Source organism: Zeugodacus cucurbitae, chromosome X (genome assembly GCF_028554725.1).
Source record: "Zeugodacus cucurbitae isolate PBARC_wt_2022May chromosome X, idZeuCucr1.2, whole genome shotgun sequence".
In the NCBI taxonomy this organism is placed as follows: domain Eukaryota; kingdom Metazoa; phylum Arthropoda; class Insecta; order Diptera; family Tephritidae; genus Zeugodacus; species Zeugodacus cucurbitae.
This window is the reverse complement of record NC_071672.1, coordinates 28,637,102-28,772,241: the sequence shown is the minus strand read 5'-3', so window position 1 is coordinate 28,772,241 and position 135,140 is coordinate 28,637,102. Positions and strand designations below refer to the sequence as shown.

The window sequence follows — 135,140 nt, the reverse complement described above, 5'->3', positions numbered from 1 at the left end:
GGCAAGAGATTTTTAAGCGTCCAGTTCTCAAACAGCTCAGCTACAGAAAGAAACATTTCAACAGCTGAGATTTAAAAATTTATAAAAACAAAAAGTTAAACATATCTGAATATTACTTATTAAGAGAAGACAAAATAGTTTTTTTGATGCTAAATATTGAGTCAGATGGATCAAATGTGCTGGAATGAGAATTAAAATCCTGACATATTCGGCGGAATGGTTCGTGTGAAACACACGTACTTGCAATCATTATTACACCATAGAAGAGATGTCAGGTCAGTTGCTTGCTGACTTCACAGCGAGCAAGACGTATGGTGGGATTGTACGCATGCATGTATCAACACAAAATACAATGTTTTTATATATTATTTTATTTCTATTTTGATTATTAATTTCTTTTATTATTTTTGCAAGTCAGTTTATAAAAACACAACTATTAATTTTCCAACTTCATTCGCCATTTAAAATGTTAATAATAATTAATAATTGTGTTGTTAATTCGAAGCAGTACTACCGATTTTTTTTTTTCAAAAATTTTCATACACATTTCTAAGCAGTATTAACAATTGATTGTATGTGTAAAACTAACGTACACTATAAAAACGATTGTTAGGAAACCAGTATTGGTCCTAATTTCACTAGTTCTAAGAAAGTTCGGGACCAGTAGAACATAACACTTGGTCAGTTGAGTAGCTCTCAACACGCATACACTCTCACAAAATAAATTGTTTGATTGTATAAGTTTGCCGACCACTAAACTAAACCATTCAGAAGTTTTACTAGGAATATTATACCTAGCATTTTTCTGCGACTAGTGGGTGTGGGAAGATTTATAAGTTTTAAACGACTAGTATACGGGGGAAGATTCAATCTTGAATCCCAATGTAAGTGGCCTAAAGCAAAAAGTAAAAATTGTTTTTGAACGGACTCAAGCTTATCAGAATGGAATTGATAGCTAGGATTCCATACCACAGAACCATACTCCAATATAGGCCTTACCAATATTGTAAAAAGAATTTTAGTAATATACGGATCACTAAATTCTTTAGACCAAAGATTAACAAAGCTAAGAGCATCTTTAGCTTTTAAGACAATTGAATTTACATGAGAATTAAAATTTAGTTTATGGTCCATAGTAACTCCTAAATCAACAAAGCTAAAAATTTGCTCTAAACTGAAGTTATTTATACATAGGGAGAAGGATCAACAGTTCTACGGGAAAATCACATCGTTTTACATTTTTTAAGGTTCAGTGGCATATCATTTTTGTGACACAAAGTAACTAAATTATTTAAATCCGATTGCAACTCAGCCCTTTCGTTATGAGAAGTATATGATTTAAAAAGTTTTACATCATCCGCATATAATAAAATTTCTGAAAACTTAATTACAGAAGGTATATCGTTGATGAACAACAAGAACAGAATCGGGCCGAGATGACTACCCTGTGGAACCCCTGAAGTGACACTAATTGAATCGGATAATGTATTATTAAATAAAACTTGTTGTTTTCTATTAGTAAGATATGAGGATACCCATTCAAGAAGTCTTGGTTGAAAACCAAGAAGATCCACTTTTTGCAAAAGAATTGAGTGGTTTACTCTATCGAATGCTTTATTAAAGTCTGTATATATAACATCAGTATTTTTATTATCCCTAAAACCTATTGACACATACATAGTTTACGAATTCAAGCAAGTTTGTTACTGTAGATATCCCTTTAAAAAAGCCATGCTGAGAAAATGAAATTAAAGGAGAGATTAAGAAAGTGATTTGGTCAGTGACAATAGCTTTAAAAAGTTAAAAAGATATATTTTGCACAATTTTTAGGGAAGCTTGAGGGAATCATATAAGAGCCATATTTAAACGAATTTTTTAACGTAACTAAATAACATCTGTTTCAGAAATAATTGGTGTATTAATTACAGTACTCGGACATAACACTTGATGATATGACACATTCATAGGGGAGTTTGAACAGTAATTGGATTTAAAGCATTCTGCAAACATATTATAAATAATATAATTGTCATACGACATTGTTGATTTATATTTCATCGCGGACGGAAAATTAGATATCATGCGTTTGGAGTTAACGAAACCATAATACAATTTCGGATTACGAATAATATTATTTTTTACTTTGATTATGTAGTTTTTATAACATTTTTTGTTAAGTTTCGCAAACTCTCGACGTAATTTAGAATATTTTAAATAGTCAACAAGAGCTCCAGTTTTTTTATAAAGTTTAAAAGCTCGAGCTTTTTTTATTTTTTAATTTACATATCTCATTCGAATACCACAAATTTGAGCTTTTACTTTTGGTAATAGAACATTTCGGAACAAATCTTTCAAAAATATTAAAAATTGTTTCATTAAAATGTGATACATTTAATTCAATATTACCACTGTAATCAGGCCAAGTCAATTTAGAAAGTTCACAATTAATCTTTTTGAAGTTAGCTTTCGCAAAGTTGAACCGAGAACAAAGGTCCTGTTTATTGTAAACAATAATTCGTCTATAATTTCTTTATTAATTTCCAAGGCAGGGTGATAAGAATCCTCTGGCAAAACCGGTCTGATCGGACCACAGAAAATGTTGAAGTATTATCAACATAGACCAAATCTAAGAATTTACCAAACTTGTTCGGAATTAAGTTAATTTGGTTAAGACCCATCTCAGACATTTCTTCCAAAACTAAATCTTAAACGATTGCAAACAAGGGTAATGCAATCGTCAACAGATTTCCAAGATACACACGGTAAATTGAAATCACCTAGAACAATTATGTAATCAATTATGTATATAGAAGATGTGTCTTCACAGTTGGAAGAGCAGGAGGAGGATTCAATGGATGTGGCCTCAAATAGAGCAGAGGTGTCAACACAACTCGTAGTGCATGGGGAGAATATGTCCACACTGTTGGAAGCGAATCAGACCTGTATGTTAAGACCTTTAGAATCGCATGGAGAGATTTTGTTAACACAATTGGAAGTGAATGGGATATCCTCACAGTTGAAAGAGGAGGAGTCGATGGAGGTGACCTTAAAAAGAGAAGAGATGTCAGCACAGCTGGAAGTTCATGGAGAGGGTATACCATCGCAGTTTTCGGCACAGGTGTCGACACAGTTGAAGGAACAGGAGGTACATATATCGACGCAGGTGATCCCAGAGAAGACAGACGTGTCATGGACAAAAGATTATGATCTGAAGGAAGAAGACTCTCAAACGTCCAAGGAAAGTCCAGAGAAAGAAGAAAAGGCTGCAGAATCTCTAGTCGCAAAGGCACAGTGCCAAAGCTTCAAGTTAGTGGCTGGTTGCTTATATGGGTATGAAAAAGTAAAGAAGGACAAATCTCCCGATCTTTCATGGTTGGTCGGAATGAGAGATTACCTAAAGTTCGCTACGAGATGCACAAAAGTTCAAGTGAAGTGAAGGTTGAGGAATCAGTTTTGTTGGGTTGGTTGTCGTAAATTAATGGGAGATTGCATTGCAAATGAGGTGTCGAGTTCCAAGAGTCATGGTCAGATGAAGCAATACAGTTCGGGAACGCCATTTGAGCAATTTGCCAGGGTTGTAGCTGGTCCATTACCTACCAGCAGATCGGGAAACAGGAGTGGTTTGATGGCTAGGACGGAGAAATACCCAATTCTAAGCCAAGAGACTGAGCCAAGAGATGGTGGACGTAGACATCAAAAGTTGGGAGATGTGCCAGAAGCAATGTGTCCGGAAAATATTTGAAGCAGCTTCACATCCACGATCCGATATCATGGTGGAAAGATTCAGCCGAAACTTGGAAGAGCATTTTAGAAAGCTGGTGGACAGGTATCACCACAGGTACAGAGAATGTCCATATATCCATATTCCTGGCTTATCGGCCTGCTGTCCAGGAATCAACGGCGTAGACGACTACGAGTATAATTTTTGGTTACTGAATGATTTTAGGTTTGGGATTGATCAAAATGGAGGGGGGAACGGACGAAAAGGACGACAGTGTCCTGAAGGATGAAATTAAGGGAAGAAATGCTAAGCGTTTAGTTCTGGAAGTATGTCTAATCGGGACGATCAGACTTAAGTGGAGGGCAGTGTAACGAAAATGGCACTAGAACAAACCAGAAACTTAATTGGGAAGGTGCCTCTGCCCAGTTGGTTGATGTCCTCATACGACTCAAGGCTGACATCACCGCCATCCAAGGAGTGCGATGGACGGGACAAGGACGGAAGAAGGTGGGTCCTTGTGACATCTACTACAGCGGCCATATAAAGGAGCGCAAATTTGGTGTTGGATTTGTGGTGGGAGAGAGACTCCGTCACAGAGCGCCTCTGCATCAAAGCGAGGTTCTTCAACATATCGCTGATTTGCGCCCACGCCCCAACGGAAGAGAAGGACGATGTGACCAAAGATGCTTTCTATGAGCGCCTAGAACGCACCTATGAGCGCTGCCCTCGCCACGATGTAAAAGTCGTGCTTGGCGATTTTAACGCCAGAAGGTGTCTTTGGCACAACAGTCGGAAAATTCAGCCTCCATGAAGAAACATCGCCAAACGGCCTGAGGCTGATCGACTTCGCAGGGGCCCGAAATATGGTCGTCTGTAGTACCAGATTCCAGCATAAGAAAATACATCAAGCTACTTGGCTGTCTCCTGATCGAAGCACGCGGAACCAAATCGATCACGTTGTGATAGACGGAAGACATATCTCCTGTGTTTTAGACGTGCCACGAAATACTCTACTCGACTTGCACTCCTGCTTTCTGAGAACACTCAACAGCATCTCGGTATAAGGGAACTGTGGAACGGCATCTCAAACTCACTGCGTACCGCTGCAGCTGAAACAATTGGTTTTCGGCAACGACAAAAAACAAGCTGGTACAATGAGGAGTGCCGTCTCGCAGCGGAGAGAAAACAGACTGCCTACCTCGCAACGTTGCAAACGACCACAACACGTGCGGGATGGGATAGATACCGAGAGCTGAAGAGGGAAGCGAGACGCATCTGCAGACAAAACAAGAAAGAGGCCGAAATGCGTGAGTACGAAGAGCTTGAGAAGCTGGCAGACAGAGGGAATGCTCGAAAATTTTATGAAAAAATGAAGCGACTTAACGAAGGTTTCAAGACCGGAGCATCCTCATGTAGAGACCAAGGTGGTAATCTGGTAACCGATGTCCAGGGCATACTGGGATTATGGAGGGAACACTTCTCCGACCTGATGAATGGCAGTGAGAGTACAACACCAGGAGATGGCGAACCCGATCCCCCAATCGATGACGATGGAACAGATGTTCCATTACCCGACCATGAAGAAATTCGAATAGCAATTACCCGCTTGAAGAACAACAAAGCAGCGGGGGCCGATAGATTACCGGCAGAACTATTCAAATACGGCGGCGAGGAACTGATAAGGTGTATGCATCAGTTTCTTTTCAGAATATGGTCGGAAGAAAGCATGCCTGACGATTGGAATCTCAGTATGCTCTGTCCAATCCATAAAAAGGGAGATCCCACAATCTGCGCCAATTACCGTGGGAGCAGCCTCCTAAATATCGCATACAAGGTTCTATCGAGCGTACTGTGTGAAAGACTAAAGTCCACCGTCAACAAACTGATTGAACCTTATCAGTATGGCTTTAGACCTGGTAAATCGACAACTGACCATGCGCCAAATTTTGGAGAATACCCGTGAAAAGAGGATCGACACACACCACCTTTTTGTCGATTTTAAAGCTGCTTTCGACAGCACGGAAAGGAGCTGCCTTTACGCCGCGATGTCTGAATTTGGTATCCCCGCAAAACTAATACGGCTGTGTAAATTGATGTTGAGTAACACCAAAAGCTCCGTCAGGATTGGGAAGAACCTCTCCGAGCCGTTCGATACCAAACGAGGTTTCAGACAAGGTGACTCTCTATCGTGCGACTTCTTTAACCTGATGCTGGAAAAAATTATAAGAGCTGCAGAGCTAAACAGAGAAGGCACAATCTTCTACAAGAGTGTACAGCTCCTGGCGTACGCCGATGATATTGATATCATCGGAAGCAACAACCGCGCCGTTTGTTCTGCTTTTTCCCGCATGGATAAGGAGGCGAAGCGAATGGGTCTGGATATGAATGAGGACAAGACGAAATATCTCCTGTCATCAAGCAAACAGTCGGCGCATTCGCATCAACAACACGAACAATGTCAGCCTCGAAATCCAGCATAGAATAACTCTTGCCAACAGGTGCTACTTTGGACTGAGTAGGCAATTGAACAGTAAACTCCTCTCTCGACGAACCAAAATCAAGCTCTACAAGTCGCTTATCATTCCCGTCCTGCTTTACGGTGCAGAAGCTTGGACGATGTCAAGATCAGATGAGACGACACTAGGAGTTTTCGAGAGGAAAATTTTGCGCAAGATTTATGGTCCTCAGAACATTGGCAACGGCGAATACCGCAGACGATGGAACGGTGAGCTGTACGAGTTATACGACGACATTGACATAGTTCAGCGAATAAAAAGACAGCGGCTACGCTGGCTAGGTCATGTTGTCCGAATGGATGAAAACACTCCAGCCCTGAAAGTGTTTGATGCAGTACCCGCCGGAGGAAGCCGAGGAAGGGGAAGGCCTCCACTCCGTTGGAGGGACCAGGTGGAGAGCGACTTGGTCCCACTTGGGATCTCCAACTGGCGCCGAACTGCGAAGGAGAGAGAGAGGTGGCGCACTATCGTCGATTCGGCTATAACTGGCTAAACGGTTGCAACGCCAATCACATACGTACATACAGAATGTTCGAGTGCCGATGTATCGCTTACAATCAACTATATAAGGGCTGTCGGACGGGCAGCAAGACACAGTTCTGATAAGAGAGTTGTCGGTTGAGGACAATTCTAAGGAGAGAGTTGTCGAGCAAAGTGTAAACAAGTTATAAGTTAGAGTTGTAAAGTAGTTGATTGAGTACTAAAGTGTTATGTTATAAGGAATTAGAAATAAAGATTAGTGTATAGCCATTAAAGTCTGACTTTTATTTGACAATCCAGTGATCGAACTCAGGGTAGAGTTTTAGAGTAAACGATTTATTTTGGAAATCCGTTACAATTGGTGTCAGATGTGGGATTGCCAAATAAAACTGCAGAATAGATAATGGCTCAGTTAACTGAAGAAGACATGAACACGATCTTATCGCACATATCGTCACAGCTCCAGGCGGACGCACGTTGGTCAATGCGAATTTAAGAACAGGACACACGCTTAACAACAAAGTTGTCCCAAATAACAACGCAAATATCAGCTCAATTTTCTTCACAGTTAAAAGAGCAAAAGGAAAGTCAGTCCAGTCAGATGAACTCATATATAGCCGATGTGTCTTCACAGTTGGAAGAGCAGGAGGAGGATTCAATGGATGTGGCCTCATATAGAGCAGAGATGTCAACACAACTCGTAGTGCATGGGGAGAATATGTTCACACTGTTGAAAGCGAATCAGACCTGTATGTTAAGACATTTAGAATCGCATGGAGAGATTTTGTTAACACAATTGGAAGTGAATGGGATATCCTCACAGTTGAAAGAGAAGGAGTCGATGGAGGTGACCTTAAAAAGAGAAGAGTTGTCAGCACAGCTGGAAGTGCATGGAGAGGGTATACCATCGCAGGTTTCGGCACAGGTATCGACACAGTTGAAGGAACGGGAGGTACATATATCTACGCAGGTGATCCCAGAGAAGACAGACGTGTCATGGACAAAGGATTATGATCTGAGGGAAGAAGACTCTCAAACGTCCAAGGAAAGTCCAGAGAAAGAAGAAAAGGCTGCAGAATATCTAGTCGCAAAGGCACAGTGCAAAAGCTTCAAGTTAGTGGCTGGTTGCTTATATCGGGTATGGAAAAGTAAAGAAGGACAAATCTCCCGATCTTTCATGGTTGGTCGGAATGAGAGATTACCTAAAGTTCGCTACGAGATGCACAAAGGTCCAAGTGAAGTGCACATAAGAATCACGGAAACCTTGGGAAGGTTGTGGAATCAGTTTTGTTGGGTTGGTTGTCGTAAATCAGAGGTGGGCACAAGTTGATTTTCCTATGCACGCGTGCATAGGGCCTCTGCTGCGACGAACAGCACAAAATATTACGCTATTTATAGCATAACGAACGAACGATCGGTAGCCCTCGGCACAATGAAGACTGAATGCTATCATACCAGTGGCTATGGGAAAGCAAAACAGTCTCATGCAAACACTTGTTCAAGCAACACCACGCTGCGCTATTTCAAATATACAGTGAGAGCTAACAAAAAGTTTATGCGCGAGTGGGAAGAAGATTTTTTCTTTATAGAAAATTTGGATGGAAGAGCACAATGTCTTATTTGTTACGACATTGTTGGTCGCAATTCTAAATTTTGTATAAGCCGACATTATTTCTCTTGCCATACAAATTTTAAATTTTTTACTGGAGGTGAGCGGAAGCTAATGCTTTTGCAATTGCAAGCTGAATTTTTTTTTAAATTCATTGCAAATGATAATAATAATGATACTGAAACTGAAACTCATAATGGTAAAAATAATAATAAAGATATTTAATAAAGGCATCTTTTACTGTTGCGTTGGCTTTGGCAAAGCAGTGTCGCCCATTTGAAGATGGCCTTTTTTTCTTAAATTTGTCTTCAAAAGTTTTGAAATGTTTTGGTGAAAAAGGGCAAGAAGTCTTGAAAATCATAGAAAAAGTATCTTTATCTCGTCGTACGGTCACACGTAGGACTGAAGATATAAGCAAATTCATCCACTCCGAGACTAAAAATAGATTGCTAAATTGCAAATATTTTTCTCTCAGTTTGGATGAGAGTACTGATCTAAATAGTATTTGTCAACTAATAATTTGTGTAAAAACTGTCGATCAAAACTTTCAAACTTTCGAAGAAATTTTTGATGTTATTGCTTTGCATAGCAATGTAACCAGTGAATTTTTATACAATGTTTTGGTTGAGAAAGTCTTCTGATTCGTTGATAAAAATAAATTAGCCGGAATTTGTACGGACGGGGCCAAAGTAATGGTGGGATCGAAAAAGGGCTTAGTAGGGCAATTATTAAAAAATAATTTCAAGGTATAATCCACCAGCAAGCGTTATTCGCAAAAAGGGATTATTTGAAAAGGGCAATGAATATATCAATAAAAATTATAAATAAAATTAAAGGGGCCACAACTCTTTAAACCACGGAAAATTCAAAACGCTTCTTGAGGATCTAAAAGCGGAATACGGTGACGTACTATTATATACTGAGGTTCGTTGGCTAAGCCGTGGGAGAAGCCTTCAGCGCCTGTTCGATTTACGGAATGAAATCTTAACATTTTTTGAACAAAATATGTCGGCAGAAAATGGGGATTTCGTTTTAGAACTAAAAAACAAAAATTTTTTGTATGATCTAGCCTTTTTGTGCGACAATGAATTAAATTTACAGCTTCAAGGAAAACACAAGATAATAACACAATTAGTAACCACAGTACACCATTTCAGCCGGAAAATTCAAATTCTAATAAATGAAATAAAAAATGGAAATCTTTTAAATTTGAAAAAAGTAACAGAAATCTATAGCCAATTTAAAACATTTGATAAGAACATAGAATACTGCAACATACTAGAAAACTTATACACAGATTATCATTTAAGATTTAAAGATTTTGAAATTATAAAGAATATAATAGATCTGCACGAATATACCCTTATCTGCGATATTGAAAAGCAAGACCCTGAACTGCAACCAGAGTTAGTTAACATGAGACAAGATTTCTCAATTCCGTTGCTAACTGGCGAACAATTTTGGAAGGCAATCGACGAAAAGAAGTATCCAAAGACAAAGGATCAGATTTACAGACTGTATTCTATGTTTGGATCGACATACAGCTGTGAATCTGCCTTTTCGTCGATGAAACTTATACTTAACAAACAAAAAAATCGAATGACGGACCAGCAATTAGCAGACCTCCTCCGGATTAAGACCTACGAAGGAGAAATAGACATAGATAGTCTTATTAAATACTAATAATAATAAGCTAATAATATAATAATATAATATAATAATGATAATAATATAATATAATAATGGTAATAATATAATAATGAGATAATGAGAATAAAAAGTAATAACAATAAATAATAATCATGAATACCACATTTGTTTGTTAACTTGCAAGACTCAGTGTACACTGTTGTTGTGCCGAACGACATGCTCAACTTCGTGCTTTCGCTGCTTCACACACAAATAGTAATAGTATGGGTGTACAAATGTAACAATATGTATGAGTGCCCACCTCTGTCGTAAATTAATGGGAGATTGCATTGCAATCTGAATGATTTTAGGTTTGGGATTGATCAAAATGGAGGGGGGAACGGACGAAAAGGACGACAGTGTCCTGAAGGATGAAATTAAGGGAAGAAATGCTAAGCGTTTAGTTCTGGAAGTATGTCTAATCGGGACGATCAGACTTAAGTGGAGGGCAGTGTAACGAAAATGGCACTAGAACAAACCAGAATTGACAATCGAAATCGATAAATTTCCAGATGTATCTAGACATCGATATTCGTAGTTGCCAGAGAGAGAGGGAGGGAGGATGGGATCATGTGTAGAAGTTCACGCAAGTGAGGAAAGTTTTTGATTGTCATTCACTTGGGAGTGGCCAGAAACGATTCTTCTCCACATGGTTCAAGCAGATCACGACTTCCGGTTTTAGACCAAGTATCCTCTGGGTAGCCAACAGACATCCGTTTGAAGGCGAGCTAAAGTGAGAAGGCGAAGCCCGCTTATGCGGTTGTGCGTAGGGCTTGGGACCCACCACATAAAAACGAAGTTCCAATGAAAAATCTACGAAAGCCTCGGATGAGACACCCCCCTTTTGATGACGACCCCTGCAAACGTTTTAAGGATAATGATATAAGGGCATGCACCTGGAATGTCCGGACCCTTAATTGGGAAGGTGCCTCTGCCCAGTTGGTTGATGTCCTCATACGACTCAAGGCTGACATCACCGCCATCCAAGAAGTGCGATGGACGGGACAAGGACGGAAGAAGGTGGGTCCTTGTGACATCTACTAGAGCGGCCATATAAAGGAGCGCAAATTTGGTGTGGGATTTGTGGTGGGTGAGAGACTCCGTCGCAGAGCGCCTCTGCATCAAAATGAGGTTCTTCAACATATCGCTGATTTGCGCTCACGCCCCAACGGAAGAGAAGGACGATGTGACCAAAGATGCTTTCTATGAGCGCCTAGAACGCACCTATGAGCGCTGCCCCCGCCATGATGTCAAAATCATGCTTGGCGATTTTAACGCCAGGGTGGATAAAGAAGGTGTCTTTGGCACAACAGTCGGAAAATTCAGCCTCCATGAAGAAACATCGCCAAACCGCCTGAGGCTGATCGACTTCGCTGGGGCCCGAAATATGGTCGTCTGTAGTACCAGATTCTCGGCATCTCGGTATAAGGGAACTGTGGGACGGCATCTCAAACTCACTGCGTACCGCTTCAACCGAAACCATTGGCTTTCGGAAAAGTCAAAAAAACAGCAGCGGAGAGAAAACAAACTGCCTACCTCGGAACGTTGCAAACAACCACAACAGGTGCGGGATGGAATAGATACCGAGAGCTGAAGAGGGAAGCGAGACGCATCTGCAGACAAAAAAAGAAAGAGGCCGAAATGCGTGAGTACGAAGAGCTTGAGAAGCTGGCAGACAGAGGGAATGCTCGAAAATTTTATGAAAAAATGAAGCGACTTAACGAAGGTTTCAAGACCGGAGCATCCTCATGTAAAGACCAAGGTGATAATCTGGTAACCGATGTCCAGGGCATACTGGGATTATGGAGGGAATACTTCTCCGACCTGCTGAATGGCAGAGAGAGTACAACACCAGGAGATGGCAAACCCGATCCCCCAACCGATGACGATGGAACAGATGTTCCATTACCCGACCATGAAGAAATTCGAATAGCAATTACCCGCTTGAAGAACAACAAAGCAGCGGGGGCCGATAGATTACCGGCAGAACTATTCAAATACGGCGGCGAAGAACTGATAAGGTGCATGCATCAGCTTCTTTGCAGAATATGGTCGGAAGAAAGCATGCCTGACGATTGGAATCTCAGTGTGCTCTGCCCAATTCATAAAAAGGGAGATCCCACAATCTGCGCCAATTACCGTGGGATCAGCCTCCTAAATATCGCATACAAGGTTCTATCGAGCGTACTGTGTGAAAGACTAAAGTCCACCGTCAACAAACTGATTGGACCTTATCAGTATGGCTTTAGACCTGGTAAATCGACAACTGACCAGATATTCACCATGCGCCAAATTTTGGAGAATACCCGTGAAAAGAGGATCGACACACACCACCTTTTTGTCGATTTTAAAGCTGCTTTCGACAGCACGAAAAGGAGCTGCCTTTACGCCGCGATGTCTGAATTTGGTATCCCCGCAAAACTAATACGGCTGTGTAAATTGACGTTGAGCACCACCAAAAGCTCCGTCATGACTGGGAAGGACCTCTCCGAGCCGTTCGATACCAAACGAGGTTTCAGACAAGGTGACTCTCTATCGTGCGAATTCTTTAACCTGATGCTGGAAAAAATTATAAGAGCTGCAGAGCTAAACAGAGAAGGTACAATCTTCTATAAGAGTGTACAGCTCCTGGCGTACGCCGATGATATTGATATCATCGGAAGCTACAACCGTGCCGTTTGTTCTGCTTTTTCCCGCATGGATAAGGAGGCGAAGCGAATGGGTCTGGAGGTGAATGAGGACAAGACGAAATATCTCCTGTCATCAAGCAAACAGTCGGCGCATTCGCGTCTTGGCTCCCACGTCACTGTTGACAGTCATAACTTCGAGGTCGTAGATAATTTCGTATACCTGGGAAACAGCATCAACAACACGAACAATGACAGCCTCGAAATCCAGCACAGAATAACTCTTGCCAACAGGTGCTACTTTGGACTGAGTAGGCAATTGAACAGTAAACTCCTCTCTCGACGAACCAAAATCAAGCTCTACAAGTCGCTTATCATTCCCGTCCTGCTTTATGGTGCAGAAGCTTGGACGATGTCAAGATCAGATGAGACTACACTAGGAGCGTTCGAGAGGAAAATTTTGCGCAAGATTTATGGTCCTCAGAACATTGGCAATGGCGAATACTGCAGACGATGGAACGATGAGATTTGGGATTGATCACAATGGAGGGGGGAACGGACGAAAAGGACGACAGTGTCCTGGAGGATGAAATTAAGGGAAGAAATGCTAAGCGTTTAGTTCTGGAAGTATGTCTAATCGGGACGATCAGATTTAAGTGGAGGGCAGTGTAACGAAAATGGCGCTAGAACAAACCAGAATTGACAATCGAATTCAATAAATTTCCAGATGTATCTAGACATCGAATTCGTAGTTGCCAGAATGTTCGAGTGCCGATGTATCGTTTACAATCGACTATATAAGGGCTGTCGGACTGGCAGCAAGACACAGTTCTGATAAGAGAGTTGTCGGTTGAGGACAATTCTAAGGAGAGAGTTGTCGAGTGGAAGTGTAAACAAGTTATAAGTTAGAGTTGTAAAGTAGAGTATTGGGTACTAAAGTGTTATGTTATAAGGAATTAGAAATAAAGATTAGTATATAGCCATTAAAGTCTGACTTTTATTTGACAATCCAGTGATCGAACTCAGGGTAGAGTTTTAGAGTAAACGATTTATTTTGGAAATCCGTTACAATAGTAAATAGAAAAACAAATATGGTTATAATGAATTAGCCGAGATCACAACCAATATAATAGTGAGCAGTTTGAGAAGCACTGAGCCACTTAATAATAACACGCAAACAGCTGAAAAAAACGATCAAAAGAAAAAGAGCAAATTAAAACAAAAACAATATGCAATCGCATAAACAATTGCAAAGTATGAAAGAAAATAGATAATTGATAACAACAACAAATGATTTAAAAGACTCGGCACCGGAATTTAAGAAAATAGTTAAAATACAATTAAAATTTAAATATAACACAAAAGCAAATTAGCACAAGTACTTAGCTTTAGATTACATTTATTAAAAGTAAACTTTCTTTAATAATATTGATAAATTTAAGCAAAAATTCGGGAACCGAGAAAAAATTAAACTTCACAGTTTGACGTGTTGCCAGATATTATTGTACATTTTCAGACATTTTCGCCAACAACCTACATTATATCCAAGACAATGCCTTCAATTAATTTTGCTTAGATAGTTCGCATTTTAACCGATATATTACGGTATAAATTCCAACGGAAGTCTGAAAATCTTTATATGAGATATATGGTGGCTAGAGGAACAGAGACACACTATTAGAAGAAGCACATCTCGTTTGAATTTCAAGCACTGAAGTCCCATGTCCGATATCTGGGGCCTTGAAAAGTTATAGTCCGATTTCTTACGCATCTTCAAAATTGTGGTATAAGGAAAGTAAGCGTGGTTTTAAACCGATTTCTCCCGTGTTTAACCGACATATATCATTGGGATGTCAAACCAATGTTATGAACCCAATTTCGTTTAAATTGGTCAAGTGGTTCTTTAGGTATGGTTTTACACCCATAAGTGGGTAGCGTCATATCCATTTTGCATTTTACATGCAAATATGAATGAGTGCAGCCCTTCTATACTAACTTCATCTGTCTGTCATGTCTGGTGTTTTTACTTACTGAAATCAAGCGTTTTCAGTAGTTTCCAACATAACCGTTGTATGGGACTTAGGCGCGGATATAAACCGATCTCATATATTTTAATGCTGCCTAATGAAGTGCCTCCAGGAATTTTGATTTATATAGCTTTTGTAGTTTTTAAGATATATACATACAACTTTATAGGGGCGAGACCACTCCGTTGTCTGTTTTCCATTGTTTCTCACTGTGTACCATAGCAGCGTATAACTCGACAGCGTAAAGCAGTTGTCTTGAGAAAGATGGTTGCAAAATTCTTTTCCTTGTATAAAATACGCGCATTAAAGGCTGGTCGGATCAAATAATGCCAGAGACTGGCCAGTGCCCACATAATGGCATTGACAATCTGACGTCCCTCTTATGTCAACACTGTGCCCATGTCTTCTTGCTTATATAAGCAGCATACATAAGCATGGCTTTTTCAGGTGCTAAGGTATTACAGTAATCTCCGCTTAAGTGCCCCTTCTTAACATGCGAGACTTTTGAGGCACTTAAGCGGGAAAGGCACTTAAATGAACCCCACTAAAGTGCCTCGTGGTCGATCTAATATTGTTTTTATTTTTGAATGAAAGTCACATTTATTTCTTATTAATAACATACTTCCCTAACTCGAATCACCATAATGCACAAAAAAACTGCGAGTTAGAGATACTTTGGGTTTGAGAGGCATATGAAATTTGTCTGCTATTGCAAATTCAGGAGTTCGTGTTATAAAAGTTCAACTGAATAGTACAGATATGTTAAATATTTTCATAAAATGTAACACCTCTAAGCATAGCCTAATATGTTTTATAATTATACACATATATGTTTTGAAATTATATTATAACCCCCCAATCAACAGATTATTAACTACTATATGGCTAATAATTTTAGTGTTGATATTTTCACAGTTTTAGTTTATAAGTTGAAGTACAAAGCAAACGGTCAAACCATTATTTATGTAAATATTCTAGCAATCATTACCTTAACTGCTTTGATATCTCAATATTATCTAACATGAAAACGTACTGCTCTGTCAATACCTCAATGCGCAGCAATGATATTGATATGAAATCAACGATACAGGTGTAAATTTCTCACTATTGTGCTAGAATCCGAACACGGCTATGCTCTCTGAGATTATTGCCAACTATACTAAAAGCGTAACGTGGTCTAACTTAAACAATTGTTTTACACTTAGCTTTTTCAGTTTTAAGTTGTTGTTCAGTATGCGCAATCGAATTACGGAGATATTGTTGCATAAAGCGGTAGTACATTTCATACTTGTCAATGTTTTTAGACCAACAATCCATGTGCAGCAAGGGAATAATTTATAGTCAATTGTGATTTTAATGAAGTAAAATAATTAACATCAAAATAAAAAAATAATTAAATTAAAAATAAAACAATTTGAATTAATATTAAATAAATATATGTGTTGTTTGAAAAAAGAGAGACTTTTACTAGTGATGTGATCAGCTAACAACAAATATACACCAAATAGCTAATAAAAACTGGTTTCTAATATACACACATACATACATATGTATGTTAGTATGGTTCCATGAAAACTTGTTTGTACGATCATTCACGGACCTGCTGTATGGCATGCTACAAAAAGCTTTCACATTTCGATTTTTGGTGGAACTACAGAAGTTAGACAAAACCGCAAGGGAAAGCAAAACATATAATTGGAATTTTAAACGTTGTAAGTACTAATCAACAGTAACTGTTTTAAGTTAAGTTTCGTAATATGTGTCTAGTACACATATTAATTAAATATGCTTGTTAGAACATCCAGCAACCAGCACGTAAATTGTTACATAAACTCAAAAATATTTGTCTACTGAATTGCATTGTATGCGTAATATGTATGAAGGGCTTAGCTATAATAGCACATTCGATATGCTATCGTATTGCAGAAATATCAGAAATTTTAGCTTACATATGTACACATAATAAAAAAGTAAGGCTCAAAGAAGTACGGGTGTGTTCGGGCTCTTGGAAGATTCACGGGTTTGGAAATACAATTGAGCTAACCTAACTTGAATCACCATAATCCACAGAATAGCTTCGTTAGAGAGTTATGGTACGTAATTTGTACGAAATTTCACTTCTATTCAAGAATTCTAGTTATGGAGAACTTAAAATTATAGAAGTTCGAGTTATGGGAGTTTAACTATATTTGCAGTTGTTGGTAGTACTTTATGTAGAACAAACCCCGTAACTGCACATGTTTTACACACTTTGCATGGACCCAAGGTGGGGCAATAGGTTCAGGTATTAAAATAACTTTATTGTAATTAGGTATGAAAAATCGAAGCGCGAAAACTATAATAAGTGCCTTAAATCGCTAAAAAAGAACGCCAACAATTACAATTTTATGGAAAAGATTGTACCTAATATTGATATAATACTGGAAAATGGGCGTGGCATTGCTCACGTATAGTTTAATACTATGCGTTAGCAACTACACAGCCAATTTAAACCAAATCTGCGTAATATTTATTAATTTCACATGCGGTTGTTACGAAATGAAAATGCTTAGAATCGGTTAACAACCACGCTTACTTTGTTCGCTTTACAATATATACATCTATCGTTATAAAATTTTGCTCAAATACTGCAAAGGAGTCACGGCACACTCAGCTAAAAATTATCATTCGAGAAAACATGTTTTAGCCTTTATTTTTTAATGATTTTCTCTTTCAAATGTTGGCCGCTGCTACGGCAATTTTTGGAGTATTTTTTCAGTATTGAGCCTGAATTGGGCCGCATTGCTGAACAGAATTTGGCTCGATAACGTCGGATCTTCTTGGAACTTTTCAAGAGCCCATATATAATTATATATATAAACAAGTAAGGAAGAGCTAAGTTCGGGTGTAACCGAACATTTTATACTCTCGCAATTTATTAATGTATTTTTATAAAGATAACACAATTCGACCCATATATTCGGCATAAAGTTCAATAGAATAACGAAAATCATCATAAATAGTGTATGGGGACTGAGGTAATTCCTAAACCGATTTCACTCGTTTTCACCACCAAGATACAATGTATCGAAGACTATACGCTCACTTAATTTAATATTACTTATAATTGGTATATGGGATCTGGGGGAAGTTATGACCCGATTTATACCATTTAAGGACAGAGAGAAACTGTTATAAGAAAAAAATTCAGAGGGAATAAATTACATTAAAATATCTGAGGGATTTACCTATATTTTCGGTGAAAAATTAACCTTAGGCACTGAGTTCTTCATGTTCGATATCAGGGGCCTTAAAAAGTCATGGTCCGATTTTGACAATTTTTCCACAAGTGATGTCACAGCTAAAATACAGTATTTGTGTAAAGTTTTATTCCGCTAGCTTCATTGGTTCCTTATGAATACATTATAAAGTGAACGAATCAGATGGAATTCAAAATTGAGTTATATGGGAAGTAGACGTAGTTGTGAACCGATTTCGCCCGTGTCATCAGGGTGTCAAGAAAGTGTTATATACCGAATTTCATTGAAATCGGTCGAATAGTTCTTGAGATATGGTTTTTGACCCATAAGTGGGAGACGCCACGCCCATTTTCCAGTTTGTAAAGTGCAGCTTCCTTCTGCCATTTTTTATGTAAAATTTGGTATTTCTGACGTTTTTCGTTAGGGAGTTAACCCACTTTTAGTAATTTTCAACCTAACCTTTGTATGGGAGGTGGGCGTGGTTATTATCCGATTTATTTCATTTTTGGACTGTATAAGGAAATGGCTAAAAGAAACGACTGCAGAAAGTTTGGCTTATATAGCTTATTTGGTTTGCGAGTGATATACAAAAAACCTATTTGGGGGCGGGGTCACGCCCTCTTTTCCAAAAAAATTACATCCAAATGTGCCCCTCCCTAATGGGATCCTATGTTCCAAATTTCATTTTCATAACTTTATTTATGGCTTAGATATGACACTGTATAGGTTTTCGGTTTCCTCCATTTTGTGGGCGTGGCAGTGGACCGATTTTGCTCAATTTCAAAAGCAACCTCCTCAGGATGACAAGGAACATGTGTTCCAAGTTTCATTAAGATATCTTAATTTTTACTCAAGTTATCGCTTGCACGGACAGACGGACGGACAGACATCCGGATTTCAAATCTACTCTTCATCCTGATCATTTATCTATATATAACCCCATATCTAACTCTTATATTTCTTGGTGACACAAACAACCGTTAATGGGAACAAAACTATTATACTCTGTGCAACAGGTTGCGAGAGTATAAAAATCGGTATAAAAGTTTGCTCTAATATTGCATAGGAAGCTCGGCATCACTCATCGGACGATTATTCAGAACATATACAGAAAAAACCGAAGATATCTACATATCTATATACCTTATACCGTATATATGGGCTAATATATGAGATATTATGCATGTAACGCGCTGAGTTCAACATATTCGATATCTGGGGCCTTGAAAAGTTATAGTCCGTTTTCGACAATTTTTTCACAAGTAAAGTTTTACTCCGCTATCTTCATTGATTCCTATTGTATATATTGTAAAGCGAAGGAATGAGATGGAATTCAAAATTGAGTTATGAGGAAAGTAATCGTGGTTGTGAACCTGTTTCGCCCATTTTTATCCGTGTTATCAGGGTGTCAAGAAAATAATATATACCGAATTTCATTCAAATCGGTCGAGTAGTTCCTGAGATATGGTTTTTGACCATTAAGTGGGCGATACCACGCCCATTTTCCATTTTGTAAAAAAATCAGAGTGCAGCTCCCTTCTGCTATTTCTTCTGTAAAATTTAGTGAGTTAACCCACTTTTAATAATTTTCAACCTAACCTTTGTATGGGAGGTGGCTGTGGTTATTATCCGATTTCAACTATTTTCATGGTGTGTGGTGGGGTACGTAAGTGAGCTGAGTGCCTAAAGTTTGGTTTTTATAGCTTTATTGGTTTGCGAGTTATATACAAATAACCGATTTGTGGGCGCGGCCACGTCCACTTCCCCAAATAAATTACACCCAAATATGCCCCTTCCAAGTGTGATCCTTTACTTCAAATCTTACTTCTATAACATTATGTATGGCTTAGTTATGACACTTTATAGGTTTTTGGTTTTCGCCATTTTGTGGGTATGGCAATGGTCCGACTTTGCCCATCTTCGAAAGCAACCTTCTCAGGGTGCCAAGGAATACGTGTTCCAAGTTTAGTTAAAATATCTCAATTTTTAATCAAGTCATCCGTTGCTCGGATGGACGGACGGACAGACAGACATCGGATTTCAACTCGTCTTGTCATCCTGATCATTTTGATATATATAACCCTATACCTAACTCGTTTAGTTTTATGACTTACAAACAACCGTTATGTGAACAAAACTATAATACTCTCTTAGCAACTTTTGTTGCGAGAGTATAAAAATCAAACAAATATATCGGAAAAGAACACATACTAACAATAGGAAATATAGTTTAAGCGAGAAATCACAGCACAACATGTTTTGTCGCGACGTCGCTTAGGTGTTCGCACTCACTCTGGCACCTTTACATAAGCAGACACAAGTTGCGATTTATAGCAGAAGTAGTGCTAATTTAACGCATCGCACCATGAGAGGGTTGGTATTGCAGATGGGCGAAATGCGGGCGACACCAAGGCACACTTTTGGATCAAAAACGATTTATCGGGAACTACTCGGTCAATTTCAATAAAAGTTGGTACATAATATTTTCTTACATCCTTATGTTACTGATACTGGGCGAATTTGATTAACAACCACGCCTACTTTCCATATAACACATTTTGAACACAATGAAGATTTCGGAATGAAAATTTGCGCAAATTACATTGAAGGTATGCCATCGCTCTTCTAAATATTGTCGTAATAAAATTGCATCTTTTCAAGGCCACAGATATCGAACCTCGAATACCTCAGTGCCAATTGAGAATTTTTTACCAAATACCAGTAAAACTCTCAGATATTTAAAGAAAATCTAATAATATGACTCTGTGCCAAAAATGGGTGAAGTCGGGTTTAACTTCCGCTGGTTCCCCGTTTTATTCTGATATTTTTACTGATGCTGTTTGACCCATATATTGGATGCCTACCGTTTTCAAACGAACGAAGACAATGATGTTTCCATACAGTATAATGAAATGATAGAGAAGGTGTTGGGTGTTGACTGGCCCTCTCAATAAACCCATTGATTGATGCGATATGTGGTCTTGTTGAAGCCAAATTTCACCGAGATCACGAACTTGAATTTTAGACATCAAATAGTCTGACTTTTCAGAGGAAATGGCCTTTGAAGGGTATACCGCTATACAGATTGAATATCAACTGCGCACCGAAGAGCTTTTGTTCCTAACTTGGTGTGACTGGAAGTGCTGATCAAAGCTTCCCACAATATATGTTTTAATTCATTCCTATTAAGTTTACCAGCTGGACTTACACCATTCAAGCTCAAACTGTTTTACCTATGAACAAAGAAGGAGTGGTTAATAAGAGAATAACAATTGATCAGGAGATTATGGGTGCAATTTTCATTGAGATGAGGATTAGGCCCGAAGTTATAGAATAGGGGAGATATAACATTTATAAAAAGTTTTCGCTGCAATATATATCATTTACCCCTGACCACTTTCATAACAACGGCAGATATAGATTATGCAATCCGCTTCCATTCAGTGTGGTAGATTGTGTAATATCTTTTCAGCCTTCTCTGGCTTTCCTCCTTATTCTTTCTTTCGTAATATCATTATAATACTAACATGAATTTATTAATATTCTACTGTATTTCTATTTTGATTTCAATGAATATATTTTTTTTTGTTACAGAGATTCAACTCGCTTAAGTACTATATGTGACACAAACAAAAAATGCAACGCAGTGAAAATAACGAGAATCGTGATATATCTTCCCCAGCACTACTTTCCACTAAGGTTTGTCATATAGTGAAACGTTCAGATTTTGAAGGATATGGATTTAATTTGCATTCAGAGAGAGTAAAGCCCGGACAATATGTGGGGAAAGTTGATATGAATTCCCCAGCAGAAACAGCGGGATTAAAAGAAGGCTACCGTATCATTGAAGTGAATGGTGTAAATATAAGCCAAGAGTCTCACAAGCAAGTAGTGCAGCGCATTAAAGCCATTTCACATGAAGTGCGATTATTAATAGTGGATGTTAATGCTAATAAAGACATTACAGCCGCAAAGTCAGTGCTTACGAACCTCACAACATCGTTGCAAAAGTCCTCCAATGACAATAACATTTCGAAAGTATTGCAAGATACGCAGCTGGAAAAGCCTCGAAGTAGTATAAATGTAAGTGTGGATATGAGAAAGCCTTCTACCATAGATGACGCGAGCACAATTCTTAAACATAATAACGATGCAACCGTGGACAATTCCAATGCAATGCGGTTGGGAAAGCACGATGACACACGTTCCCAATCAAGTACAAAGGATTCTACTGCAGTTTCGGTTGGTGCGCTAGAGCTTCCAATGACCGCAGCAGAAATGAGAGCAAAACTTTTATCTAAGAAAAAATATGATCCCAAAAATGAAATTGTAGATCTGAAGAAAAAGTTTGAGATAATACAGAAACTTTGATTTTATAATATACAAATAAAATATTGATTTAATTGATGGGCAAGACTCCGTCAGAAGAAAAGCGATTTGCAAGTGGTCTTCCGATTTTTTTGAAACTTTGGGAAATAATAGTCTTATATAAGTAACTTTTAACCCCAAAAAGAATTTTAAAACATTTTCAAAATGGCGGCCGCTACGCCATGTTGAAAAAATGTGCAGTATTTTTTTCAGAAATTAATATCTCCGAAACTTCTTAATCGATTTTAATGAAATTTACAGGCGATATAATTAATAGTACGTAGTTTAATGTTATATTATGACCAAAAAAAAATTTCCAAATTTTGACCAAACAAATGTCAAAAAAAATTTTTGAGTTAACTTTTAGTTAATTTGGCCACTTTTTTTTAACTTTCTAATAAAAAATTTCATTTCATTTCATTTATATTTTCAATTGATAGATAATTTTATTTGTGAACTAACAATTGGTGAAATACTTAATATTCTCAAAATTTTTATTAAATCTTCAATTTCTTTTTCACTTTCGTAAACAAAAATTATTCAATTATTATTATCAATTCAAAATGTTTCAACTATTTCTTTTGAAACAGGGCGGGCATTTGTTTTATCAACTAAAGCATGTCGCTGCTTTTTAAAAGGATTAAAGCATTTATATCGTGGCATTGTGGAAACCCAAATATTGCTTTAGGTGCCGTTCAACTTAAAATCTATTCAACTTAAAATCTATTTAAACTTACCTATTTTTTTATAAATCTCTAACGATGTAGGTGCGAGCCAAACAGCGTTATGTTATACGCGTTCAATGTGCAGGGTAGCTAATTCAGGTTGGTGCACGTTTAACGATACGGCAACGCTGTACATAGAAATCGCGGTGCGCGCTCCCACTAACATCTCAATATCTCGAAAACTATTAAAGTCTCCAAACTTTTATTTTTTTTAAAAGAAAGGTGGAATCATAAGGAATCGAAAACTTTTTATTAGAAAGTTAAAAAAGCGGCCAAATTAACTAAAAGTTAACTCAAAAAATTTTTTTGACATTTGTTTGGTCAAAATTTGGAAATTTTTTTTTGGTCATAATATAACATTAAACTACGTACTATTAATTATATCGCCTGTAAATTTCATTAAAATCGATTAAGAAGTTTCGGAGATATTAATTTCTGAAAAAAACACTGCACTTTTTTTCAACATGGCGTAGCGGCCGCCATTTTGAAAATTTTTCAAAATTCTTTTTGGGGTTAAAAGTTACATATATAAGACTATTATTTCCCAAAGTTTCAAAAAAATTGGAAGACCACTTGCAAATCGCTTTTCTTCTGACGGAGTCTTGCCCTGATACAAATGGATTACGCTTAGCAATATACTAAATGTTAACTTATTTGATGTTAGTACACCATTTGTTGGAATGGTTCAGTTGAGAGTTTCATTTTCTTAAGGATGTATTAGAGTTAGAATTTTTTACACTAATCATACACAACACCATATCAAATGTGGACACCAAGGTATAAGAAGAATCAGAGCAAATAACACCTGTACAACTTGTACAATATGCGGGACGCTGGTCACTTTTGAATCAAACTCTGTATCTCAGGAACTATTAGATCACTTTCAATTAACCGATATACAGAATATTCATATGTTCTTCAGGCAATATGGCCCCGCTTGATACTCGTCCCTTTGCATGTCCAACGAACCCGACTCATCTATCACCCATTTCTATGACCTCGACGACAACTAGACTTATACTTTTCGTCTCAGAAAGGCTGGATAACCGTTAAACCCATCAAACATAAGAGCAGGAGATTTCAATACATGGACCTTAGATATTGTCTCGATATTGTTCTGCTAAAGACAGGCTGTGGAAAAAAAACGGGCGTGGTTTATTATTGATATAAGTTTTGCCAACAAATCTCTGGCTCAAACGACAGAGTGGTAATTCTGTAATACGTACCGTGACCATCTCGGTATTAACATAGATCCAGGAAACAAACGTCCCTCTTGGCACAGCACTAAAGCCGTAGGCCTAGGGATGGCAACAATTTTAATCGATTAAATAATCAAATGATTAATTGCAAGATATAAAAAAATAATTGCAATTAATTTCAATTAATGTAAACAATCGATTAATCGATTAATTCCAATGTTTGCAACTTTGCGTAAAAATAAAACCAATAAAATATAGGAGACTATATTCTTATTTCAGACATTCAAATTGTGTTCGTACATACACAAAAACAAAAACGGAAATAAAATTAAAATATCATATTAAAAATTAATTTGTCTTAGCATAAAGGAAAATATATTCATTGAATATATTCAGAAAATTTAGAAGTCTGTTCAACCAAGTTTGAAGAAAAAGCAATTTCGATTAACTTTTTGTTGTCAAACGATTGCGTTTTTCGGTCGCAGTTGCTGAAAATACTTTTTTGAGAGTACGTACAGTTTGGGTAAACGGTTTTCATTTCTTCCCAAGCATAAATAGTGTTTCGACTTAGTTCTAATACCTGACAATTCAAATAAAAGCTCAATTCATCTTGTGGAGATGTAAAATCGTTGTCTTTCCTCCTTCTTGTGTGCACTAGAGTGCACAAAATGGTGTCAGTGTCATCATCACTTAGGGAAACATTGTCTTTACTCCAAGATTGCAGAGTCTAATTTGTACACATATATTTATATATAACTAGAAGAAATTTAAAATGTAATACCGATTGCTCCGACTTACCACCAATTTGCAGGCTACAGTTGCATGCTTTAATTTTAAATGCTGCAACATATTTGAAGTGTTATTAGAAAATTTTAAATTTTTGCAGCAAAGTTGACGTAGTTATTGCTTATTTTATTAAAAAAATGTCCACACTTCGCTTTTAACTGGCGCCATTGCTCTTCAAACAACTGAACGTACAATGCGTTTGACTTAACTGTAAATGCAGTGTTACCAGACATTCATTTGTTGATATTAACCTACGTTGGCATATTAGAATTTAACTATGTTTACACCGTTTGCAATTTCGACCCTTGTAGCTAACTTAGATGAACATAAAATGTATTAAATTTCAAAATGCTGCTTGCGATTATTTTGCAATTACTCGAGTAATAGTCGAGTAATTAGAAAAGGTGTTTCTATGCAATTAAATCGTAAATTGAATGAAAATAATGGATTAATTTAATCAAATGATTAATCGTTGCCATCCCTAAGTAGGCCGACGCATTGGTCTTTAGATAGAATTGTAATCAGAATGTTCAACGGTCAATACCTATTTATAGTTTCGTTTTCCGCCTTTCAGAGAGAAAAGTATTCAATGAAACTAGTTCGGTGAGTAATGACAGTCTGACAGGCATCGGCTTTTCAACTAGGACAGAAGATTCAGAGTACACTTATAACTATATGGTTGACGTAAATGCATGGTAGCTGCACAATACAGTTGGCTCTAAAATAAGAGACGGAGTTAATGTGGGAATGTACTGTTCGGAGTTTGGCGTAAGGCACCCTTATAAACGGCCAGATCAATTTAGTATATTTCAAGAAGGGGGTCATAATTAAGTCATAAAACTGACAATTGACATAATGGTCCCTCTCCTGGTCAAGGCTCTAGATGGTTGACACGTTGTAGCTTCTGAGCAGATTGCATCCATGTTTCCTATTTTAGGCTATATGCTATAAAGTCCATCGTGTGTGTTGGCTGTACATTATCTGGAAAAAATGTGCTCCGAAAAGAATTATTAACAAGTCTGTTGCCAAAACTTGTCTGAAATACAAAGCCACACAAAAAATAATAAGGCACGGTTTAGTTCGGGTGTAACTGCATTTCTCTCACTTTATTTATGTATTTTTATTAAGATAAGACACGGGACATATGTATATTCGGCATAAAGTCCACTAGAATAACGTAAACCATTATATGTACATATGTAGTATATCGATGCTGCGATTTCACTCATTTCCACCACTAAGCTACATTGTATCCAAAACTATACGCTCACTTAATAACAAACATTAACCGGTATAAAAGGTAAAAAAAGAGTCCGACATATTTGACATTTTGAATTTTGAACAAGTAAGGAAGGGCTAAGTTCGATTGTCACCGAACATTTTATACTCTCGCAATTTATTAAATTAAATTAATTAATATAACAAACAATTCGGCATATATATGGAATACAGTCCATTGAAAGTTTGAAAACCCTAATATTAGGTATATGGGAGGTAGATGAATATGACCCGATTTCACTCATTTTTGGCATATTATTAGAAGAAACATATTCCCTAAAAAATTGCTGCAAAATATCTGAGAGACTTAACTATAATTTCAGTAAAAAATTTGTTAGAAGTACCCATAATCGATATATAGGGTCTTGAAAACTTATGGACCGATTTGACGAATTTTAGAAGGGCGATGCCACTCTTTAAATACAGTATTTTTGCAAAGTTCTGTTCCGATATCTTTACTAGTACTAACTTTATACATTGTAAAGTAAACTATTCAGACCGACTTCAGAGTTCTGGTATATGGAAGTAGGCGTGGTTGTGAACCGATGTAGACTATTTTCACAACATATCATTGGGAAGCTAGGAAGATATTATGAACCAAATTTCATTGAAATTGGTCGAGTAGTTTCGGAGATATGGTTTTTTACCCATAAGTGGGCGGAACCACGCCCATTTGAAATTTTGTATACCATTTTGAGTGCAGCTCTTCTGTACCTTCGTTATAATGAAATCTAAGGTTTCTGTTGGTTTTCGTTACTGAATTAAAACATTTTTAGTAGTTTTCAACATAACCTTTGCATGGGAGGTGGGCGTGGTTATAATCCGATTTCCTAAAAGAAACGACTCTAGAAAATTTCCTTGATACAGCTTAAAAAATTACTCTCTTAGCGTGCATATTGGCTAGGGTGGAGAATCGGACAACATCTATTTTTCATCCTCCTAAATGTTAAGGGTGGTCCACCCCTAAAATTTTTTAACTTTCCGCGAAGAAAATTAAAAATTTTCTAAAATCGGGAAGTTATTGGTTGTTGAACTTCAAACCGTTCTGGCTAATTTTAGTCTTGAAATATTCGTGGAAGGCCAGAAAAAGATTAGAAAGTGAGTAAATATGGAAAAATTGCGAGGAAGATATCAATAAGAGAATTTTATTCGAGTTGACAAGAAAAATATAAAAAGAGAAAACAAAAAAATAATATTTTGAAGGTTGTCATTATTGCTTTGTTAAACTATTTTTGTCATTGTTCCATTGTATAAGGTTGTGTCGATAGCCCAAAACAATTTGTAATAAATAAGGAAAGGTTAAGTTCGGGTCAAACCGAACATTTTATACTCTCGCAATTTATTGATGTAATTTTATTAAGATAACACACAATTTGACTTATATTTTCGGCATAATCTCCATTAGAAAATCATCATATATAATATATGAGGGCTGATGTAATTCCAGAACCAATTTCACTCATTTTCGCCAAGGTTCCAAGGTTTCCAAGGTTAACGGGAATAGGCACCTGTTAGTAAGAAAACAAACGGCACATTCGGCCTTGAAATTACTCCTAAATTGCAAATGAATGAAACACCAGTCGGTAAAATCGCCAAAAATAGCGCTATAACGAAGATTTTCCAAATATTCAAGAAGTCGCTGGAGGTACTGCACAGGACTTTAAAAGATCTTGATTGTCGATAAACGTTTTTGGTGGAGCCAGGATTCTGTTAACAGGTGATCTACGCCAGACTCTTCCAATTATTCCTGGATCAACTGTTACTGAAGGGCTAATCGCATGCCTAAAGTCACTGAATTTGTGGCGACACATGAAGTATCGCCAATTAACAACTAACATATGAGTGTTTTTGCAACAATATCAAATTGCGATTGTAGAAGCAGTTGGCAGTTGATACCTCGATGGATTAATAGCATTTCCAACAGATTTCTGTCACTTCATTGACTTGAAAGAGAAGTTTTCCTGACATGAAACCTCAATATGATAACCATAAATGACTGATTGAATGACCTATATTGGTGGTAAAAAAACAAAGATATCGATGGTATTAATGCGACAATTTAGAATTTCGGTCCAGGAGAGTTGACACAGCTACAAACCAGGATGACGTAGTCAATTATCCAAAAATAATTAAAATTGACTGTACTATCACCACTCACTTTGCAATTAAAAGTAGTGTGAGTTGTCATCATGCTGCGTAACATAAATCGACCTCGAGTAATCAATATCGTCGCCGAAGCCAAGATTGGACCAACTTAATTTAATGTATACCTTAGCCACAACAACGTGTGGCCGGGTCTGCTAGTTGATATATATAACCCTATATCTAACTTGTTTAGTTCTTGAGAATTCTTTGATATGCTCCTCTGTACCAAATTTCAATTTCTATAGCTTCATTTATGACTAAGTTAAAGCCCTTTTAAAGAAAAGCTAAGCTAATTTTGTTTGAATATACAATCCCTTTATATCAAAAATTTGCAGCAACCACCAAACCAACTTTTAACAAGTGTTGGCCTATATTAGAGCTTAGTGCTTCATTGCGTCCAGCTCTAAATACCTTTACGCCACTGGAAATTGACATTTCTTTATATATTTTCTATAAATCTTTGACGACTCTCAATTAGATCTTAGATATATACTTTCTTGAATCATCAATAATCGATCGTTTTAGAAAGACACCTTGAAAGATTTCAATTAGTTCGAGCGTATATTCTGCTTATTTAGTTGAGGTTTACTCTTTTTTACAAGTGATAATTTCATACCGTGTGGTTATTGTCATGCTACCGTACTATATTTATTTATAAACACTCAGCACACTTTGCAAACATTCGAAACTGATTAAAAGCGAATAATAGTCTCCTCCTGCTTAACCACATGTACCATAGGCTTAGCCCCTGTATGCCACATTATTGTTGCGCTCGCTAAGTACAATAGACTATTCTTTTCCTGTGGATCGGAATATATGGGAAAAATTCTAATGCGTGCAACTAAGTTCAGTGTTTTCTGTGCTGGGTGCACATACAACTGAACGTAGTATTCACATAACGACACCTATGCTCATACACCCAACGGAGGCCGATGCATACATCATACATAGAAATGTTTGCATACACAAAAATAATATGAGTGTTTGCCATTCAACAAATAGGAGAGAACCGCAACAGAAATACCCATATGGAGAAACCGGAACGCAAGTGCATGGGCTGCGTTTCCATTTACACACTCCTACATTGGGCAGGCACAAGAAAATTTAATTCAAATTAACCAACAACCAAGTACCATTATTTAAGGCATGCGCACTATTAAGAATCATATAAGTCATAAGCGAGTGAGACAAATAGGCACATTAGCCAGTAGACTGTGCGGCAAATCATTGTTACTTTCTATACAAACTTGCAGTTGACTAAGAACTGGAGTAGTATGTAGATACAACTGAGGACAGGTATAACTTCCGATAGGATTGCACGTTTGAACGAAACGAAAGTATGCACAAACAGGTGCAAGTTATACTGGTATTGTGATAACTATAACACTGTTCCAATATTTATTGTATATTTAATAACAAACCAACCCAGTCAAACACTTTGATAATAATACCAAGTACAGAGCAGTTGATAGCAATCTTAAATGAACAGGAAGTTAGTTAAACGCCACATATTGTTATTTTTATAATCAGAACTAAGCTTAAACAGGAAGGAGAGAAGGCTAAATTAGATATAAGTATTAAAAATATCGAATGAATCAGTATGACGAGATATATGAAATTCGAAGGTCTGCCTGTCCGTCCGTCCACATGTCCGTCGGTAATATATATAGCAAAAGATGTTTAAAATTCGAAGGTTTGCCTGTCAGTCCGTCCGTATGTCCGTATCTCAAGAACTACTTCACCAATTTCAATAAAAATGTATATATAATATTTCCTTGACATACTGATCTTGCGTACGGAACCATTTCTACATATAACACAATTTTAAATTCCAACTAGATCATATATCATAAAAATATCGAAATAAAACTTTGCACCAGTACTAAATTGGTAGTGTGGGCCACTCATCTAACAATTGTTCAAATCGGATTAGTTTTATAGGCACCAGTTACCGAACACGAGCGCTTATATATAATTTTAATACCTCCATAATTATTCCGCCTAGCTTCATTATACCTAATATAATGCTGTCTAAACTTCCGGTAGCTTGAATACCGTATATATAATGTGTGATATCTTCGCAAAATTAATGTAAGTTTTTATATATGTATAATGTGAATGAAATCGGTCCAGGAATATATGTATATGGTTCAAATTGTAAGTTATCTTTTAAATAAATAAATTGCGAGAGAACAAAATAATCTGCTGCAACCTTATTTAACCACTCAGTCTGCCTACAGAGTATAAATACAAAGGTAAAAGAGGAAGGAATCATTATTCTTAGAATCTAGAGTTCAGGGGATGGTACCAAACGATTTTATATTGGTACATATATGTATAAATATTATAAAATTATATATTTTAAGCATCAAATCACAATATGCCTACAAAATATGACTACTTTGAATAACTTTTTATGGAAAGTTGACGCAGTTGATGTCTGATTTTGCGCTTTCCTCCATACTAAATCCCTTCTTTAGTTATGACACTTGTTAGTATTCCGTTTAATGTTATTTTACCATCAGCAAAATCAACCACCTAAGAGTGACAATGAATCATGTTCCAAGTCTCTGTTATGTGGATCAAAGTCACTACCAATCTTTCTATTGAACAGTAATCAGCTCATTTTACCGTTGAATCGCTCTTGAATGGCAGAATAATGCGCCGATTTCGAGTAATTCTGTTCTTTCTTCCAAATGATGTCGTTAGCAAGACTGTTCGAATGTCAAACTTGACTTCCAGTAGGAATGAGACTCCATCTATAAGGTTTAAGCAGTAATTTCAGACGTTATATGCTGCGTAGCATGATGTACGTTGCTCATGACATAAATGCTAATGGTCCATCGATAGCTGGGCTCGAGTAAGAGTAAAGGTCCAGGCCCAATGATGGCAGGCTTTACTTGATTTTGTTGTCTTTGCGTACTTTGAAGGCTTGTATGACCAAATGCTTTCAAAACAATGTCACTATCACATTTGTCACACATAATAATTTGCACATCAAAAAGTCAAACAAAACTTGCTAATTGTAGATAAGTGTCCATTAATTTCCTTTTGTGTGGAAACTCTTGTCTTTAAGGAAATTACTGTTGTAATTTGGCGGATGGCTTTGAACCGAATATACACTATCGGACAAAATAAAGTGCAAAACTTAAGCACTAATATCATGTGTACGTGACAATTTTTACTTCATTTCGAAAGAATTTAAATAAATAATAAAGGTAATAAAAACAAGTAAGGAAGGTCTAAATTCGGGTGTAACCGAACATTTTATATTCTCGCAATTTATTTATTTAACTTTATTTATATTAATAATATACAATTTGACCCATATATTCGTCATATATAGTGCATAAAGTCCATTGAAAGTTGGAAACCATAATATTAGGTTAGAAGCACCGATGCCCTCGTGTTCGATATATGGGGCCTTAAAAACCTATGGTCCGATTTCGGCGATTTTTAGAATGGGGCTGCCACACTATAAACATAGTATTTGTGCAAAGCTCTGCACCGATATCTTCATTAGTGCTTACTTTATATATTGTACAGTAAACGATTCAGATCGTCTTCAAAGCTCTGGTATATAGGAAGTAGGCGTGGTTGTGAAGCGATTTGGCCTATTTTCACAACATATCATTGGGATATAAGGAAACTATTACAAACCAAGTTTCATTGAAATCTGTCGAGTAGTTCCTGAGGTATGGTTTTTGACCCATAAGTGGGCGACGCCACGCCCATTTTCCATTTTGTAAAAAAATCTGAGTGTAGCTTCGATCTGCCATTTCTTATGTGAAATTTAGTGTTTCTGACGTTTTTGGTTAGTGAGTTAACCCACTTTTAGTAATTTTCAACCTAACCTTTGTATGGGGGGTGGGCGTGGTTATTATCCGATTTCTTTCATTTTTGGACTGTTTTAGGAAGTGGCTAAAAAAAACGACTGCAGAAAGTTTAATTTATATAACTCTATTGGTTTGCGAGATAAGTACAAAAAACCTATTTGGGGGCGGGGCCACGCCCACTTCCCCAAAAAAATTACATCCAAATATGCCCCTTCATAGTGCGATCCTTCATACCAAATTTTATTTTAATAGCTTTATTTACGGCTTAGTTATGGTTAGTTAGTATTATATTTGTGGGCGTGACAGTGGTCCGATTTTGCTCATTTTCGAAAGCAACCTTCCTTATGGTGCCAAGAAATAAGTGTGCCAAGTTTCATCAAGATATCTTTATTTTTACTCAAGTTACAGCTTGCACAGACGGACGGACGGACAGACAGACATTCGCATTTGAACTACACTCTTCACCCTGATCACTTTGGTATATATAACCCTATATCTGACTCGTTTAGTTTTGGGTGTTACAAACAACCGTTATGTGAACAAAACTATAATACTCTCTTTAGCAACTTTTGTTGCGAGAGTATAAAAATTCTTAAACTATACACAGGAATAAAATTATTAGCCGAACTTACTTACATTTACATTGGACAAAATAAAGTGCAAATATAGAAATTGTTCTTGATTTCATTAAATATTCAAACAAAAATGTTTCTTACTTGGAATTTTGATTACTTGGAATATCCTCTTTTATTTTTTATGACCTTTTTGGCATACTTGCAGTTAAGTTTTTTAATGTATTCTTTGGATTTTTCGCCTTTAACATAAATTGTTTATGTTAACCTGTCCCTCAAAAGGAATTTTTCAGCCCAAAATAGTCCAAAGATACTTTATTAGATTTGAATTGAGATTTTGAGTGGGTCAGTCCAATTAATCAAACGCTATTTCAATAAAAAATATCAGTGATATCCTGCTCTTGGGGTTGAGATCATTATGCTCTTGGCAGATATAATCACTCAAGCCTATTTCCTCAGTTCTTTTAGAAAAGGATTTCCTTTAACACATCATAATAGAGCTTTTTCAGTCAATTGTAAACAGTTTTTCAACTTAAAGAACTCACGGCACACCCGTTTACGACTGCTTTTTCTTAAACTTCAATTTCGACTCATCTGACAAAATAATGTGTAAGACAATATACATAAGTACAACAGTTTCTGTTAATTGCTTTAAACTTAAAGCACGTTAGCACTTTATTTTGTCCGATAGTGTATGTTATATTAAAGGACCTTATCGCATTTATAACAACACCTACTTTCCATATAGCGCAATTATAATGATATATTTTCTTTAAATTTGCGATATTTATATGAAGCACCAATGTAGATATCGGAATACAACTTAGTAGAAATATTATATTCACAGTAACGCACCTCTCAGCTGAAAATAGTCGAAATTGAATAGCTTTTCAAAGTTTATTTGTAGCCAATGCTGCCTTGCATGCTTTACTAAAAATATCTTTAAATAAGCAAACTATGTTAATAGAATGAAGTGAAATTAACTTTTCCTGGTATAATGTGACCCGATCCATGGATTATCCCAGCCCCCTTATATTAAGTTGAAAACTTTTCTTTATTTTAGTGGATTTCACATCAATGTATTAGTTACATGTCCCAACCATACATTATTTGAATACCAAAGCCAATTACAGTAAATCCAGCATTTCCCCTAGCACCAATATATCCTATACCTATAGTTTTATATCGTATAAAGTCCACTGGAAGTGTGAAAATCCGTATATGAGGTATGAAGGAGCTAGAGGAAGTAATTGCCTAATTGTTCACATCTTTGGCACAAAAGATAAAAAAATATCTCCTCTGAATTTCTTTAGAATGTCTAAAAGATTTACCTATTTTTTCAGTAAAAAATTAGCCACCAGCGATTAGGTCCTCATGTTTGGGCCCTTGTAAATTTATAGTCCGATGTCGGCAATTTTCGTCCAGGCGATGGTACATCATGAATTCAGTATGTGTGCAAAGTTTTGTTCCGATATTTTCACTGGCGCTTTATTTATATATTGTAATGGGAACGAATCAGAATGAAATGGGAAATAGATATGGTTCTCAGTCGAGTTCGTCCATTTTTAAACAGTAACTTTTGGGTTACAAAGAAATGTTTTAAACCGAATTTCTTGGAAATTGGTCCGGTAGTTCTGGAAATATGATTTTGTTCATATTTTCTATGAATCTAAATAAAGCTCTACTCCATAAAATTTTGGATTTCTAGTTTTTTTCGTTGGTAAGTTTACGCACTTTTGCTGTTTTCAAGATAAGATTCCGATTTTTTTCCATTTTCATTTGGTATAATAAGGTGCTTAAAGAACAAGTCTCCACGAAGTTTGGTTGATATAGATGAGGTAGTTTACGAGACATATATGCGTGGCTTTCCCACGAATATTAACATTACATATTTTACATCTACAGTACCCATCTTCTTATGGTGCCACGGAACACGTGTACCAAGTTTCTCAAAATCATTTCGATTTAATCAAATCGGCAACTGTTAAAAAATTATCCTTAAGAATTACATTCTTCATGTTCAATATAAGAGGCCTTAAAAATGTATGGTCCGATTTCGACAATTTAAGTAAGTGAGTACAAAGTGAGCGAATCTGATGGAATTCCAAATTGTATTATATGGCAAGAAGGCGTGGTTGTGAACCTATTTCCATCAGTAATATCAGAATATCAAGAAAATATAATGTGTCAAATTTCAATGAAATCGACCGAGTAGTTCCTGAGATATGGTTTAAAATCCTAAAGTTGTTTCTATTTTTTTTTACCAATCAGCCGTTCATATTTTCTTTTTTAGTGTTTCTGACGATTTTTGTTAATGAGTGAACGCGCTTTTAGTACTTTTCAACATAACCTTTGTATGATAGGTGGGCGGGGTTATTATCCGATTTCACCAGTTTTTATGGTGTATGATGGAGTACTAAAGGGAAATGTGTCTAGTAAGTTTGGTTCAAGTTTGGGAACCTGATCCTATTTCAGAAACTCCTTGACCAATGTCAACGAAATTCGGTCCAGAACATTTCGTTGGCATGCCAATATTAAAGTTTTTAAATGGACGAAATCGATTCACAACCACGCCTGCTTGCAATACACCACAATTTTGAAGACCATTTTAGTCGTTTACTTTACAATCTATAAATTAAGCACCAGCGGAGATATTGAAATAGAACTTTGCACAAATACTGCATTTATAGAGTGTACTCCATCGTCGATATGATCGGCGCGGTTAAGATTAACACATGAAAATAAACTTTTTATCAAAAGTTACTTTTATAGCTTTTATTGTATATGACGGAACACTCAGTTGGTTTTTGTCCTCATGCAACTAAACTCTGACATCACCGTCATTATGGTAGCCGCAAAAATACGCACCCGCCTCTGTGCAGCAAAAAATTATCGATCATCTGTAATCGATGACGATAGAATCGATATTTCAACCTTAAAGAAATTCGAATATCAAATACCCGCTTGAGGAACAAAGCAGCGGAGGCCTACGGATTGCCAGCCGACCTATTTAAATACGGAGAACTGATAATGCATCAGCTTCTTTGCAGAATATGGTTAGGTGAAGGCATGCCCCATGATTGTAACTTTAGTGTTCTCTACCCAATTCATAAAAAGAGAGGCCCCACAATCTGCGCCATTTACCGTGGGATAAGCCTCTTTAATATCGTTTATAAGGTCCTGTAGAGCGTACTGTGTGAAAGAGCAAAGCCCATCCTCATCGAACTTATTGGACTTTATCAGTGTGGTTTTAGACTTGGAAAATCCGTCATGGACCAAATATTTACTATCCAAATCTTGGAAAAGACTCAATTTTAAAGTTGTCTTCGATGGCACGAGCAGAGTTGCCTCTACGTCTGAATTTGGTATTTCTGCAAAACTATAACGTATGTATTACTCACGTTGAGCAACACCAAAGGCTTCGTCAGCTAAATAGAGGTGGTACTGCTAAGAGATAGCAAATACCGTAGAACATGGAACGACGAGTTGTATAAGTAATACGACGACATAGGCATACAGTGAACCAAAAAAACTTGTACACTTACTTGTACTGTAGACATCACGTAACAAGCCCAACTTATCGAAGAGAAATGTTGCGAAACGTTTACTACACCAAAGACTATATCCAACGTAATAACAAACTTTAGATTCAGTAAATTTTACAAATGAGTACAAATTGCATTTAATTTGATCTGATAATCGTCGATTTGTATGGCGAAAGGAGAAGCGCTTTTAAAAACCAAACTCTAAATAATACTGTTAATCATGGAGGAGATTGTATTATGTGTGCAATGTTGGAAGCAGAGGATCAGGAAGACTTCTACTCCGTTACTCAGGTGATTTGGTAGGTTTTAACGTTTAGCTTTTGAGGAGACTGGAGTAACCACGAAATTTCCAACTGAATTTGTTGTTGTGCGGGCATGCTGTAAACGGCGCCATTAAACTGAAGATTTGAAACATGCATTAAGTTCATCAGCGGATGTTGATTATTGTGGAACCAACTGTGGAAGATTTGTCTGAACAACTGTCATCAGAATCAAAGAGTGTTTCGCGTTGCTAATCACTATCGAAAGGGTCCTTATCTGGTCGGTTCGAAGCAGGCATCCCGTTGTAGAATAAATGCACTCATGAAGCCCTTGTATTTGCCCCAAAGCCCTTTGGATTAGTTGGGAAGCAGATTGTCAATAGCATAGCAAGAAAGTGCGTATTTGCTGTGGTCGAGCAGTATTCGATTCGTCAGTAAGTGTGGTGTCCCAATTAGCATCATTCTCAAGAAGATTTAGTTTGTGACAAACTTAGCAATAAGTTGCACACAGCTGACCTTAAATCTTGGAAGCTGTCGGTCCTCGTACATTGATTAACAGCAATCGCAGACAGAAGCATTCGATATTGTTTGGGTGAACCGTGTACAGACGTCCCAATGTGTGACTGAAATACTAATCGGGATGTCTTTCAACTTCTTTGCCTTGTTTGCGTTGTTGAAACTTTTTAGCCGATGCATTCCATGTGTAGTATTTTGGTAGGTCATTATAATGTAGAGTATTTACAAAAAGATCATATCGGCATTATTTTGTTGAAAATTCCCGGCAAACCGTCTAAAAATCGCCCAAGTCGGACGATAACTTTTCAAGACCCCAGATAACGAATATGAGGCCGTCAGTGCTTGCGGCTATTGTTTTTAAGCAAAATATCGGTAAATCTCAGCTAATCCAAAGAAATAAAGTGGAGATTTTTTCTTTGTAATGGTATGCTTATGTGCCAAGCAAGTGCAAAATCAGCTCAATACTTTCTATAGCCTCCATATACCTTATATAGGGATTTTCCAACTTCTGGTAGACTTTATAACGTATACATATATCGTATACATATATGATATTTCTTACCAAAATTAGGTGAATGCAAAATCTTGAATATAAGGTAACTTGATGGCACAATTTATTGAAATGAAAGAGCACTGGGTGCTCATATGTTTCATCTGAAACTTAAACTAATTCAATAGCTTATTATATATGATGCTGTGTCATTATATCCAATATTATCCGTTCACATAATTTTGCAAAGATATCTCCCATTCAATTTGATCCGCTATATACAGTATAAAGTTCACCGAATGCTGGGATATCAATAAAATTATTATGATTTGAAATCAGCCAAGTGGTATCTGAGAAATTGTTCTTGACACAAAAGTGAAAAAAGCTATTTTTTAGTGATTTTCAACAAACCATTCTACGAGAGGTGAGCGGCATTATAATCCGTCTTCAACCACTTTAGCAACATACAATAAGGTGCTAGAAGGAAATGTCTCTAGTAAGTATGGTTGATATTGTCTAAGCATTTAACGATATATATATAAAACTTATTTCTTATTTAGTAGTTTACCAAAGGCCTAGATGCGTCGACAGACAGCCACATAAGGGGGCTATCCCTTGCGATGAGCTCAAAAATTGAGTTTTTTGTACCTTTAATTGGTTTCTGAACATGTCGAGAATACGGTATTAAAGTGATTTCTTTATATTTGAAGTATAAAGATACAGCTGTTAGAAGAAGGAGCTGTTCGAGGCGTTGAGTTGGCAGCTGGAAACTTTGGAAACTTCGTTTTTCTCAAAACTGTATTGTTCAAACCTTCATCTCAAAAACAGCTTGACCGAATGACTTGAAATTTCTAGGGTACACTCAGCACATGTGAAATGGCTTTTATCAATCAAACATTCCCAAAAATTCGATTTTTTGTAACAAAACACTAAAAAAAAAATTCGGTTTATAAAATGGTTTTAAGCTTACAGAATAAAAAGCCGTTAATTTTATTTGTTTCCGATAAGCCAATCAGTCGATATCTTGTAGGAATTTTCGAGGCGGTGGTGTTCAGAACGCTGGAATATATTTTCAGCTTAAAATTTGTAATTATACTGTCGAATTATACATTAATAAATGATAATAAACTTAAAGCTCTTTATGCGTTGTTGACTGGTAGTGGATTCTAAAAAATCGCTAAAAAACGGGCCGTCACATGGGTTGACCTCGTTAGCCTAACATACTTGTTTGGAAGTTTTCCTTTGGTTGGAGCGACAAAAAAGATACTGAAATCAAACTGCGCACGAATTTAATTTACATATTTAAGGGGCTATACCAGTGTTACCCTTTCAAAAAATCGATTATTATTAAACTATTGAATAATAATCTTTTTTTTTAACATCATGTGAAATCGACCAGGTCGTACCTTGAATAGTTTTTGAATGGCAGCGTTCCAAAACAGCAACCGCTTAGGTATAAACCGCTATAGTTTATTCTTAACAATTATTCGTCAACAAACTGATTGGACCTTATCAGTGTGGCTTTAGACCTGGAAAATCAACAACAGACCAGATATTCACCATGCGCCAAATTTTGGAGAAGACCCGTGAAAATAGGATCGACACACATCACCTTTTTGTCGATTTTAAAGCTGCTTTCGACAGCACGAAAAGGAGCTGCCTTTATGCCGCGATGTCTGAATTTAGTATACCCGCAAAACTAATACGGCTGTGTAAGCTGACGTTGAGCAACACCAAAAGCTCCGTCAGGATCGGGAAGGACCTCTCCGAGCCGTTCGATACCAAACGAGGTTTCAGACAAGGTGACTCACTATCGTGCGACTTCTTTAACTTGGATGCTGGAAAAAATTATAAGAGCTGCAGAGCTAAATAGAGAAGGTACAATCTTCTACAAGAGTGTACAGCTACTGGCGTACGACGATGATATCGATATCATCGGAAACAACACGTTAGTTCTGCTTTTTCCAGACTGGATAAGGAGGCGAAGCGTATGGGTCTGGTGGTGAACGAGGACAAGACGAAATATCTCCTGTCATCAAACAAACAGTCAGCGCATTCGCGTCTTGGCTCCCACGTCACTGTTGACAGTCATAACTTTGAAGTTGTAGATAATTTCGTCTACCTGGGAACCAGCATTAATAGCAATAACAATGTCAGCCTGGAAATCCAACGCAGAATCACTCATGCCAACAGGTGCTACTATGGACTAAGTAGGCAATTGAAAAGTAAAGTCCTCTCTCGACGAACAAAAACCAAACTCTACAAGTCTCTCATCATTCCCGTCCTACTTTACGGTGCAGAAGCGTGGACGATGTCAACATCCGATGAGACGGCACTAGGAGTTTTCAAGAGAAAGGTTTTGCGGAAGATTTATGGTCCCTTAAGAATTGGCAACGACTGGCGATCGACTTTAAATTGAAACTGAGTTTTCTTGTTTACATTTACTTTCCAATGATCTATTTTGGTTGAAAACTGTCAACTTTGCATTAAAAAATTGAGAATTTTTTTTATCTAAAAAAATTAAAATTTTTCATAACTATGCCATTTTGTTAATTTTTGACACCCCACTTTAATAAAATTTTTGAATTTTTTGATTCAGCTACTCAACATTGCAGCAATTGGGGAACATTTTTTGCACCACCGAAGACAGCATATAACTCAGTTATTTTTCAATATATTTGTAATAAAAAACCTTAAACTATACCAAACAACTTCGAAACATTCGATCGAGTACTTTCTATAAAAAATCACGAAAATTGTCTCTTAAAAGCTCCTTAAAAATAATTGGAAGGCGCAAATGTTTTTTCATTGATCAAGAGCGATCCTTTAAGTATTGGGTCGAAAGGCAGCCACTAACCTAACCTAAGAGCGATCCTTTTTCTCTGATTTCATTTAATTTAATGCTTCATCGTATTCTGTTTTTAAAACTTTTTATGGTTTTGTATAGCCCAGTTCGTGATCTTTTAGAAATAATCTATAACTCTATATAATGTAATATATTACGTTGTTGCTAAGACGAGATAAGTTAGAAAAATGGTGCCAATTTGCACTGTGCTACCTAAGTTTAAATAGAAAAAATTATAACAATTGCGTTATTTGTAACTGGTATGACTAAAATATTGTTTGTAGCTCTCTAACCAGGCTACATACATACATACATATATTGGTAGTAGTTAGTGCATCGAATTATTCTATATTATTCAATATATGTGCGTACCCATATGCATATAATAGGTGTTTTTTCGATGTTTGTAATGAAGATTGTCTAGCATCGAGTGTTTTATTTGCCACATCATGAATATTATATAAGAGGAACAGAAAATTGCAAGTTGTTAAGCGATTACTTGTGTTTTTAAATAGCAGCAATATTAAAGGAGGCATGCCTATACCAGTATGTCGATGTATTGTTACGGCCAACCAAATTTCAGTTCTATCACAATAAGAGAATATACATTCTCTTTCACTCTACAATATTGGTATGCCTATATATGTAATTGTGTAAGAGAGGCTTGAACGTTAGCAGTCGTAAAATAGCAGCAGCACCTGTTCATTGGATAAGGCAGAGAGACAGAGAGATTGCAAATAAATATTTTGTAACAAGTGCTTCGTGAATGGTACACCACCAGCTGCTTTTCGCTTGTAACAGTTGTCACCATTGAGAATTACAAACTCTTAATGCAATGCTGTACACACGCTCACACATACCTACATACACATATGTAGTGTATTTGCGAAAATCTGTATGTGATAATAATTGGTTACTGAAGTTTTTTTGTAGTTTTGAATTTGATTCGCTGGGCATGATTGTCCTCTGTATAAGAACCTAAATTTAAATTAGTATGCGTTCTATAACAATGCGCTTGTTATTTGACTCATAATAACTAGATACTGACATTATGCGGTACCAGTTGATGTTGGTGTAAACAACATTTTACTTCAAGTTAATGATAGCTGTTTTTATTTCAATTGTGTAATTGCAACAGAGGATTTCGGTTGCACACAAACGACGTTAGCACGCAGCCTCAGTGTGCGACAATTATCGAAGTGAAGTCGACCTCTTACACTTGAGCGCCCTTTCGCGTAAGGCACAGCAAGGCAAGGCATAGCATATTCTAACAATTCATTTGATTGTTGCTTTTGAACCATTGTACGATGATGGCATTCAGTTGTGTTGTTGAAAACAAATAGTCACATTCTACTGATGGGCTTTTCTTACCACTTTGCTCCTCATCTATGACAATCAACTCACTTCATCAGCGTCATATATAATTTCGATGACACTACGGCTATACGGCGTCAAGCTTCGATGCACAATAAAAATATATTACAGTGCTAGTTTCACTTTCGGCGAAAGAGTATCAGCGTTTGCCGAACGCATTTCGCCTAGATTTGTTGTGGTACACGCATCTCATCATCAAAGTGGTTAACCTGCTACACTGGCGTTTTTCTTAAGCAGTAAAACTAGTGCTATGCTGCTATGATGACGCGGCTACTTGCAACGTTGGAGGTGAGCGCTGCCGGTTTTTTAATACAAATGCGTTGTGTACGCTGTTTAAAAAAGTAAACAACAAGCCTAATTAGTTTAAATCATTGATATGGCATAGTTGTGTTTTGAAAAATCAAATATACTGTTATCAACTAGTATGTACACATATAAATCAAATAAAAAACAAATACGAAATGCATAGTGTAAAAACATGCTAAAATATTAGAAAACTGCTGCTAATGAGGTGTGCAAAATAATCAAAAAAATATTAAAGAAAATTATTTAAAAAAATTTTTTAAGGAAATTAATAAATAAAAATATTAAAATAAAATTATTAAAAAAATAATAAACAATAAAATTATTAAACAAAAGTGGCTGTATTTGCAAAAAATTTATGCAAATGAAATAAACCCAATGCTGTGCATTTTATAAAACTTAATCATAAATTGTACGCAGTGCTTGTAGACTGATATAATGCTATTTCGTGTGTGTTTTCAAATATTAAATGCAATTCTCAGAGATTAAACAAAAACAAAAAAGGACGCAATATTGCAATAATTTGCAACATAAAAATTAAAAGTTATTTAGTTAGCCGCAATAACTGTAACGCACATAACTTTAACTTTGAAGAAAAAAATTTAACTGAAAACTGAAACCAAAAAGGTGTTGAAAATGTTTGAACTGTTTCGAAAATATTTTCAAAATCTTGAAAATAGTGGAAAATGTATTACAAAACTGCAAACTACACGACGTTCATATTAAAAAGTGCAGTTAAGTAATTGCAACGAAATGGGCCAAGCAACGTTTATGTCAAACAATATGTAAATATGCTAATATGTATGTATACAAATAATTCTTTTAATGAAAACACATGCTCTATGCAAAATAACCAGTATATATGCCTTTCTAACAATTTAAGTGTGTATATTTGTCTGCCATTCATATAATGTTTAAATGTACTTATGCAGGCACATAGATTTACGTAAATTGTTTGGAGTGTTTACGTTAACGTGGCGCTGTCATTGGCTGTGCTTAGTTGCTGTAATTTACGGGAATGATCTACATACCATTGATTGGTTGAAATATGTTCAATATCGGTTAACAAATGCTCGAAAGAAACACGAGTGTTCCTTGTAAGGTTCCATAAATATGTGTATTTTTAACAACGAATTTAAATAATAGCATAAAGATTTCAAGAAAAAAAAACGCTTTTAAAAAGTCGTTTACATTAATTTGAAATTAAAAATTTTTTAGTAACGCATAGTTTAAAAATATTATAAAACTCTAAATTAATTAACTAAATTTATTTAATAATCGAGTATTTGTTACGTTGCAATAAATATATTTTTACAGCGAATTTAAATAATAGCAATTAAGCATATACATTTCAAGACAAAATGCTTTTAAACAAGTTTGCTACAAAAATAATTTTTTAATAGCGCTTAGTTTAAATTTTTAAGTTTAAATTTTCAGAAAATTCAAAATGAATGGGAAATATTTATTATCATTCGAAAGCACATTCTTTGGCATTTTTTAAGGCTATCTCTTTCAACTGTTGGCCGCGACTACGTCTCTGTTGGCCCATCCGTTGAGTAAAATTTTCGATAACTCGTTCGAGCATCTCGACTGGGGACTGGCGTATGACACGCATGTTGTTTTGCTCCAAGGCCTGAATCGAAGCGCGATTGGCTGCATAGACCTTAGACTTTACATATCCGCACAGGAAAAAGTCTAACGGTGTGATATCACACGATCTTGGTGGCCAATCGACCGACAACTATCTACTCACCGAAGTGTTCTCTCAATAAATCCATTGATTAATGCGTTGGGTGGTTATTGGCGACGGTTTGTTGTAACCAAATATAACCGAGATCACGAGCTTCAATTTCAGGCACTAAATAGTCGGTCATCATGGCGCGATGACAGTCGTCATTGATGGTTACGTACTCACCGGCATCATTTTTGAATAAATATGGAGCGCTGATTCCACCAAACCACAAACCGCACCACACCGTTGTTTTTCCTTTATGAAATGACAGCTCTTGAGGTCTCTTCAGGTTGCTCTTCGTTGCAAATGCGGCAATTTTGCTTGTTTATAACCCATTGAGCTAGAAATGAGCCTCATCGCTGAACAAAATTTGCCTCTAAAACGTCGGACTTTCATGGAACGTTTCCGAGTCCGAGTTCCTGCGAACGGCGCCGCATCGACTTTCCACGGTCTTCGTGTACACTCTCTGCTACGGCTATCACATTCCTTCACGGCATGCTGGACGTGGTCTATTCGATCGAATATTATCCCATAATGAATGCTGTGCCTCAAGATGGGTGTTGGTGTTACGAATAGTACGCTCAGTAGGCCGATTTTGTTAACCATAAGTTGAGCGACACAGTCTTTACATAACGTTAATTTTCGTAAGAAAGTTGTAAACATTATTCAGGCGTAAGTCTTTCCATAACGAAATGCCAAACAATACTGAACAAAAATAGCATGACAGCTTGACAAGGCTTGCGCGTGATCTGTCAATAAAAGCCTATTGAAAAAAGTACCTTTACCTGGATCACACTTTATTATCCGGCCATAAATTAAGTATCTAAATTAACTAATTATAAACACTTATGAAATAATGCATAGATCTCCAAGGCCTTTTATTACAGCAGGAAGGAGATTAATTTACAAGCACAAAAAATTTTGGAGCGCGCCCGGTGTAGACCCGAATGCAGTGGTGCTGTAGTGGGTAAAGCTTTTAGTTTTTTGCACAATATGTTGCGCACGAAATCATCGATAAGGTGCCGGATTAAGCCAGCATCGCCTCGCCTGTAGCAAATGCTGTCAAGAGGCGCTTGATATGCTATAAGCAAAGCTTGATTCTCAAGTTAAGGTTATTAATTAATTTTTTTTTTTGGACTTAATGTGGCTGTATTTACTAATAAAATTTTCAATAACCACTTTTTAAGCATACTATAGATTCAGCAAACTGCGATGATTAGGAGGTTCTTGGCGCATTGTGTTTCTAAGGAATTATTTAATAAAAGTTTATGAAATTGCAGTTCCAGTTTCTTGCTGTCAATAAGAGTAGCCACAAATGTTTTCAGCAGTACGTGGCCTAGGCTGTTCTCCAGATCATGTTCGTAAGCACTGACCATACTTGAGGGCGTTTTCCAAAATCTCTTCTGTTTTAGGGAATTTTAGCTGTCGAAATATGCCAAAAGCACCAGCAATTTTATGAAATGCTTCCAGCAAACAGTACGTTATCATTAATGAGAATAACAAGCTGTATTTCAAAGCGTTGTACAGGTGTTTCCGGGTTCTCAAAAATGTCGTCGAGTGCAGTAGAACCTCTGAAATGGTTGTACTTTGTCTTAATGGCTAAAAATGTGGATCGCAGTGCTTGAACGTAATCATGTAAAGGTTAATAAAGGGCGTATCATGTATTAAGATCTTGATCAGAAGACTTGAGCGAATTCGCTTGGAAACGTGCTAGAATTCTGTTCCTTGTAATGTAATTAGTCCCGTTTCTAACTTATTCGTCTTTGAAACTAGTACGTATCCTTTCTTACGGCGCTCTACTTTTTGAACCACGTTATTAGCATGCCTTCCAAAACTTGCTTAATAGTGATAAAACCATTTTAAAGCCCTTTCGTAGCATCAGAGCGGGTTGGCCACCAATGTCCGTTAACATTTTCAAAATCGAAATTTTTGAAGTAGAATCTTTCCATGCGTTCATAAGAAGGCCCTATTGATAGGTAGAAGCCTAGAAGAAGAAAGAAGAAATGTATAGAGGCTTTTAACGAAATCGAAGAAAAGAAACTTTTTCTGTACATCAGTCTGCAGCGCAGGGAATACATATTTTTTGTGTACTTATTTATTGCCTTGATTCGTGTTGTAGGACGCTGTATTTTCCAATAATGTGGCTGGCATTATCGTAGCTTTGTCCACGTCAATCTTTGATATCAACGCCACGCTCACTTAAGAAATCTTGTAAACTTTCAGCGATTTATTCAGCAGTATAACTTTCCCTGTACAAGAACTCAACGAATGTTTCCACCGGTCCAGTTGATAGAACGTAGCGCACTAACAGAGTCAGTTGGTCTACATGCGGCATATCTGGACGCAAGACCAAGTTCTGCTATAAAACTTTATTACTGCAATGATTCGTTGCAAGAGTAGCGTCATTTTTTTACGATCGACCAGGTGTTGGACCGGTTCCCGTAGCATTTGCTACTCTTACTACGTGTCTAAACCGGCACTGTATCGATAGACATATGGATAATGTGTAAGAGCCCATAAGCCTAACTTCTGATACGCGATTACTTGAATCACAATAGAGGTTTTTTAATAAAACTTCGTGGCAGTTTCCTTCTTACACTGCAGTGGTTGGATTTGCAACTCATAAAAATCTAGTTTTGTTATAAATTCAGCTACTTGTCGATTATTAAATTTAAGTTACCGGTAATTTTTTTGGAATCACAAAGGAGCTCAATAGTCTAAGTGTGTTAACTTTGGGAACAGCCATCGAACCTAACCGAACCGAACATAACGTTTAACACGCCCAACCCTGGGAAGTACTTAAAATGACGAAACCCTCTAACGGAGATCAACGCACCAGAGTTGCACGTCAGTCCGTTTACAAAATTTTGGTTCTATCGTACCTATGTAAAAATCAAAGAAAAGTCACAGCAGTTTATGATTCGATGGCTATTTTAATATTTTTAATATGTAAAACAAAATGAGATCGATCTTGAGTAATATATTTCAATTTGATAGAGATAACGAAACATCGAGAATTCCGGTTGCCTGTCTGTCCGTCCCTCTGTCCAAGTAAGCAATAATTTCAGAAAAAATTGTGGTATCCCAATAAAACTTGGTGAAATTAAATAGTATAATCTAACACAAAACTTAAATCAGTGAATCACAGTTGAGGAGGTGACCTGTAAGTCGCTAGGTAGAAGTGCAGATTTATTTTTGTTTTGGGCTCAATTAGCACTAGCTGTGCCATTTTGAAGCACTAATCGCAGACCTTTATAATACTGATATCACGTTTCATCTTTTCGTTCAAACCATTTTGTGCTTTCGATGAAGCTATTAATATTCTTGTAGGGTTCTCCAAATGGCCAGTGGGTGTATGTCTGAAAATACTTTTCCTGGACCTATTTAGCTACTAGCTGGAGTTTGTCTTCCAGTGAGTTCAATGCCTTTTTGCAATTTTGGACTATGCTGGAATTAAGAAAAAAGCCAGCAGAGCCGCCCTCAGTTATACAACAGAGCTTCACAGGTCCACTCTATGACCAGTACTTCCGCTTCGAAGTTGCTATCCGAGTTCGGTAGACGTATAGGGGGGGATGATATGACCTGTAGTTAAACAAATGTGATGTTGTGGGTGTGAACCGACACATTTAATTTGTTAAGTATACATTTCTTAAAAATTGTAAACTTAGTGAAAACATTTCCTTCAAGTGTGGAAATAGGAGAGCTCTATAGACTTGAATACGATCCTGTGAAAAATTGTACTACAAACTTTTACGTGAAATGTGGCATCTATGAGTTTATGAGTTTATTTTAGAAATCGGAGATAACTTTCTAAGCCCCGGATACCTCATAGCGTGTGCGTGGCTGTGTAATATGCGGTAATGAAGTGGGCTCAGAAGATTTTTTCATTTAGTATATAACTGGCATGTATGAACGCATGTAGCATAAAAATATTGTTTTTTACAATTTTAGTTTGAAGAAAACAAACAATAACAAACACAATAAATACATACATATATAATTATAACTCCATTTCCAGGACAACAATTGTGGTTTTGTTCCGAATACAGGAATTTGCTTCGTCGATTTTATTTTTATTCTGCTGAACCCGTCTCTTGCCGGTTTGTCACAAACTGTTGAACTACCTTCCGTAACAAGTTTTATATCTCTCTCCCCACTGCTTATGTGTGACAGCGATATTTTTGAATGGACATATCTTCGCTCCCATTAAGAAAGTTTTTCCACATTTCTTTGTCGCTGAACTACATTGTGCATTGAGGAAGGAGACTCAGTTATATCTGAAGACTATTATTATTAGCTCATAGTATTCTGTAGCTTCAAATGTATGTTTTGGTTTTACAGACTCTCTTAATTCTGTCTCTTTGTACACTTTTCCTGTTTTAAAAATACTTCACCCCTTAATGATGCTTGCTCTCATCATGCAAAATAGTCAACCGAATGTGTAGAGTATGAATTTCGTGCTGTAGTTTAAAAAACAATAGATTTTATCACGGAACGCATGTAGGTCGTCCCACCTCTTTATCATGTTAATAATGTGTTCTGGTCCGTTTTTACAAATAATGTAAGCTAGATGTACTAATAATATAATGTTAGCACAAGTTAGCCAACATGAAACGATTTGCCAAATTTCGTACAAATAACTTTGATCAGTACTCAGAATTGTCGTGTTCATATAATTCAAAATAGTCTCAATCAAGTTGAAATCAATCAAAGTAAATATTCACAGTATTGTAACATCTTACCATTATGCTCTGAATAGGTGCCAGAAGTAAAGTTAGGCGCGAAGAGATCTTACCGATAGGCACTGAATAAGTGACAGAAGAGAAGCGAAGAAGTGTTACAGTGACAGTTCATTAGCATACACCAAACAAATAAACCGCTGCAGTGGTAGGTAGGTAGGTACGATATGGCCCAATTAGCACTAGATAAGGCGGCGGGCCGATGGATTACCGGCCGAGCTATTCAAATACGGCGGCGAAGAGCTGATAAGGTGCTTGCATCAGCTTCCTTGCAAAATATGGTCGGAAGAAAACATGCCTGACGATTGGAATCTCAGTGTACTCTGCCCAATACACAAAAAGGGAGACCACACAATTTGCGCCAATTACTGCAACCAAATACAAAATGTATTAATCTGCCAGACAATTTATGATCTATTATTCTAAACAAAAATTAATTAATTGAGATGCAAATACAAAATAACTACTTGGGTCATAACTGATTTAGTAATCCCGATACTTTTCAGGAAAAGATTTTAATGTTGACAACATTAACTTCAAGAAACAGCTATAAAATTGTGTCTATATTTTTAAATAATTAGTTACTCCCTAAATTATGTCACTTTATCACATAGTTCACCAGAATAGAATTTATTATAAATATACCTTATCCACAGCAATGCGCGGCCCGGCCACCAGTCTATATATTTAAAAATTACATGTCACGTTGTTTGTCCGGGTTTGGCGCCTAAAGTACTGAACCGATTTTAATGAAATTTTGCACACTCCTGCAGTTTGATCCAACTTAAAAGATAGGATAGTTTATATTTCATTTTAGTCGTAATGTCTATCCGTATATCTATTTTGCCATTCGGTCAAGCGATAATTTGAATTGAAATCATGATATCTTAATAAAGCTTCATGAGCTTCGTTACAATTAGCAATATGAGATTGTATTGTAGATAGGTAAAACCCGACAAATGAAAATGGTATAAAGTCCATTGAAAGTTGGAAACCCTAATATTAGGTTAGAAGCACCGAGGTCCTCATGTTCGATATATGGGGCCTTAAAAACCTATGATCCGATTTCGGCGATTTTAAGAAAGGGGCTGACACACTATAAATGCAGTATTTATGCAAAGTTCTGTTCCAATAAATTCACTAGCGCTTACTTTACATATTGTAAAGTAAACTATTCAGGTCGGCTTAAAAGTTCTGGTATTTGGACGTAAGGAAACTATGTTTTTTGACCCATAAGTGGGCGGAGCCACACCCACTTAAAATTTTGTATACCAATTTGGGTGGAGCCCTTCTGGACCTTCTTTATAATGAAATTTAAGGTTTCTGGTGTTTTCCCTTACTGAATGAAAGTATTTTTAGTCGTTTTCAACATAACCTTTGTATGGGAGGTGGGCGTGGTTATAATCCGATATTCTCCATTTTTGGACTATATAAGGAAATGCCTGAACGACTCCTGAGAATTTCGTTGATATAGTTTTAGTAGTTTACGAGATATGTACAATAAACTTAGTAGGGGGCGTGGCCATGCCCACTTTCCCAAAAAAATTACAGCGAAATATGCCACTTCCTAGAACAATCCTTTGTACCAAATTTTATTACCATAGCTTTATTTACGGCTTAGTCATGGCACTTTATGTGTTTTCGTTTTTCGCCATTTTGTGGGCGTGGCAGTGGTCCGATTTTGCTCATCTTCGAAAGCAACCTTCCTATGGTGCCAAGAAACAAGTGTTCCAAGTTTCTTCAAGATATCTTAATTTTTACTCAAGTTACAGCTTGCACAGACGGACGGACGGACAGACAGACATTCGCATTTGAACTACACTCTTCACCCTGATCACTTTGGTATATATAACCCTATATCTGACTCGTTTAGTTTTGGGTGTTACAAACAACCGTTATGTGAATAAAACTATAATACTATCTTTAGCAACTTTGTTGCGAGAGTATAAAAAAGACTTTTGCAAAAGAGATTCACAGCACGGAAGGACATTAGAATTTACACATTTTTGGTAAGTGGACGTGGTCACAGCTCTACATCCGTCTGCCCGGTAAAACAATTGGTCAAGCGATAATTTGATGTGGATATCCTAATATAACCTAGATCACACTTAAACCTTGATACTACTCGTATGAGAAGGTTAGTATTGGTTAATTGTTTGATAAATTGGCGAGAAAAAACCATAGACTGAGTTTTGGTGTATTTATCGCAAACCACTAAAGCTGACGGAAAACTTGGAAAGTATTAGTCTTCTTAAGTTTGTAGAGAAAGGCTTCACAAAAAATAGACAATGGGCATAACACGGAGCACTACAAATAAATGTAGCCTATGTTACTCAGGCTGAATGTAGATTTCTAATTGTGAAATAATTTATGAAATCGGCACAGTAGCTTTCGAGTTTACTCAATACAAACATGCATACAAATCTTTCCTCTTTATAATAGTAGTATAGATGACCGACTGAACAGAATCGGAGGGAGTGTACTGTTTGCTGTCCATTATTTAATTTCATCTGAAGAAGTAGATGTTCCCAATTCGGACTTAATGCATACTCATCATCATTTGCATTAATTTGGTTATGTTTAATTAATGATATGTATGCAAATATATCTCATTCCATGAGTGTTCTTTCAATTTGCCGTATGTCTCATAGCTGAAAACAACATCCCTTAACCACTTTATAGAAGAACTGAATTGGTTCCAAATTAATTTATCAAACCAAAACAAATTCATTTCATTCCCAGCGATTTCGGAATTTTCTTAAATTTAAATATTAACAAGTAAGGAAGGGCTAAGTTCGGGTGTAACCGAACATTTTATACTCTCGCAATTTATTTATTTAACTTTATTTATATTATATAATACACAATTTGACCCACATATTCATCATATATATTGTATAAAGTCCATTGAAAGTTGGAAACCATAATATTAGGTTAGAAGCACCGAGGTCCTCGTGTTCGATATATGGGGCCGTAAAAACCTATGGTCCGATTTCGGCGATTTCTAGAATGGGCTGCCACACTATAACCATATTATTTGTGTAAAGTTCTGCACCGATATCTTCACTAGCGCTTATTTTATACATTGTAATGTAAACGATTCAGATTGTCTTCAAAGTTCTGGTATATAGGAAGTAGGCGTGGTTGTGAAGCGATTTGGCCTATTTCCACAACATATCATTGGGATGGAAGTAAACTGTTACAAACCAAGTTTCATTGAAATCGGTCGAGTAGTTCCTGAGATATGGTTTTTGACCCATAAGTGGGCGACGACAAGCCCATTTTCCATTTTGTAAAAAAATCTGAGTACAGCTTCTATCTGCTATTTCTTATGTGAAATTTAGTGTTTCTGACGTTTTTCGTTAGTGAGTTAACCCACTTTTAGTAATTTTTAACATAACCTTTGTATGGGAGGTGGGCGTGGTTATTATCCGATTTCTTTCATTTTTGGAATGTATTAAGAATAGAATGTATTTTTGGAATGTATTAAAAAAACGACTGCAGAAAGTTTGGTTTATATAGCTCTATTGGTTTCCGAGATATGTACAAAAAACCTATTTGGGGGCGGGGCCATGCCCACTTCCTCAAAAAAATTACATCCACATAGCCTCCTTCATAGTGCGATCCTTCATACCAAATTTTATTTCCATAGCTTTATTTATGGCTTAGTTATGGCACTTCATGTGTTTTCGGTTTTCGCCATTTTGTGGGCGTGGCCCGATTTTGCTCATTTTCGAAAGCAACCTTCCTATGATGCCAAGAAATAAGTGTGCCAAGTTTCATTAAGATATCTTAATTTTTACTCAAGTTACAGCTTGCACAGACGGACGGACAGACAGGCATTCGGATTTAAACTCCACTCTTCACCCTGATCACTTTGGTATATATAACCCTATATCTAACTCGTTTAGTTTTGGGTGTTACAAACAACCGTTATGTGAACAAAACTATAATACTCTCTACAACTTTGTTGCGAGAGTATAACTAGTCCGATCCTCCAGTTCGGCCAGCAAATAAAAGGAAACTACTCTCGAAATATAGCCATCCTACTTGTTGAAAATCATCCTACTTCTAACTCTTGTACTAGGCGAATGCTATGTTCTTCCGCTGGAAAACTATTTGGTAACGGTTCCACTCTCCATTATGTCACATATTGGTGCCATTTACACATTGTATATGAAACCATGTCCTCTCTTACCTCTTGGTTTAGAAAATACATGGTAGTGTGATGGGATTCTAGTCACGGTGGAATCAGATTTGTTCTCCTAAGGACCTGACCTTTATACTGAAAATCAATATATTCGGTATATGCTGGTTAAGAGAGGTTATGAATAAACGAAATCATCTATTTTTGTGAAATTGTGAATGTAACATATCCACACTTCTTCACCATATATCAAAACCGACGTGAAAACAAATTTAACAAGTAAGAATAGATCGAAACTTTTTCATGTATGGGTGAAACTTTAAATTTAAAAATGTTGTAAAGGTTATTAGTATTAATATTAGTTATTCGAAGAAGTGCAGAATGGATTACAGCACTTTTCGTTTAATTGACCCTATGGTTAATTGGTTTTCCCGTTTAATAGAACGGTGTTATCGGGCAAAAAATATAGCATATGAAAGCACATGTAAATTTTCTCGGATAATTGGACTCGGTTAATTGATTTTCCCGCTTAGTTGGTTCATAATATATGTCATCAAAAATCATTTTCCTTTTAAATTTCCTCGATTAATTGCTCCAAATAATATTGTTGAAAAAACTAATCTTCTAATCAACACTATAATTTTTTAATAATAAATGTGAATAACAAATATATATACATATGTACATAAATATATTAATTTAGTACATAAATCTGTTATTGCATTTTTTCCTATAATGGTAAAAAATATTCAAATATTTGAAAAACTTTAAGTGCACATATGTATGTATGCAGTTTCCTTTAAGGGGTTAGGTGGGTTTAAGAGGTTGAAAACATAAGTATATTTACAATTTCTTTTTGATGTATACAATCATATATTTCATTCAGCATATTAAAGATACATATTTCAGCAGTATTTTGTGAAATTTATATATACAAATTCCGAAAGCTTAACCGTTGGTACCTCATCTTTCATAAAGTGTCCAAAAAACGGTTCTTGCCGTGGACATCATAACTCATTATTGGTTCATCCAAATCAAGAAACCAAAAATATTTATTGTTAATGAACGAGGAAAAAGAAAAGATTAAAATTGAATTTTTTTGTGGTCAAATTTTCGCCATATACTGACTCAATGAAATAGTTGTAATAAAGATGAAATTTTTCAACAAAATCGCTTCATAACTTTTCCAGAAATCGTGTCCACTGACTTCAAAATTTAGCTACGTGTTTGGTGGATTTGGCAGAGATTGTTTTGAGCTAGCCCCTACGGCCAAACTTAATTCGAATTTATGCATATATATTTATATATTTATAGAAACTCGGTAATTCGCCTCAAGAGAAACTTTTAAAACTCGACTGTCCCAGTTTTTTGCAAATAACAACGAGGGTTTCTATAAGAATGACATGAAAAAATCTTCAAAATCGCAACAAGTTGTTGGACAAAACTGGGCATATATCAAATAATTCGGAACAACCTAATAGAAATAAAAAAAATAATGATTTGTTTAGTCAAATATGAATCAAACCTTGTTTTATAAGGTGAACAGACGAATTAATATATTAAGCATTAAAAATCAAGAAAGTAAAAAGACTGATTTAAGTGACATTTGGAATAAATAATTAATTAAGATATGGACGATGCCGACGCTGAAATTTTTGGCGATACCAAAACCGATAACCAGATTTTACCAATTATTTGATCAGAGACACACTATCATAAAAAATGACTAAAGTTCAATAGAACATCTGAGGGATTTACCGATATTTTCAGTAAAAATTAGCCAAAAGCACTGATTATGTCCCTCTCTAACATGATCCTATGTTCTGACTTTCATAGTTATAACTTTAATTCTTGTTTAGTTATAGTAGCCCTCCCCTAAGTGCTAAGGCACATGTGTACCAAGTTTCTAAAGTCATCATTATCGTCCTATTCTTTAATAGCTGAAAGAACTCTACACTAACAACGGGTTTTAGTAAGAGTAGCATACTGATGTTATATACACAGACATGATATGCCACTGAATCTTAAAAAATGTTAAACGATATGATTTTCAGGTAGATCTGTAGACCCTTCTACATATATACATATGTTATAAAAAACTTTAGTTTGGAACATGTTAATTGGTTGTAGAAGCTAAAAATGCTCTTGGCTTTATTAAAACTTGATTTGTTGCTGTCACACACCGATATCTGAATCGCAATCTAACCGTTTATGAGATAAGTACTTACACGCCTTCTTCCATGTCCATTTAAAATTTTGTATACCATTTTGAGTGCAGCTCTTCTGTACCATCTTTACAATGAAATTTAAGGTTTCTTGTGGTTTTCCTTACTGAATTAAAGCATGTTTTCAACATAACCTTTGTATGTGAGGTGGGCGTGGTTATAATCCGATTTCCTAGATTTATTGACAGTATAAGGTAGTACCTAAAAGAAAGGACTCTAAAAAGTTTCCTTGACATAGCTTTAGTAGTTTACGAGATATTTAAAAAAACCTTATTAGGGGGCGGGGCTACGCCCACTTCCCCAAAAAAAAACATACAAATATACCCCTTCATTGTGCGATCCATGATACCATTTCTTTGAATAGCTTAATTTATGGCTTAGTTATAGCTCTTTATACGTTTTCGGTAATTGTCATTTAGTAGGAGTGGCAGTGGTCCGATTACGCCCATCTTCGAACTTAATCTTCCTATAGTGCCAAGAAATACGACTTCCAAGTTTCATCAAGATATCTAATTTTTTGCTCAAGTTACAGCTTGCACGGACGGACGGGCAGACGAGCAGATATATTGATATATATAACCCTATATCTAAAAAACTACAGCGGAACTTCTACTACAAAAACTTCGAGAATTTTCATTAAAGCAAAAATTTTTTCGAAAAGCAGTAAAATATATATTTATACCCAGTTTTATTTATTTAATCCGCAAAAAGTTTCATACGTTAAAACATGTATTTTAAATTTTGTTTGTTGCAGTTTGCAATTGTTTGGCTCTTGACGCTTGTATTCCATACCTTTGTTACATGATTTATGCAATTCATAAGTGTAATATCATATTTTTTGTTCGCAATAAGATCCATAAGATATAGAGGGACTCTTCTAAAATTCCACCTCGATAGAAAATTTTTAAATTTTGTATTATGCCCTGACCAAAAAGTTCGATTTATGGAAGGAAATTTGTATGAAAGTTGCCTTCTATTGCCACTTCAAAAGTTCGAGTTATGGAGAACTTCGAGTTAGGGAAGGATATTTTTATGAAATTTGGCTTCTAAACGCTGTTGCCAATTCAAGTGTTCGAGTTATGGAGATCTTCGCGTAATGGAAGTTCCACTGTATAATACTCTCTTTAGTAACTTTGTAGCGAGAGTATAAAAATCCAACGGATTTCGTTATATAATCTTGTAATGATTCGAAGGAATACTCAAAACTATTTTTTTTACAAAATGGTGGTATTCAAAAAATTGATTTTCTGAGAATTCTATGTAGATTTAACTTTAGTTTAAATTTGGGAGCATTTTTGGTAACATGAATGTGATTATAGTGTTCTAAAGGAAAATGGTGGGATATTGATGTTGCCCAAAACCTTAAATAAGATGCAGAATGCGGAAATGATGAATTTCTAACTACGAGACCGAATAGAACGAAATTTTGTTAGTTAGCAACCCCTTGACCCAGTGTGATATGAGCGTCATCAGATTAAAACTACGTCCAGCTAAAATAGAACGTTATTTAAATACGAACTGCAGTATGCGCAAAATCATTATCAGGTGCATCACAATGCATCAATTATATCGACAAGAGTTTGCAAATGGCTGTTCACACTAGTGCAACGGATCAAATGTCAAGAACGCAACCAGAAACTCCAAAAGTGTTACTTTGTTTTTGAGTGCAGCATAAATGGTTCACAATTTTTACAAACTCGAATGGTCGGCAGCGTTTGTTCTTTGACCGATTAAGTGTTGTAAGTGTGTGCTGCGTTAATACTTTTGGCCAAATTTGACAACAGTTTATATAACGGTTCCTGATGGTTTTGACGAATCGTTGCACTTTCTAAATCCAAAAATACCGTTCAAAAATTTTCTGCAGTGAAGTGTTTATCGCAGAGACTGAAGATTTACCAATATGATGACCATAAGCGGCTCGAGCGCTAATACAACAACAAAAAATTCCTCATTGGTAGCTGTTGACAAATAAACGATTCTAAAATACGCTTTTCTAAAAGAGAAAAATTTTGGGAATAATTATTTCTACTTTACTACATATAGATACTACATCAAGTCTCGAAAAGCTAGGAACAAATTAAATACCCATTACTTAGTGGAAGGGGTAACTTCACCAATGAAGCAGGGCAAAAACCACCCAAAATACACTGTAATGCAATCAGTAAGGTTCAATCAGACTTCTATTGATGATGTCCACTTTTACGATCCAACCCTGGCCCGTTTCAATAAATATTACCATGTTTCAAGCCTGCTAAACTCATTCAGCAGAAATGAAACTCTTCTGTATATCGGTGTTCGAAAGTTCGTATGCATTAAGTTCAGTGTGATCCAGTACCTTCTATGCTTATCTCATGTGCATAACTGTTACTCATAGATCTTTTAAGATTATCACTAACAAAACTAGTCTCGGCATTGCACTAGATTCGAGCTGTACTTTTAGTTGGTGAAGTATTAGTTTGATTAATGCATATTATAAAGCATGTGAAAGCGATGAATGTCACAAATAGAAACCAAGAGTCTCTGGATTGTTTCTCTCACCCAGTACCTTAACAACTAAAGAATGTTTTGGTACTGCTACTGCTATATCCATGATTATACAATCACTACATTTTACTAAGATATCTCACATATTAAATGAAATGTACGGTATGAAGCCTACAGAAAGTTTTTAAATCTATTAGTCAAATGGTAGTTAGAGGAATTAATAACCCCATTTTATCCATTTTAGGCTCAGGAACACATTATCATAAGGAAATTATTACGTCTGAATTTCTATAAAATATAACAGATATTTACAGCGTATTTCGTCTTCATGTTCGATATTTGGGGCCTTGAAAATTTATTGTTCGATTCCGACAATTCTCAGACGAATGATACAATACCAATGGGGTAAAAGAACAAAGATTTATTGCGATATCTTCCGCGGTCTTTAAGTAAATATAGAGAAGATGTGAAGAATCAATGACCAATAAGCAATTTGGCTTCAGAGAAGGTAGTTGAACATGCGAGACGTTGTTCTATATACAAGTTGAAGTCCGAACTGCACAGAAGTCTAAAAAAATGTCGAATATGAGAAAGCTTTCGACATCATTAAACATGATAAGCTATTCAATCTAAGGTACTAGATGACAAAAAGATTCCTGCCAAAGGCTTACAAGTAGCGATATAACTGATGAAAAATCTATTTTACGTAATATAGGGATGCATTCCGTCACCGTTGTTATTTATTTACATTTCTGATTAACTAATGAAGTTATATTAACTACAACCTCGAATATTTTAAATATAACAAATTGTGTCTTCAAGGTGTAGCACATGTCATCCAAATGGGGCTCTAACTTTTCAGGGTCTTTAGTTAACGAATATGAAGACCTTAGAGTGTGTCTTTTCCTGATAATGGCCTTCCCCTGTGCAAAAAATCAATTAACATATTGTTTTTAATTCTTCAGGAAAGATTAGTTAGTCGATGCTGCAAATCACAAATAATTAATTTAACCACTTTTAATTTTCGCGTTTTCATTTATATTAATTGTTTTAAGTTATTATTAGTCATCGTGCACTGTGATTAAAAATGTCTCCGTCGCTTTATTTGTTTGACAATATTTCAATCTGGCCATTCAGGTTTCTCAATTGCGAAACGGCAAAACCTACTGATGTTTGATATTGCACACTCACTTCCAATGAAATGAGAGTTGGACATCTCTTTATCTCTGTCTGTCTTCATACTACTAATATGGTGAATTTTCTCTCTGGTTGACTTTTTTTGAATAATATGAGTTCAGTTAATTTTAATAATTTGGATATATTTAAAACGAATAAATGAATATTTCAATAAAAAATATTTGTATTCCATTTATAAATTCACACATTTCACATTTAACACTTAAATTCATATGCAATATTATGTTTTTTTATGATAGAATTTCCAGAAGCCCACATAACTTTCCATGAACGGAGAAGCTCTCGAATTGTCTTGGAAATATATCAAATAATACCAGGCTTCTCGGTTTTGAAAATCCGTTTAGGAGATATATGAGGGCTCAAGGAAATATTGTTTTCGACAAAGGTACACTATTGTAAGAAAAATATATTCAATGAATTTATTAAGAATATCTGACAGATTTGCCTAAATTTGTCACGCTAGAAATGCAGTAATCTTACAAAGTTTGGTTTCCATATATTCATTGATACTTAATTTATATATTGTAAAGTACTGACTCGTTTATTGATTGGATTTCAAAACTGTGGTGTAAGGAAAATATACGTAGTTGTGAACAGATTTGACATATTCTCAAACTATACAATTGGGATACAAAAAATTTTACGAACCGAAGTTTGTTAAAAATGGCTAATACTTGCTGAGATATGGTGTTTGACACATGAGTGGTTTATACATACCATTTTTACAATGAAATTCTGGGTGTCTAGTCTATTTACTTACTGAATTACACTACTTTTAGTAGTTTTTAACATAACATTTGTATGGGAAGTAGGCGTGATTCTCCATTTTCGTGCTATATACTCCAGAAAGTTTGATTGATATAGCTTTAGCAGTTTATGAGATACTAGCTGACCCCGCAGACGTTGCCCTGTTTTGAAAGAAAACAAAGTGAAATTTACATTGTGTTGAAAATATTTATTTGCGATTGTTCTAAATTTTTTTCAATGTAACGCAGCTTGATAAACAACAATTTTTGTTTTCTGTTCCGGTGCGTAAATGTACAGAGATGATGGTTTTCCAACTCATATAACACATTATTCAATGGCTGCGTCACAATCAGTCAGTTTCGGCTCATGAAGATTGTGAAGCATAGTAATGACAGATCCAACTTTGAGAGGCAAGTGATGCAATGGCATGCCAGGCAAATCCAAAGAATTCAGAAATTCCACTGGTTTATTCACGGCTTTGTCTTTATTTTCAATTCAAATGTCCCGGAATTTGACTTGAATCGTATAGTTTAAGTCATCAACATAGGTAGTTTTGACAGCTAAAATTGCGGGTGCACTCAAAAATAGTTGCGATAATTTTGGCCAATGTCCGGATAAACATTCGTGATGAGTTCATCTTTCGTTGAAGTGAACTGACAAAAAGCAGGTTGAATTGATATCAAAACATTGCAAGTATCAAACGGAAATTGCCCATTTCCAATTCTTAGCAGTTCTTCTTGCTATTACTGTTGCAGGAACACTCGCATATTCATAGACAATCGAATGGTTTTCACGTACCGCCACAAATACGATGACTTGAGAAAACCACCGCTGTTGATTTCGAAATAACAGGAAGTGTTTGATAACAGGAGAATTACGCCACCAAAACGACGATTATTATTCCACAGAACTTTCATTGTTCTGTCAAGGGCTTCTAGAGAATTGAACTTATCTCATACTATCAGTTTACAATTCTTCAACACTTTTGCCATGGCTAATAGAGTTGCAAACAAGTGTTTCATTGAGTTGCATGTTTAACGGAAGCTTCAGTACCTAATGTGCCGTTCTTCCGACTTCTAGTAGCGTTGCAGCAATCCCGGTAAATGCGAGACGTTTTCCCAATTCCGCCGGGCGCGTCAAGAAAAAATAGTCCACTCTTTCCATCATTGACAGCCTTCATCAATTCATCATAGGTACTCTTTTGCTGCTCATTCAATAATGAAACATTTCTTGATACTTGTTGTTCCAAAGTCTGTTGTGTCTTATGCATTCTCACATTCCAATGTACGAATCAGTACTTCTGATTTGACGATTTGGTCCTGGCATATGAATTTCAGTCAATAGTTTGCCACATATAATCAAACACAAATCTTCAATCAACACCAATGTTTCATTATAGATGTCATCCTTCATTTGCAAATCTGAATTCTCTGTTGTCACTTGCCACTTTCCGACTTTTCCGAATTATTTATGTTTTCATACTCTCGATCAATCGGACCACTGACACGCCCACAAAATGCAAAACCGAAAACACATAAAGTGTCATAACTAAGCCATAAATAAAGTTATAAAAGTAAAATTTGGAATAAAGGATCACACTTGGAAGGGTCATATTTGGATGTTATTTTTTTGGAGAAGTGGGCGTGGCCCCGTCCCCAAATAGGTTTTTTGTATATAACTCGCAAACCAATAAAGCTATATAAACCAAACTTTCTGCAGTCGTTTATTTTTCCTTATACAGTCCAAAAATTAAAGAAATCGGATAATAACCACGCCCACCTCCCATACAAGGGTTAGGTTGAAAATTACTAAAAGTAATACTAACACTAAATTTTACATAAGAAATGGCAGAAGGAAGCTGCACTGAGATTTTTTTACAAAATTGAAAATGGGCGTTGCATCGCCCACTTATGGGTCAAAAACTATATCTCAGGAACTACTCGACCGATTCGAATAAAATTCGGTATATAATATTTTCTTGACACCCTGATGACACGTGTGGAAAATGGATTAAACCGGTTCACAACCACGGCAACTTCCCATGTAACTCAATTTTGAACTCTTTCTTATACTTTATAACTAGCAGACCCGGCCACACGTTTTGTGGCTTAAATATACAATCAATATTGGCTTCGATGACGATACAAAGTTCATTACAAAGTCGAGGTTGATTTATGTTATACAGCATGATGACAACTGATACTACTTTTAAATGTAAAATTAAGTGGTGATAATCCAGGCAATTCAAATGATTATAAAAATCCTTTGGGGTAGTTGGCTATGTCATCCTAATTTGTATCTGTGTAAGCTCTCCTGTAACGAAATTCTAAATTGTCGCATTGACATCTACGACATCTTTGTTTTTTGCGACCAATATTGGTCGTTCACTCAGCCAATTATGGGTATTATATTGTTGTTTTATGTCCGGAAAGAGACAGAAGAGACAGAAATCTGTTTGAGGTGACAACTGTGACCTTACCAATTCCAATATCTAGCAACTGATTCTACAATCGCAGTTTGATCTTGTTGCAAAAACACTTGTATGTATAAATAAGCGGTTTTTTATGCGCCGTACTTCCCAAATTATCAACTCGCATATCTGGAGAATCTTCGCTATAGCGATATTTTTGGCGATTTTGCAAACTGGTGTTTCCTTGATTTGCAATTTAGGAGTAATTTCTATTCCGAATGTACAGTTTGTGTGCCTACTAACAGATTGCCAAGTTGCCTCTATTCCCGTTATGCTTTGATGGTGAAAATGAGTGAAATCGGATCAGGAAATATCACGGACCTCATATACTATATATGATGATTTTCGTTATTCTATTCTATTCTTCTTCATGAATATATGGGTCAGTATAGTGTGTTTTCTTAATAAAATTACATCAATAAATTCCGAGAGTATAAAATGTTCGGTTGCACCCAAACTTAGCCTTTCCTTACTTGTTACAAATTGTTTTGGGCTATGGATACAACCTTATACAATTGAACAATGACAAAAATATTTTAACAAAGAAACAATGACTACCTTCAAAAGATTATTATTTTTTGTTTTCTATTTTTTTTTTTTTAATTTTGTTGTCAACTCATATAAAGTTCTGTTATTGCAATCTTCCGCGCAATTATTCTATATTTAATTACTATCTAATCCTTTCTTGGCCATGCTCGAATATTTCAAGACTAAAATTAGCCAGATCTGTGTGGCAGTTCTCGACTTTTTGCGAGATTAACGAACAGTAATTCGTTTTTATATCTATAGAATTCAAATTGTTTGTATGGGAGATTAGAAAAATGTGAATTTTAGACTTTTTCCTGCAGTTTTTTTAAATTTTTCTCTCGGTAAAAATCATCATCAATCCCCCTGGAATACACACAAAAAAGAATTAGTGAAATCCGTCCAGCCGTTTAGGAGGAGTTCAACGACTAACACACGTACAGAAGATTTATGTATATATACAGTACTTTCGTTTAATTGACCCTATGGTTAATTGGTTTCCCTGTATAATTGAACGGTGTTATCGGACAAAAAATATAACATATGAAAGCACACGTAAATTTTCTCGGATAATTGGACTCGGTTAATTGGTTTTCCCGCTTAGTTGGTTCAAAAGATATGTCATCAAAATAGTTTTTCTTTTAAATTTCACCGGTAATTCTTCTAATCAACACTATATAATTTTTTAATACTAAATTTGAAAAACAAATATATATACATATGTATGTACATTAATAGATACATAGATAACATAGTACATAATACATGCTTTTGCATTTTTATACTCTCGCAACAAAAGTTGCTAAAGAGAGTATTATAGTTTTGTTCACATAAGGGTTGTTTGTAACACCCAAAACTAAACGAGTTAGATATAGGGTTATATATACCAAAGTGATCAGGGTGAAGAGCGGAGTTCAAATCCGAATGTCTGTCTGTCCGTCCGTCCGTCCGTCCGTCCGTCCGTCCGTCTGTGCAAGCTGTAACTTGAGTAAAAATTAAGATATCTTGATGAAACTAGGCACACTTATTTCTTGGCACCATTGGAAGGTTGCTTTCGAAAATGAGCAAACTCGGACCACTGCCACGCCCACAAAATGGCGAAAACCGAAAACACATAAAGTGCCATAACTAAGCCGTAAATAAAGCTATGGAAAAAATTTGTTATGAAGCCGTAAATAAAGCTATGGAAAAAATTTGTTATGAAGGATCGCACTATGAAGGGGCATATTTGGATGTAATTGTTTTGGGGAAGTGGGCGTGGCCCCGCCCCCAAATAGGTTTTTTGTACATATCTCGCAAACCAACAGAGTTATATAAATTAAACTTTCTGCAGTCGTTTTTTTAGCCACTTCCTAATACAGTCCAAAAATGAAAGAAATCGGATCATAACCACGCCCACCTCCCATACAAAAGTTAGGTTGAAAATTACTAAAAGTGGGTTAACTCACTAACGAAAAACGTCAGAAACACTAAATTTCACATAAGAAATGGCAGATGAAATCTGCACTCATATTTTTTTACAAAATGGAAAATGGGCGTGGCATCGCCCACTTATGGGTCAAAAACCATATCTCAAGAACTACTCGACAGATTGCAATGAAATTCGGTATATAATATTTTCTTGACACCCTGATGACACTGGTGGAATATGGGCGAAATCGGTTCACAATTACGTCTACTTCCCATATAACTCAATTTTGAATCCTTCTGTGAACAAATCACTTTATAATGTACTTGCTGATCCCGCAGTCGTTGCCCTGCGTGAAATTATTTGTTTTTAAAAGAATAATAAGTTGAATTGATATTGTATTGAAAATCATTTATTTGCGATTTTTCTACATTTTTTTCAATGTAACGCAGCTTGATAAACAACTTTTTTGTTTTTTTTCTACCGGTGCGTAAATGTGAAATGGTTTTTCAACTCGTGAACACTCCACGTATAGCAGGCCGTGTGCAAAACATTACATTTCCAGATTTATACCACACACTTCCAGCGACTGTCTTTGTGACCAGTTGATTGTCATCGCAAATGCAAGTCTCACTGGAAACTGAACACGTTTGAACTGAAATGGCAAATCGTTGGAATTCAAAGGAATTCGTGGAATCAAGCATTCTATCCCTTTCAAAATTCTTGCAACTATTACATTATTCGATAGCTGCGTCACAATCAATCGGATTCAATTACACGGTTTCGGCGCATTATAATGACAGATCCAACGTTGAGACGCAAAGGATGCGGTGACTTGTCAGGCAAATTCAGAGAAAGAAGAAGTAAATGCGAGTAGTATGAGACCAAATACTTATCTCTTGCCTCGATGTTTTGGTCTATATTGAAAATACAACTAAGACGGAAATTCAACATAGAATCAGATTATATTTAAGACAAAGTTTTTGTTCTTCTTATTCAGAGACTTTTTAATCTATACTACTATTATAATGAGGAAATATTTGTGTGTATGTTTGTATTGAATAAACTCGAAAACTACTGTGCTGATTTAAAAAATTCTTTCATTATTGGAAAGCTATATTCACCCTGAATAACATAGGATATACTTATTGCTAGATTCTTAACTTTCAGGAAATAGTTCCCAGGTGAGGGTATCAAAAAGACTCCGTGAGGGAGAATCTTAATCTGAAACTGAAAATGTCATTCTCTTCGAATCGCAATCGCGTGCCAGAAAGTCGAGTAACGAACGTTCGCAGCTACTTGCTGAACAAAATTTCAAAACCTGCCAAGTATGCGCTTGAGAATCGAGTACGGAGAGTATGCAGTGTCTTGAAGAACAAAATATTAGAAATATACAAGCTCGCACCAGGCCGTCGAACTCTGAGCGTTCCCAACGCCTTCATAATCAGAGAGAAAGACAACGGACACAAAAGACTAGAGGTCGTAATCAGGTATTAGCTCATTGAGAATAAAATATAATCTCATGTTCGATTTTTACTAATTTTACTTTTTTTTAAATGAACCCTCACAAAAAACGGGAAACGTATACACATAAGAATGTAAAAAGTTATAACTTTTGAAATGTTTATTTAAACCCGTGCGAAGCCGGAGCGGTCTGCTAGTCTCTAAATAAATTGCGAGAGTATAAAATGTTCGGTTGCCCCGAACTTAGCTTTTCCTTACTTGTTTCCTTTAAGGATAAAAAATATTCAAATGTTTGAAAAACTTTAAGTGCACATACATATGAATTATCCTTTAAGGGGTTAGGTGAGTTTCAGAGGTTGAAAACATGAGTATATTTACAATTTTTTAGGTTTTCAATTACAAGGATATACATCCTAGTATTTTATTCAGCATATTAAAGACACATATTGTGAAATTTATATTTTCAAATTCCGAAAGCTCAGCCGTTGCACAGTGGTTCCGCCTTCCGTTCTAAATTGTCCAAACTTCCTATTTGCAAACCGGGTTTTGCTAAAAATCTAACGGTACTTTCTAAAAATGGAGTTAAACGCATGATTACCTGTATTTTTTTAAAGCACATCAATTTTTTTTTTTTAATATCGCAGCAACAACGAACTTCAATTTGTTCTGGTAATTGATTTGTTCTGGGTAACGAATTAAGATTATTTTTAATGGATTTTGAAGTTCAAGGTATATATTTTAACTTGTGAATTAATTATGTCTTACGTGATTTGTGGTTTTAGTGCAATAAGTGTTTTATATTACCTTTTTTTGTATCTTTTTTCTGCGTCTTCAATGTGTTTACATAAAGATTTAACTGTGTTCCCCCACGATCCCCCGTTAGATTTATTTTATATTGTCTTTACCATAGTCTTAAGGTAATAAAAGTGTTAAAGTTGGGTGCGGAAAGTTGCGGATGTATTTGCAATCGTCAAAATAATAATGGCCTTTGAATTAACTATTTTTAAGTTCAAACTCATAATAATTGGGCTAAAAATGCTTGGAAAGAAGGATAAATCGTCGTTATTTCAATCTGTGTACGGTTTACTAGAGGAGACATTTTAAGTTTTTGTTCTAATTATAATAGCTGTTGAATGGCAGTGAAAAAATGAACTGTATTAAATTGTTTGATAATTTACTTTTTTCCTACATGATTTTTTTATATGATATTATTCTTATAGGTTGAATGTGGGGGTTGGATGGGGGAAACTATAACGACAATTCATGTTCAGCTTGTGTATCGCTTTCTTTAATTTCTTTACAAAGCCTTACTGAAAGTTTTGACGCTCCAACTATGACCATGAGAAGTATTTTTGCGCATCATTGCCATATAATGCCAATTACTGTTCTATGGGAGCTATAGGACCTAGTAGACCGATGGGGCCAATTTTTTTAATATATATTTAAAATATTTTTCTAGATTTTTGGTGAAAATTTCATAGCGATATCTCAACGGGAAGTATTTATGACCGCTCCTTCATACAAGCCGAACCACTGTGCGTTGGTACCTCATCTTCCATGAAGAGGCCAAAAAAAGGTTCTTGCCGTGGGCGATCATAAATCATTATTGGCTCATCCAAATCAACAAACCAAAAATATTTCTTGTTAATGAAAGAAAATGTTAAAAATTGAATTTTTTGATAGATTTTGAACAATAAAACTAACTTTTGTGGTCAAATTTGCGCTATGTACTGACTCAAAAAAATAGTTGTAATAAAGATGTTTGGGAAATTTTCAACAGAATCGCTTCATAACTTTTCAAGAAATTATGTCCACTGACTTCAAAATTTGAGTTTGAGTTAAGCCCGTTTAAAGTTTTACAAACATACTGAAGTGGTCTGATGGTAGGATTTTCCTTATATCTCTTGAAATTTTAATCGTATCTATCTCATAATTTTGGATAATATTTTAATATTGTACTATTTATTAAGAAAAAAAATTTCAAATTTTGAATCCCTAATCCCTGTAATTGAACAAACTGTTCGGGATTCTTTTAATTGGACAAATTGTTCAATTAAGCGAGTATCTGTTAATTGATTCCCTGGTTAATTGAACGAAAATATTGATGTGAAATTAAGTGAAAAGTACTGTATAAAGATATATACATAAGGAACCAATGAAGATAGCGAAATAAAACTTTACAGAAATACTGTATATGATCTGTGGCGTCCCTTGTGAAAATCGGAATTTGTCGAAATCGGACTATAACCTTTGAAGGCCTCGAATGTCGAATATGAAAAAATCAGTGCCTCATAGTAATTTTTCACCGAAATTTTCGGTAAATCTCTCAGATATTTTAATTTAATTAAGAGGAAATATTTTTCTTCTAATAGTGTGTCTCTGTACCAGAAATGGTTAAAATCGGGTCATAACTTATAAAAATGTTCGGTTGCATCCGAACTTAGCCTTTCCTTACTTGTTTATAGATAGATTAGAAAAAAAAATATAAAAAAAACTGTATGGAAAAAAGTCACTTTTTGGAATTTTACAATTCAAATACAATTATCAAAATATTTTAATAAAACTTCAAAAAATGTCTTAACAAGGCAACAATGACAACCTTTATTACTATCTTTCTAGCAAAATTTCCATATTTGCTTTTTTTAAAACCTCCCCTGTACTTCCGCGTTCATTTCAAGACTAAAATTAGCCAAATCGGTTCTGCTATTCTCGACTTTTAGCGAGACTAACAAACAACAAATCATTTACACATATATATAATATTTAGAAAGCGTTTTTATGGAAAAAAAGAGCTGTTCTTAGGGTTTTCCCGGCAATTGTTCTAAATTTTAAATTATCACATTTTAAACATTCCCTAGACCTCCACGAGCATTTCAAGACTAAAAATATCGAAATCGGTTCAGCCGTTCTCGAGTTTTAGCGAGACTAACGAACAGCAATATTAAGAACCGCTTCACCGATTTTATTCAAAACGTTTTTTGCAAACGTTTGAATGGCAGGTATAGGCGAATCAGAAGGAATCAATGGGATCCGGTTTAGAAGTTTCGTGCGCATGGCCCAGTTTGTTATACTCTCGCAACATGTTGCACAGAGTACTCGTATTATAGTTTTGTTCACATAACGGTTGTTTGTGTCACCAAGAAATAAAAGAGTTAGATATGGGGTTATATATGGGCTTATATATATAAATGATCAGGATGGCGAGTGGATTTGAAATCCGGATGTCTGACCGTGCAAGCGATAACTTGAGTAAAAATTAAGATATCTTAATGAATCTTAGAAGACATATTCCTTGGCACCCTGAGGAGGTTGGTTTCGAAAAATTGAAACCGAAAACCTATACAGTGTCAGAATTAAGCCATACATAAAGTTATGAAAATAAAATGTGGAACATAGGATCGCATTAGCGAGGGGCACATTTGGATTTATTTTTTTTGGGGGAAAAGGTTTTTTGTATACATCTTGCAAACTAAAAAAAATGTATTAACCAAACTTTCTGAAGTCTTTTCTTTTAGCCATTTCCTTATACAGTCCAAAATTTAAAGAAATTGGATAATAACCACGCCCACCTCCCATACAAAGGTTTTGTTGAAAATTACTAAAAGTGGGTTAACTCACTAACGACAAATGTCAGAAACACTAAATTTTACAGAAGAAATATCAGAAAGAAGCTGCACTCAGATTTTTTTACAGAACGGAAAATGGGCGTGGCATTATCCACTTATGGGTCAATAACCATATCTCAAGAACTTCTCGACAGATTTCAATGAAATTCGGTATATATATTTTCTTGACACCCTGATGACACGTGTCGTTCACTTCGGTTCACCGCGACGATTTCCCATATAACTCAATTTTGAATTCCATCTTATTTCTTCACTTTATAATATATTAATTAGGAACCAATGAAGATAGCGAAATAAAACTTTACATAAATACTGTATATAATCTGTGGCATCACTTGTAAAAAAATTGTTGAAAACGGATTTTAATTTTTCAAGGCCCCAGATATCGAACATGTTTAACTCAGTGTCCCACGGCAATTTTTCACCGAAAATTTCGGTAAATCTCTCAGGTATTTTAATTTAATTCAGAGGAGATCGTTTTCTTCTAATAGTGTGTCTCTGCACCAGAAATATTTAAAATCGGGTCATAACTTCCCCTAGCTCTCATATACAGTACTTAATTGGTTAATTGTTAATTGGTTTCCCCGTTTAATTGAACGGTGATATCGGGCAAAAAATATAGCATATGAAAGCATATGTAAATTTTCTCGGATAATTGGACTCGGTTAATTGGTTTTCCCTCTTAGTTGGTTCAAGATATATGGTGACGAGACGAGTCAAAATCCGAATGTCTGTCTGTCCGTCCGTGCAACGGATAACTTGAGTAAAAATTGAAATATCTTGATGAAACTTGGAACACATATTCCTTTGCACCACGCCCACAAAATGGCGAAAACCAAAAACACATAAATTGTCATAACAAAGCCATAAATAAAGTTATTATAGTAAAATTTGGTACAAAGGATCGCACTAGGAAGGGGCATATTTGGATGTAATTTTTTGTGGAAGTGGGCGTGGCCACGCCCCCAAATCGGTTATTTGTATATATCTCGCAAACCAATAAAGCTATATAAACCAAACTTTCTGCAGTCGATTCTCTTACGTAGCCCACCACACACCATAAAATTAGTTGAAATCGGATAATAACCACGCCCACCTTCCATACAAAGGTTAGGTTGAAAATTACTAAAAGTAGGTTATCTCACTAACGAAAAACGTCAGAAATACCAAATTTTAAAAAAGAAATTGCAGAAGGAAGTTGCACTCAGATTTTTTTACAAAATGGGAAATGGGCGTGGCATCGCCCACTTATGGGTCAAAAACCATATCTCAGGAACTACTCAACCGATTCGAATGAAATTCGACATATAATATTTTCTTGACACCCTGATGACACGTGTGGAAAATGGAAATGAAATCGGTTCACAACCACGACAACTTCCCATGTATCCCAATTTTGAACTCCATCTTATTCCTTCACTTTATAATATATACATAAGGAACCAATGAAGATAGTGAAATAAAACTTTACACAAATACTATATATGATCTGTGGCATCACTTGTGAAAAAATTGTCGAAATCGGACTATTACTTTTCAAAGCCCCGAATATCAATTTTTTTTTCCTCTAATAGTGTCATAACTCCCCCTTGCCTTCATATACCTAATTATAGGATTTTCAAATTGGGTCAAATTGTGTGTTATCTTAATAAAAATATATCAATAAATTGCGAGAGTATAAAATGTTCGGTTGCACCCGCACTTAGCCTTTCTTTACTTGTTTTTTAATTAATTGATTTAATCAATTTATTATTTGCCATTTTGTCGTCGTATTTGAATAGCTCGGCCACACCATATTGGCCCCAACCGCTTATTGATATTCGAATTTCTTCACAGTAGCCCAATAGCAATCGATTGGGGAATCGGGTGCGGCATCTCTTGTCGTCGTACTTTCACTACCATTCAGCATGTTGGAGAAGTGCTCCCAGTCTGCCGTGGACATGAGTCACAAGATTACCGCCTTGGTTCATATATAAGAATGGTCCGGTCTTAAATCCTTATGTAAGTCGAACCTTCCTGCGTTTGTTGACGGAGCGTATCTTCGCTACTACCAGGTAATGGTTGTTTGCAACACCTAAGACTAAACAAGTTAGATATAGAGCTATATGATGGTGATTAGGGTAAATAGTAGATTTGAAGTGCGGATGTTTGTTTGTCCGCCCGTCTGTCCGTGCAGATATAGTGTTATATTAGTGTTAGAAGGGTGATCAGGGTGAAGAGTAGATTTGAAATCCAGATGTTTTTCTGTCCGTGCAAGCTGTAACTTTGAGTTAAATTGAGATATCTTAATAAAACTTAGCACACCTGTTTTTTGCACCATAGGAAGTTCGGTATTGTGAATGGGCTAATTGGGAACACTAGCACGCCCACAAAATGGCGATAACAGAAAACCTGTAAACTGCTATAACTAAAGCGTAAATAAAGTGGTGAAAGAAAAGTTTGGTAAATGGGGATCTCTCTTTGGAAGACATTTATTTGTAAAAGTTCATTCCAACTCCATCCCCTGTTTTTTTTTTGTTTATATCTCCTACACTATTAAAGCTATATCCACCAAACATTTTGGAGTCACATTATTTAGGCACTTCATTATGCCGCATGAAGATGGATGAAATCGGATTATAACCTAAGTTCCATAAAAAAGGTATAGTTGAAAACTACTAAAAGTGCTTTAATTCAGTAAGGAAACCCACCAGACACCCAAAATTGGATGGTAAAAATGGTATGGAAGAGCAGCGCTCATATTGGTGGTCATTGGACGTACGCCGCCCACTTATGGATCAACAACCATATCTCAGGAACTAATCGGTTAATGTCAACGAAATTCGGTCCATTTGATGCTTTAATCTATTTCTTACCAATACTGTTGTTCCACAATTCACCTTTCCATCTGTTTTCTGATATGTAGTCTGGCAGTGGCATTACATCTATATTTTTTTTTACTCAGATAATATTTATGCTATTTATACCATTGAGCAACCACATAAAATTCTTGGTTTTGTGCTTCGAACAACATCCCGGATATCTATCATCCGTCCAACGCTTCATGCAAGCAGTAAAAATTCCGATATCAAATTGTTAAAAAGCAATAGGGGCTATTCCAAAGTCTAGACAGATTTCAGAGGTTTGTGAAAACTTTGTGTAGAGGTGGGCATGGCTATTTAACGATTTGACCGTTTCCACAATTATATATGCAAATTAATATCAGACGGTAATGTTCTTGATGAGTCTGGGTAATGAGCTAAAGCAGTTTGTGTGATACACACATAAAGCATAAAAAGACAGGATAGCGGCCACTTTTCTAATTACAGTGAAATCTCTCTTGGACACACACTGTCGAGGGTAATTTTTATAAAAATTGATTGAATTGAAATTGAATTGGTACATGAAAAAATGTTCGCTCAAGGGGGGTGGGAAAAGGTTTTTCTATAATTCCGTAGATGCCTCTCCTTTTTTGGAACTCTGTATAGCTTAATTTTGCACTTAAAGGTCTGGTAATGGTCAGATTTCTTCCATCTGCGTGCCAATCTTCACAGAGTGCGAAGTCACTAGGGCGATATTTCACTACCTGTGATTTTTTCACTGTGATTGGAAAATTGCATATAGCAACTACGAACAATTACTGTAAATAGCAGTGAATTACAATCACAATGACAGTTCAATACTTGGAGTTCGATCACAGCAGTTCTGTGATTCTTGTAGGGTCACAGTAGCAATATCAGTTCAGTGATTCTTGTTGGATCACAGTTGCAATACAGTTCAGTTACTCTTGTTCAGTCAATAGCAATTCAGTGAGTCTAGTTAGATCACAATAGCAATAGCAATAGCAGTTCAGTGATTTTTGTTGGATCACAGTAGCGATAGATACGATATTTTCAGTGTTAATAACCGTTATATGAACAATAGTTGCGAGAATAAGCTTCACAAGTGAAGGAAAAATATCAAATTTTGTACAGAGGATAGGGGTAAAGAAGAACGCTTAATATTAGTGTTAACATTTCTTACTATCATATCTTCATGTTGAAATGTTATATTGAATATAATGCGGTCGAATTGCGTTCAAATGGGATTAAAGGCGTGGCAAGTCAACAAATGGTGTAAAACATTACTTTCCTTAACTTTGAAGTTTATACTTTTGCTGTCTTTACTTGTCGATAAGCCTTAAGAATTTGTATTTTAACATGCGGCTCTTTCTTGTTTACTTGCAGATGTGCATTCGAAAATAACTGGTCTGGGAAATGTTATTCCGCATTATTCGGAGCAACTCTATTATATAACGCAAGATATCTATATATGACATAATCTTATTTTTTTCTGGTGCATCAAACATAACATCGGTAAATTATTTATACTCATAATCATTAACGTTGGACTACACAAAAAAACTGCTACTAATCTATGTATCAGGAAAATATAAAGTCAGTACATTTTGCTGCATTAATTCCATTTCTGAGACAATTAAATAATTTCAAGCCATTATCCCGCTTAAAACTGGCTGTACAGTCGCTCATTTATAAACGTATTGTACACAATAAGAAACCACATTTTCCAGCCAGCATCTTAAATTATGCAGCCTATGTGGTCTACAGCTGCCGTTGCTGCTGCGCATATACAAGCTGCTTTGGTAGCCGCTGCTGCAGTCGCCAGCAGTAGTAATAGCAATAGTAGGATTAGTCCAATTAATTATAAATCCACCAAGTGCAAGGCCATCATAAATAGTAATAACGGTAGACGTGACAGCATAAGTAGGAGTGCTAGCAGAGAGGAAACAGAGTCACCGAAATATAACGATAGTAATGCTGGTGATAACTTTCCATTGTCGACACCTGTGCCAATATTATTATATGCATCCGATGGTGGTGTCACTCCACCGGAATCTCCCATGACTCATTTGAATTCGGTTTATCACAATAAATTTCGCGTGTCACAGTTAGATAATGATGAAACAGTCAGCTCGAATGAAAGGCGACAATCAGAATTAATTAAAACCTATGAAAGAGGTGAAGAAGCCAATGATGCAGAAATTGCGGTAACCGATACACCGCTCAATTTGTCTAAAAATCAATTTTCGCCATGTCCTTCTCCACCAACCTTTACAACTAGCTCTCCTGGCTTGCAGAAACAACGCGAGGTATTGGCTTTATTAACGTCATCTTCACCGATATCTTGGTCAGTACCGGCAGAAAACTTGCATGCAGACATCAAAACTGACGATACGTCAAGCGGATTGCATTTACAGAACCCAATGGTAGTAGCACCTGCCACAGCAGTAGGTTTACCGGGACAATTCTTACCATACACAGCCAAACGTCAGCTCCAAAAACATATCACAGTAGCAAGGACAACAGGTACCACAGCCCAACGAAGTTCACCGCCATGCAGTGAGCAAAGACGTACGCGTTCAACTAATGATGTATTTGTCGAAACTGATACAAATCTATTGGCATGCCGTATGTGGAGTGCAGCTGTTAATGGACCAGATACTGTAACAGATCCGTTAAATCATCATCCTACGCCACATTTGTATCAAACAACTTCAAATTTAGGTTCAATTGTGCAAATAGCCTACCGGAGAAGTCCTGAAGGAAGCAATCCAGACGATGATATAACTACAGAGAATATACGCTTTGCAAACACAATAAGAACAAACTGTGATTCTATATTGAAATGCGTTGAGAAATTGGACGAGCAGAAAACAGTCTCAGACCAACATCAATCTCTATCCATTCACCATCAGCAAGAACATAACAAAAACAACCACCATCAACACGCTCACGTTAAAAATGAACATGCATTTTCGCAAAACGCGCACACCCTACGTCAAAAGCAACAAGAACAACAACTGCTGCGACAAGATGTGCTCAGCATTGCTGAATCGATAGATATTATGTACGACAATGGTCATAAAAACAAAAATCATTCAATGGTGGCAAATAACTCGAAGCTACATGTCGTACACGCCGTTCCGCACATAAAGAGACCCATGAACGCTTTTATGGTATGGGCCAAAGATGAACGGCGAAAAATATTAAAAGCCTGTCCAGATATGCATAATTCAAATATTTCGAAAATACTTGGTGCGCGTTGGAAGGCCATGACGAATGCGGACAAGCAACCATATTACGAAGAACAATCGCGCCTGTCAAAATTGCATATGGAACAACATCCTGACTATCGTTATCGGCCACGCCCAAAACGCACATGCATCGTGGATGGTAAAAAAATGCGTATATCGGAATATAAGATTTTAATGCGCAATCGGCGGGCCGAAATGCGCCAGTTGTGGTGCCGTGGTAATATCGTTACAGGTGGGGTAACAAATAATAGCAAATCGAACAGTGCCGCTGCACAATTACTTAGCGATTCGGATATTATCGTTGGTTGTAATGTCCAAAGTTCCACTGCATTAGCTTACCATCTACAAGATATGGATCATTCCATTAATGTCACAACAGCTGCAACAATGGGCGTGACCCCAGACAATTCGAATGTGGTTATGGAAGGAGGGGCGGTCAATTCGAATGGGGTGACATCGCTTAGCGGTAACTATTATTACCCGCCTGATAGTATGTCAACGCACTCCGGTTTTTCTTCAGAGGGGAACACTCCCAGCTTCAGTTCGCGCGATGATGATTGAAAATATTCGTACAAAATAATATATACATCTAATATTATCAAAAAATACCATTACTTAGTCATACAAAGCTAATACTTAGTAATAATAAATATGTACTTAAGCAATTTTATTGAACCATGTGCCATTCTCACTACGTATACAAAGATAATAAAATGCACAAATATAAATGCATATGATACATATACATAAGTCTGTGTATACATTGAATTTTTACACATATTTTTAACCCTCTAGAATCTTGTCCAAAGTTATGTTATATTTAAGCTAACATCTATTTATTTAGTTAATTAAATTTTTGTACACATCTTAATTTTTTAATGCTTTGATACGTTCTTATTTTATGTACAAATTATATAAGCATAAACTTAAAAGCCTGGAAAAAAGAAAATGTTTAAAATTCCAACTCTCATCCAAGGATATCTATTGTGCCATATGCTAAAGGTAGTAGAATAAATGATTCACAAAACATACTCGTGTGTACTCATTGGGTAGGCTACAATTATGTTCTGCAAACATTGATCAAGAATAAAGATTATTACTTGAATACAAATATTTCAGCCGCTTTTTATTATATGATACCAAAGTTTGCCGAAAATCGCCGGATAATAAGACTAATGCTCCGCCAAAAAGTTGTTACTTTTGGCGTAAATCTTGCATTGTTTTATTGAATGCTTCTAATGAATTTTTGTTACCAATTGGGCACTCATCCCATAGAACTATTCCAGCTCCTCGCAAAACTTTTGCCATTGCTGAATTCCTCGATATGTTGCACGTTGGTGTTTCAACGACTTGGATGTTCAACGGTAATTTCAATGTGCTGAATGTGCTGTTCGACCGCCATCAAGTAGAGTAGCAGCGATGCCTGACGAAGCAATTGCCCCAGCGCAATTTTCTGCTGTGACCGGATAGTAGCAAGAATCAAAGAGATCAGAAACGTTTTCCCTGTACCACCGGGAGCATCCATAAAGTAGAATCCACCGGCATTATTGTCAACCGCTCGTATAATCTTATCATAAGCATTTTTCTGCTGAATATTCAATTTGGTAATGTTAGCTTGCTTGAAAGCACGCAATTCATTGCATTCGTATTGTTGTTCACGTTGAAGCTCATGGTCAAGCATATCAATCGCTGAACGATTGGGCGCAGTTATGCCAAGTTGCGCTAATGCCTTATTCGCAATTGTAAGGCACAGATCTTCAACCAATATCAAAGCATCATTATACATTTGTAATGTATATAGCAAGTCTGCGTCCGATGCTCGATTACGCGCCAAAATTATTAAGTCCTTGGTCATGCAGTCTTTGTACTTATTCCACAGTTTTTGCGGATTTGACGGAAGGCTTGTAGATATTATTATGGCGAATAGTAAGCGTATTAGTTTTGGATAAGATGTGAGTGGTGCGTCATGAAGTGCGGTGTCCCAATGCATATCATCTTCTAACAAATGCAATCGCTGACATGCTTCACCATACGTCGCACACAACTGACCGTCAACAGTTTTCAAATCATCAAATGATCTTGGTCCGCGCACGTTGACTAATAGCAGACGCAAATAGAAACATTCGGCGTTGTTCGGATGGATGGTGTAAATGCGTCCCATGGCATCAGTTTTACGGACATTTGGATAACCGTCAACACGCTCCCCTTGCTTTCGTCGTTGAAATGTTTTCGATGATGGATTCCAAGTGAAATATTATGGTATTTCGGAATATAGCAATGTTCTTGCAAATTCATCGTTTTCACACAACTCGAAAAAGGTAGTTACTTTTTCCCCGGTGGTCGTGCTGCACTCTGTTGTACATTGTCTGCAGTGAAATAAACGCGTTGACCATTTTCGAGATGAACTGCCAAATGAAGGCATTTGACAGGACTGCCAATCTTGCGGCAAACATTATTTCATGAGAATTTGTATAAGCGGGATGTATCATTTTTTTTGTTTTTTTGCAAAACGTACAATGATAAACACATTAAATTTGTTTATGTGCACCCTCCAAACAGACCCCAATCACCCCTGAAAATTTCATTGAAATCGGGCAAGCCATCTAGGAGAAGTATACGAACAGGAAGTTTTGCCACTTAATTTTATATATATAGATGTTTTCAAATCGGGAGTCTCCCTACAACACTCTGTGGTCGCGGTTCACGATGCTAGGAACGAGTCGGTGCTCCGGATCACTGGACCTCCCGCGAGCTTGGTAGCGGTGGTTAGTAACTAAAATTTGCTCGGCTGACCCAAAGTGAAGCCCAAGAGGTCGGCGGAACTGCGTGGATTTAAAAAGGTTCAAGGTCCGCAATGGTGGGAGTACTCACCAGACACTGTGGTATAGGCACACATGCAATGAGGCTAGGAATCCGGCGATGGCAAACTGCCCTAGCTATATGGCGGAAGGCGTGATTGAAACACGAAGTCATTTCCCCCTACACTGTCCAGCGTACGCAAGATTGAGGTTGGAACAGCTCGGTAGCCATACTTTTGGCGAACCATGCATACATGCCGGATTAGACGTTAACCGCACCAAAAAATATGTGATAGGCGGAAAGCGCTTCGCCGATATGTAAGGGTCTTCTTTGCGATCAATACCATCACAACGGCCTGCCATTTTTAAACTAACTTAACCCCTACAACTACCGCGGTTAATATAGTTAATTCTTAATTCATATAACAGCTCTCGCAAGAAAAACGATATAAGCCAATATGAAACAAGTGTGTAAGATGGGCTAATTTCGAGTGGAACCGAAAAATGCAATGTATATCTCAATATATACGGATTTATTCGGTAAACATATATTTGGATGTGGATTGAATGAAAATGCTTATATTAGGTATAAGTCGGCAATGGATGTATAGATCATACCATAGTAACTGCTATCCTCATATTCGGTATAGGGGGTTTTGAAAAGTAGTGTGCTCAATTCAACCAATATTAGGTGAGCGGTATTATATCTGAGATTCACTATTTGCAAAAGTAGGCGTTGCTACTCAAACTGCTACTATTACAATTATTTAATTATACAGATCCATATGCGCCTCTCTACAAGTCCTTCATCACTTCCGTCCTGCTATACGGTGCGGAGGTATGGGCAATGATAACATCAGGCGAATTCGCGTTAAGTGTTTTCGAGAAGATGGTTTTGCGGAAGATTTATGGTCCTCTGCACATTGGCGACAACGAATACGGCGATATACGGCGACAATTACATATATATATCTATACTAATATTATAAAGCTGAAGAGTTTGTTTGTTTGTTTGTTTGAACGCGCTAATCTCCGAAACTACTGGTTCGAATTGAATAATTCTTTTTGTGTTGGATAGTCCATTTATCGAGGAAGGCTATAGGCTATATAGCAGCACGACCAATAGGAGCGAAGAAACAGTGGTAAATGTGCAAAAAACGGGATTTTGGCAACAATTCGATCTCAAAATGGCATTACGTTGGCTCTCGCATCTACTGGAATTGCAGCAACGCTACTTGAAGTTGAAAGAACGGCACATACGACACTGTAGCTTCAGTTAAACATGCAAATCTATGAAACATATATGAGATGAGCGCAATTTTCTAGAAGCACTTGACAGAACAATGAAAGATCTGTGGAATAATAATCATCGCTTTGGTGGCGTAATGATACTGTTATTGACAAACACATTCTGTTATTTCGAAATCAACAGCGGCGGAGGAATTGAACGCATGTCTCAAGTCATCGTACTTGTGGCGGCACGCGAAAACCATATGATTGACAATGAATATCCGTGTGTTCCTGCAACAGGATAGCACCGCAGAAGATCTGCAAAGGACTGGGCATATTCCGGTTAATACTTCTAATGGTTTGATATCAATCCGAACATTAGCCAAATTTATCGTAACTACGATTGGTTAAGTGCACCCAGATTTTTAACTCTCAAAAATACCGATGTCGATGACTTAATCTATACGACTTAGAGTCAACTTCCGGGATATTTGTGTTCATACACATCGATCGATCATGTTGAAAATTAAGACGAAGCTGCGAATTATCCAGTGAAATTTCTAAATTCTTTGTCATTATAATGCTTTGTCATTTATTATGCTACGCAATCTTCAAGCAGCTATCGAATAATGGAATAGTTGCAAGAATTTTTTAAAGGGACTTACAAGGGGGCAGAATGCTTGATTCCACGAATTTCTTTGAGTTCCAACGATTTGCCATTTCAGTTCAAACGTATTCAGTTTCCTATGAGACTTGCATTTGGGATGACAATAAACAAGTCTCAAAGACAGTCGTTGGAGGTGTGTGGCATAAATTTCATTCACGAGTTGAAAAATCATCTTCTCTGTACATTTACGCACCGGAACAGAAAACAAAAAATGTTGTTTATTAAGCTGCGTTACATTGAAAAAAAAAAATTTAGAGAAATCGCAAATAAATGTTTTCCAACACTATACAAATTCAATTTTGTTTTCTAACCAAATAATTTCACGAAGTGCAACAACTGCGGAGTCAGCTATTATATATATATATATATATATATATATATATATATATATTTGTCGTAGGAACCCTCTTTATGCGATTATAGCGCCCACTCGTTTCTCCTTTTTGCTTTTTGGCGGCAACTGCAAACATCAAGTGAAGCCAGGTCACTTTCCACTTGATCCTTTCATCGGAGTGGAGGTCGTGTTGTTAACGCTGGTTCCCATGTAGACAAAACTGTCTACTACTTCAAAGTTATGACTGTCAACAGTGACGTGTGAGCCAATACGCGTGTGCGCTGACTGTTTGTTTGATGACAGGAGATATTTCGTCTTGTCCTCATTCATCACCACACCCATACTCTTCGCTTATTTATCCAGTCTGGAAAATGCAGAACAGCTCCGATTCTGACGGAGCTTTTGGTGTTGCTCAACGTCAGTTTACATAGCCGTATTAGTTATGAGGGGATACCAAATTCATACATTGCGGCATAGTGGCAGCTCCTTTTCGTGCTGTCGAAGCTTTAAAATCGATGAAAACGTGGTGAGTGTCGATTCTTCTCTCTCGGGTCTTTTCCAAGATTTGGCGCATGGTGAATATCTGGTCCATGGTAGATTTTCCAGGTCCAAAACCACACCGATAAGACCCAATCAGTTCGTTGACGGTGGGCTTTAGTCTTTCACACAATACGCTTGACAGGACCTTGTATGCAATGTTGAGGAGGCTTATCCCACGGTAATTGGCGCAAATTATAGGGTCTCCCTTTTTATGGATTGGGCAGAGCACACTGCGATTCAAATCGTCAGGTATGCTTTCTTCCGACCATATTTTACAAAGAAGCTGATACATGCTTTTTATCAGTTATTTGCCGCCGTATTTGAATAGCTGGACCAATAATCCATCGGCCCGCGCCGCTTTGTTGTTCTTCAAGCGGGTAATGCTATTCGAATTTCTTCATGGTCGGGTAATGGAACATCTATGCCACCCTTCCTTGTGTTTGTTGGCGGTCGTTCTTTACTGCATAGAGGCGAGAGCTTATCTTTGCTGCTACTAGATAATGGTCCGAGTCAATATTTGGTCCTCGGAGCGTACGCACGTCTAAAACACAGGAGACATGTATTCCGTCTATCGCAACATAATCGATTTGATTACGCTTGTTTCGATCAGGGGAGTGCCACATAGCTGGTACTACAGACGACCATATTTCGGGCTCCAACGAAGTCGATCAGCTTCAGGCCGTTTGGTGATGTTTCGTCGTGGAGGCTGAATTTTCCGACTGTTGTGCCAAAGACACCTTCTTTACCCACCCTGGCGTTAAAATCGCTAATCACGATTTGGACATCGTGACGGGGGCAATGCTCGTAGGTGCGTTCTAGGCGCTCATAGAAAGTATCTTTGGTCACATCATCCTTCTCTTCCGTTGGGGCGTGGGCGCAAATCAGCGATATGTTGAAGAACCTCGCTTTGATGCGGATTGTTGCAAGACGTTCATCCACCGGGGTGAATGTCAGGACTAGGCGACGAAGTCTCTCTCCCACCACAAATCCAACTCCATATTTGCGCTCATTTATATGGCCGCTGTAGTAGAGGTCACAAGGACCCACCTTCTTCCGTCCATGTCCCGTACATCGCACTTCTTGGATGGCGATGATGTCAGCCTTTATTTGTATGAGGACATCAACCAGCTGGGCAGAGGCTCCTTCCCAATTAAGGGTCCGGACATTCCAAATGCATGCCTCTCAAATCGTGATCCTTAAAACGTTTGCAGGGGGCGTCATCAAAAGTGGGGTTTCTCATCCGAGGCTCTGTTCGGTCTTTCATTGGGGAGGCTTTTTTTTTAGTGGTGGGACCCAAACCCAACGCACAACCACGGAAGCGGGCTTCGCCTTCTCACTTTAGCTCGCCTTCAAACGGATGTATGTTGGCTACCCAGAGGATATTTAGTTTAAAACCGGAAGTTGTGAGCTGCTTGAGTTATTATATATGCAAAAGAATCATTCCTGGCCACACCCAAGTGAATGGCAATAAGAAACCTCACTTGCGTGAACTTCTACATATTTCAGTGAATTAAGAAACAGTGGCTACACTGGTTAGGTCATGTTGTCCGGATGGATGAGAACACTCAAGCTCAAAGAGTATACCGCACTTGCCGGGAAAGCAAATGAAGAATAAGACCTTGACGTGATGTACCAGTCAACTAGTTTTCTGAAACGACTTGTCGTTCATTAGTATGATTGTTGTCCAGATATGTGATTGGATTGAGATAGCTCGGTTGCATTTTTCATCCGTCATCATAGATACGACGATATCTATCATCTATAATATGAAATGTTTGTGGATGACACAGAACATTGTGCTTTCTTATAATTTCTTTATAATTATATGTGGAGTGTAAGTGGATTGAAGTAACTCTATAGGCGATACAGACATATGATCTCCTATGGGAGTGTTGGTGGACTCTTCAAGCAAAACTGGCTGCATGACATCTCCAACTTTGCATTGCAAGTGAGAAAAATTTCAGTGGAGAAGATTCCTCTGTGCAACATTTCTCCTATGTACGAACGAATTGGTGTCTTGCTCTAGCGCACGTCTTGCCGTTTCAACAATTTCGCTGGCTAGCTTTGCCATTTTCGGAAAAAAGTACTCAGAGAGTACCTTCTTCACAGTCTTCTGATCTGTGAGCTCTTCGTGTTCTATGGTGAGGATTTATCTTCTTTCACCGACCTCGAATATGTCAACAACACGACTCTTACAGTTACAGCACCACTTCGTCGTATCATTCCGAGTGTATGTAAGTCGCAGTGGAAAGCGTTTACGCCTTTGGTAATAGTAAATTACAGTAATAGGGTAAATTACCCCTCCCAACGTATTTGACCCCCCCTGTCCTTCAATGTACTTGATATCATTGTAATCGGACGTCCTTCTTAGGACAATGCAGTGCTGTAGTGTCGTAATCTGAAGCAACGGTCGTTAGATCGATATCTAAGCATGAACTTTTCAGATACTTAGATATTACGCAGTTTTTGAAAGGCCCGTTGTTGCGCTTCGGAGAACTACATCGGAATATCGGATCTCATGATCAGAGTCTACTTATAGTTCCGTTATCGCCTTGTAATAACTTGCCAGATCCAGAATGAAATTACCTCTAATACAGTTTTCCGCTGTGGAAAAACTCGTATGGCCTTCACCTTCTCTGGGTTTGTTGTTACACTGCTATTAGTACCTATAAGCCCAAGAAAGCCATATTCTTGACATGAGACTTTTTGTCCTCCAAGAATATTATGACTTCGTCCACGTAAACATATCAAAATTTACCGATCTGCTCTCACAAAATATCGTCAATGGTCCTCTGAATTTCTGCACCTGTCACTGAACTCATTACTGGTGATAGAGTCTAGTTGGTGACCTCTATTGTATTGTACTCGACTGTTACTATACGTACCTGCCTATCACTGTCAAGATGAATGTCGGTCTCCCGTCCAATGCGCCAGACAAACGGTGGTACATTTTCACCAAGTATGGGACTACGTCACCGGGTTGGACAATAGGCCATTTCTTCCGATCCTGAGTTATTCCCTTTAATAGAGGATGCCAGAAGTATTACAGCATTTTATGAAGACGTTACCAATAGCGAAGACGATTTACAGGAGCTTGGTTAGAGGTCTTATAGGAAATCAACCGTCGTTAAAGCCTACTTCAGGATCATCGAAGAGAGTATCAGTGGTCTCAAATTTAGACATGCCTCATTGTGAGTGAAGAGGGTAGAGAGCTTGTTGGAACGCAGAGACTTACTGCCCATGTCTTTAAGGAAATGATTTTTAGCCGAATGGACTACTTTACGTGAGCCCCTATGAACCAGAATCTTGGCTCAGGTGTCTTAACCCAGAGGTGGTGTTACGTAGGCGTCCCAATTCAATAAATTTCTCTAAGCCTTTTCAATGCTTTTCATCGATGTCATAACCCACAGTTAATCCGCTCTAAATCCGAGAGAACTGAAGAAAAAGTAGTTGTTGGTGCTAATGGAGTTATGAATCAAGAACTGCAAGAATGGAAACGCATGTGCTACTCAGCATATAGCACCTTCTATTACGGAATAGAAATTCATCATTTCAATCAGTTGAGTATCCTATTAGCATTGAAGTGACTTTGTGAATTCCAGGCCAGTACTTCCTTTTCAATACCAGCGCTATCTATTCCAGATAACCCGGAAAATCGTATTTTGTATTCATAACCATATCTACAAGCTCGTCGAAAATAAGAAGAATAAACTACAGCGAGATGATATATGTATGTAGTTCTGATTCATAACGAGAATTTACCCGCCACTTATTGGCGTATAGTCCTACTGTCACTCGGTAAAAGGTGGCGGTACACGCCTATAAGATGGGGCTGACGGATCGAGATGACTGCAGAAAATGTCAGGCGCAAGGTACAAGAGAAACAATGGAGCATCTCTTGTGCATTTGTCCTGCATTGTCAAGGCCTCACAGTATGAGAATCTGCAAGAAGTATGGATAGTGAAGCCACATAACCTTCTACAATTCGCGTCAAGCGTAGGCATCCTAAAGGATGATTACTCCTCGTGGACTATGTGACGGCACTCCCTCTGATATCGCAAAAGACCAAAACTGGTCTATGTATTGCTTATTAGCATACGAAATTAACGTAACCTAACCTATTGACGTTTAGTACGCATCACACACAGTAACTGTCGAATATTACAGTGGCCAACGTACACCTGAAGAGCTTTTGGTCTTATTTTGATCCAAAATAACGGAAAATCTCTCATGTATTCTAGCGAAGTTCGAATCGGGTCATAGCTTCTCCTAGCCGCCACATACCTGTTATAATGATTTTCAAACTCTTAAAATGATAAAATCGTTTATTTTCGGTGATTCTACAATAAATATAGTTATGATGTCTATTTTCTATATATTTCATTATTATTATTGCTAGTATTTTATTATTATTATTATTAGTATATCTGTGTGAAAACAAAATTTGCATTCAAAGCGTTCTACAATGCATTGAATCATTTAACAGTATTGTTTGATATTGCATACAGATGATGTATGAATACAACTGTATCTACATATACTTTGCAGTAGTATGTTTCTGAAGTCAGCCTTTCTTCTCAAAAACCAATACGATTTGAGCATTGTATTTTTCATTCTTCAATTTTCTTTTCGACATGCGCACTGCAGCGAAGCTTTGTATTTATTGTCATGCCAAGGTATTTCGCAGCATTGTGATATGATATTTGTACAGGGTTTATGTACAGTGGCAGGTGAAATCCACATGTACTGATTTAGTTTCGTTTAATTTCATTCGCCAATTGGCTGTCGATTCAAATATTTTGTTTGGATGCTGTTGCAGTCTGTGTTTTACCGACAGACAAAGCAGTAGTGTCTTCTGCAAATGTTGCTGTAGCGCAATTGTCATCAAGAGTTAGAAATACCTGTACGTTGAGATACACCTGCTTCTACTTCCAGTAATAGAAACGCATTGTAGATTAAGAACACCGTTCATTCAGCAGTAATTCTAGTTATAACATTAGGGAGGGAGCTGTTTTAATTGGTATAATGGAGATTCCAAAATTTCTTGCAGATACAGCGGGTCCCACAGCAAGCGAGAAGAATTTGACAGCTTCTTAGCATTTAAATCATTGGGCACGGATGAATTGATGGTATCAGCGCGGTTTGCTTCGACAATCATTGAAATTATGGAAAGCAACCAACGATAATAACACCTATTGTTACACTCCCGACCGCGTTATTGCAATGAAATAATTTAACTAAGGAATTGCGCTGCGTATTTGAATTGACAAAAGAAAGTACAAATAGAGATGCGTCTTCTTGTTGTTCAGCAATAGACAGATATTTAATGTAATAATGTGTAATTAGGTATAATGATTGAACTTATGCTAATAGTTACGATAAATGTCCATATGCCTGCACATGCGAAAAAGTCGCAGAAAAAGGGGGTTTTTTATAGTAGGGGGAAGCATCGAAAGCCGGAGTGCGGAACTTTAATCCGCTAAACCTAACCCACCGTTAAGCTAGCACCTAAGGTTGTTTGCCCTTATGTTTGAAAAGCGTGGACAATGAAAAAATACGTGTTCCCAGTTTTCTACAGATTCTGCACATATTGGACAATACGGACTAACATCACAACGGAATTTGTACAGGTAGCTTCTGAAGCACCCGTGACCACTTAATATTTGGGTCAGGTGGAAATCCAGATCCCTATGTTCCCTATGTGTCCACGAAGGGATGTCCGGTATTAGTCTATGGGTCCACCATCCTTTGGTTGCGGTTTCCCACCGTTGCTGCCACTTTGTAATGCTCATTTTTCTCTCTTCTCTTTTTTAGTCTCAGAGGGGGGCGCTGATAGTTCATACAGTCGAGCTAGTTCATCACCCTGGATGTCAATAGGCGGCATGCTGGCTAAAACTTCAGCAGCATCACTGGATATGGTTCGGAAAGCACTAATTACTCGGATTGCCGACAGTCTATGTACTGCGTTAATTGGTCTAGCATACGCTTTAATGTCTAATGCCTGGGTCATTATCGGAGCCGCATACAAAATTACGGAAATCATCGCCTTTGCAATTAACAGCCGTCGACTGGAGCGGATGCAGCCTCTATTCGCCATCATTCTAGATAGAGCGTTGTATATTTTATTTGCTTTGCTTGACGTGTGCGCCAAGTGCTCCTTGAATTTAAGTCTAGAGTCTAGTATTACCCCCAAGTACTTTAACTGTGGTTGTGAAATAATCTCACAATCCCCTATAGTGAGAGTTATTCTTTCTTCAATTTTCCGTGTGCTTATGAGCAAAACTTCAGTGTTATGCTCTGCTAGTTCCAAACTCTTGGAGGAAAACCATTACCGTAGACCATTTATGCATTCATTGCATTTGCTCCGTAGGTCATCAAGATGTTTTTCCACTGCTACCACTACGAGGTCGTCGGCATATGCTATTAATTTCACGGTTTTTGGTTGGTGTCTTCGCAGCACCCCGTCATACATAAGGTTTCATAAGAGGGGCCAAAAAGCGATCCTTGCGGTACTCCACTCGAAATAAAGTAGCTCATTGTGCCTTCGTCTGTGTCGAATATCAGCCTTCTGTTTTCAAAATAATTCATTATTATTTTTATTGCAATCTCCAAGCGGTTTCTTCTTATGCTTTCGAACACTTTTCCCAGTGTGTCGAGCATACACAGAGGTCGATACGATGAAGGTTCTTCTGATGGTTTCTTTGATTTTGGGAGTAATACCAAACGCTGAACTTTCCAGGGTCGGGGAATACCCGTTGTACATTTTAACGAACAGGGTGGGTTTTGCAGTTATTGCTTCATTTAGAGCTATGTTTATACAGTCGAGCTAGTTCAACAATCTCAAAGAGGTGAGCTATGTTGGGTATACCATCTATTCCAGACGCTTTTTTGATTTTGATTTTTTTGGATATGTCCAATAATTCTTCTTCTGAGACTAAGAGGAGTGACCCAGTAGCATATTTTCGTTGTTCAGCATAGGTGATCGGTTCATGCACCGGAAATACTACTTCGACGTTTTTCCTAATAAACGATGCGCTTGGCTGCGACTTATTCTTAAATTTTGACATACAAATATTGTACGCTGATCCCCAGGGGTCTACGTTCGCTTCTTCACAGAGGTCTTGAAAACATTTTCTTTTGCTGTTGATAATGGCTGTCTTCCGGAGTTTCTTATGCCTCTTAAACACCTCTTTGAAATTGTTTTCGTTTTCGCCACCCTGGTAAAGCTTTCTGATCGTGGTAATCGTTCCACCAATATACTGGCCTACGTTTGGTGTGATGTGTTGTCCGGCGCATAGTTGCGTCGCATGCTGCAACCAGTTCTTCTCTAACTGCGGATACCAGGTGGGCTGCGTCTTCGCAAGGAACATTTGCTTCGCGCCAGGCAGTCACAAAAAGGTCAGAATCAAACTCTTTTTGCTTCCAGCCTCTTTTGTTACACCTGTTCCTACTGAGGTTTTCCGTCTCTCCGGGTAACGAGACTTCTGCCATAATACCCATGTGGTCGCTATTTGTATATATGTCTTCTACCCTCCAGTTAATGCGCCTGCCGAGTGCGTCATTCGCAAACATAAGAGCAATTAAGGAACCTTTTTGCCCTTTCTGAAAGGTATTTTGCGTGCCGCTATTCGTGATACTCAGGTTTGTTTGGCTTAGAAATTCTAGTACTAGACGCCCACGATGATTTGTGCTTCTGCTTCCCCAAGCAGTCGACCATACATTAAAGTCGCCCGCTATTAGTATAAGCGCTTTGCCCCTGGTTTCTAGAGTCAACTCCAGAAGGAAGTTCTCGAATTCTGTGATAGAAGCACTGGGACGAGCGTAGCAGCTTACGTTGCATATACCATATAAATTCGCCCATGTGAAACCATTTGGGGATACTCTGGCACAGGACATAAAAGGTTGTCCTTTGCAGGACCATATTGCTGCCTTACCAGTTACGTCTGTTTGTTTCAGCAATTCTTGTGCTGCAGCGCAGTGATTTAAGTTTAACTGTAAGATCCTTATGTATGTTCGCGGAGGCGGCATATTGACCATCCAATTTTAACTTTGCCTTCCTTTAGGGCAGTCTTGGCATCCTGAGCACTTAGGCAAATGATTGCAATTTAAGTACCGCTTCGGGTTTTCCGCATACTTTTAACATTTGTTTTATCAATGTTCTAGAATCCGCATTCCTTTTTTAGTACATCACAAATTTCTTCCGGGGTCGTGATCTCATCGAGGTCTTTGCAAATAATTGTGACATTGTGGGTTTTTGGCTGTATTACGGCCATTTTCCCGATCACACCCTCTAGGGCTCTTTGGAAAGTCTCAGCTTTCTTTTCTGATTGATTTTTAATTCAATTAGTAGGTCTGCTTTTAATGTTTTACGAATGTAGGTTACGTTAGAACCCAATTCGTCGAGGCCGCTGTCACCTTTTATCTTACGGAGAATCTCAGCATACGACGCACCATCCTTTTTTGTTAATATGATAGCATCTGGTTTAGATTCTCTTCTCGATTGGTTTCTTCTTTTTTGTCACTTCCACCCATTTATCGCGTGTGGGATTACCTCCCGGAGTATCTATGGGGCTTGATTTTGCGACCTCATTGTTGGTCACCTGCACATTTTCATTAACCTTTTTTGTCTTTTTTGTGGGCGGTGGTCACCTCTTTATAACTAGGGGAAACTTGCGACGCTTTCCCTACCATCACTCTTTTAGATGGATTCTCGAGATTTTCAGATTTGTCGTACAAGTTATTTATGCAGCTTACAAGTTCGCGCATTGCTTGATTTATGTATCTCTGCCCAGACATCATATTTTCCAGCTCCTTAATTTTTGCACCCAGTTTGTTGAAAACATTAACATTTTCATTCTTCTGAATTTCATCGGAAATCACAGTTTTGCTTGCACGATCGGCAGTTTCACACATTTTTGTTGATCCAGCAACGGTGGATCCCTCATTCTTGCCAATAGTTGACGTTCTCAAAACTTTGGAGTTCCTTCGGAAAGGATTCTCCGGTGTACACCCAATGCTATTTTTTGAAGCCATATTATGGCAGGAAAATTGTTGGGTACTCCTGTCTGTAAGTATGTTCAGTCTCTGTCACTAAAAAACCTACACGAAATTTCAATAGTTGGCAACGCCAAAACCAAAAGGAAAACGAAAAGGGGAACAGCTGTTCGATCAAAACAAACGGCAGAACAAATTGAGTGCGCATTTAATTTGGTAGCTGCTTTTTTAGGGGAAATAGTATTTATTTATCAACTAATTTGCCGCGAAAAATGAGCAGGCAAGTGCAATTGAATTTATATCAAATAACAATTGGTACTTATCTCTGTCTATAATGTTTAGGTTCCACTTGGTACTTCCAGTGTCCCGCAGCTCTTAAGGTAAATATAGTGGTTGTTATTTCACATAAACTAGGTTTAATTAATGCAATTCCAGGAGCACCTAGTAAAGACTTCTAACTCACTCAAGCACTAAATGTATGTCCAAAAGGGGTGGGTGTGTATATATGTAGGCATGCATGCGTTTGTATATACAAATGAAATAAACTTTAGTATGCACATGCATTTGATTGTTAATACAATTTAGTGTATGCTTTTAAAAAGGGTGATAAATTTCAAGGTTCCCTACTTTTTTGAAGAAAAAACAGAAAAAACGAGCTTTAATTTCAGGCATCAAATAGTCTGTTACCATGGCACGATAACGGTGGCCATTGAAATATGGTCCGATGATTCCACCGGCCCAAACCACACCAAACCGTTGTTTTTTGTGAATGAAATGGCGGCTCTAGATTCTTGAAGTTCTCTTATGTAGTCGCGTACCCAATGTTTCTAAAATATTTGATTTTTAGTTAAGAATTAATATGAAGTCAAAGCTTCTTAGTCGCTGGGGTCAGACGAAAGTGGTGATATAGATCGAGAGCTTAAAATTGCATCTATTTCTAACAAACCTGTAGTAAGTTTGTCATACGTTAACTTGGTATTAATTACGCTTGAATTCAAATGTCCTTTGGCTAATTTAGCTGCGGTCTTCCAAATACCATCAAAATAAAGTACAGTAGAAGAAATAAAATGAAAATTTACAAATTTAATAGCGCAATAATTTTGATATTTTGTTTTCCCACTTGAAAAGAAATGCTTTCCGTTCAGCAAGTTTGCTACAAGAGCCGACGAATGAAATTTCGCTTTGTAGCGAACGTAATGAATACATGACCTGACTATACGTCTAGTAAGCTTACGTTCATTGTCGATCCAGAATTGTAAATGAATTACAGCCCTTAGCGCATTAGGTTACATTTTTTCGGTGACAAAATAGAATGTTTCTGACTTTCTGGAAAGTTCTCCTATTCAAGTCATCCGGGAACCTTCAGTAGTCAAATCCTTCTTGAGTGTTTACCAAATTCAAATTTTGTAGTATGCCATTTGTCATTTTATTTGTCTACAACAATCGAATATCTGCAGCGAAATGCTGTAGTTGAACGTTTCAAAATAGCACTCCATTGGATAGATTGGTGTGTCATAGATGGGCTTGATAATAAAAGAGTGAGTGTGAAGAGCTTGAGATGCTGACTAGTACTAGCTCGGTAAGAAAATTAGATCAGAAATTAAGTTAAATAAGTAAACAAATGGTTTTAAGCCCGGGCCGGCTACTATAAACAAAGGACATTCGAAATTTGAACATAACACTTCTCGACGAAAACAACACACTGACGTCATCATTCCGCCACTCGATCAGGACGTGATGAAAACAGCTCCAAAACGGCTTAAGACCAACAAAGTAGCTATGAGAGAGGAGTTGGAAAGCATCTGTTTAAGCTACTAAGCATGATTTGGGCGGCGGAATATATACCCGAGGATCGGAATATGAGTGAACTCTGTCCTATCCACAAGAAAGTAAAGTTTCTTAACATGGCATATAAGGTTCTTTTAACAGTATTGTGTTGAAAACTTAAACCTTTTGTAAATAAACTGATGGGATTTTATTACTGTAGCTTTAGGTCTGGCAAAATGCCCGATTTTTTAAATGCGTGCAATCGTTGAGAACACCCTCGACTAACAGCAAAAATTAACAGCGCTTATATGAGATGCCTATTCGACGGCATTTCTACATTTTGTTTCCCTGCAAAACTCATTTGGCTATGCCGAATGACATTGAATCAAAATCGGGAAGGACCTCTACGAGACGTTCGAGACAAGATTTTAGTCAGAGTAATTATTTATCGTGCGCCTTCTTGTACATAATGCTGAAATAAAACAAGTAAGGAAAGGCTAAGTTCGGGGGCAACCGAACATTTGATAATCTCGCAATTTATTGATGTAATTTGATAACAAGTAAGGAAAGGCAAAGTTCGGGGGCAACCGAACATTTTATACTCTCGCAATTTATTAATGTATTTTTATAAAGATAACACAATTCGACCCATATATTCGGCATTAAGTTCAATAGAATAACGAAAATCATCATAAATAGTATATGGGGACTGAGGTAATTTCTGAACCGATTTCACTCGTTTTCACCACCAAGATACAATATATCGAAGACAATACGCTCACTTAATTTTATATTAAATTAGGTATATGGGATCTGGGGGAAGTTATGACCCGATTTTAACAATTTTTGGTACAGAGACAAACTGTTATAAGAACAAGTAAGGAAGGGCTAAGTTCGGGTGTAACCAAACATTTTATACTCTCGCAATTTATTTATTTAACTTTATTTATATTAATAATATACAATTTGACCCATATATTCGTCATATATCTATACTAATATTATAAAGCTGAAGAGTTTGTTTGTTTGTTTGTTTGAACGCGCTAATCTCCGAAACTACTGGTTCGAATTAAATAATTATTTTTGTGTTGGATAGTCCATTTATCGAGGAAGGCTATAGGCTATATAGCATCACGCTGCGACCAATAGCGATAGAGCGAAGAAACAGTGGTAAATGTGTAAAAAACGCGGGAAATTATTTATCTTTGAGGGCTTCCGTTCCTTGCGCTACCAAAGCGGTTCAAGATACACAAAAGTTATGTATGAAGGAATTATTTCTTTTTTAATGATCTAAAAAAAGTCCGTGAGTACCGTTTTTGTGATAACTAATATAATGATGATTTTCGTTATTATATTGGACTTTATGCCGAATATATGGGTCAAATTGTGTGATATCTTAATAAAACTATAGCAATAAATTGCGAGAGTATAAAATGTTCTGTTGCACCCAAACTTAGCCTTTCCTTATTTGTTTTAGTATTGAAATATACGTGGAAGTAAAAAAGTAAACAAATATTGAAAATTTGCTAGAAAGATAATAATAAAAGAATTATATTTAAGTTGACAACAACGGCGGAACAGATAATATTGATTTTGGCAACAATACGATTTCAAAATGGTATTGTGTTGGATCTCGCATCTACTAGAATTGCTGCAACGTTACTAGAAGTTGGAAGAACGGCACATTCCGCACTGAAGCTTCCGTTAAACATGCAAATCAATGTAACACCTGTTTGCAAGGCAAGCTATGGCAAAAGTGTTGAAGAATTGTAAACTGATAGTATGAGATAAGTACAATTCTCTAGACAGAACAATGAAAGATCTGTGGAATAATAATCGTCGCTTTGGTTGCGCAATGATACCGTTAGCTGGCGATTTTCGACAAATACTTCCTGTTATTCCAAAATCAACAGCGGCGGATGAATTGAATGTCTCAAGTGAGATTTGTGTGTTGAATTTCTAAATTTTTTGGATTTGCTTGACATGCCGCCGCATCATTTACATCTTAAAGTTGGATTCGTCATTATTATGTAATTATGTCGAAACTGTGTAATTAAACCCTGATTGTGACGCAGCTATCGAATAATGTGATAGTTGCAAGAATTTTGAAATGGACTTACGAGGGGCAGAATGCTTGATTCCACCAATTCGTCTGAGTTCCAACGATTTGCCATTTCAGTTCAAACGTATTAGTTTCCACTGAAACTTGCATTTGCGATGTCAATCAACAAGTCACACAGACATTCGCTCTGGAAATGTGTGGCATAAATCTGGAAATGCCATGTTTTTCATACGGAGTTCACGAGTTGAAAAACCATCTTCTCTGTATATTTACGCTCCCGAACAGAAAACAAAAAATGTTGTTTATCAAGCTGCGTTACATTGGAAAACAAAATGTAGAAAAATCGCAAATAAATGCTTTTCAATACAATCTAAATTCAACATTCTTTCCTTTTCAAAACAAATAATTTTACGCAGGGCAAAGCCTGTGGGGTCAGCTAGTAGTGCATAACGTCCATTGAAAGTTGGAAACCATAATATTAGGTTAGAAGCACCGAGGCCCAAGTGTTCGATATATGGGGCCTTAAAAACCTATGGTCCGATTTCGGCGATTTTTAGAATGGAGCTGCCACACTATAAACATAGTATATGTGCAAAGCTCTGCACCGATATCTTCACTAGTGCTTACTTTATATATTGTAAAGTAAACGATTCAGATCGTCTTCAAAGTTCTGGTATATAGGAAGTAGGCGTGGTTGTGAAGCGATTTGGCCTATTTTCACAACATATCATTGGGATATAAGGAAACTATTACAAACCAAGTTTCATTGAAATCGGTCGAGTAGTTCCTGAGGTATGGTTTTTGACCCATAAGTGGGCGACACCACGCCCATTTTCCATTTTGTAAAAAAATCTGAGTGTAGCTTCCATCTGCCATTTCTTATGTGAAATTTAGAGTTTCTGACGTTTTTGGTTAGTGAGTTAACCCACTTTTAGTAACTTTCAACCTAACCTTTGTATGGGAGGTGAGCGTGGTTATTATCCGATTTCTTTCATTTTTGGACTGTATTAGGAAGTGGCTAAAAAAAACGGTTTATATAGCTGTATTGGTTTGCGAGATATGTACAAAAAACTTATTTGGGGCGGGGCCACGCCCACTTCCCCAAAACAATTACATCCAAATATGCCCCTTCATAGTGCGATCCTTCATACCAAATTTAATTATATATTTCGAAAACAAACCTTAACACACAAAAATAATGAGAAATCAGTTTACTTACCAAACCTTGTATATTTGAATCACAGACAACATTCAGTTATTTGTCAGTTGCGTTTTTTCATCATCATCATGAATCATGGCATACAACATTTTGTTTGTTTTTTGTTTTTTATCAAATTGGTGTTGTAATTGATAACTTTTTTGTTTTTCAGGTTTGTTTTCATTTTTAAGAAAAGAACGCCTACTCTGATGTATTGAATAATAAATTTGTGTTTTATATAGAAAGTCAATTACATTTTTTTATACCACCGTTTATTCACGTCATGGAATAAAATGTATCCTATGTCCTGCCTCCGTTCCTAAGCTACCTGCAAACCAAATTTATGCCGGTTTAGAATTCACAGAATTTTCCTATAGAAAACTTTATAAAGCTCATTTAGTCATCGTGGCCCCCCTAGCTGAACTTGGCTGTAAAATCCAGCCTTTAGCCCCTTTTATGGAGCATTCCATCTGTCCATCTTGGGCAGGTCCTTTAAAAATTCTTCAGATACTCCAAAGAAATTCAAAGGAAATGCTTTCCTTATAATATTGTGCATCACACACGGGTTTTCAAGCTTCCAGTGGACTTTATACTATATAAACGAGAAGTGTGTGTTGAAAATTACTAAAAGTGCGTTAACTCACTAACGAAAAACGTAAGAAACACTAAATTTTTCAGAAGAAATATCAGAAAGAAGCTGCACTCAGACTAATCAACACTATATAATATTTTAATAATAAATTTGAAAAACAAATATATATACATATGTATGTACATTAATAGATACATAGGATACATAGTACATAATATAGCTTTTACTTTTTTATACTCTCGCAACAAAAGTTGCTAAAGAGAGTATTATAGTTTTGTTCACATAGCGGTTGTTTGTAACACCCAAATTAAACGAGTTAGATATAGGGTTATATATACCAAAGTGATCAGGGTGAAGAGTGGAGTTCAAATCCGAATGTCTGTCTGTCCGTCCGTCCGTCTGTGCAAGCTGTAACTTGAGTAAAAATTAAGATATCTTGATGAAACTAGGCACACGTAAATAAAGCTATGGAAAAAATTTGGTATGAAGGATCGCACTATGAAAGGGCATATTTGGATGTAATTGTTTTGGGGAAGTGGGCGTGGCCAAATAGGTTTTTTGTACTTATCTCGCAAACCAATAGAGCTATATAAATCAAACTTTCTGCAGTCGTTTTTAGCCACTTCCTAATACAGTTCAAAAATGAAAGAAATCGGATAATAACCAATCCAATGATATGTTGTGAAAATAGCTTCACAACCACGCCTATTTCCTATATACCAGAACTTTGAAGACGATCTGAATCGTTTACTTTACAATATATAAAGTAAGCACTAGTGAAGATATCGGTGCAGAGCTTTTCACAAATACTATGTTTATAGTGTGGCAGCCCCATTCTAAAAATCGCCGAAATCGGACCACAGGTTTTTAAGGCCCCATATTTCGAACACGAGGGCCTCGGTGCTTCTAACCTAATATTATGGTTTCCAACTTTCAATGAACTTTATGCACTATATATGACGAATATATGGGTCAAATTGTATATTATTAATATAAATAAAGTTAAATAAATAAATTGCGAGTGTATAAAATTTTCGGTTACACCCGAACTTAGCCCTTCTGAAATTAGATGGTTATATAAAAACCTTGCAACCGTTTCTTTTATTATCGTATTCTGTTGGATATATTGAGATGCTGATCTATTCACTTTACGCAATTGATTTCAAACATGAGCGATTGCAGAAAACTAAGCTATAGTCCAAAAGAAATTGCAAGAACGAGTTTAAAAATACCAAACAAAATTTTTGTAGTATATAATCGGTCCAAGAGAATATATCTTGAACTCTGGCTCCTTCTTTTTGTAGTCAGACAACATTATTTATCGATTGACCGAACATTCCTTGCCCTTTAATAGCGAAAGCATAATCTTTAGGCCTACTTCTGCCAGACCAATCTGTTTGTAGAAGTCTGATGATTTATTATAAAAATTTTATACTAATTTCCGAAAATACAATTAAATGTTTGGTTCAAAGATTCTTTATGATTACTCTTTACGACAAAATCTACTCTTTTCTGGGTATTGGATATTATATTCTCTGATTTTCGAAGTTAGCCACAATTCATCGAATTTAGGGTATTATATGAAAAAACGTATGCTAATAACAAACATGAGAGTTGCATTACTAAACGATAGAGCTTTTGAAGATTTCTCTGTGATATTGCTGACTATTATTAATGGGCTGATTGGGAGACACGCCCGCAGACAGGGGATAAAAACAAAAAGTTAAAAATTTCTGAATATTACTTATTAAGAGAAGACAAAATAGTTTTTTATGCTAAATATTGAGTCAGATGGATCAAATGTGCTGGAATGCGAATTAAAATCATGACATATTCGGCGGAATGGTTCATTTAACTCAAAATTCGTTCTAGATGATTTTAGAAATAATGGTCTAAACTGCCTGGATGAACGCAATGGGACATTAAACTTAATATCAGACAAAAGGAATGAACTACAAACTAAACCATTCAGAAGTTTTACTAGGAATATTATACCTAACATTTCTCTGCGACTAGTGAGTGTGGGAAGATTTATAAGTTTTAAACGACTAGTATACGGGGGAAGATTCAATCTTGAATCCCAATGTAAGTGGCTTAAAGCAAAAAGTAAACATTGATTTTGAACGGACTCAAGCTTATCAGAATGAGATTGATAGCTAGGATTCCATACCACAGAACCATACTCCAATATAGGCCTTACCAATGTAGTAAAAAAAATTTTAGTAATATACGGATCACTAAATTCTTGAGACCAACGTTTAACAAAGCTAAGAGCACCTTTAGCTTTTAAGACAATTGAATTTACATGAGAATTAAAATTTAGTTTAGGGTCCATAGTAACTCCTAAATCAACAAAGCTAAAAACTTGCTCTAAACTGAAGTTATTTATTACATAGGGAGAAAGATCAACAGTTCTACGGGAAAAGCACATCGTTTTACATTTTTTAAGATTCAGTGGCATATCATTTTTGTGATACCAAGTAACTAAATTATTTAAATCCGATTGCAACTCAGTCCTTTCGTTATGAGAAGTATATGATTTAAAAAGTTTTACATCATCCGCATATAATAAAATTTCTGAAAACTTAATTACAGAAGGTATATCATTGATGAACAACAAGAACAGAATCGGGCCGAGATGACTACCCTGTGGAACCCCTGAAGTGACACTAATTGAATCGGATAATGTATTATTAAATAAAACTTGTTGTTTTCTATTAGTAAGATATGAGGATACATATTTAAGAAGTCTTGGTTGAAAACCAAGAAGATCTAGTTTTTGCAAAAGAATTGAGTGGTTCACTCTATCGAATGCTTTACTAAAGTCTGTATATATAACATCAGTATTCTTATTATCCCTAAAACCCATTGACACATGGTTTACAAATTCAAGCAAGTTTGTTACTGTAGATTTCCCTTTACAAAATCCATGCTGAGAAAATGAAATTAAAGGAGAGATTAAGAAAGTTATTTGGTCAGTGACAATAGCTTCAAAAAGTTTGGGTATAGCTGACATTTTAGCTATCCCCCTATAGTTCTCAACAGATGATCTAACTCCACTTTTATGCAAAGGTATTATAAAAGAGTTTTTCCACAATGACGGAAAAATACCTTGTTTAAGAGATGAGTTGAAAAGCTTGGTTAAAGGTAGATACATATATTTTGCACAATTTTTAAGGAAGCATGAGGGAATCATATCGGGGCCATATTTAAACGAACTTTTTAAAGTATCTAGATGGTTTAAGACATCTAATTCAGAAATTATAGGTGCATTAATAACGGTACTCGGACAAGACACATGTTGATATGGCACATTCGTAGGGGAGTTAGAACAATAATTAGACTTAAAGAATTCAGCAAACATATTACAAATAGTATAATTGTCACATGACATGGTTGAATTATATTTCATCGCGGACGGAAAATTGGATATCCTGCGTTTGGAGTTAACGAAACCATAAAAAGATTTTGGATTGCGAATAATGTTATTTTTAACTTTATTTATGTAGTTTTTATAACATTTTTTGTTAACTACTGCAAACTCTCGTCGTAACTTAGAATATTTTAAATATTCACTAAGCATTCCAGTTTTTTTTATAAAGTTTAAAAGCACGAGCTTTTCTATTTTTTAGTTTACATAGCTCTTTCGAAAACCACAAATTTGAGTTTTTACTTTGGGTAACAAGACATTTCGGAACAAACCTTTCAAATAAATTAAAAAGAGTTTTATTAAAATGTGAAACATTAAATTCAATATTACCACTATAATCGGGCCAAGTCAATTTAGAGAGTTCCAGATTAATCTTTTTAAAGTTAGCTTTCGCAAAGTTGAAACTAAAACAATGGTCCTGTTTATTGAAAACAAGATCGGATTTGATTTCGATATTAATTTCCAAAGCAGGATGATAAAAGTCCTCAGGCAAAACTAAAGGATCAGATCGGACAACAGAAAATATTGAAGTATTATCAACATTGACCAAATCTAAGAATTTACCGAATTTGTTAGGAATCAAACTAATTTGGTTAAGACCCAACTCAGACATTTCTTCCAAAAACTCATTAAAGTTTAAACGAGTGCAAACTGGTATAATGTAATCATCAATGGATTTCCATGATACATACGGTAAAATCGCCCAGAACAATCATGGAATCAGTATCATTAGCAAATGAAAAAACATTTTTTATTAAAGAAGCATGCTGCATATATACAGATATGTCAGATTGAGGAGGTATATAAGATAGCGTTAAGTTAGTGTAACCACTATTAACGCAAATTCGTATGCATTTAAATTCAATTAAGTCCGCATGAGGGATTTCAACTTCTTCAGATGGAATTGAAGAGTGGACAGCGAATTATACATGGATATATGGACATCCTTTGTATCTATGACGATACCTGTCCACCAGCTTTCTAAAATGCTTTTCCAAATTTCGGATGAATCTTTCCACCATGATATCGGATCGTGGATGTGATGCAGCTTCACATATATTCCGGACACATAGCTTCTGGCACATCTCCCAACTTTTGATGTCTATATCCACCATCTCGTCAGTCTCTTGGCTTAGAATTGGGTATTTCTCTATCCTAGCCATCAAACCACTCTTGTTTCCTGATTTGCTGGTAGGTAATGGACCAGCTAGAACTATGGCAAATTGCTCCAATGGCGTTCCCGAACTGTACTGCTTCATCTGACCATGTCTCTTGGAACTCGACATCTCATTTGCAATGCAATCTCTCATTGATTGACGACAACCAACCCAACAAAACTGATTCCTCAACCTTCCCAAGGTTCCCGTGATTCTTATGTGCCCTTCACTTGGACCTTTGTGCATCTCGTAGCAAACTTTAGGTGATCTTTCGTTTCGAACAACCACGAGAGATCGGGAGCAGTATCCTATTTTGCCTTTCCACATCGATATAAGCAACCAGCCACCAACTTGAAACTGTTCCACTGTGCCTTTGAGAATAGAGGTTCTGCAGACATTTCTTCATTCTTTTGATGTTTCACAACTAGAGCTTCATCTTGAGATTCTTGTTCCTTCATATCACAATATTTTGTCCATGACACATCTGTCTTCTCTGGGCTCACCTGCTTCGATTTATGCACCTCCTGTTCCTTCAACTGCGTCAACACCTGTGCCGAAACCTGTGATGGTATACACTCTCCATGCACTTCCAGCTGTGTTGACACCTCTACTCTTTGTAAGGTCACCTCCATCGACTCCTCCTCTTTCAGCTGTGAGGACACCCCATTCACTTCCAATTGTGATAACAGAATCTCTCCATGCGTTTCCAAAGGTCTTGACATGCGCGTCTCATTCGCTTCTTCAAGTGCTTCCAGCTGTGCCAACACGTCTGCTCCTTTTGAGGTCACATCCATTGACTCCTCCTCTTTCTTTTCCAACTGTGAGGATAACCCATTCGCTTCCAACATTCTCTCTTTTAACCCTTTCGGTGATTCTATGCCATATGGCATAGCCACTTTTGAAAGCCCATTTTAGGTCATAATGCGTGTGGGTAAACTTTTTTTATTAATTTTGTATTTTTCTTTGAAGTGGTATCTATAAATGAATTTAAAAAAAAATTTGATTGATGGACCCTACACATTGTTATGTTTCAGAGAGCAAGCGTTCCTCGTGAGATTCACAATTTGCAAAAAAAGAACATGTTATACTTTTATATATTTTGTTAAATGAAATTGTTAATTTCTTAGATTTTTGTAATTAATTTAGTAGATAAACATTGCCTTAGTAATTTAGGAAAAAATTAGATCCGAAATATAGTTCAATAGAGCTGCCCGATTTTTTTTATTTCATACTATGCCATACGGCATAGATTTATCCCAAAGGAAATTTTTTACTTTGCTGTATAAGTTCATATTGACTAGACGTGTTGACAATGCCTAATAAACTCAACACCGAAGAAATTGAAAGTATTATAATTAGTTTTGATAACTCAGATATATCTGATTTTGATGATGAGGAAGAAGAAGAAAATAGTGTTTTGGAGTCACTATTGGAAACTTTAAATGATAGAAATAACAATGCCTTCTTGATCGAAGAGTTAACTAATCCGGATGGGAATACTGATCAATTTGAGAAAAATTTATCTGTAGGAGATGATTTGATGGATTTGGAGGATGCCACGGATCCACCATTCCAAAAAATTATTTCATATAGATGGGCAAAGACAGAATGGAGTACTCCAATCTCAGGATTTTCGGAAAGTTATCCAAAGCAAGATGTAAAAACTCCTGTTTCATATTTTCTAAAGTACTTTCCATATGATTTTATTGACACTGTTGTTCAGGCAACAAATCAAGCCTCAATTATGAAGAGTGGAACCGCTGTTAATGTTGAAAAAGAAGAGATTCTGACATTAATGGGATTGGAAATCATTATTGGAACAATCGGATATCCTCGATTACAAATGTACTGGGCTGGTGCTACTGAAATACCAGCCTTTCGCTTTCGCAAATCGAAAACTGGATTGAAGCAGTATATGCCTAAAAAGCCTATTAGATGGGGAATAAAAATATTTTGCCTATGTAGCTCAAATGGAATTGTTTATGATCTTGAAATATACCAGGGAAAAAACACAATTGTTGGAGACTCAAAGTTAGGTTTTTGTTCGGATATTGTTATTCATTTATGTATAACTATTCCGGGAGGATGGAGTCATATGTAGAAGTTCACGTAAGTGAGGAAAGTTTCTGACTGCCATTCACTTGGGAGTGGCCAGGAACTATTCTTTTACATGTGGCTCAAGCAGCTCACAACTTCCGGTCTTAGACCAAGTATCCTCTGGGTAGCCAACAGACATCCGTCTGGAAGCGAGCTAAAGTGAGAAGGCGAATCCCGCTAATGCGGTTGTGCGTAGGGCTTGGGACCCACCACATAAAAACGAATAACCAGTGAATAAGAAACACAGGCCTCGGATGAGAAACCCCCCTTTTGATGACGACCACGGCAAACGTATAAAGGACTATGATCATAACTTTGAAGTTGTTGATAATTTCGTATACCTAGGAACCAACATTAACACCGATAATAATGTCAGCCTTGAAATCCAACGCAGAATCACTCTTGCCAACAGGTGCTACTATGGACTGAGTAGGCAATTGAAAAGTAAAGTCCTCTCTCGACGAACAAAAACTAAACTCTACAAGTCCCTCATCATTTCCGTCCTACTTGATGGTGCAGAAGCGTGGACGGTGTCAACATCCGATGAGACGGCACTAGGAGTTTTCGAGAGAAAGGTTTTGCGGAAGATTTACGGTCCCTTAAACATTGGCAACGGCGAATACCGCAGAAGATAGAATGATGAGCTGTATGTGTTGTTCAACGACATAGACATAGTCCAGCGAATAAAAAGACAGCGGCTACGCTGGCTGGGTCATGTTGTTCGAATGGATGAAAGTGCCCCAGCTCTGAAAGTTTTCGATGCAGTACCCGCTGGTGGAAGCCGAGGAAGAGGGAGACCTCCACTCCGGTGGAAGGACCAGGTGGAGAAGGACCTGTCTTCACTTGGTATTACCAATTGGCGCCAAACCGCCAAAAGAAGAGATGCGTGGCGCACTGTTGTGGACTCGGCTATAACCGCGTAAGCGGTTTCTACGCCAGTTAAGAAGAAGAAGATTCCGGAAAATAAAGACCACAAGATATTTTTTGATAACTATTTTACCACTATAAACTTATTAATATATTTGCGAGGAAAGGGAATATGGGCAACTGGCACCATACGAGGAAACAGAATTGGAAAAGCTCCCCTAAAACCAGAAAAGGATTTAAAAAAGTTAGGAAGAGGTAGCTATGACTATTGCATTGAAAGGAACCAAAACATTATCGTTTTGAGATGGCTAGATGGGGGCTGTGTTCAATTGGCTTCGTCCATTTATGGTGATAAAGACACAAAAGAGGTCACCCGATTTTGTTCTGAGCAAAAGAAAAAGATCGTTGTATCACAGCCTAACGTTATAGCTGTGTATAATAAATATATGGGAGGAGTTGACAAGATGGACTTTTTGCTATCTTTGTATCGAATTTCTATTCGGACAAAAAAGTGGACCCTTAAAGTTTTCGACCATTTTCTGGACTTAGCAGTATGCAACTCTTGGTTAGAATATCGCAATGATTGCGAAAGTAATAACATAAGAAAAAAAGATCAAATGGATTTATTAGCGTTCCTGGAATGATGTAACTGATGGATTGCTGGCATTGGCGACAGTTCAAAGTGTCTCACGAAAAAGAGGAAGACCTAAGCAATCGGAGGACTTAGACCTTTCTAGCACTCTGAACGGGCATTCCGAACGGGACCAGAAATTGCTTTAGATTATACCATGAAAAGTGAGGTAAGTTATAGATTTATTTCTATATTTGAATTTGTTTTATATTATTTCTTTTTTTTCAGAGAACTATACAGATGCAGACATAATCTTGAATCAGAAATTGACAATGTATTCCTATTTTTTATAGTTTTAGTTACAATGAACTCTTATTTTTATAGTTTTTTGCGTTTGATTATGTTTAAGTTTAAAAATAATAATTTTAATCCAATAAAAACAACAATTTTAAAACTAAATTAAAAACTTATATATTCTATTTTTTTTTCCTTTAAATAGATTCTATGCCATATGGCATTGTGTCCAAAAACCACTTTTACAAACAAAATGTTAAAAAATTAGTTTTGATTATTCATAAAGTGGGCTTAAGTATATAAAAAAACTAAAAAATAGATTTTTAAAACCAAAAACAAAAAAGAAGGCCCGGAAAGGGTTAACTGTGAAGAAAATTTAGCTGATATTTGCGTTGACAGCTCTGTTATTTGCTTTTTTTATCTGTTGAGACAACTTTGTTGTTAAGCGTGTATCCTGGTCTTCAAATAATGACAACTGCTGGGCTTTCATCTCCTTCATTTATAATGACTGCGCCTGCAACTGTGACGATATCTGCGATGACAACTGGGACACTGCAGACAAAATCATGTTCATGTCCATTACTCCTGACGAACATTGAGTATCTTCCTTTTCCTCAATTTTCGTTGTCGATTCTTCTAACAGCGATTCAAAAACAAATTCGTCCACGTTGATGTTGTCTTCTTCCATCGCCTCTCGCAAACAAGCTTGTAAATCAGCTTTCAACCCATCCGTTGCTAAGCCTCGTTGTTCCAACTCCCTTTTAAGTTGTGGTATCTTTAATTCACTGAATTTGGCCATTATCTCCTATGGAATTTTATTTGTCAATCCCACTTCTGACACCAATTGTAACGGATTCCCAAAATCTGTCGTTTACTCTTAAACTCTACCCTGAGTTCGATCACTGGATTGTCAAATAAAAGTCACACATTAATGGCTACACTCTAATCTTTATTTATAATTCCTTATAACTTAACACTTTATTACTCAATACTCTACTTTACAACTCTAACTTATAGCTTGTTTACACTTTACTCGCAACTCTGTCCTTAGAATTGTCCTCACTCGACAACTTTCTTATTAGAACTGTGTCTTGCTGCCAGTCCGACAACCCTTTTATAGTCGATTGCTAGCATGTTATCGTCACTCGAACATTCTGGCAACCACGAATATCGATGTCTAGATAGATCTGGCAAGTTATCGATTTCGATTGTCAATTCTAGTTTGTTCTGGTGCCATTTTCGTTACACTGCCCTCCACTTAAGTGTGATCGTCCCGATTAGACATACTTCCAGAACCAAACGCTTTGCATTTCATTTTTTAATCTCGTCTTCTAGGTTATTGTTGTCCTCCTTAGCATTCCTTTCTCCATTACCATTAATCCTTTTTTAATCGTTTTAATCAATCAGTAACCAAAAATTAACCTCGCAGTTGTCTACACCGGTGATTCCTGTATAGCAGGCCAATAAGTCAGGAACATGGATATATTGGCTTCCTCTATACCTGTGGTGATAACTGTCAACCAGCTTTCTAAAATGCTCTTCCAAATTTCGGATGAATCTTTCCACGATGCTTTCGGACTTTGGAATGCAACTGCAAGTATTTTCCGGACACATAGCTCTGGCACATTTCCCAACTTTTGATGTCCACGTTCGCCATCTCGTCAGTCTCTTTACAACAACTTTTTTCCTGTTTCCTGATTTGCTGGTAGGTAATGGACCAGCTGCAGGATGGAGTCATATGTAGAAGTTCACGTAAGTGAGGATAATTTCTGACTGTCATTCACTTGGGAGTGGCCAGGAACGATTCTTTTACATGTGGCTCAAGCAGCTCACGACTTCCGGTCTTAGACCAAGTATCCTCTGGGTAGCCAACAGACATCCGTTTGGAGGAGAGCTAAGGTGAGAAGGCGAAACCCGCTTATGCGGTTGTGCGTAGTGTTTGGGACCCACCACATAAAAACACCCCCCAATGAAAAGGAAGCAACAGCTTAGGATGAGAGACCCCAATTTTGATGACGACCACTGCAAACGTTTGAAGGACTACGAATTAAGGGCATGCACCTGGAATGTCTGGACCCTTAATTGGGAAGGTGCCCCTGCCCATCTGGTTGATGTCCTCGTAAGAGTAAAGGCTGACATCACCGCAATCCAAGAAACGCGATGGACGGGACAAGGACGGAAGAAGGTGGGTCCTTGTGACATCTACTACAGCGGCCATATAAAGGAGCTCAAATTCGGTGTGGGCTTCGCGGTGGGAGAGAGACAACGTCGTCGAATCCTGATATTCACTCAGGTGGATGAACGTCTAGCCACAATCCGCATCACAGCGAGGTTCTTCAACATATCGCTGATTTGCGCCCACGCCCCGACGGAAGAAAAGGACGAAGTGACCAAAGATGCTTTCTATGAGCACCTAGAACGCACCTATGAGCGCTGCCCCCGCCATGATGTCAAAATCATGCTTGGCGATTTTAACGCCAGGGTGGGTAAAGAAGGTGTCCTTGGCACAACAGTCGGAAAATTCAGCCTCCATGAAGAAACATCGCCAAACGGCCTGAGGCTGATCGACTTCGCCGGGGCCCGAAATATGGTCGTCTGTAGTACTAGATTCCAGCATTAGAAAATCCATCAAGCTACTTGGCTATCCCCTGATCGAATCACTCGCAACCAGATCGATCATGTTGTGATAGATGGACGACATGTCTCCAGTGTTTTTGATGTGCGTACGCTTCGTGGTCCCAACATCGACTCGGATTACTATCTTGTAGCAGCTCAGATACGCACCTGTGTAGAAAAGCGCACACGTCACCAAACACATGGAAGGTTCGACATCGAGAAGCTGCAATCACAACCGACAGCCGAACGATTTTCTACTCGACTTGCACTCCTGCTCTCTGAGAGCACTCATCAGCATCTCAGTATAAGGGAACTGTGGGATGGCATATCAAACTCCTTACGTACAGCTGCAACCGAAACCATTGGCTTTCGGAAAAGTCTAAAAACAGTTGATATGATGATGATTGTCGTCTCGCAGTGGAGAGAAAACAGACTGCCTACCTCGCAATGTTGCGATCGACCGCAACACGAGCGGGATGGGAAAGATACCGAGAGCTGAAGAGGGAAGCGAGACGCATTTGCAGACAAAAAAAGAAAGAGGCCGAAATGCGTGAGTATGACGAGCTTGAAAAGCTTGAAAAGCTGGCCGACAGGGGTAATGCTCCAAAATTTTATGAAAAAATCCGGCGACTAACTGAAGATTTCAAGACCGGAGCACACTCCTGTAGGACCCCCAGAGGTGATCTAGTTATTGATGACCAGAGTATACTGAGTTTGTGGAGGGAACACTTCTCCAGCCTGCTGAATGGCAGTGAAAGTACAACACCAGGAGATGGCGAACCCGATTCCCCAATCGACGACGATGGAGCAGATAATCCATAGCCCGACCGTGAAGTAATTGGAATAGCAATTACCCGTTTGAAGAAGAATAAGCCGGCGGGGGCCGATGGATTACCGACCGAGCTATTCAAATACGGCGGCGATGAGCTTATAAGGTGATTGCATCAGCTTCTTTGCAGAATATGGTCGGAAGAAAGCATACCTGACGATTGGAATCTCAGTGTACTCTGCCCAATACACAAAAAGGGAGACCCCACAATTTGCGCGAATTATCGTGGGATAAGCCTCCTTAACATCGCGTATAAGGTTCTGTCGACCGTACTGTGTGAAAGGCTAAAGCCCACCGTCAACAAACTGATTGGACCTTATCAGTGTGGCTTTAGACCTGAAAAATCAACAGCAGACCAGATATTCACCATGCGCCAAATTTTGGAGAAGACCCGTGAAAATAGGATCGACATACACCATCTCTTTGTCGACTTTAAAGCTGGTTTCGACAGCACGAAACGGAGCTGCCTTTATGCCGCGATGTCTGAATTTGGTATCCCCGCAAAACTAATACTACACAGCCGTAGCTGACGTTGAGCAACACCAAAAGCTCCGTCAGGATCGGGAAGCACCTCTCCGAGCCGTTCGATACCAGACGAGGTTTCAGACAAGGTGACTCACTCTCGTGTGATTTCTTTAACGTGATGCTGGAGAAAATAATACGAACTTCAGAGCTAAATAGAGAAGGTACAATCTTCTATAAGAGTGTACAGCCACTGGCGTACGCCGATGATATCGATATCATTGGAAATAACACCCACGCCGTTAGTTCTGCTTTTTCCAGACTGGATATGACTGTCACTGTTATCAGTCATAACTTTGAAGTTGAGATAATCTCGTCTGCCTGGGAACCAGCATTAACAGCAATAACAATGTCAGCCTGGAAATCCAACGCAGAATCACTCTTGCCAACAGGTGCTACTATGGACTAAGTAGGCAATTGAAAAGTAAAGTCCTCTCTCGACGAACAAAAACCAAACTGTACAAGTCTCTCATCATTCCCGTCCTACTTCACGGTGCAGAAGCGTGGACGATGTCAACATCCGATGAGACGGCACTAGGAGTTTTCGAGAGAAAGGTTTTGCGGAAGATTTATGGTCCCTTAAACATTGGCAACGGCGAATACTGCAGACGATGGAACGATGAGCTGTATGTGTTATTCGACGACATAGACATAGTCCAGCGAATAAAAAGACAGCGGCTACGCTGGCTAGGTCATGTTGTTCGAATGGATGAAAGTGCTCCAGCTCTGAAAGTATTCGATGCAGTACCCGCTGGAGAAGAAGAAGAATGGACCAGCTACAACCAATGCGAATCGCTGAAATGGCGCTCCCGAACTGTACTGCCTCATCTAACCATGGCTTTTGGAACTCTCGCTGCAACTTTCACTATTGCACTTTCTTATTGATTGACGAGAACTGTACATCAAAACACTTTGTTTTAATCCGTACCGTGAGAGTTCTAGTTTGACTCTGATTTTCTTTATTCAAATTTATTTCGTCAATACATTTCTTAATTCTAATCTCTTAACTAGGTACTTATTTATATGTGTATATGCTTACAGCCCTATTCTGTGCACTTGACAAAATAATAAAAAAGTTTACAATTTTTTCAGATTTTTATCAAGTATTTTTGGTATTCTGTGACAATTTTGATAAAATAAAAAGCACAGTACGCATAGCTTTTCCCCACACGTGTGGGAAACAAAATAATGTAAACAGAAACAGCTGATTCTGTCCAATAATATTCGAATGGAATTGAAAAATTGATTTGAATTATTTTTTAACGTAAGTTTTCAAATACATTTCAATATTTGTTGCAAAATAGTTAATAATTTAACTTCAATTTCACAATAAATCAATTGCTTTTGGTCTAGACTTTTCTTAGGGTGCGCAAATATTCCATGCTCCGAAGCTGGCACTATTTTTCATGCAAAAGGCTGTTATTTTGATGAGTGTTTGTTTTCACCGAGCCTTCTTCAGTGTGGCTTCGTTGATAAGTTTGGTTTATGATTGACCAAAGAGTTATCAGCCTATCTATCCGATTCTGATGTCGAGATATCGACTGAAGCCTTTCAGACCTGATGCAAAGTATTTGGTTTGGTTTCACAACTCCATTTACTCTATATAGATGACAGGGTAATACCTAACCAAACATGGCAGAGCCTTTATATTCACTTTTCCATCCCAGATCCTCCATAGTCTTTTGCTCCCCTGCAAAGCCGTAGAATACTTCATAATATAATACATATACATATGTCCTTTATAATATATTTATAACTGTTTGGAATGCAATTTTGATTTAGTTGGTTGTTATGTTTAGCTTCAGAAAAGTTCCTTGGGGACTACAAAATCTAAACTTTGTTCTTTGTTGGCAAAAATTTGCTAAGCTGTAATCGCATGCAATATATAGAAAACAATTTCGTCAATGTTACCCTCATTATCCACATTTTTTATACAAAAAACGGAAAAATAAACTTCTTAATCTATAATATAAAAATGAATCGCAAAATGTGTTGCTAAGCGCATAACTCGAGAACCGCTGAACCGATTTCGCAAATTCTTTTATTAGAATATTTCTAGAGGAACCGGGATGGTTCTTACGGAGAGAAAAACTAGAAAAATTGCCTGAAAAAGTCTTAAATCCACAATATTCTAATCACCCATACAAACAATTTGTGTTGTTAGTTTCGAAAAAGGTCGAGAAGGGCCAAACCGATCTGGCTAATTTTAATTTTGAAATATTTATAGAAGGCCAGGGAAGGATTAGAAAGTAAGTAAATATGGAAAAATTGTGAGGAAGATAACAAGAAAATGATTTTATTTGAATTGACAACAAAATTATAAAAAAAAAAAAAAACAAAACAAAAAATAATAATATTTTGAAAGTTGTCATTGTTGCTTTGTTAAAATATTTTTATCATTGTTCAATTGTACAAGGCTGTGTCGATAGCCCAAAACAATTTGTAACAAGTAGGGAAAGGCAACCGAACATTTTATACTCTCCCAATTTATTGCTGTAATTTTATTAAACACAATTTTAAATAAAGTCCAATAGAATATGAGGATTGAGGTAATTCCTGAACCGATTTCCCTTATTTTCAACATAATGGGAATAGGGGCAACTTGCCACCTGTTAGTGGGCAGACAAACGGCAGTTCGGCATTGAAATTACTCCTAAATTGTAAATCAACGAAACACCAGTCTGCAAAATCGCCAAAAAAAAGAGCTATAAAGAAGATTTTCCAGATATTCAAGTCGCTGGAGGTACTGCACAGGACTTTAAAAGATTTACGCGACAACGAAAATATTTTTGGTGATTTTCGCCAGACTATTCTTGGATCAACTGTTGCTGACGAACTAATCACATTCCTAAAATCATATAATTTGTGGTGACACATAAAGAATCGCCAATTAACAACAAACATATGAGTGTTTTTGCAAAAATATCATACTGCGATTGTAGAAATAGTTGAAAATGGTAGCGACACAGTTGACACCTCGATGGATTAATAACATTTTTAACGGGTTTCTGTCACTTCATGGCCTCGAAAGAGGAGCTTATTTATCTTGTTTTTCCTGTCATGAAACCATAATATAATAAACATAAATGGCTGATTGAATAACCTATATTGGTGGTGAAAAACAAGGATCTCTTTGATATTAATGCGACAATATAGAATTTCGTTAAAGGAGACTACAAACCAGGATGACTTATTCAATTATCCCACAGACTATTTTAAATTGCTGTACTATCCCCACTCACTTGCAATTAAAAGTAGTGTGAGTTGTCATCATGCTGCGTAACATAAATCAACATTAAACTTTGCAAAAAAACAAGACTGGCTGTGAAGAAGGTAATCAATATCGTCACCAAAGCCAAGATATAAGCCAACTATGAAATTTGGTCATTTGTTACTTTCTCCAATATGTATGTGATTGGCGTTGCAACCGTTTAGCCGGTTATAGCCGAATCGACGATAGTGCGCCACCACTCTCTCTCCTTCGCAGTTCGGCGCCAGTTGGAGATCCCAAGTGTAACCAGGTCGCTCTCCACCTGGTCCCTCCAACGGAGTGGAGGCCTTCCCCTTCCTCGGCTTCCTCCGGCGGGTACTGCATCGAACACTTTCAGGGCTGGAGTGTTTTCGTCCATTCGGACAACATGTCGTCGTATAGCTCGTACAGCTCATCGTTCCATCGTCTGCGGTATTCGCCGTTGCCAATGTTCTGAGGACCATAAATCTTACGCAAAATTTTCCTCTCGAAAACTCCTAGTGTCGTCTCATCTGATGTTGACATCGTCCAAGCTTCTGCACCGTAAAGCAGGACGGGAATGATAAGCGACTTGTAGAGCTTGATTTTGGTTCGTCGAGAGAGGACTTTACTGTTCAATTGCCTACTCAGTCCAAAGTAGCACCTGTTGGCAAGAGTTATTCTGCGCTGGATTTCGAGGCTGACATTGTTCGTGTTGTTGATGCTGGTTCCCAGGTATACGAAATTATCTACGACCTCGAAGTTATGACTGTCAACAGTGACGTGGGAGCCAAGACGCGAATGCGCAGACTGTTTGTTTGATGACTGGAGATATTTCGTCTTGTCCTCATTCACCTCCAGACCCATTCGCTTCGCCTCCTTATCCATGCGAGAAAAAGCAGAACAAACGGCGCAGTTGTTGCTTCCGATGATATCAATATCACCTTGTCTGAAACCTCGTTTGGTATCGAACGGCTCGGAGAGGTCCTTCCCTATCATGAGGAGCTTTTGGTGTTGCTCAACGTCAATTTACACAGCCGTATTAGTTTTGCGGGGATACCAAATTCAGACATCGCGGCGTAAAGGCAACTCCTTTTCGTGCTGTGGAAAGCAGCTTTAAAATCGACAAAAAGGTGGTGTGTGTCGATCCTCTTTTCACGGGTCTTCTCCAAAATTTGGCGCATGGTGAATATCTGGTCAGTTGTCGATTTACCAGGTCTAAAGCCACACTGATAAGGTCCAATCAGTTTGTTGACGGTGGGCTTTAGTCTTTCACACAGTACACTCGATAGAACCTTGTATGCGATATTTAGGAGGCTGATCCCACGGTAATTGGCGCAGATTGTGGGATCTCCCTTTTTATGGATTGGGCAGAGCACACTGAGATTCCAATCGTCAGGCATGCTTTCTTCCGACCATATTCTGCAAAGAAGCTGATGCATGCACCTTATCAGTTCTTCGCCGCCGTATTTGAATAGTTCTGCCAGTAATCTATCGGCCCCCGCTGCTTTGTTGTTCTTCAAGCGGGTAATTGCTATTCGAATTTCTTCATGGTCGGGTAATGGAACATCTGTTCCATCGTCATTGATTGGGGGATCGGGTTCGCCATCTCCTGGTGTTGTACTCTCACTGCCATTCATCAGGTCGGAGAAGTGTTCCCTCCATAATCCCAGTATGCCCTGGACATCGGTTACCAGATTACCAGCTTGGTCTCTACATGAGGATGATCCGGTCTTGAAACCTTCGTTAAGTCGCTTCATTTTTTCATAAAATTTTCGAGCATTCCCTCTGTCTGCCAGCTTCTCAAGCCCTTCGTACTCACGCATTTCGGCCTCTTTCTTTTTTTGTCTGCAGATGCGTCTCGCTTCCCTCTTCAGCTCTCGGTATCTATCCCATCGCGCACGTGTTGTGGTCGTTTGCAACGTTGCGAGGTAGGCAGTCTGTTTTCTCTCCGCTGCGAGACAGCACTCCTCATCGTACCAGCTTGTTTTTTGTCGTTGCTGTCGGCTGCAGCGGTAGCAGTGAGTTTGAGATGCCGTTCCACAGTTCCCTTATACCGAGATGCTGATGAGTGCTCTCAGAGAGCAGGAGTGCAAGTCGAGTAGAGTATTTCGTGGCTGTCTGTTGCGATTGCAGCTTTTCGACGTCGAACCTTCCTTGTGTTTGTTGACGGGCATTCTTTGCTGCACAGAGGCGGGTGCGTATCTTCGCTGCGACCAGATAATGGTCCGAGTCTATATTTGGTCCTCGGAGCGTACACATGTCTAAAACACAGGAGACATATCTTCCGTCTATCACAACGTGATCGATTTGGTTCCGCGTGTTTCGTTCAGGAGACAGCCAAGTAGCTTGATGTATTTTCTTATGCTGGAATCTGGTACTACAGACGACCATATTTCGGGCCCCAGCGAAGTCGATCAGCCTCAGGCCGTTTGGCGATGTTTCGTCATGGAGGCTGAATTTTCGGACTGTTGTGCCAAAGACACCTTCTTTACCCACCCTGGCGTTAAAATCGCCAAGCACGACTTTTACATCATGGTGGGGGCAGCGCTCATAGGTGCGTTTTAGGCGCTCATAGAAAGCATCTTTGGTCACATCGTCCTTCTCTTCCGTTGGGGTGTGGGCGCAAATCAGCGATATGTTGAAGAACCTCGCTTTGATGCGGATTGTGGCTAGACGTTCATCCACCGGTGTGAATGCCAGGACTCTGCGGCGGAGTCTCTCTCACACCACAAATCCAACACCAAATTTGCGCTCCTTTATATGGCCGCTGTAGTAGATGTCACAAGGACCCACCTTCTTCCGTCATTGTCCCGTCCATCGCACTTCTTGGATGGCGGTGATGTCAGCCTTGAGTCGTATGAGGACATCAACCAGCTGGGCAGAGGCACCTTCCCAATTAAGGGTCCGGACATTCCAGGTGCATGCCCTTATATCATTATCCTTAAAACGTTTGCAGGGGTCGTCATCAAAAGGGGGGTGTCTGATCCGAGGCTTTCGTAGATTTTTCATTGGTACTTCGTTTTTATGTGGTGGGTCCCAAGCCCTACGCACAACCGCATAAGCGGGCTTCGCCTTCTCACTTTAGCTCGCCTTCAAACGGATGTCTGTTGGCTACCCAGAGGATACTTGGTCTAAAACCGGAAGTCGTGATCTGCTTGAACCATGTGGAGAAGAATCGCTTCTGGCCACTCCCAAGTGAATGACAATCAAAAACTTTCCTCACTTGCGTGAACTTCTACACATGATCCCATCCTCCTACGATTCTCCAATATACGATTAAAAAAATCAAAGTTTTACAAATTATGATGATTACGCTTACAATAATGTCTATCAATCATTTAAAAATTTATCGGCTATAACGTTTTCGTCTTTATGCATAAGAATTTTTTCTCTGCATTGAAAGATTTAATAATTTAATGTATAGTATCCCTTAGCCACAAAAACGTGTGGTAGAGTCTGCTAGTATATTATAAAAACGGCTTAATAACGCGAGCCATCCACATGTTCATATTTTTCCTATTTGTATAAAACTAACGACAAAAGTGAAATATCTCCATTGCCACAAATTCTCTTTCACAACTATCCACAGCGAGATATTTTATTTGTCAAGAGCATTTTACTTCTTAACAACTTATAAAGAAAAGAGCTTTTTATTTTAGACACAGACTACGAAATGCTTGATAAATTTCAATTTTTTACAAATTAGTTGAATTTGTAAAGTGCACAGAATAGGGCTGTTAGTGTACATACACATGTGTAAATATGTATTTTATTTTTATTGCATTCTTCAGATACTAACGCATTGATGTTTAACAGCTCTTTAGATTAGTGCATCTAACGCACTTATACACATACGTACACACACTTCATACTTTCTCTTATAAACTCTCATAAACAGCTGATTGTCATAATCATAATATTTTCAGTGTGATACAGTGAAACAATAAAAATGGAAAGACGGCGAATATTAAGGTTGTTAGCAGTCCAATTGGTTCAAAATCACTTTTTAATACAAAAAACAATTAAATACACTACTTTTAAAACTCCATCGGGATAGGAGATTCTTTAATGAAATGCAACAAACGATAGCACAAACTAGTAATGCAGTGGCGACTTTCCAGACACGCCAAAGAAGGGCCTGGAAATTTGCAAGTTTAGTATGTTGTATTTCGATAATATATATTTATATATTCTTCATAGGTCATAATTAAAAGGACCGCAATGACTCTTTTTGGGAGTACGATGCGGCAAAGATGGACGACATTAGGTTTAAGGAAAATTTTCGCCTAAACAAAAAAGCTTTTAAAAAACTTTTCCAAAAAGTTAAGGAAATCGAAAAGGCGAACAATAACATGAGACTTTGCATTCCTGTTCAAAAAAGAGTGGTTATTGCCTTGTATGCATTAGGTTCGTCTGCAGAATATCGAACTGTTGCCAGTTTATTTTGCGTAGGACGCACTACAGTTGGAGAAATTGTACTGGACTTTTGCAACGCTGTTTGCAAAAATTTAGCGGATTGCATCAATAGCTATCCCCCAAGATAAGAAGAAATAAATAAAAATGTCCAAGGCTTTGAGCAACTTGGTTTCCCACAGTGTTTCGGAGCAGTAGTTGGCTGCCACATTGAAGTTCAGCCAAAAAAAGAAGATGCTGTCGATTTCTATTACTATAAAGGGTGGTATTCCATTGGTATTCCATATATCATAATAGCTCTTTGAAGAATTGCCATGAAAGCTCTGAAATTTTTTCTCAGAACAGAAGAATAATTGGAGGTGTTAATGTTCCTGTGCTACTTATTGGCGATTCAGCTTTTCGAATGTCGCGTTATATGATGATGCCTTTTCCATATTCACCAAATCAACCACTCATAGAAAAAACATTTAATTACCATTTGTCTAAATGTCGCAGAGTTATAAAAAATGCTTTCGGCCAATTAAAAGCTCGATTTCAAAAAGTCGGCAGAGGCTTGCAAGTAGCTCCACAAAACGTGAACGTTATTGTATATGCATGTTGTATTTTACACAATTTATTAAAAATTGAAAATGAAATTCCTTCTTCGTGGATTCAAGATACAGTAGGAAGAACCATAGAAAATCAACCACGTCACACCACAAGAGTTGGGGAAAATGATGTAACAACATCGGCAATTAGAAATGCAATATCTTTGAGATACTCTTATAGAAGAGTACTACAAAACTTATTAATCTATATCAACAGCATTTCCATATTTTCCAAAATATTGTATGCATGTATGTTATTGGCGTTCAACCGTTTAGCCGGTTATAGCCGAATCGATGAGAGCGCGCCACTCTTCTCTTTCCTTCGCAGTTCGGCGCCTGTTGGAGATTCCAAGTGTAACCAGGTCGATCTCCACCTGGTCCCTCTAACGGAGTGGAGGCCTTCCCCTTCCTCGGCTTCCTCCGGCGGGTACTGCATTGAACACTTTCAGGGCTGGAGTGTTTTCGTGCATTCGGACAACATGACCTAGCCAGCGTAGCCGCTGTCTTTTTATTCGCTGAACTATGTCAATGTCGTCGTATAACTCGTACAGCTCATCGTTCCATCGTCTGCGGTATTCGCCGTTGCCAATGTTCTGAGGACCATAAATCTTGCGCAAAAGTTTCCTCTCGAAAACTCTTAGTGCCGTCTCATCGGATGTTGACATCGTCCAAGCTTTTGCACCATAAAGCAGGACGGGAATGATAAGTGACTTGTAGAGTTTGATTTTGGTTCGTCGAGAGAGGACTTTACTCTTCAATTGCCTACTCAGTCCAAAGTAGCACCTGTTGGCAAGAGTGATTCTGCGCTGGATTTCGAGGCTGACATTGATGGTGTTGTTGATACTGGTTCCCAGGTATACGAAATTATCTACGACTTCGAAGTTATGACTGTCAACAGTGACGTGGGAGCCAAGACGCGAGTGCGCCGACTGTTTGCTTGATGACAGGAGATATTTCGTCTTGGCCTCATTCAGCTCCAAACCCATTCGCTTCGCCTCCTTATCCATGCGGGAAAAAGCAGAACAAACGGCGCGGTTGTTGCTTCCGATGATATCAATATCATCGCCAGGAGCTGTACACTTTTGTAGAAGATTGTACCTTCTCTATTTAGCTCTGCAGCTCGTATTATTTTTTCCAACATCAAGTTAAAGAAGTCGCACGATAGTGAGTCACCTTGTCTGGTATCAAACGGCTCGGAGAGAGCCTTCCCAATCATGACGGAGCTTTTGGTGTTGCTCAATGTCAAGTTACACAGCCGTATTAGTTTTGCGGGGATACCAAATTCAGACATCGCGGCATAAAGGCAGCTCCTTTTCGTGCTGTCGAAAGCAGCTTTAAAATCGACAAAAAGGGCGGTGTCTGTCGATCCTCTTTTCACGGGTCTTCTCCAAGATTTGGCGCATGGTGAATATCTGGTCCATGGTGGATTTTCCAGGTCTAAAGCCACACTGATAAGGTCCAATCAGTTTGTTGACGGTGGGCTTAAGTCTTTCACACAGTACGCTCGATAGAACCTTATAGTCGATATTTAGGAGGCTTATCTCACGGTAATTGGCACAGTTTGTGGGATCTCCCTTTTTATGGATTGGGCAGAGCGCACTGAGATTCCAATCGTCAGGCATGCTTTCTTCCGACCATATTTTGCAAAGAAGCTGTTGCATGCACCTTATCAGTTCTTCGCCGCCGTATTTGAATAGCTCAGCCGGTAATCTATCGGCCCCTGCCGCTTTGTTGTTCTTCAGGCGGGTAATTGCTATTCGGATTTCGTCATGGTCGGGTAATGGAACATCTATTCCATCGTCATCGATTGGGGAATCGGGTTCGCCAACTCCTGGTGTTGTACTTTCACTGCCATTCAGCAGGTCGGAGAAGTGTTCCCTCCATAATCCCAGTATGCCCTGGACATCGGTTACCAGATTACCACCTTGGCCTCTACATGAGGATGCTCCGGTCTTGAAACCTTCGTTAAGTCGCTTAATTTTTTCATAAAATTTTCGAGCATTCCCTCTGTCTGCCAGCTTCTCAAGCTCTTCGTACTCACGCATTTCGGCCTCTTTCTTTTTTTGTCTGCAGATGCGTCTCGCTTCCCTCTTCAGCTCTCGGTATCTATCCCATCCCGCACGTGTTGTTTGCAACGTTCCGAGGTAGGCAGTCTGTTTTCTCTCCGCTGCTGTTTTTTTGACTTTTCCGAAAGCCAATGGTTTCGGTTGCGGCGGTACGCAGTGAGTTTGAGATGCCGTCCCACAGTTCCCTTATACCGAGAATCTGGTACTACAGACGACCATATTTCGGGCCCCAGCGAAGTCGATCAGCCTCAGGCCGTTTGGCGATGTTTCGTTATGGAGGCTGAATTTTCGGACTGTTGTGCCAAAGACACCTTCTTTACCCACCCTGGCGTTAAAATCGCCAAGCACGATTTTGACATCGTGGCGGAGGCAGCGCTCATAGGTACGTTCTAGGCGCTCATAGAAAGCAATTTTGGTCACATCGTCCTTCTCTTCCGTTGGGGCGTGGGCGCAAATAAGCGATATGTTGAAGAACCTCGCTTTTATGCGGATTGTGGCTAGACGTTCATCCACCGGGGTGAATGCCAGGACTCGGCGACGGAGTCTCTCTCCCACCACAAATCCAACACCAAATTTGCGCTCCTTTATATGGCCGCTGTAGTAGATGTCACAAGGACCCACCTTCTTCTGTCCTTGTCCCGTCCATCGCACTTCTTGGATGGCGGTGATGTCAGCCTTTAGTCTGACATGATCCCATCCTCCTAAATATTAGTACACATAATTACACAATTTAATGATTTAAAAAAACAAAGTCTTTATTTTAAATTCATATTTTTTAAAGTAATCCAAATTAGTATATGTGGAAATCATAAATAAAAATTAAAAAAAAGGAGAAGGACTTAAAGTTTTTCGATTAATTTCTCCATCATATTTAAAAACCTGTCCGTCATTCTGTTGTGCTCACGAATCGCATCAACAATCTCATCATTCACTACCTTGGCTTCGTCTGCACTCGATTTTAATATTTCTGTCTGCTCTTTCATAAATTTCTCCATTTCACCATTGTAATTGCGCTTCCTTACAGTTGACGACGGTATTGGTGGAGATGATGGTGATGGCGATGACAACGAAGGTGATGGCGACGGTAGAGAAGGAGATGGCGACGGTGGAGGAGGAAATAGAGACGGTAGCGAAGGCGATGGAGACGGTAGCGATGATGGAGACGCCAACATGAACGATGGTGACGACACCACACATGACGGAGATGGCAGCGCACAGGTTGCGGATGGTTGCTGAGGCGTTTGAATAGATAACGAATTCTAAAAAATGATATGAAAATACTTATGAAGTAAATGAAATGAATAAATGAAAAGAAAATGATTTCTTTACCATATGATAGGACTACCGACGATTCGATGCCGTGCCTGGTAGTGTTCCCATTCAGAAGGGCTACCGCCAGATGGGCCTATTTTAGTCTTTTCTTCTCTGTTGGATTTCAATATATATAATGAAATGTAATTAATTTATTTAGTTAAACAAACCTATATTTCTATATGAATCTCCTCACCCGTGTATCTATTGCCCATTTCCTGGGCCATATTTTGATAAATATGCGCGTTCCTCTTTGCCTTTCCTCCTTTTAGAAGATCTTGGGAATGCGCTTCCTACCTATCAATAAGCTCAATTTCATCACTGATTGACCATCCGGATCTCTGCTTTCTTAAAGTCATCTATAATTTGAAAAATAATATTATTTTATTCAGCACTAAATATTACAATGTTCTTACTTTTGCTTGTTTACTTTTTCTTTACTTTTTCCTTTTGTTTACATTTAATTGTAAACCAGCGGTCAGTATTGTATATCTTCATTCACAATAGATAAAAAGTGGCTATGTTTAACAATGTTGCCAACGAAAATGACACGAACTCCCACTAACTCTCTAAAATTTTTAGGATTAAATGGGAGTTAGCAAACAAATTAACCCCGATAAAAGCAGTTATTCCGAGTTAACGCCGCCGTCTGTCAGGGGTATTAGTGGACTGTATATTATTTTGTTTAAGTTATTCTAATACAAATTTCATGTTCATATATTTATATTTATATATTTTACAACAACCAACCCAATAAAATTGATTCTTCAATTTTTCAAAGGCTTTCCGGACTTTTAAATATCCTTGATTTGGACTTTATTTCTATTTAGATTTAGAAAAATTAGTGTATAGCCATTAAAGTGTGACTTTTATTTGAAAATCCAGTGATAGAACTCAGGGTAGAGTTGCAGTGTAAACGACAGATTTTGGAAATCCGTTACAATATATAGTATATGAGGGCTGAGGTAATTCCTGAACTGATTTCACTAAATTTCGCCACCAGGTACATTAAACAGAACTACATAGCTCGCGTATGCGAATGCGAAAACGGAAAAATGCGCTTGACTTCGTATATTTCGAGAACATTCATAAATGCGCTGTCAACCCATTCAGACAGCAGTGTACAAGGTGATACACATACTCAATTTTTATTTGCGAGTTTGAAAACGAACTAAATAACAAGGACAAAGATTTTCAATTTTTAGTGATTTTTATTAGCAGTGCACATGTAATACATCGAATTAACCTTCCTCGGTTCCTCAAATACTACGCATACTTAAGGTCTTCGGGTCATATTGACCCGATTTAAAACAAAGTCGATGTTATTTTTATAAATTAAATACAGTTGGAATTATTTATGTTATATATTTATTCAAATAAAAAATACACAATTTATGACATTTGTTACTCTTCACAACATAAGAGGCACATAATTTCCGAATGTCTTGGACATGTGGGTTTCTTACATTTTTTACAGATTTTCGATGTTTTGACATATTTTGATGACGGACATACATTACACCTTTTTCCTTAATTACATCTCTGTGCACTGGAAGTAGCTGTTGTCTCAGTAACACCTGTCTTCACTCGTTGTACTAATTCAAGCGATGCATTTGTCCGAGGAAGAGTTTTCCTACGCTCAATGTGATCATTGACCAATTCCAGGCCCAGTTTTTCTAAAAACAGACGTCTTTGTACTGTCCTCTTCTGTTTCCAATCAGTATTGGTATCACAATATAATACGTAAGCATTGAAACATGAGATATCAATCATATTATGAAATATGGCTATAGACCACCTTCTTGTCATACATTTGCAACTATAGGCCAAAGCCATTTTGTCTAGAAAATCAACCGCTCCCTAAGTTGCGTTATAGTCCATGATCATTTTAGGTTTTTTCTGCTCTGAATCATGTATTTCAATCTTATTGTGGTTGTACTTCGCTACTAGATTCATCACTACTACTTCCAATGTTCCAATTAGGTTTAATATTGTCCGTACACTGAGAAAAAAAGTGCGCTTTAAAATTAAATGTGAACACTTTTAAATTTTATTTAAAGTGTCTCAGTCTATAGGTTCTTTATGGGGAACACAAAAAAAAATATTTTGTAAAAGTGCTAATTTTAAGTTTTTTAATTGTTTACTTTTAATTTAAAAGTTAAAATTTTTGTTTTTAATGTAAAATTCTTAAATTTAAAAATGTTAACTTTATTTTATAATGACAAACTTTATATTTTAAAGTAAAATTTATTATTTATAATGTAATCACTTTTAAAATTGTATTAAAAGTGAATCCATTTGATTTAAAATTTTTAAAAGTTTAAAAATAAAATTATAACGTTTATTTTGAAAGTGTTAAATTTAAAATGTAAAGTGATCAATTTGCAGAAAAGTGTTAACGTTTACATTTAAAGTGTTCATTTTATAAATCAAAGTGACACTTTCTATTTAAAAGTGTTCACTTTGACATTTAAAGTGTTCACTTTATAAATCAAAGTAGCACTTTCTATTTAAACGTGTTCACTTTGAAATCTAAAGTGTTCACTTTATAAATCAAAGTGACACTTTCTAATTTAACGTGTACACTTTAAAATCTAAAGTGTTCACTTTATAAATCAAAGTGACACTTTCTAATAAACGTGTTCACTTTGACATTTAAAGTGTTCACTTTATAAATCAAAGTGGCACTTTCTATTTAAACGTGTTCACTTTGACATTTAAGAAACAAGATACAAGAATGACCAGTCAGGGTAAAATTATACCGGAAAACGACTTGCTGCGAATGTTTGGCAACGATATCCAAATTAATGAGCAGGGTGATTTAACGTACACGTGTGTTGAGGAAGATACGGATCTCCTTAATCTGCTAAAGGAGTTTGATCTGGAAACACTTTTTATTGGCCTAAAAAGTAAGTAAAAATTCTTCGGCAATATTAACATTTATGCATTATTATTAATGTTCCTTAGATGCTGGAATAACTTTTCGAAGCTTAAAATATTTGTCGAAAGAAGACATTGCGGAAGCAGTAAAAAATATTGGTCTTCGAGCAGAGTTTAGAGAAAAGTTGTTTTTCTGGCGCAAGTCAAAGGTAAATATAATATTAATTTTGAAGCTTATTTGCGACGTTAAGCACGTACATAGAAACAATTACCATTTGAATATTACTACGTTTATAATTTAGCAAACTTATTTTTTAAGTTTGGAATAGAAGACGAAACGTTGAGCCAGACTTCAAAAGTTGTTGGTTGGCTAGAAAAAAACCGTCGCAAAGATTCACCTTGTTCTTCAAATAATTCAATAAGAAACGCATTTGGATCACAGGTAAGAATATACAGTAAAAGGTTTTGTATTAAATTTTATGATAAATTTCATTGCAGCCCCTTTCAAAATTTTTAAACGATAACTCAGCCGGAAAACAACTTGTTCAATATTATGAGGAATGGGCATGTTTTACGAATAAGCAACGCGATGCCCTCATTAAAATAATTTTAGAAGATGTCATGTTAACAAAGACAAAGCTTAGACCAGAACACTTTGCTAGTATTGTGGAAGAAATAATTGGTTTATTTCCCAATGAAAAAGAGTCCCAGGTATTATTAAAAACGATATATTTAAAAGAACATATTGTAAACAGATTTCTTTCAGGATTATTACTACATTCCTCGTCAAAAAAAAAAACCCATCAGGCAAGCTCTATTCCAAATATTTTAATTTAAAGACAAAGATTAGAAAGAGTAGTCCGTCCGCGGAAAGATCTCTTTCGAGTGAAGTACGTGATCCATTAGTAGACGAAAATGTTGAAGTTGACGAAACGCTGTCGTTATGTTTAAAAACTTCGCTTCAAAAAGATATCAATAATTGAGATGAGGTTATTGACAAATGGCAAAAAACATTTACATTTCGTAAAAAGGATTTGGCAAAGCTTTCGAATTCTGATTTTTTGCAAGAGTGGCCAATTTTAAAAGACTGCAGAGCACCATTTCTGCTATTTAAAAAGAACTTTAACACAAAATTCAAGAATATAAAAGTTTTTATATTTTTTTAGATTAATCTAGATTTTAATTTGATTTATCCAGCAAAAGATAATCTTTTAAAAACAAAGTGGGATAATTTTAAAACCAAGATAGTGAACTACTACTATGCCAACATACGGAATCAGCAATCAATAGATCTTTTGAACCAAGCAAAAACGACGAAAAAATTGGTAAGTTGTTGTTAAATTAATAAAATAACACTAAATAATTTTTTTTTTTTAGATTTTCAAGACTACATTTTTACAATTCTTCTCAATTCAGTTCTGCTGCCTTCAGCAAGATTTAGTGTAGATGGAAATACAAAAAACAAAGCCACTATTAAAGATGCGCTAATGAAAGCTTCGTATTGAAGTTAACAACAATTAGCGACTACTCAAAACGAATAAAAGAAATTATCGGTAAATATTTTTATAATAAATTGACTGTACAGCCGTTTATAATTGTGGTAGGAGACTCTGAGGACGATCTTAAAACCTTTTACATTTACTTTGACAAAACTTTGTACAAACTAAATTCTTTTATTGAAAGTTTGGATATATGCTTTAAAATCTTTCACGTGTTTAATCTTAAATATCCTAAGATCTGCGAAATGCCATGGATATTTATCCAAAAGCATTTTTATGAATTAGATTCAAAATTTGATTTAAAAAGTTCAAATCTTACTTCATTGTTTACACATATGAATGAAAAAAATTAAATTTTGTAAATTTTTCGATTGTAATAATGTATAAATGTTTCAGATGTTTTCAGTTATTTAAAAGTGTTGATGTGCTAATAAGACATTTAAAACACATGCATTTGTTGTCAAATAGAGATAAACTTCAATGCGAACAAAATAAATGTAAGCAAATTTTTTCTAACTTTAGTTCTCTAAAGCGACATTTGTTAACACATAAGAATATAATTTACACTTTACAAACACCAACAGAATTACCCGCCACATCCTCCGGAATTAGGTTAGATGAACCCATTTTATCAGATGAACCTATCATAGTAACAATGCCAGACACAAGTTCACAATTTCATATAAATAGAGAACAAACCATAACGGATTTAAAAAATAAGTCTTTAGCTTTATGTCTGCAACTATATTCAAAAAGTACCATGCCAAGAAAAGATGTTTTAAATACACAAATCATGGTATCAGATTTACTAGGAACAGTTTCTGCTACAATCAGAAATGTTATTTCAAATTCAAACAACAACTTATTGCCCGAACTACAAAACGATATTGACTGTATTCTTAACTTTTGTGAACATCGAATAATTACAGTTTTGAAGGCAATGAATTTATATGAAAGCCCAAAGTCTTTCGTAATTATTAATGAAATAGCTGACACAGTTGTTCAGGGAAACCCTACACTCGATAGTAAAAAGCTTTGCATTCAAATAATGCCATCAAAATTTCAAGTTAAAGCACTTATTGAGTTACCTAATGTTTTACAAATGACTTTAGAAAATACAGAATAGTTTTTAGCAGATACTAATTTTTCAAATTTTTGTAATGGACAAATTTTTCATTCAATTAAATTAAAAGTTGGTTCTCAACTGGTAATACCCTATGTTTTATATTTTGATGACTTTCAAATAAATAACGCTCTTGGTAGTCACACATTCTCAATTTGCGGTTGTTATTACAATTTCCCCACTATGCCACAATATATACTCTCAAAACTTGATTTTATTTTTAATGCTGCTTTTATATCTACAAAAGATTTGAAATGTTGTGGAAACAGAACGTCCTTCTTCCATTTACTTGAAGAGCTTAAATCATTGGAGGAAGGGATATTAATTCAATCTCTTGATCAGACTTTCAAAGTACATTTCGTTTTAGGCCTTATAGTTGGAGATAATGTAGGTGTAAATAGTATTTTGGGTTTTGTGCAATCTTTTAATGCCAAGCGTTACTGTCGAGCATGTATAACTACTAAAGATCAAATTAAAATTGATGTTTCAGAAAACGAACAACTGCTAAGAACTAGGATTCAATACGAAGATGACTTATTTAACAATAAATTTCAAGACACCGGTGTCAAAACAGTTTGTATTTTTAATGAGTTAAAAATGTTTCACGTAACAAATAACATTTGCTTTGACATCATGCATGACGTTTTAGAAGGGATTTGCGTATAAGATATTTGCAACATAATCTTGGGTTTGGTAAATGACAAAATGAATAAAGACATTATTAACAGCAGAAAAATTTGTTTTCAGTTTGGAAATATTGAAATAGGACATATTTCGCAGCCTCTCCTTATGGACCGACTTCAATCGAACAACTTAAAAATGACAGCTCACTCATGATAGGAGATTTAATTTCACCAGACGTGAAGCATTGGAAACTGTTGGTGTTGCTAATAGAAATAGTAGACTTATTATTTGATTCTAGTTTTTCTAATTTCGATCTAGATAAGTTAAAAAATTTAATTAAAGCACATCATCAATTATATATTCTACTTTACGGTAATTTGAAACCGTTTTTTTTTTTTTTGGTGCACTACCCACACGCAATTGAGAAATGTGGTCCTCTCAAGTTTGTCTGGGAAATGCGTTTCGAGGCAAAACATAAAGATGTAAAAATATATTTTAACAATATAACATCTCGAGTAAATCCTGCTTATACAGCGGCTATGAAAAGTTCTTTTTGTTTTTCAAATGTTTTTAGTATAAAGATGGTTTTCCGCATGCTTTTAACACTGAAACATTTATTACAAAGAACTTAACAAGAGAAGAATATTTTCCTAAAATATTGAACTTTGAAAATATTAACTATCAATCTGTTTATGTTTCGACTATAATACATTATAAAGGAATCGAGTATAAACAAAATAATTTTTTAGCATTACTGAATGAAATAAATTGTTGTATCTATAAAATCAAATTTTTTATTTACGAAAATGAAATTATTTACGTTCTATGTTATCCTATTGAAATTATTAAATTTTATACACATTTTCAATCTTACGAGACTGGTATAAAACAAAATTGCCTTAAACTGATTAACATATCACATTTCACAAGCCTGCCTATGAATTTACATCAAATTAACAATGGAAAGACATATGCAAGATTAAAAAAGATATAATAATATAATGGTTTATTTTTTAATTTTAAATTAAATTTTTTTATTTAATGAATTATAAATGAGTTATAAATAAGTTATTTCATAGATATAAAATAAATTAAAATTTAAATATGTTTGAATAAAAAAAATGTGAATTAAAAACAATTAAAATAGTGTGTTTTCTTTAAAGTTTATAGTGAAAGCTTTTAAATTGCATTTGAAAGTGTTCACTCTCAAAATAAAAGCTAAAGCTTTTAATTTGAGGTTGAATGTGTTAACTTTTAATTTAAATACAAACATTTTTAAATTGGGTTAAAAGTGTGAACTTTAAAATCAAAAGTGTTTATATTGTATTCGAGAATGCGCATATTAAAATGTAAAGTTTTCACTTTAATATTCAAAGTGCTAACATTAATAATTTACATTTTAAAGTGTTAACTTTAAGATTAAATATTTTTCAATACGGCTGGTTTTCATACTTTAATTTTAAAGTTCCTTGTACTGGATTTAAAGTGACTTTAAAGTGTTTCTTTTCTGAGTGTAGGATTTCCATCAGAATTAATTTCTGCTTCACTTATTATTTCATCTTCAGAACTTATATCGTAGTTTATAAATTGAGAAATCATGGAATCACTAAATTTGTGAGCCATTGAAAAAAAAAAACAACCGAACGTGATGAGTACAAATAACTAATGAAACAAAAAACTGTCAACGCTTGTAAGAGGGCGACATGGCAATTTGATTCTACCCACTTAGAAACAATATTTCTAAGATTAGCATCAACAATGAATCGCTTAGTGACTTGGGTATAATTGATATTCAACAATAATAAATATGTTCTTAGAAGCTGTATGCTTGAATCAAAGCATTGTACTTCTCCATAGACGGATATTTCTGACCCGAGGATTTTTTCATGCTCGGGTCAAAATGACCCGAGGATCCTAAGCGCAAAAAATGCGTATTTCCTTAATTTAGCAGACATCACCATAAATTCACAATACTAATTTACAATAAATGCATAATTAATAATTGTCACGAAGCTGTTATGAAATCTATTAGATATTACTACTTTTATTATAAATTAAACTTTAGAATCGGGTCAATATGACCCGAAGAACAGAGGAAGGTTAAGCAACGGAAGGAGAATTTTAACTTACTTAATGTTTATTAAAACTTCATCATTCATTATCTTTAAAAATTGCTTTAAATATTTGCTAAATATATTATTAATAAATTAATAAATATTATATTTCACAAACTACTTATATTGTAGCGAGGAAAACGGGCTTACATATTTAAAACACACAAGATAGTAAGTAAGTTAATATTGGTTGCTATTCTTAAGAATGTGAAGGTTGCTGTGATAGAGCATGAGAGTTGAAATTTTTCAACTACTGTGCGCCTTCGAATTTCGGAGTGTTGGTTGCGAAATCTTCCGAAAGCTTTGTAACTAATCTCATAAGAACATGTGTATTCAACTAAACTGTCAAACGTTCGCATTCGCATTCGCGAGCTATGTAGTTTCTGCTTTATATTCAAGACTGTGCGCTTACTTAATTAACTATGGTCTGATTTCGACATTTTTCAACAAGTGATGCCTCACCTCAAATACAGTATTTGAGTTAAGTTCGCTATCTTATTTGCTTCTTGATGTATTGGTCTACAACTTTGCTTCCGCCGTTTTTTGTAAATTTTTTGTATAAAAACGGTATCAAATGTCAATGAGCCACAGTTCTCGCAAATGTTGAGAATTCGGCTAAAAAAGTGACATTTTCAGATGAGAATAAGTTTGGGATTCAAACAGATCTCTACAAATATTTTGTTGGGTTAATGTTGACACAAATGTCCAAGATCGATATAAAAGGATTTAATCGGCCAGTGCTTGCCCCTAGAGTCATTCCCGCAGCATCGAGAATTCGGCTCAAAAAGTGACATTTTCAGTTGAGAATAAGTTTGGGATGCAAACAGATCTCTACAAATATTTGTTGGGTTAATGTTGACACAAATGTCCTAGATCGATATAAAAAAAAGGAAAACGGCGGAAGCAAAGTTGTAGACCTAATATTTATTATTGTGCTATAAGAGAAGTAGCGGTATTTCACTACCGGTGAATTTTCACTGTGATTGAAAAATCGCTTATAGCAATTGCGATAAATTTTTGTTAATAGCAGCGAATTACATTCGCCATGGCAGTTCAATAATTTGAGTTCTATCACAGTAGCTATTGAGATGTTCAGTAATTCTAATTCAATCACTGTAGCAATTAGTAGTTCAGTTCAGTAGCAATAGCAGATCGAAAAGTAGGAATCACAGTTCAGTAGCAATAGCAGTTCGAAGAGTAGCAATCACAGTTCAGGGATCACTGCAACAATTTTAGTTCCGATTTCGATAATTTTAGGTGCGGTTAGGATCCCCATATGGAAACCCCCTTCGCTAAATGGGGCAGAACTCCTCTTACCTCAGGGTACCAAGGAATGTCTGTACCGAGTTTCATTAATATTGAGATATTTATTTTCCTCAAAGAATTAGCCACAAGCATTAAGCCTTCTGGTAACAGATACCACAGTGCCACAACCGTGGAAGGAACTAACCGGTAACCGACTGCCCCTGCTACAGTTGTGAGGTATCTAGCTTAGATATGCCTCCATTGTTGAATGTTTGTGGCTCTCTTCAATAGCACAACATTCGGGAATGTAGTCGTATCATGGTAGGGGGTACAACAAAGGGCTGGATCAAGGTCTCATGTAACCCGTACCGAGGATCAACATGGCTGGGAGCCCTTAAATAGCACAGTCTTGAACGGAGCTTACGGATACCTGGCGCCCTTCGTAATAAGATAGCCTTGCTTGCGTAGCGGGGTTATGCGCAAGTGGACATACATTCCCCTACACTCATGGGTCTAAGTATGGACACAACTAAAAATAAAATAAAAAACCAGGGGAGTCCGGTCCTGCCTTATTAAAACCGGAGGGAAAGGGTTGTCGCGAAAAACGAGCAGCTTTTGCAACGGGCTCCAAGACAGTTTGCATGAATACAGCTACTAAGCCTGATCTGAATGCTAAGGCTGGCACCAGTGCTGGAACTATAGCTCAGCCAAGTTCCAGCAAGACAATATTAACAACGGCAGCCGAAGCCAATCCTACCAACCAGAGGCATTAGGCAAAGAAAGACGATAAGAGTGTAGTTGGTGGTGCATCGAGCAGAGAATAGCCTGCATTTAAGGTGGAAGAGCCATCGAAGCCGAAGTATGCAGAGAGGAATACGTGCTATAAAGGGCGCACCTGCATCCACCAACAAAGGGGGACCTCACAAAAGAGCTTCAGGAAACCTTGGAGTGTGAAAAAGTAGTTCCACCTAACTTCAGTTTGAAACCGCCAGCCGGTGAAACAAAAAATCAGAAGGTCAGCTGAAGAGGCTAAGCCGTCAGCTAAGCGGCCGAAAACAAGGGGTAAGATGCCCAACAGGTCTTTTGCCCGGAACCGCATTATCATTGGATCAGGGAGATCCCGAAGGCAGAATTCCAAGAACCCGATGGAAATAGGTGCACGCTGCGCTGGCTAACGTGGCTCTGGAGTGCTATTAAGTAATCCAGGTCCACCGCCGTCATGCAAAGATGCCGGTTGGTACCACCTCCACACCAAGATAGTAACTTGTGACGACGAACGATCGGTCCGGCATTATAAAGTCGCTGCAGCGAAAGTGGGATAGGTATATCCCGGAGCCAAACTAATAGCGGTCGATAGGAATGATATACCGTCCAGGGCGAAGCCAACAGTTTGGATACCGGCTACACCATCTCAACCGGAACACATTATGCAGCTGATCAAAGCTTGCAACCCTAACTTACCAACGGAGGGTTGGAAATTCGTTAAGTCATTCGACGAAGCGACAATCGAATCGGACGTGGATACCAAAAGAGCCGCGATGCAGATCTTGTTGTTGCTAACGAATGACTCGATTGAACCCCTGAACAAAAGTGGCGGTGAAATTAATTATGGTTTCACTAAAGTCAAAGTGAAACATACGAAGCAGATGCCGGCGCTGTCGACTATCTTATCTCGGATAACGCGGTGGGTGAAGTGGAGGAAGATCCAATGGAGTTCTCGAGGGACGTCGATAGGCTCGAATAAGGTGAGTGCTCCTCAGGGTCTGAACTAGCGGACAGTCTCTCTAATTTATATACCGAGTAAGAGCATAACTTACAAATTAATCTCCACCATAGCAAACTAGCGTCATAAGTTCTAATTAACCGCATGGCAAAAGATCAGTCTGACTTTGACTTCATTCAGGAGCCATGGAGTAATGGAGGGAGGATTTGCGGTCTGAGGACGCCGAATTATAAATTATACATGTCACATTGCGAAGGTAAGAAGAGGGCATGTATATTGGCTAGAAAGGATCTTAATGTTTTTATATTGTACAATTATATAATAATGGGAGACGGGCAGAGGTAGATAACAGCTAGTCTGTGGTTACATGCCGTACGATGAACAGCAAGTACTTTCACTGCTAATAAAAAGACTGGTGCGAGAATGCGAGGTGTTCAAGAGTTTAATAATACTTAAATGCGATTCAAACGCTCATTATTCACTATGGGGCAACTCAGCTTAGGTACTAAGCTCTTATGGTGTAATAGAGGTAACATGCCAACTTTTATTACTAGAAACTAGCTGGTGCACATGCAAGAGCAAAAAAAGAATATTCCTATTATTCCCCCATTCCAACCTAAGAACAGAGAGGACATAAATACCTTAGTTGAAAGATTCACAGAATCTTATCAGCAATCATTAGAAGTGGCATGTCCACATGTCCTCTTACTTACTTACACAATGGTGGTCCCCCGAGCTTATGAAAGCTCAGAAAGATTGCAAGAGGCAATTTAATGTAGCCCAAGTAGAGCAGGAATGGGACCGTTACTACAGCCTTCTAAGGTCATGAAAAAAGAAATCAGGAAATTAAAACGAAAATCGTGGAAATCCTTCTGTGAAGAAATCGAGACCACGATAGAAGTGTCTCGGTTAAGAAAATTAATAGCAAAACCTGCACATAACATTGGGTACCTTCAGAAGCCAGATCTGAGCTGGACGGATCCCAGCGAAGAAACCTTAAAATTGCAGATGGATACTCACTTCCCGTGTAGCTCAGAGAGCCTCACTGCAGAGTATACACTAGATACTGAAGTGGAGCCAGATCCAAACATTGTAGACTTAATATCAGAAGACAATATAAGATGGGCAATTAAAGGTTTATTTTAAATCTCCAGGACCTGACGACATATTCCCTGTTGACTTGCAGAAATCGTTCAGTTACATAACGGGTTGGTTAGTAACCATTCTCGAAGGAGCTCTTCGATTAGTTATATTTCTTCATTATGGAGGAAAGTGAAGGTAATTTACATACCAAAAGCTGGCAAAAGCTTTCACATTAGTCCGAACGATTTTAGACCAATCAGTCTTTCCTCATTTCTACGAAACACACTGAAAAGATGAATAGAAATTAATATTAGAAGCAGGCTAAATCCAGAAAAGTTAGCAGTTTCACAATAGGCGCACTCCAAAGGTAAATCCATGGAAATAGCTTTAAACTCGGTGGTGACAGAGCTTGAAAGGGCTCTGGAAGTAAAGGAATACGTTCTTCTTCTTCTTGGACATAAAAGGCGCTTTTAACAATATCCTGCCTTAGGCCATAATCAACGCGCTTAAAGATCTGAATGTCTTGGAATCACTCATGAAACTTATAGGACAGACGTTTCTAGGCAGGTTCATAACTTCAACGCTGAGGATTTCAAAGATGTGCAGATCTGTAAATGGGTGTACATCTCAAGGAGGCGTCCTACCCCCACTTTTATTGATCTGAACAATGATCTAGAGAAAGGGGGAGTACATGTTGTGGCCTACGCTGATGATGTGGTGGTTTCAGTTAGGGCAAAATTCCCAAATATCCTCGCGGACCTTATGCTTACAAGGTTAAATAAGATAAGGTAGGCAAAATCACGTGGATTAAGCCTAAACGCAAGTAAAACTGAGATAGTGATGTTTACCAAGAAATACAAGATTCCAGAGTTCACACCACCTTCAATAAACGACACCTCGCTATCAATAAGTGGGAAAGCAAGTTATCTGGGACTAATTTTTGACAGGAAGCTATCATGAAAACCAAACTTGGATGCGAGAGTAAGGAAAGCACCTTTAGCACAATACACCTGCAAAAGGATGGTTGGACCAAAATGGGGACTAACACCTCGCGCATCACACTGGCTCTGCACGGCTGTGGTAAGGCCGATTAGGACATATAGTATATCGGTCTGGTGGCCAATAATTGACGAGAAGTACGCAGTAAAGTATATGGTATGTTTACAAAGAGCGACATGTATATGTATCAGTGGAGCTCTCAGAACAACGCTGAACCAGGCATTAGATGTGATTTTGTATTTACTGCCTATAGATCTATTCTGCAGCAGGTGGCGAAATCGGCACTTAGACTGAGAGAATCTTCATTACTGCAAAACTGAAATAGGTGACATTCTAGTATACTGAGCAAGTTCCCATTTCTACCAAATATTACGGACATTCAATATGCTTTAGAAAAGAATCTAAACTCGTACTAACACATATTCTTCCCCTCTAAAGAGGAGTGGAGTGGACAAAGATTCAGAGATAAGTATCTACACAGGACATTTCAACTGAAACTGAAACTGTTTTGTTTTTCATTTTATAATTTTGTATGGCCTACTACGATCGATAATTTTTCTAAATACTGTAGCCACTTTTTCTGATATGAGCTGTGCACGTGTTCATTCAGTAAGAGTTCTCCGCAGAGAGAAATAGGCAAAAATCGTTCCGGGAAAAAAGTTATACAAAAGTGCTTATACAAAAAGTGTTCAAAAACATAAAAATAATTGTTTTATTTTAATACAAAGTGAACTATATAAATAAGTAAAGATAAGGGAGTTATTAAAAAGAAACTTTAATGAGAAAAATGTTTAGTTTATTTATAATAATTTAATTTGTGCCTATAAGCAACATTCTCTAACTAATGAACCAGGATACATAGGACTTTGAAATTTTTATCACTTCATATTTGAGTTAAGACTAATATATATCTGTCATAAAAAAATGTTAGCTCTGCCCATTTTAATTCGGTCATGAAAGGGTTAATGGTTATACACTAATCTTTATTTCTAATTCCTTAAAACTTAACACTTTATTACCAATACTCTACTTTACAACTCCAACTTATAACTTGTTTATCAGAGAACGGCATCGGCTGAATGAAAAACATTCGTACACGATCAACAGCCGAATAATCACACTGTTCGGATCAGCCGATCAAACTTGCATGCGCTCACATTTTCGTTGTTGATTTTAAATTCACTCGGGTGTGTGCGATTTTTTGTTTCACTCCGAGTTTGTTCGGCTCGTGTTCAATATAATGATTTCGGGCGCTTGCTCATTCGGTTCAACAATCATTGTTTTGAACAAGAACAACACTCAACTCGCAAAAACCAACTCGTATGATTTTACTCATGCGCGCAGCAAGCGGCACTTTTTCTGCTCAGATGTAATGTGAGTCATAGCGAAAGGAAGATTTTGACTAAAAATAACAACAACAAAAACAAGCTACAACAACAAACTGCATAGAAATTGTTACGGTACATGCAGTCTTAACGCTCACATCGTGTCGTCTTGTCGCTAATCGTTTACTCATAATCGATCAACTCAAATTGAACCGAATGATGCTTTCGTCAATACATGCTCATTTTATTGAACGCTGACTTTTGTTCAGTGAGTTGAATTGAGTGAGAAATTTTGAACCGAGGATTCAAAATCCTCGGAATGATGTGTACGGCAAAATGAGTTGATTTTTGCTCATAACTCTGTTTTTTTCAGTGAGTTGAGTTTAATGAAAAAGTTCGTGTATGAGTAAATCAAGAAAATAGTGATTTTTGTAGTTCTCTGTTGTTTACACTTTACTCGACAACTCTCTTATTAGAACTGTGTCTTGCTGCCAGTCCGGCAGGCCTTATATAGTCGATTGTAAGCGATACATCGCCACTCGAACATTCTCTTTGTACAATTCTAGTTTGTTCTGGTACCATTTTCGTTACAATACTCAAACAGTAGATAAATTTGAATTCCATTTAACGTACTCACATAAAACCTCATGCATATATGTACATAAAAATATATATGTACATATGTATTAATAACGATTATCGATTACATGCATTATAGTCTACACTTGATACAATAAATCGGCGCTTCAATACCAAATGGGAGAAAATGTGATATATTGCAACTCATTGTTAAAACGTTATGTGTTAACTTATCTATTTTTATTTTGGGTGGCGAACTAGGGTATATAACTTTTCAAAATAGTCCAACAGTGGGAACATATTTATTTTAGATAAAGTACTCATGTACATATTTTCGTACAACTGTTTGTATATATATACTAACAGGCGACCATATTGGGGCAGCGTAGTTTAGGACCGGCCGACCGATTGCCTGGTAAGTTGTCAACAACGTTTCTTTGTCTTTACAACATGTGCTGCTGGATAGCGACTTGAGAATTTTGTTGCGGCTCTGTACCTTTGTTACAATCGCGGTCGTATGGGGAGTGAAGAAGTACAGGCTATCCAGTGAACACCCAAGATTTTGGGGTTATTGACCTTTTTAATGCCATCGTCTGAAAAGTTCAGGTCTTGACTGTGCTCCTTCGTCCAATTCGTGAATATGGTCGCTGTGGATTTGGTAGGGAAGAATTTTAGGCTTCTTGCAGTAAAGAAGCGAGAAAGGTCGAGGAGGTAGCCAGTGATGAATTACCGCCTCGAAACGTTACGCATGAATGGCGACCACTCAGATAATTCGTGGTCCACCT

At 37.1% G+C, this 135,140-nt stretch overlaps 3 protein-coding genes and 1 long non-coding RNA gene across 10 annotated transcripts; 3 read left to right on the top strand and 1 right to left on the bottom strand.

Moving 5' to 3' along the window:
- Positions 1 to 15,669: 15,669 nt before the first annotated feature.
- LOC105219744 (Na(+)/H(+) exchange regulatory cofactor NHE-RF1) lies at positions 15,670 to 22,344 on the top strand. Of its 2 annotated transcripts, none has more exons than XM_011196047.3 (2): positions 15,670 to 16,381; positions 21,503 to 22,344. In XM_011196047.3, the coding sequence occupies exon 2, from the start codon at positions 21,545 to 21,547 to the stop codon at positions 22,277 to 22,279; it is 735 nt and encodes a 244-aa protein (XP_011194349.1). In that variant the 5' UTR covers positions 15,670 to 16,381; positions 21,503 to 21,544; the 3' UTR covers positions 22,280 to 22,344. The 2 variants fall into 2 exon arrangements, with proteins under 2 accessions (XP_011194349.1, XP_054091333.1); XM_054235358.1 differs by lacking the exon at positions 15,670 to 16,381 and adding an exon at positions 16,502 to 16,762.
- On the bottom strand, positions 22,266 to 41,098 carry LOC128922934 (uncharacterized). The gene is made up of 2 exons (XR_008472110.1): positions 24,228 to 41,098; positions 22,266 to 24,132 (listed from the first exon to the last, which is right to left on the bottom strand). It is a non-coding gene; the product is annotated as an uncharacterized LOC128922934 (long non-coding RNA).
- Positions 41,099 to 41,622: 524 nt separating this feature from the next.
- Positions 41,623 to 76,100, top strand: LOC105219745 (uncharacterized). Of its 6 annotated transcripts, none has more exons than XM_054235357.1 (3): positions 41,623 to 42,135; positions 64,995 to 65,314; positions 73,120 to 76,100. In XM_054235357.1, the coding sequence occupies exon 3, from the start codon at positions 73,479 to 73,481 to the stop codon at positions 75,546 to 75,548; it is 2,070 nt and encodes a 689-aa protein (XP_054091332.1). In that variant the 5' UTR covers positions 41,623 to 42,135; positions 64,995 to 65,314; positions 73,120 to 73,478; the 3' UTR covers positions 75,549 to 76,100. The 6 variants fall into 6 exon arrangements, with proteins under 6 accessions (XP_054091332.1, XP_054091331.1, XP_011194351.1 ...); XM_054235356.1 differs by lacking the exon at positions 64,995 to 65,314 and adding an exon at positions 70,751 to 70,968 and having other exon boundaries at positions 41,623 to 42,951; XM_011196049.3 differs by lacking the exon at positions 64,995 to 65,314.
- Positions 76,101 to 121,719: 45,619 nt separating this feature from the next.
- Positions 121,720 to 124,331, top strand: LOC128923075 (uncharacterized). Its single transcript, XM_054235467.1, has 6 exons — positions 121,720 to 122,070; positions 122,129 to 122,250; positions 122,361 to 122,483; positions 122,540 to 122,752; positions 122,808 to 123,366; positions 123,419 to 124,331. Exons 1-5 carry the CDS (start codon positions 121,899 to 121,901, stop codon positions 122,871 to 122,873), a joined length of 696 nt encoding a protein of 231 aa, XP_054091442.1. The 5' UTR covers positions 121,720 to 121,898; the 3' UTR covers positions 122,874 to 123,366; positions 123,419 to 124,331.
- The last annotated feature ends 10,809 nt before the right edge of the window (positions 124,332 to 135,140 follow it).

What these genes read in the sequence shown, in the direction of transcription:
- LOC105219744 (XM_011196047.3), top strand. Translation starts at nt 21,545, where the DNA reads ATGCAACGCAGTGAAAATAACGAGAATCGTGATATATCTTCCCCAGCA.
- LOC105219745 (XM_011196049.3), top strand. Translation starts at nt 73,479, where the DNA reads ATGCAGCCTATGTGGTCTACAGCTGCCGTTGCTGCTGCGCATATACAA.
- LOC128923075 (XM_054235467.1), top strand. Translation starts at nt 121,899, where the DNA reads ATGACCAGTCAGGGTAAAATTATACCGGAAAACGACTTGCTGCGAATG. An exon ending in TTTTCTGGCGCAAGTCAAAG is followed by an intron (nt 122,251 to 122,360) that starts GTAAATATAATA and finishes TTATTTTTTAAG; the next exon opens with TTTGGAATAGAAGACGAAAC. An exon ending in GAAACGCATTTGGATCACAG is followed by an intron (nt 122,484 to 122,539) that starts GTAAGAATATAC and finishes ATTTCATTGCAG; the next exon opens with CCCCTTTCAAAATTTTTAAA.